The following is a 115,427-nucleotide window of genomic DNA, read 5'->3' on the forward strand; positions in this document are numbered from 1 at the left end:
GGTTTATCCCTTTTACTAGATTTTTATGCCTAGCATCATAAGATTAGCATCAAGAAAGTTCTAATGTGATATAGATGAAAGGATGGATTTTTTAAAAGGTCTAAACAATATTGAATTAGAGGTAGGAAAGACCTATGACTTTGTAATTGCTGCAATAATTATTACTGTTAAAGTTTAATGGAGATTATTGCTTTTTCTTTCTAGGAGGTAAAGTGTTTGCATGATTACTCAGTCTGTGGCCTTGTTGTTATTCCTACACCATTTATTTGCTCCAGATTGAGAAAAAAGAAAGCAATTATGTCTTAATTATCTTATATAACTTGTGAAGAAAAAGCAACAGAGAGATACTCTTGCTTAGTTTACATTACAAGTGCAAGGAATTATTCCTGTATAATAAGAGCAAAGTTGAAAAATAAGGTTTTAGTGGAATGGCACAAAATGCTAATTGCTGTTTAAGTATGATCATTCTATAGCATATCTAAATATTAATTTGATTATCACAGTTCTTTGCTGAAGGCTCTAGTAATAACCAGGTTAGTATTTGTTATTACTAAAATACTTACCATGAAGTGTGTAGTAAAGAATTTGGCCTTGCCTAGAGAAAAGAGTGGCCATTGCCCTTGGCTTCTGGGAGGTAATCTATGTATACCTGAAGGGAGTCTCTCTTTTTATGGGAAGGCCTGGTCACAATAGATTTTAGAATGAGGCTGACCATGCCACACTGTCTTATGGGGAGAGGGGCTAGCCACACCAGAAAGAACCAACCGTGTGAATTGGGTAGAGGCTTTGGGTCAAGCAGTATCGTGGAGACTGAGTTTGACCATGTGGGCAATCAATCAATCAGCCATGCCTAGATAGTGAAGCCCCAATGAAACAATGAACCCTGAAGCTCAGGTGAGCTCTCTGGGTTGGCAATACCCAGTGCATTTTATCACGTTGATGCTGGGAAGGTAGTGTGTCCTAACTCAGCAGGGAGAGGAAAATGGGGATTTTGCAATTAATGCCAGGTATTAAACTGACAAACTCACCCCCAAATTCACTGCTCACATCCTGGAGGAACTTAACACCTAGTTAAGATGAGAAACATTTGAGGAATGCGCCATATGGAGTCAAGGGTGTGTCAGACAGTGTGTCAGACAGAGTCATGCTATCTGGAAGGGATAGATTGGAGGGAGGGATGCATGAGAAGCACTGCGGAAAGCAACGCGATGTTCTCGGGCTTAAAGGAAATATAGGACTTGGATGATTGTGAGAAAAACAAGCTAGTTTTTACAAAGAAACAAGTAAAACTGAAAGCACAAATGTGGGGAAAGCATGACACAGAAGTATAGTGAGTCGTTTGAAGCAGGTATTGTGGTTGACTCCTAACAGCCATGTCACTCCGATATGATTAATCTAAGCCATTTGGGGTAATTCCAACCCCCTTCTTCAGTGACTAGTTTAGGAATGGGCAGGTACCCAGATCCAGCCAGTGACGTAGGGAGGAAAGTGTGTGGGGCTTTTAAAATGCAGGCGTAGGAAGAAACAGTCTGTCTTCTTCCTCTGGCCACTGTCATGTCTAAACATGTCATCTGGAGCCATCCTGCTACTGAGATGAGGATGTAGCTAATACGTGGAGGGGAGGCCAGAAACAGAAGACTACGCAGAAGCAAAGCTGGGGGGCAGCGCTGATGGTGTGCCCTGGGTGTCTGTCCTCCACTAGGATTGTCTTTAATATACATTAAATATTTAAACCACCGAAGTCTGATTTTTCTGTTACTTGTAGCTAGCAGTATGTGACAGACAGAATGGCTCCTTCAAAATGTCCATGCTCTAATTCTTAGTAGCATCCATATATTAGGTTCCATGGCAAAAGGGATTTTGCAGATGCAGTTAAAGTTGCAGACCTTAAAATAGGAAAAATTATCCTGGATTATCTGGGTGGACTCAGTCTAATCAAATGAGCTCTTAAAAGCAGAGAACTTTCTCTGGCTGGAGTTGGAGACATGAGGCAGAAGGGGAGATGAGAGAGATACAAAGCGTAGAATGGATTTGACCTGCTTTTACTGGCTTTCAAGATGAAGGGAGTCACGAGCCAGGGAAGGTGGGCAGCCTCTAGAAGTTGAGAATGATCCCTGTCTAACAGTCATCAAGGGGGACCTCAGTCCTATACTGCATGTACCTGAATTCTGCGGACAACCTGAATGCACCCGGAAGCAGATCTCCCCCAGAGCCTCCACATAAAATCTCAGACCAGCCAACACCTCCATTTCAACCATAATACTCTGAGCAGAGAACCAGCTTGTCACACTGTGCTGGGATTTCTGACCCACAGAAACTATGAGATGATAAAGAGATGCTGTTTTAAGTTTCTAAAACTTTAGTAATTTGTTACCCCAGCAGCAGAAAACGAATACACAGTGTCTGAGCTGATTAAGGGGTTTAGTTGGGAGTATCCTCACTCAGGTAAGGTGTATCGACCAAGGGCCAGATGTCATTTGAGGAGTACACACCTGGTTCAGAAGGATAGAAGCCCACTGTACACATGACCGAGAACATCAGATTATCTAAGAGGTATAGGTGAAACATCTGGCAGCAATAGGCAAAATGCAATGGAGCTGGAAAAACTAGAGGCAGGGACAGCAGATAGAAGCCACTGCAGGAATCCAGGCAGGGGTTAACAAAAGCATACGAAACCATGAGAATGAGAAGGGAAACTGGGTGGGGCTTCCAGTGAGTAACTGAATATGAGTGTTCAAAGCTGAGTCTAAAGTTTGGGTACGTACTAATTAGCAATGGCTGCTGAAGATCTAGGCATCCGATCTGAATTAGGAGCATAAGTGTAGCACCAGTACATCTGTGAATGGCTATCGGGTCAGCCAACCTTCTCTGTCTGCCACACATCACATGGTTAAATAACCAAATAAGGGGTTTCCCTTTTTTGGGACTTCCCTGGTGGTCCAATGGCTAAGACTCTGCGCTCCCAATGCAGGGGGCCCGGATTCGATCCCTGATCAGGCAACTAGATCCCACATGCCGCAACTAAGAGTTCTCATGTCACGACTAAAGATCCTGCGTGCAGCAACGAATCCCGCATGCTGCAACTAAGACCAGACACGGCCTAAATAAATAAATATTTTTTTTTAAAAAAAAAGAAGTTTCCCTTTTTATTTGAGAATATGAGCCAAGATTTTTATAGATATTTAAATAAGCGAGTACTAAGTGGACATATTTGTGAGAGTGTACATTTCTTCACTGTCACATTTGTTTCTTCCCCAAATGTCCTCTGCGGTATCTCTGTGCCAGGTAGAAATCTCCTTGAGTGGTTTGAGTTATCTCCATACTTTACCTCTCACCTGTATTTCCTCTTGCCTCTCAATTGGTCTTTAAGGATATGGCAATGGAGTCTATCGGATTTCATTAAAAAAAAAATCCAGGGCTTCCCTGGTGGCACAGTGGTTGAGAGTCCGCCTGCCGATGCAGGGGACACGGGTTCGTGCCCTGGTCCGGGAGGATCCCACATGCCGCGGAGCGGCTGGGCCCGTGAGCCATGGCCGCTGAGCCTGCGCATCCGGAAACGGGAGAGGCCACAGCAGTGAGAGGCCCGCGTACCGCAAAAAAAAAAAAAAATTCAGAAGAACAAAGATTGTGATCACTCCTTGAATGAATTTAAAGTTCCAGGAAAGTTGTACGTGTTTTTGACTCACTGAATAATACTGCATTTCTCCCCAGCGTTAAGTGTTTTCAGGGTTAGGTGACTAATCCATCCCCTTCTCACAGCAGACTCTGATAAACTAAAATCTGGCTTGCTACAAAGAGCCACAATGTTATTTTTTAAAAAATAACAGTCATAGCTGTAAGCCTGTGGTTTTCTCATTTACAACATTATACTAAGTGACTTTAGGTTTTGGGGCTGACAGAAGAAAGAAAGGCTTTAAAAGAAGGCATTTATTCCCTTCATAAATAGAACATTCTACCATGCTGCTATTCATATCTTTCCCTTTAAGTTTCCAAATGTTTCTATTTTCACACAACTAGCTATTGTTGGGTCCAAGGCTCTTCAGTGTAAATCATGCTGCGATCAACAAGGCACTCTGACAGCTGGGCACCAACCTCCCACCAACACACCCAACTCCCCACTTTGGCTCTCTCTTGCACCGAGGTATCTGTCAAGTCAGCAAAATTCAGGATAACTCCCCCCAAAGCAGATTCAATCCTGAAAAAATCATCGGGGTGTTTTTTGAGGGAAGGGGTTGGTACCATTTATGAAATACGGAAACTGTGATATGTATTCCCTATTGAGAATGTTATGGAAGCTCTGGATACCAGCCCAGGAGAAGGGCACATTGCCACAAAACTTTGCACTTGATGGCAAAGGTTAGTGGGCTCCTTGACTCTGGGGTACATGAACCCCAGATGATGGGTCCTGCACTGGAGTAGTGGTCTCAAAACTCTTTTATTTTTTTTTAACATCTTTACTGGAGTATAATTGCTTTACAATGGTGTGTTAGTTTCTGTTTCATAACAAAATGAATCAGTTATACATATACATATATCCCCATATCTCCTCCCTCTTGTATCTCCCTCCCTCCCACCCTCCCTATCCCACCCCTCTGAGTGGTCACAAAGCACCGAGCTGATCTCCCTGTGCTATGCAGCTGCTTCCCACTAGCTATCTATTTTACGTTTGGTAGTGTATATATGTCCATGCCACTCTCTCACTTTGTCACAGCTTACCCTTCCCCCTCCCCGTATCCTCAAGTCCATTCTCTAGTAGGTCTGTGTCTTTATTCCCATCTTACCCCTAGGTTCTTCATGACATTTTCTTTTTTTTTCCCTTAGATTCCATATATATGTGTTAGCATATGGTATTTGTTTTTCTCTTTCTGACTTACTTCACTCTGTATGACAGACTCTACGTCCAACCACCTCATTACAAATAACTCAATTTCGTTTCTTTTTATGGCTGAGTAATATTCCATTGTATATATGTGCCACATCTTCTTTATCCATTCAGCTGCTGATGGACACTTAGGTTGCTTCCATGACCTGGCTATTGTAAATAGAGCTGCAATGAACATTTTGGTGCATGACTCTTTTTGAATTATGTTATTCTCAGGGTATATCCCCAGTAGTGGGATTGCTGGGTCATATGGTAGTTCTATTCGTAGTTTTTTAAGGAACCTCCATACTGTTCTCCACAGTGGCTGTATCAATTTATATTCCCAACAACAGTGCAACAGGGTTCCCTTTTCTCCACACCCTCTCCAGCATTTATTGTTTGTAGATTTTTTGATGATGGCCATTCTGACCAGTGTGAGATGATATCTCATTGTAGTTTTGATTTGCATTTCTCTAAAGATTAATGATATAGAGCATCCTTTCATGTGTTTGTTGGCAACCTGTATATCTTCTTTGGAGAAATGTCTATTTACGTCTTCTGCCCATTTTTGGATTGAGTTGTTTTTTTGTTATTGAGCTGCATGAGCTGCTTCTAAATTTTGGAGATTAATCCTTTGTCAGTTGCTTCATTTGCAAATATTTTCTCCCATTCTGATGGTTGTCTTTTGGTCTTGTTTATGGTTTCCTTTGCTGTGCAAAAGCTTTTAAGTTTCATTAGGTCCCATTTGTTTATTTTTGTTTTTATGTCCATTTCTCTAGGAGGTGGGTCAAAAAAGATCTTGCTGTGATTTATGTCATAGAGTGTTCTGCCTATGTTTTCCTCTAAGAGTTTGATAGTGTTTGGCCTTACATTTAGGTCTTTAATCCATTTGGAGTTTATTTTTGTGTATGGTGTTACAGAGTGTTCTAATTTCATACTTTTACATGTACCTGTCCAGTTTTCCCAACATCACTTATTGAAGAGGCTGTCTTTTCTCCAGTGTATATTCTTGCCTACTTTATCAAAGATAAGGTGACCATATGTGAGTGGGTTTATCTCTGGGCTTTCTATTCTGTTCCATTGATCTATATTTCTGTTTTTGTGCCAGTACCATACTGTCTTGATTACTGTAGCTTTGTAGTATAGTCTGAAGTCAGGGAGCCTGATTCCTCCAGCTCCATTTTTCGTTCTCAAGATTGCTTTGGCTATTCGGGGTCTTTTGTGTTTCCATACAAATTGTGAAATTTTTTGTTCTAGTTCTGTGAAAAATGCCAGTGGTAGTTTGATACAGATTGCATCGAATCTGTAGATTGCTTTGGGTAGTAGAGTCATTTTCACAATGTTGATTCTTGCAATCCAAGAACATGGTATATCTCTCCATCTATTTGTATCATCTTTAATTTCTTTCATCAGTGTCTTATAATTTTCTGTATACAGATCCTTTGTCTCCTTAGGTAGGTTTATTCCTAGATATTTTATTCTTTTTGTTGAAGTGGTATATGGGAGTGTTTTCTTAATTTCTCTCTCAGATTTTTCATCATTAGTGTAAAGGAATGCAAGCGATTTCTGTGCATTAATTTTGTATCCTGCTACTTTACCAAATTCATTGATTAGCTCTAGTAGTTTTCTGGTAGCATCTTTAGGATTCTCTATGTATAGTATCATGTCATCTGTAAACAGTGACAGCTTTACTTCTTCTTTTCTGATTTGGATTCCTTTTATTTCTTTTTCTTCTCTGATTGCTGTGGCTAAAACTTCCAAAACTATGTTGAATAAGAGTGGTGAGAGTGGGCAACCTTGTCTTGTTCCTGATCTTAGTGGAAATGCTTTCAGTTTTTCACCATTGAGAACGATGTTGGCTGTGGGTTTGTCATATATGGCCTTTATTATGTTGAGGAAAGTTCCCTCTATGCCTATTTTCTGCAGGGTTTTTATCATAAATCGGTGTTGAATTTTTTCGAAAGCTTTCTCTGCATCTATTGAGATGATCATATGGTTTTTCTCCTTCAATTTGTTAATATGTGTATCAGGTTGATTGCTTTGCCTATATGGAAGAATCCTTGCATTCCTGGAATAAACCCCACTTGATCATGGTGTATGATCCTTTTCATGTGCTGTTGGATTCTGTTTGCTAGTATTTTGTTGAGGATTTTTGCATCTGTGTTCATCAGTGATATTGGCCTGTAGTTTTCTTTCTTTGTGACATCTTTGTCTGGTTTTGGTATCAGGGTGATGGTGGCCTCGTAGAATGAGTTTGGGAGTGTTCCTCCCTCTGCTATATGTTGGAAGAGTTTGAGAAGGATAGGTGTTAGCTCTTCTCAAATGTTTGACAGATTTCGCCTGTGAAGCCATCTGGTCCTGGGCTTTTGTTTGTTGGAAGATTTTTAATCACAGTTTCAATTTCAGTCCTTGTGATTGGTCTGTTCATATTTTGTATTTCTTCCTGGTTCTATCTCGGCAGGTTGTGCATTTCTAAGAATTTGTCCATTTCTTCCAAGTTGTCCATTTTATTGGCATAGAGTTGCTTGTAGTAATCTCTCATGATCCTTTGTATTTCTGCAGTGTCAGTTGTTACTTCTCCTTATTCATTTCTAATTCTATTGATTTGAGTCTTCTCCCTTTTTTTCTTGATGAGTCTGGCTAATGGTTTATCAATTTTTTTAACTTCTCAAAGAACCAGCTTTTAATTTTATTAATCTTTGCTATCGTTTCCTTCATTTCTTTTTCATTTATTTCTGATCTGATCTTTATGATTTCTTTCCTTCTAATAACTCTGGGGTTTTTTTGTTCTTCTTTCTCTAATTGCTTTAGGTGCAAGGTTAGGTTGTTTATTTGAGATGTTTCATGTTTCTTAAGGTAGGATTATAATGCTATAAACTTCCCTCTTAGAAACGCTTTTGCTGCATCCCATAGGTTTTGGGTCGTTGTGTCTGCATTGTCATTTGTTTCTAGTTATTTTTTGATTTCCTCTTTGATTTCTTCAGTGATAACTTCGTTATTAAGTAGTGTACTGTTTAGCCTCCATGTGTTTTTTTGTTTTTTTTTTTTCTGCTGTACGCGGGCCTCTACTGTTGTGGCCTCTCCCGCTGCGGAGCACAGGCTCCAGACGCACAGGCCCAGTGACCATGGCTCACAGGGCCAGCCGCTCCGCGGTATGTGGGATCCTCCTGGACCGGGGCACGAACCCGTGCCCCCTGCATCGGCAGGCGGACTCCCAACCACTGCGCCACCAGGGAAGCTGGTTTGTATTTTTTACAGATCTTTTCCTGTAATTGATATCTAGTCTCATAGCGTTGTGGTAAGAAAAGATACTTGATATGATTTCAATTTTCTTAAATTTACCAAGGCTAGATTTGTGACCGAAGATATGATCTATCCTGAAGAATATTCCATGATCACTTGAGAATAATGTGTATTCTGTTGTTTTTGTATGGAATGTCCTATAAATAGTAATTAAATCCGTCTTGTTTAATGTATCATTTAAAGCTTGTGTTTCCTTATTTATTTTCATTTTGGATGATCTGTCCATTGGTGAAAGTGGGGTGTTAAAGTCCCCTACTATGATTGTGTTACTGTCGATTTCCCCTTTTATGGCTGTTAGTAATTGCCTTATGTATTGAGGTGCTCCTATGTTGGGTGCATAAAGATTTACAATTGTTATATCTTCTTCTTGGATCAATCCCTTGATCATTATGTAGTGTCCTTCTTTGTCTCTTCTCATAATCTTTATTTTAAAGTCTATTTTGTCTGATATGAGAATTGCTACTCCAGCTTTCTTCTGATTTCTATTTGCATGGAATATCTTTTTCCATCCCCTCACTTTAAGTCTGTATGTGTCTCTAGGTCTGAAATGGGTCTCTTGTAGACAGCATATATATGGGTCTTGTTTTTATATCCATTCAGCCAGTCTGTGTCTTTTGGTCGGAGCATTTAATCCATTTACATTAAAGGTAATTATCGATATGTATGTTCCTATTCCTATTTTCTTAATTGTTTTGTGTTTGTTATTGTAGGTCTTTTCCTTCTCTTGTGTTTCCTGCCTAGAGAAGTTCCTTTAGCATTTACTGTAAAGCTGGTTTGGTGGTGCTGAACTCTCTCAGCTTTTGCTTGTCTGTAAAGGTTTTAATTTCTCCATCAAATCTGAATGAGATCCTTGCTGTGTAGAGTAATCTTGGTTGTAGGTTTTTCTCCTTCATCACTTTAAATATGTCCTGCCACTCCCTTCTGGCTTGCAGAGTTTCTGCTGAAAGATCAGCTGTTAACCTTATGGGGATTCCCTTCTGTGTTATTTGTTGTTTTTCCCTTGCTGCTTTTAATGTTTTCTTTGTATTTAATTTTTGACAGTTTGATTTATATGTGTCTTGGTGTGTTTCTCCTTCGATTTATCCTGTATGGGACTCTCTTTGCTTCTTGGACTTGATTAACTATTTCCTTTCCCATATTAGGGAATTTTCAACTATAATCTCTTCAAATATTTTCTCTGTCCCTTTCTTTTTCTCTTCTTCTTCTGCAACCCCTATAATTCGAATGTTGGTGCATTTAATGTTGTCCCAGAAGTCTCTGAGACTGTCCTCAGTTCTCTTCATTCTTTTTTCTTTATTCTTCTCTGCAGTAGTTATTTCCACTATTTTATCTTCCAGGTCACTTATCCGTTCTTCTGTCTCAGTTATTCTGTTATTGATCCCTTCTAGAGTATTTTTAATTTCATTTATTGTGTTGTTCATCATTGCTTGTTTCCTCTTTAGTTCTTCTAGGTCCTTGTTAAATGTTTCTTGCATTTATTCTATTTCCAAGATTTTGGATCATCTTTACTATCATTATTCTGAATTACTTTTCAGGTAGACTGCCTATTTCCTCTTCATTTGTTAGGTCTGGTGGGTTTTTGCTTTGCTCCTTCATCTGCTGTGTGTTTTTCTGTCTTCTCATTTTGCTTATCTTACTGTCTTTGGGGTCTCCTTTTCGCAGGCTACAGGTTCGTAGTTCCCGTTGTTTTTGGTGACTGTCCCCAGTGGCTAAGGTTGGTTCAGTGGGTTGTGTAGGTTTCCTGATCGAGGGGACTAGTGCCTATGTTCTGGTGGATGAGGCTGGATCTTGTCTTTCTGGTGGGCAGGTCCACGTCTGGTGGTGTGTTTTGGGGTGTCTGTGGCCTTATTATGATTTTAGGCAACCTCTCTGCTAATGGATGGGGCTGTGTTCCTGTCTTGCTAGTTCTTTGGCATAGGGTGTCCAGCACTGTAGCTTGCTGGTCGTTGAGTGAAGCTGGGTGTTGGTGTTGAGATGGAGATCTCTGGGAGATTTTCACTGTTTGATATTACGTGGAGCTGGGAGATCTCTTGTTGACCAGTGTCCTGAGGTTGGCTCTCCCACCTCAGAGGCACAGCCCTGCCGCCTTGCTGGAGCACCAAGAGACTATCCTCCACATGACTCAGAATAAAAGAGAGAAAGAAAGAGAGAGAGGGAGGGAGGGCGGGAGGAAAGAAAGAGAGAGAAAGAAAGAAAGAAAGAAAGAAAGAAAGAAAGAAAGAAAGAAAGAAAGAAAGAAAGAAAGAAAGGGGATAAAATAAAATAAAGTTATTAAAATAAAAAGTAATTATTAAGAAAAAAATTTCAGGCCTTCCCTGGTGGCCCAGTGGTTGAGAGTTCGCCTGCCAATGCAGGGGACACGGGTTCGTGCCCTGGTCCGGGAAGATCCCACATGCTGTGGAGTGGTTGGGCCCATGAGCCATGGCTGCTGAGCCAGTGCGTCCGGAGCCTGTGCTCTGCAACCGGAGAGGCCACACAGTGAGAGGCCCGCGCACCGGGAAAAAAAACAAAAAAACAAAAAAACGGACGGACAGAACCCTAGGACAAATGGTGAAAGCAAAGCTATACAGACAAAATCTCACACAGAAGCCTACACATACACACTCACAAAAAGAGGAAAAGGGGAAAAAATAATATATCTTGCTCCTAAAGTCCACCTCCTCGATTTGGGGTGATTCATTGTCGCTTCAGGTATTCCACAGATGCAGGTACATCAAGTTGATTGTGGAGCTTTAATCCGCGGCTCCTGAGGCTGCTGGGAGGGATTTCCCTTTCTCTTCTTTGTTCGCACAGCTCCCGGGGTTCAGCTTTGGATGTGGCCCCGCCTCTGCGTGTAGGTCACCTGAGGGCGTCTGTTCTTCGCTCAGCAGGACGGGGTTAAAGGAGCCGCTGATTCGCGGGCTCTGGCTCACTCAGGCTGGGGGGGAGGGAGGGGTACGGACGCGGGGCGAGCCTGCGGCGGCAGAGGACAGAGTGACGTTGCACCAGCCTGAGGCGCGCCGTGCGTTCTCCTGGGAAAGCTGTCCCTGGATCCCGGGACCCTGGCAGTGGCGGGCTGCACAGGCTCCCCAGAAGGGAGGTGTGGAGAGTGACCTGTGCTCGCACACAGGCTTCTTGGTGGCGGCAGCAGCAGCCTTAGCGTCCCATGCCCGTCTCTGGGGTCCGCGCTCATAGCCGCGGCTCGTGCCCGTCTCTGGAGCTCCTTTAAGCTTTTAATCCACTCTCCTCGCACACCAGGAAACAAAGAGGGAAGAAAAAGTCTCTTACCTTTTCGGCAGTTCCAGGCTTTTCCCCGGACTCCCTCCCGGCTAGCTGTGGTGCACTAGGCCCTTCAGGCTGTGTTCACACCGCCAGTCCTCTCCCTGCGCTCCGACCAAAGCCCGAGCCTCAGCTCCCAGCCCCTCCCGCCCCGGCGGGTGAGCACACAAGCCTCTCGGACTGGTGAGTGCCGGTCGGCACCGATCCTCTGTGCAGGAATCCCTCCGCTTTGCGCTGCGCACCCCTGTGGCTGCGCTCTCTTCCGCGGCGCCGAAGCTCTCCCCACCACCACCCGCAGTCTCCGCCCTCGAAGGGGCTGCTAGTGTGTGGAAAACTTTCTTCCTCACAGCTCCCTCCCGTGCAGGTCCCGTCCCCATCCTTTTGTCTCTGTTTTTTCTTTTTTCTTTTGCCCTACCCAGGTACGTGGGGACTTTCTTGCCTTTTGGGAGGTCTGAGGTCTTATGCCAGCGTTTAGTAGGTGTTCTGTAGGAGTTGTTCCACATGTGGATGTATTTCTGGTGTATCTGTGGGGAGGAAGGTGATCTCCGCGTCTTACTCTTCCGCCATCTTCTCCTCCCTCAAAACTTTTAATAGTAACAGTTTAATAACAAACCCTTTTAATAATAATAAGCCCTTTCAAAAACAAAAGTATATGTCCCCAATTTATGGATATTTACTTATAAATCATATACATGTACTACTCTCCTAATGCATTATATCTTTAATTAAATACTCATTAAAATCTCAAGCAGATGAGATGAAAACAAATATTAAAAGGTCAGATATTTTCCTGTAACTGAGCAGGACCCTTTGGGGCTTTCCTGGGACAGACCCCTCCTCCATATCCTCGGCTGCAGCTCCTCTGTGAAATATCTAGAAAATAGTATCTGATGCAGATTTCCTGAGTTTTTCAGATGCTAAAACCACCACCAAATGGAAGAAATTAACTACTTGATGATCATGAGCATGTAGCCCCCAGACCTACTGGCACCTAAGGATTGATAATGTTAACCCCTGTGACACTGCCCTGTTACCTGTTTTGAGCACTAGCTTCGCTGGACTGCTTGTCTAGCACCCTGCAATAAACACTGCACTTTGCCTCACCAAGACCCAGTGTCAGTAGATTGGCTTTACTGCGCTCGGGTGGGCAGACCCAAGTTTGGTTCGGTAACATTCCCACCGCCATTGAATGCTTTTACACAAGCCCTAGATGCACGTGCCCCACTTTGCAGCCCCTTCCCCAGGCCCTGCGGTCCAGCTGCATCTTGATGCCAGACTTCTCACAGCATCAAGCTCATGAAGCACAAAATAGAAAGTGCTACAGCAGAAGGAAAATGCTAACCCCTCAGGTAAAAATAACTCCCAACACTCTGCGACTGAGACGCTGCACCTCTTCCCACCTCTTATAAAGGATTAATCTTAGTAGAGATTTCTCAGCAGAAGAATTCAATGGAAAAGCTTTGACTATTCAGACTGAAAAGAACTAAGTTTCCCATAAAGAGTCACTCTGCCCTGTGTAAGCTTTCAGGCTACAGTCACATTGTACTTGATAAACCAAACTGTTTTGTTCTCTGCCACAGAGAGAAAGGCAGCTTCAGATGTGAGTGGAGAAGAGTGTTGGAAGGTTGCATGGCGTTCTGGAAACAGAAGACCTCTGCATTCAAATGCCCCTCTCTGTATCTTACTGCTTGAGTAAGTCAGTCATTTAACCTGTCTGGTTCGTAGATTCCTCAGCTCTTAAATGGGAGTAACAGCATGTGTATATGACATGGCTTATCTGTAGCTTGCAATTCAAACATGACATTCATGGAGGTAAACGTGCTCTATAAATCATAAAATGCTATATAAATGAGAGGAAATAAAAACTTGTGTCCTCCTGTCGTAAACACAAAAGCCGAATAATTGACAGAGTAACTTACATGTGCCCTTCTGGAAAAATCAGTATGCAACTGGAAATCTTAAAGTCCACTCCAGACCCTTTGAGACATGCAGGTTTGATAAGCCACTGCTGTGATTCGCAATCCCATAGCTAATGCTATTTTGACTGATGTGATGACTCCACCTGTGGATTTGGTAGCCACTGAAGTAGATTTCATATAGGGGTCATATATGCATCCCAGCAGTGAAGGCGGGCAGGACAAGGGAGCTATGACAGTCTTAGTGGAGGTTCGGAGGCTGTGGCCTCACGAGGTCAAGTGTGGCCACCACCTGATTCTGTGGAGAACCCTTCCAGACCTTTCTGTTCACTGGACATGCCAGCAGCATGACTGAGCACTTTGTCTCAGTAACAAATGAAAGCAGTATCACTGGATAAGCTTGAAAGCTTAGGGGCCCTAACCCCAGTCTGAAGCCCCTATGTCTGGGAAACACAGGTCCTAGATGTTCTCCATAGATTAAGTCATTGAAGATAACTTACACAAACATTTTTAAAGCTTCAAAATTTATTGCTGTACATTTTCGCATAGCATTTACTATGGAAATACTAATAGTGCAAATATTTATTTTGGACTTCGTAGCATTTGAGGGATCACAAAGCTTTTTGATATCTTTTGCAATCATTTATGAAGATCTATATTGTTCAACTTATTTTAGAAATTCAAACAAGTCATCTTCTATTCAAAGAGATTACATAATGCTTTCTAGATCTCCTCTCTAGCACAAAAAACTACCCCGGAAGCCGCCAGGGGCATCCCTTTCTGTAATAATACATACGTCTTGCAAGATTTTTCCAACTGCAAGACGCTTTGTTCACTAATTCATTCAACAAGTATTTATTGACAAACTGTTATATGCCAGGCACAGCGCTAGGCTCTGGGGACATGAGGATGAAAAGATGCAATCTCTGCCTTCACTGTGCTTACAGTCTAAAAGTAGAAACAGACATCCAAACAATTTACAATACAATACAGTAAAGTGCTTCCGTGGAGGTATTGACAAAGTGCAGTGGGAATTTGGAAGGGGGGGAAAAGAACATCTGCCTGGAGAAACCAGGGACAGCTTCAGAGGAGGGAGCTGTGACTTGACCAGTGCTCAGGAATTGGCCATGTAGACAGGCAGGCAAAGGGAACGACAGGTGCAAAGACACAGAGGCCCAAGGGGCACTTCAAAGGAGCAGGTGATGTGGTTTTTCTTGAGCCGAAGGTGCAGCGGGGACAGTGCAGGATGAGCTAGACAAGGAGGCAGGCATCAGATCGTGAAGAGGCTTTTGATCATTTGTCCATTTATTCAACACGCACTTATTGAGTGCTCACTGTGTGCCAAGCACTAGGCTAAGCGCTGGGGTTATAACAGGGAACAAGACAGACACATCCTTGCCCTCAGGGAGCTTACATTCTAGTAGATAGACAGACAAAAAGTCAACAAATAAATAAAATACAGATTTAGAAGATTTCTACAAAGGAAATAAACAGAGTGCCAAGGCAGAAAATAAAGTATCGCGGGTATTTATAAAGTGGAGGGTTATCAGCGAGTGCCTCTTGGAAGTGACATGACACCTGCAGAGATAACAGCGAGAGCGCCCGCTCCAACGATGCGCCAGGCACTGTGCTAACACTTGACAAACAGTATCTCCTTTAGTCCTCACAACGACTCTATGAGGTAGGTATTATTATTCCTATTTCACTGAGGAGGAACAGGCTCAAAGACATTAAGTAACCTGACAAGTCACACAAATGGCAAAACCAGGGTTTGGACACAGGTTCTCTCCATTTCAAAGTGCTCCTTCTTAAGCATGATTCTAAACTGCATACACGGAGAAGTGAGGAGTTTCGAGCAGGGAAATGATAAGGTCACATTTGCTTCCAGGACCATTCTGATGACTACATGGAGAAAAAGAAGGAGGGATGGAGAGGGAAGAAGGGCAAAGGGACAGGTGAAAAATAAAAGGAAGCCGCTGAAAGAGCAGAGGAGAGGAAAGGAGGCAGTGGGTGCAGGAACGGAGAAGAGATGTAGATGAAGGTGTGAGAAATGTGGTTAACAATTCTAGCAGGATTGATGGGCTATTGGAGGCAAGGGGAAGAGTGGCATCTGGGATCACTCCTGGGCTTCTGCCTTGGGCAACTGGATCAGATGATTTGCTTTTACACAAGTTAGGGAATGCAAGATGGTGGTAGGTCTGGGGGATAAGAGGATGCATTTATTTTTGGGCATGTCCCGCAGGTGTACTGGGAACACCTGGACTTATGGGATAGTTCCCAGCTAGACACCATGTAACGGCTTTCAAACCTTGTTCTCTACCTGAGCAATGTATATAAGGACAAAAATCAAAGTTTTGTACGTGTGTGTTTTTCCTTTTACAAAATTTGTTTATAAAGGCATGTACGTCTTGGTTGGGTTGCTTTGTGAAAAGAACATATGATCACCAAGGTGAAGTTACCCCAAGCTTGATTACAAATGAAGACTCGTGAACTTTGAGGAGTCTAAGCAAAGCCTTTGGACATTCATTCTAACTAGTCATAATAGCTCTTAAAAAGAAATCAATATTATTGTTAACTTCCCACTGCCACCCCAACGGGGACAGTGGGGAGGGCCCAGAGCGGGCACCCTCTGCCACTTGTCTTCCCAGAGTCTGCAAGTATCTCTGCTTCTTTGCCAGCAGGATTACTCTGTGGAAATAGGTGGCCTAAAGCCCAGAGATCAAAGTTGCATGGAAATCAGGAATTCCAAGGTGATATCTATGTAGTTTTGCATAAGGTCCAGAGAGACAGCAGCTCAAACCTAGCCAGTCATATTGCTTTCACTGTTTTCTTTTCTTTCCCCTCCTCGGAAACCGGAAGGGTGCTGGAGGTAGTGATAAAAAAATGTACAAGTGACGTTTAGAGGGGTTTGGTCACGTCCTTGATCACATCACATCTGATTTTGAAAGAACTCAGAGTTAAGAAGTGCATAAACCCTTCGTACAGAAAGAAAACATGTTTGCTCTATTTCTCAAAATGTACTTAAATTTGCTTACAACCACTCCCTCCTTTCTTTGGCATCAGATTACCTTAAGTATGTTTTGATTTTTAAAACTCATTTCTCAATGCTATGCCAGTTTTAGTAATTAGATATCAAGGAATTTAACTGGTAATGAAGTTAACGCTTGTGAGTTTCAACAGAAAAAAAGATGTTAATACTTTGGAGGCCGGGTGGTAATTAGCAAAGTATTACAATCTGGTTCATTAAGCAACTCTGCCCAGAAAAATGCCTCTCTTTGTGGCAAAGGGTCTGACCTGCACCTGTTAACTCTGTAAGCCAGTAGACACTGGAAAATGTAAAATGTTCTAGAAAAACAGACATGGACTTCCAGTAACATCTGAAGCGCACCTGTGTACCTAACTCATGCCCATGGGAAGAAAATGCCTTATTTTTATAGAACCAACAAAAGTACTCGTTACAGGCAAGGGGAAAAAAATTACCCATGCTACACAACAACTTATAATTCTGCTGAAAGCAGCGCAATTGTCATGATATCCAGAGGCACACTGCAAATGTATGAACTATTTGCTACTACCTCCATTTCAAACCTAAGTCCCAGGGATCACAGTTGAATGTGAACCAGGAATCCTAAGGAGGGGCTATGTATTGTTGCTCCTTAACAGAAAGAATTCCAATCAGTCTGTGAATAGAATCATTTATTTGTCTTTACAGTGATGATGGAAGAATGTACAGGTGTCCTCTTTCAATAAAGTATAAAAATCTGTTTATATACAGTGAAGTCACGATAAGCTTTCATTGGGAAATTTATTTGGTAACTCCTGATCCGTTCATATTAAAATTGCGGGGGAGACGAATATTTCACGTTAAGTGCTACATTTCCAGTAGATTGCACCTGGCATGAAAAGCTCAGCTTCATCTTCAGGGTCCTGCTTGACAGATATTACAAAAGGCTAATTTTAAGTCCTGGGACTCAAAATAAACATCATTTTTGAATAATAGATATATACATCAAAAATACATCTAAAAAGGCATTGGTTAGTGCTATTAAAAAGCTCTATGTGCTTGGGTGCATTGTTTTCTTACAGGCGAAACCCAGTGGAAACGTTTTTGTTCAATTCTAGGAATTTTCTCTTGGGGAAAGTCGGTCGAAAGTTACCTGTAAGAAAAAACAAACAGACTTAAGTAATTCAGTGATTTCTCAGGTAAGGTCAGCAAAACTTGGAAAAGCAGTTAGAGGCCAAATTTCACTTAGAACAGGATTTTTAGAGCCTGATAGCATTTAGTTACAGCACTTTGTACATAAAAAGTGCTCAACATTTCCCTTCATTGTTACAAGTGTTTTATTTTGAAAATAATCCTTAATACTCACTTCATTTTCAAATAAATCATATGTATCCCTTTGTATGCTTATGAAAATATTTTCTATCATTAATTAAATCAGCATAAAAAGAGAAATCACAGGGCATACAAATGAAGAAAACATAACAGACGTAGCCAAATCCAAACATACCTTTTTAGGAAAATTTCAAACAATGATTTATTTTATTTCACAATAATTTATTTTACTTCTCAGAATTTACAGATGATAGAAATGTACTGCAGTTTTATTACTGCTTAACTTGGGTGAAATGGTACCGTGCAACTGCCAATTCAACTGCTTATGTATGTGATACTCTAGCTCATCTATAGTTAAACGTTTTAACACTTTTGTTCTTATAGTTTTCTTCTTCTTGCAGTCACTCCTAAAATGTTTGATAAGCTGGGCACTCCTCTTGAGTGTAAAATCTTAAGTGACACAGCAAACCTCAACCTGCTATTGACAGTGTGTGTGTACACACACACACACACACACACACACGGGCACACGCACGCACACGCGCGCACGCACGCCTGCTCGCCCCGACCAATAACAGCCTCAGCTCCGTCCTCCCTGTGTTCCGGCAATCTCTGGAGCAGATTCTGGCGGGAGGAACACACGCAGAGGTGGGCTGAAACCACAACTGAGCCCCAGGGGCTGTGTGACTAAGGAAGCAGAGCTGAAATCTCTCCTTGTGACTGCACGAAACTTGGAGTTACACCTCCGCTGACAGCTTCCTAAACTCTGCGCCTGCCAAATATATATATACATACAAATTAAGGTCCATTTTGCTAATAAGGACCGTCAGAAAGAGCATTCATGTCATAATGCGGTGAACAGACCTAAATAGAACCGCATGTTACAGGTTCCATCTCTTGGCAGCCATGTGAACTTGACCATGTCCCACTTTAGTCAAGCTAAGTCCTACCTATTCCACAGGTTATTATGAACACCTAATTAAGTCATGTGGCAGTGCTCTGGTTTATTAAACACTTTAGGTGTACGTGGGGGGCTAAATTAGTGATTTAGGTAAATTTAATTTTGATAATTAAGAAGTACATCTAAATCTTCCATAACCTACAAGTCTAATAGCCTGGTCTAATAATACCATTCTCAAGTTTAGAATATGATACACGTAATGCAGATCTCCCCCTAGCACCATGCCAAAGTGATGGCTACTCTTAAAACTTTAATCCCTCAACTTTAATTAGTTTATTCGTGCATTAACCACAGGCTCGCTTACATAGATTAGGGTGCTGCCCTGACGTCAACCTGCAAAGTAATCTGCAAAGTGAGTGAGGGTCCCGTAAAACCTCAACTACATGACCCTTGATTATTCTAAATTGTTTTCAGGAAAAAAGTCTGAAAAACAACAAAAAGCTCTGGAGAAGAAGAGGGCTTTCCCAGAGTCGGTTCTGATGTGGTGCAGGCGCAATGGTCCAGATTCCCACACTGCACTGAAGTCTCTGGAGAAAAGAAACACGCTGCAGACTTGCCTCTGAGAGACTTTACACACATTAAATATGCTCATCAAAGTCCATAAAACACATCCTGATCGGAGTGGAAAACAAGATGCAGTGTCAACACGGCATCTTCCTGTCCTCAATATGGAAAACAAAACAAAACCACTTAAAATAGCACTGAACTCGATGTAAAAGGTTCTGCGTGGTCAGGAAACTGTGTGACCGAAATGTTGCTGCTGTCCCTGACTATGTAAATGGAAGACACTGTGATTATTACCTGATCTGTGTCACTGTGGCATGGGCCACTCCCTGAATTAAGACAAGGCACTGAGGGGAAGGAAAGACTGTGTTAACAATGAATTCATCCCCCCTGCATGCAACACCCTCAGTATGACCCTCTGAACAGGACCCCTCCCCATCCATCCAGTGGCTCCGGTTGAACACCTAGAGTCATTCGTCCCACTCTCTCACCCTCACTAACAGTCACCCAGTCAAGTCGATTCTACCTCCAGATACACCTCAAATTGGCCTTTTCCTCTTTTTCTCCACGTCCGCTGCCGAGACCCTCGTGAAGCCACCATCACCTCTTGCGGGACCACGGCAGCCTCCTAACTGGTCTCCCTGCTTCTAAGCTTTCCTTAGAAAGGACATCCTTTTTCACGCAGCAGCCGTAGGGACCTTATAAATACGCACATCTAATCGCTTTACGCAGCCTTCAGTGGGTTCCCAGTGGTTTCAATGACGAAGCTCAGAATCCTTAACAAGAATCCACAAGGCTCACCAGGATTTGATGCGTCTCCACACTTTCTAACCCTCCCCAGAATTCCTACATGCCAACCACAGTGACCTTTCCTTTGCTCCTTAAAGGAACTGAGTTGTCCCTGCTATTTCTTTGGATGAGAACCGTTTCCCCCTAACTTCTCCTGCTCACTCCTACCCACCTTTCAGGCTCACCGTAAATGCCACATCCCCAAATTCCTTTTGGCCCTCACATCGCATTAGCTCCCCCGCCAGCGGCTCTCCCAGCACCTTCATTTTCCCTTTATCACACTGATCACAGTTGGTGATCATACAGCTATGTGAGCATCTGTTTCATACAACTGTATGGTAAGCTCTGTGAGCGCGGGGGTGTCCCCAGGACCCAGCACTGAATGCAGGACCGACTATGAGGACGAGGTGTGAGGGGCAGAGACGGGCTCGAAGGGCGCCACGGGGTGAGACTCCCACTCGCTCCGCTCGCTCTGCTTCTCGGCCCATCCCTTTCTCCTTCCCTCCCAACGCCACCACCCACCGCTCAGTTTTGCCTTCAGAGGATGCAAATAAATAATTGGCTTGGGGGTGGCAGAAAGACATGGCCCCCAAAACGAAGCAGGATAGAAGTTGGGAAGCAAGATGCCATATAAACCCTTGGAGACGGGAGTGTAATCATCTGAAGAGAATATGTACCCGATGGAACAGAGACTGTGAGACTCCTACGTGAGTTCAGGACCGGTTCATAATTTGTACTTTTTAAGGTAAATTATTTATCCTACTTTAAAATGTCCTTCTCATTCTCCCTGCACCAAGTCTGTGCTAGAGAGAACAGAAACGGAGGGAAAAAAGGAGGGATTTTGGCCAACTTTGTGACCATAATTTTACAGAGGGGACAACAGACCCCAGAGAGCTACTGTGGTAGAGGTGATGGCGCCTTCATCTCCTGCAGCTGCTTCTCCCTCCCTGGCAGAGTCCTTTCCTCCTCCTTCTGCTTTTCTCTAGTGACACCTTGGAGACCAGATCCCTTGCAAGTGGCTGCAGGGGTGTGAACATCTTCACATAATGAGAACAAAAGGATGCCACGCTTATATGGTCCTTCAATATAGAGGGGCCAAACAACAGCACATGCACAGGATTTGCAGACGAGAAGGCTTTGTGGGCACTGCTGAATCAGGCGACAAGGGCAAAAGCGAGGAAATAAAAGACCTTAAGTTCCACGTCTCTCCGGTGTTGCTTTACCTGATGCTAATCTTAGGCTTCATCTCCACTGTCCATTTCAATGCCCATCTCTTCCGTATCAGCAGCTCGTGACAAGATGTCTGCCATCAGTGCTTCTTCCAATTTCTTACGCACTTGTTGTACTCGCTCTTCCTGTTTCCTTTTTAAAAACAGAGTAAAAAGATACTAATAATTTGGCCAGTACTGGAACAATGAAGCTGCCGAAATGGTTTATCTTTACTTCAAAGTCATGAAAATTCCTGAGAAACATACATTTCCTTCTCTTTATACTTTGCAAAAGTTGCTTATACCCTCACAAAACCAAGTCACATGGGGAATGAACTCTGTCAAAAAGAGGGACATTCAGACAGGCAGATAGCCCTCGTCTCACAGAGAATTCTGGCAGGAGTAGATTTATTTCAGTGACCTTTTCTACAACTTCACAAACTTCAAATATGTGAAGATTCAGGGTTATTCCTATAAAGGATAATTAGAAATAATTTAAAAGCAGGGAAGGAATACAGAAAATAAAGAAGGAGAAGAGATTTGCTCAGTGAAGCACTGAGAAAGACAGAGGAGGTGGAGGCATGATGAGCTGGGATCTCGCTGCCACTCTCTGCTGTGTCAGGGGAAAGGTAGCTGGAGTTCTCCCTGGGTTCCCCTTCCTGCTGGGAGCAGGCCATCAGGAAGGAACCAAGACCACGTGATCCTGTACACCAGGGACAGGGAATGAAAAGACTCTGGAACTGAGATGAGCTGAGTAGGTTAAGAATATGCCACAAGTTTCCCTGTGTCTTGGGGACTCTAAAGGAACCTCAAAAGTGAGAGTTAATAACACCGAGTCATAAAATAGTTCAGAACCATTAGGTGAAAAGCAAAGCACAGGAAGAAAGGCTACTGGTATACAATTCATCTTAAAAAAGCAGGAAAAAACGGAGACTAGCTCCTTGACAGGGCAAGAGAGGGATTCCTGAAACAGTTCTAGCAAATGAAGATGGTAAATAGAAATTCGCCTCCAGAACCCAGTGGAGAGGCAATGGTTGAAGACACAAGGGAAGGGACAAGACTGGCTAAGTAAAAGACTTAGAACAAAGCAAGAAAGAGAGAGAGGCAAAGGCCCAGCTGGGAGGATGAGCCTTGATTAGAAAACAGGACGAGTCACCTCCTGAGACCAAAGGAAAGGTGGTTAGGATGGATACAGAATGGGAGACGGAGCAGCCCTGGGACAAATAAGAGACGCAACAGGGAACACTGATGGCTCTACTGAAAGAAGTGATATTCTCCATCAACAGTGGAGGAAGACAAATTGTAACAATGCCCCAAACCTGGGAAAGCAGAAGGAGCAATGTTCCAGAAGACTCCACTAAGATGCCCTGAGTATTCACCCCTTGGGCACTCAACCAGTTGTAAAGTCGTGTTTACTGTAGTCTAGTCCCCACGTCTCTCTATCTCATGAGACCATGTCCAAGGTAGTAAGATTAACATATACGGTGTAAACACAGAAACTTTAGACCTCATCTTTACTAAACTCTAAAAATAGCACAAAGAGATAAAAGGTTTGGACTTATACATTTTAAATGAATTTTCAAAAGGAGGGGATCTGTCACTGAATTAATCGAGCTCTGTAGCCTCGATCATATTAACAGAAACTGAAGTTCAACCGATTTTCATACAGTGGAGCACAGTCATAAAGAACACAATGTTTAGTTCTTATACAGTTAGCCCTGCCACTGGCTCAGTGACTCCAGCTTTATGATAAACGGCTTATCAGTCTCATGGCAGTCTCTCATGCCTAGTAACAGAGTATAAGAGTCTACACAACTGCCCTAAAGTCACCCCATCAGGAAGACAAAGAAAATGGAAGGAATGGTGCTTTGGGCTCGAGAAGTATATCTGAAACTCTTGACACTGGCCACTGTTTCTCTTTTGTCTTGAGCACTGCTCCCCTCATTTATGAAAACTGAAATTAAAGCATCTGCTGATGTGGTAGGCAGAATTCTAACACAGTCCCCAAGATGTCCCCACCTGCTCCTGCTTACATTCCTAGTACAATTCTCTCCCCTAAGGGCAGGCAGAACTTACGAATATGACTGAGCTATCATTCTATGATTAGGTTACTAATAACTGACCTTGAGTTAATCAAAAGGGATTATCATAGAGGGCCTGATCTAATAAGAAGAGGCTTTAAAAGGGGCTGGGCCCTTCCAGAAAGAAGCAGGAGAGGGGATATTAAGGGAGCCATGGGGCAAGGAAATGCTGGCAGCCTTTAACTGCTGTGAACGGCCTCATCCCACAGCCAACAAGAGAACAGGGGCCTCATTCTTACAACTACAAAGAAATGAATTCTGCAACAAACTTAGGAGGAGCCCAAGCTCCAGAAGGCCTGCAGTTCTACCGACGCTTGGATTTCAGCTTTGTAAGACCCCGGGAAGGGAATCCAGTCTTGCCTGTCCCAGACTTCTGACCGACTGAACTGAGAGCTATAAATAGGTATTGTTTTAAGCTGTGAGGTTTGTGAGAACTTGTTACTCAGTATTAGAAAACAAATACACCCGTGGGCGAAAACAGTATCAAGACTGATGAAAATATATATGCTTAACGTTGAGATTCTTAGTTGAAGGTTTAATACAGACAGATTATTGGCTACCCAATTGGAGAAAGGGTAACAATTCCATTTGCAGTCATGTATTTTGAACCTGTACTAATTCAACAAGAAATGTTTGCTTAATAATTTCTGTTATGACAATGAAATCAAATGGACAATTTGCTAGACAAGTTTACCCTAAAAGGAAAGCATCCAGATTTGGCTTTGAGACAGCTTCCTCCACTGTCAAAAGATCTGGTGTTGAAGCCGTCAGCATTCCCAAGACATCACTCAGAGAACCTCAGTTCAACCCCCATAATGACCTGGAGGAATCCCTGCTGATTAACTGGGCACTCATTCCAAGACAGATAGGAACTTGTCTCCTGAGTAATTTCCTTCCTCCAAGGTAAGAATTGTCCAAAGAGCAAGTTGATTCCCTTCCTTGATTTTACATTTTGTTTTTCTTAAAAAATAACACTGATCGTAAATTCTATGTAATAAAGGCATCTGAATGCAACTTTGAACCATTCTACATCTTTGCAAAAGGAACCACTTTAAAACCCAGGAAAGGCTTTCCAATTATAAACCTAGCTAGACTCAGGCATTTAAAAACATTCTCATGCCAACTTTCATGGATTTACAAAAAAAATACAAATATAATACATATTTTTTAATTCAAAAGTGCCTTCTGCCGGTTTGGTCTAGGAATAATACTCCAGTAAAGCTTTCTGGTTTATATTCAGAGGATAGAAATAGTGAAGTGTACACACTGCCCTATATTTAAAGAAAATACAGTATACTACACAATCATTCTAGAGTAATAATACTGAAGTTCATAAATCCCATATAAGAATTTCTTTGTGGTCTTAAATATCTGGAATAGTTTTGTTTCTCTTGAGCAATGGTTTGCTTATACTCCTTGGGCATTATCAATCTGAGCTATATGTCTTCCTTTCCAAATTTGCTGCTAAAAACCTAATTTGTGGCCCAGCCTCAGAAAGAGTAAAAGATGTTAAAAGATGCACCTTGTGTCCGCTCCTCATTTGCTTTGTCTTTCTTCTCATTTGCTTCTTATCTGGCTTCACTGTGTGTGTGTGTGTGTGTGTGTGTGTGTGTGTGTGTGTGTGTCTTTGGAGTCACCTTAAATTTTTACTTGAAACAGGTTTAAGTAGAGATAAATAAATCTCTAAATTGACCTTAAGTGAGGTAAATATAATCAAGATGAGTAAACTGAATTTTGAAAACACAACTGAACTTAAAGTAGCACGGCAATGAACTGCTACTGCAGACAAACCCATGCAGTCAGCAATCACAAAGGGCATAACTGAATGAAGGGGTTCTTAGAACAGAAAGGCAGAACCCCAGATTTCACAAGACACTGCAAAAATGATGTGGACAGAGTACAACTGATCTGTCCTTTGGACATCATCGTGATGATATGCCTTATACACAGCACTGCTACCTTTTTCAAGCATGTATTTGTTTTAAATGTTCTCTATCACCTTTCATTAGTTTCACAAAAGCTCCTTCTGATTGATTCATCACTTACTAGATGTGCCACGGAACCTAACAGGCAGTATAAAATGTAACAAGTGTAAAAGACAAGCTTTTGAAGCCATGTTAAGCTGCCTTACCTAATGTCTTCATCTGTGACAATGAAAGCCTTGCAGAGGGGTTGAGACGTGTTAAGCCAAACAGCGGGGTTCTTTTCCACAGCAGCGGAGACTTGCCCTGTGATCGGTGCAGAGCTTGTGTGCAAAGCACTGGCAACAGCAGATAAAAGGGTCTCATCATTACTACCTGGACCAACTCCTGCAATTAGAAACATATATGAGTTAAAGGAAATTTCTAGATGTGCTGAGCAAACCTTAGGTAACCTAAAACAACTGATATCTTTCTATTCATTTGGGATCAGCTATTTAAAACTGACACAAGCCAAAGCAGCAAAGGGTAATGGTGTATCTATTTACTTATTATACACCAAAGAATTAACATTAAAGAAACAATAACAAAAGACCTGAGTATTATAATAAAACTTTAACATAACTTAAAAATACATTTTCCAAAGTATTAAACTTTTTAAAAGTTGGCTACATTTCCACAAGCAAGTTCAATTATTTTAATATCTAAGTCCCTTCTAAGGTCATATTACACTCCAGTATCCCTATTAATGTGTCCCTAGGATCCTGGAATAGTTTCCCCTGTAGCTGTTTAACATTCATTTCTAGCCATATCTCAAAACTTATCTTTCTTGTGCAGGGATTTCAAAGGAAAAGCCAATGCAAGTATGCTGTACCTGCACCTTTAACAGCTTTTTCAAATACCTAACAAAATATCCAAATTAACAGAATTAAAAACTGCACACCTTGACTACATGTAGGAGACTGGAACCATGGCTACATTTAAGTGCATTGCTTAAAGTCCTAAACTTGTTAAACCAGTTAAAGCAATAATTTCCAAGAGCATAGAGGGATGAGACAATATTCTAACCATGAATTATGAGGATTTTTGAGCAATCCACAATGTATCAAGTTTTAGAAGCCAAAGTTCTAATACTTGAAAAATAATGCTTCTCTAGAAGTTGGAATTAACATATGATATGACAAGCACACCAGCAGCTGAGCTCTCCACCCCAGATCCCACTCACTCCTGTCACTGGACCAACGGGCATCTGCTCCCACTGCTACTTGCAGCAGCAGTTTGTGGAGGGAGAGGCAGAAGGAGAGCTGTTGGCTGCTCTTTTGATAAGAGGAGGACAGAAAGAGCATGTGCTGGGGCCAGATGCTGCTTTGAGCAGGAAGCTTGGGACATCCTATCATTCAGCTGCATTTGGTTCTAAAAGCAGAACATGCGTTAATTTACATGATGAACCTAACTAACCTAAAGCCAAAATGTACATGCAGAAAAAAATCTTAAGTAAGACACTGCCCTGACGCATCCCTGCAACATACAAGCTTTTCAGGTACATTTCCTCTGGGTTTACTAAAACCCAAGAGGTACCTCATCCAGCAAGGCATACAGTCCCCAAAGCAAAGACTTGTCTCAATCATGTCTGACTCCACTGCATCTAACACAGAGCCTGGCACATAGTAGGTACTTCTCATCTGAACTTGGATAATACCTTGAAGACCTTTAGGTAGCTCCATGGTTTTTATAATTTGTTCAGTTACATCTGATGCACTAAGTCCTTGTAGCCTCTTCTCCCAGAAAAGCTGTAAGGCAAAACATCACTGTTAATAGATACATTCTTGGGACAAGAAAGTAGCGCATCGATGCTGTTGAATAATGAAATTGAAATCATTTCAGTAGTTTCCTAATTTCCCCACTTTTTCCTTACAAAAAGCTAAATGATATTCCAAACATGACTTCAACACATCATAATTCTTTCAAGTTATATTACTCAAAAACTTTTGTTATTCTATGCAACCTATTCACTTGTTACATACAATAGATATTTATGTGCTATGTACTATATATAGTCCTTTATCAGGTATCTTCCAAAGAGTGTAACTTGAATTTTTTAAAGATTCATTTGGCATGAAAATTTAATGTTATAATTTACCAGGAAAGAAGAAAACTATATTATGTAATACCTCTTAATCCAATATTGTTTGGGAAATAACTCCTCCATCTACGTGATTTTTCCAAGACACTGAAGTTTAGCCCTTTAGCATACTTTAAGGGGAAAAGGCCATTTTTTAATGGAAACTTGCCTAAAATGTCTTACATACTTCCTTGCTTTTTAAACAGGATGTAATGTTCATGAGTGACTCTCCTCCTGTTGCACAAAGCCTGGGTCGCCTTAGCCACTCGGGGGCCCCAGGTCATCCTTCTGGCACCAGTGAGCACACTGAAGTCTCTTCACACCCTCTGGGGCTAGTGAGGTACGCAATTGCTTATTCAAACACTAAATGGTCCAGGACAGTTCTGTTTGATTTTATACCCTTCCTACACTTACTTCTCTCTCCTAGTTGGCTATTACTTCTCACTAATATCATTCATCCATTCGACATTTATTTATTGAGCTCCTACTACGTGCTGTGCTTGTCCTGTGGATGCAACAGTAGATAAGATAGACAGTGTCTTTGTCCTTAAGCCTCATCTCTTTTCTAGTCTGCTTCGTATTTACTACAGCCCAAAAAACAGATAAAGGAATTCCTCAGGATTCGATATACCTGTCTTTAACCCTGGATACCCAGGGCCTGTCATGTGGTAAATACTGAAAAAATATTTGTGTGAATGACTGAATGTGGGAGTAAATGGACTCAGAATCAGGATCTTGAGGGACACACAAACCCAAGTTGAGAGCCCAGCTATAGATGTATGACCCTGGACAAGTTCTATAACCTCCAGAGTTTCAATTTCCTCTTCTGTAAAATGTGGCAGCAATAACTATCACATAAGATTACTGTGGAGATTAAATAAAGCAATATATGTAAACACCTGTCACAGAGTAGGAATAAGGTTCATTACATTTACTTTTAACAAATTTTGACCACTCTGAGGGCTCTTCAGGCTTATATTCTAACTTCAGGATATATGAAAAGTATCAATCGCCTTCCAGACAAATGAAAAGATACAGTAAAATACTTCTATTTATGGCAGAACAATAATATGTTAGATTATATAATAACCACAATGCTAGCACCAAGAGTAACCTGCTTCACTGTCCTTTGAAGACCTCTGGTATATGGTTAACAGCTCCTTGTATCTCCACACAAATTACATCAGCAGCAGAATATATGGTCAACACATATGAGGACATGAATATATCAACCGTCATGAGAAAAATAGTTAGGTGAAGGTAATAATTAATGAATGTGATAAATGTCTCAAGACAGTCTGCCTGCTTTTCCTCTTTGGGGAAATAACAATCATCTATGCTTTGAATATCACAACTACAGGAAAAAAACAAGAAAAACGAAAGTGCAGTTAATTCCTAATGAAAAAGCATACAGAGGGAGTCAGTGAATATGAGATTAGTAAGTGCTTTTATAATAAAATTATATATATATATAATTTGTAAAAATAACACTGCCAAAAACCAAGTTTGAAAACCTTGTACAGAGATGATTACTAACAAATTACACCTAAAAATTCCAACTCTAGATAGCAAAAGTTAAATTGTTTACCCTCTATAATTTTTAATGTTTAAATTCCTATTTATTTGAAGGAAAAAAAATTTAGAAAGAAAAATTTTACAGAATAAATCTTGGATTGAGAAACAAGTGTACAGCTCTAGATTACAAATCCTGGTACCACTACGCGTCATCTGATAGCCCTCAACTAAATGCAAAGTTGAAACTGAAAGGTTGATGAGCTCTTTATAAATGAAATGCTTATGACATGAAAATGGAGATACATGTATTTATGAATGTGTAAGTGTGTATGTGTGTATTTCTCCCTGCCCCTACCCACCCTGAGAAGTGGGGAGGTAGTGGGAAAGTTCAGAGCAGGAAAGGAGGCTAGTTTGAGAAAAGAAAATATTTAACTGGTCAGGGGTACCACTGCCCTCCTCTCCATCCTGTCCACCATGCGTTCAAAGCTAACAAGCTTGCCTAGGTTCCATGAGGACTGGAACTATCTTCATGAGCTAGATGTCTGTTTATATTTCAATATGTCCCTAACTCACTTTCTCTACACCCATCTTCTCAGGTTCCTGCTTGTTTTGTTTTGAAGAGGGGGGATTCTTTGTACTTTAAAATATGTTTAAAATTTATACTGAGCAGGCATTATGCTAAGTGAAGTAGTCCAGTCTTTTACATATTGTATGATTGAATTTATATGACATCCTAAAAAAGAAAAAACTATAGGGATGGCTGCCAGGGATTAGGGGTGGAGGGAGGGTTTCACTGCAAGGGGTTAGCACAAGGGAATTCCTTGGGGTGCTGGAATTGTACTCTCTGTTTTTTTTTTTATAAACATAAACTTTATCCCGCTGATACAATTACCATTTTTTTTCCCAAGCCAATTGCTCAAGGAATGATCAACATGCACTATCTCCATTCTCCCAGGCCCAGTTCAACTTTGTTACCCCACCCCCTATTCCATGAATTTCCATTAAATTTACTGTTAAAACTTAGTCAGCTCTTCTCACCAAGTTCAGTGGCCTTTTCTCGTTATCTCTGGTCACTTTATAGCCCTGAATGCTTTGGAGGGGTGCAGCGAAACGGAGAGGTCTTCCTCTGCCTGAAATTAAAATTTCTGATCTACTCATTTATGTATTCCATGTGTTTACTAAGTGATTAACTGTGGTAATCTAGAGTTCTTTTTACTGAATTTCCAGTAGAAATCTAAAGACGGAAATGTCGAAAAGATGAATCTCCCTAAATTTGTAAGGAGTCCCCCACTAGGACAGCTGTCTTCTCCACCATACTTTCATGAACACTATTGCTTTCATAAATCCTAATCTACCCAATGAAAATCTGATTTCACCTGCCAAATCCAATAGTTTTCATGGCTTAACCTTGCTGCCTTGTGTGAGGTCAAATAACCAATGTAAGACTTTTAAGGATCTAATATTTGGAGAAACTCCCTAATGTGCTATCCCTCTCAGTTATTACATCCCTTTCTAATCGCCACTAATCAGACCCTCCTCTGATATCATGTTTTCTTTGTCACCCTCCAGTATATAAGAGAACTGGATAGCTCCCGTGTGTGCATCACTTTATATTGCCAACGATCTGGGCAATGCCCTATCCAACAAGCCAGTTGATAGAGAAGCACAGGACGTGATTAAAAGTTGTCCCAAACGAAAAAGAGTGCCTAAAATATCACTGACAGGGGCAGTGCAGCTTTGGAGAAACCATCTTACTAGAAAGTGGAGTCCATCTCTACACCTTTGCTCCTCACATGAATGTAGGAAACACCTCTATGACATCAGTGGAAGCACGGCTGCAAGTACTTTATCTTAGAGTCCCAGAGGACAAGCATGATGATGTGTTATAACTAGGACTTTGGCAGACTCTTTCAACATGCCTTACAAATGATACCCAAAGATGAGGGTGAGGAAGAAATGGGGGTGTCAAATAATTGCTCATATCATACACAAACACACATCCCAATTCTGATGTGCTGGGATGTAAGGCTGATCATGTTTATTAGGACTGTCCTCCATCACCCTGAGCTTAATAATACGTACTCTGAAGGGATCTGTGCTCTTCGGAGGAAGTCAGAACAGAAGGTTTTATTGGAAAAAAGCAGTAGAGAATCCATCCAAATTACAGATACTCTTTTAGTGCCCATTATACACAAAGCACTTTGCTGGGCACCAGGGATAGTTATTAGGATAACTGGCAATCAGGCAATCACTGCCGTCTGGCTGCTTACTGTTTGGTGAAAAACTAGCAAAACTCTATGAGGTAGACTGTAATAATTGCAATAATGAAGATACAAAATTAACTTCCAATTTGGGAGAATCTGGAAGGACTTTTAGGAAGAGTTAGCATTCGAAAAATGTATAAGAATTCTATAGAAGAGGAAAGACTACTCCAAGCCAAGGAAATAGCTTAAGCAAAGGCAGGGGAGTGAGACAGAGAGTATGGGCCAGTATTTCTAAATGGTTTTTATACACAAGAATAACCAGGGTGGCTTATTTTATATGCATGTTCTAAGACCTCAGCCCCAGAGATTCTGTTCAGTAGGTCTGGGGTTAGAGAGCTGGCTTTTATTTTATTTTTTTAACCAGTGTCTTAGGTGATTCTGATGCAGGCCGGGGATCTCAGTTTGAAAAAGGCTGGTCTGATCTGTGCTGAGAGAATGGCAGGACACACACAGGGCTGTGTACACTGATCACCGAGACCCCCGAGTTATTCCTGATTCTACCAGAAGATAAAAAACACATCATGCTATCCTCTCCTCACAGAGAACAGGAGGAAGATATTTGCCTTTCTATTTTTCACTGCAGGAGGACGTGTGTCGAAGTATATTTAAGAGTATACCAAATTATTTAGGTGTAAACAGAAAAAGGGCTTGCCCAAAGTTCTGTTTGTGCCCAGGCATATCCTCTTGGTGGAATAAGAGGAGGAGGATGACAACTCCCACTTACCCACTGAGCCCTTTCCTTCAGCCTGGCACTGTGCTCAGGACTTTACATACAGTAATTCGGTCTTCCCTACAGCATTTTGAAGAAGACATCATTGGTCCCACCTACAGTAACTCACCAAAGGTGCACAACTAGTCAGCGGTGCAGCTGGAATTAAAACTCAGGTCAGTGTGATTAAACAGTCCTGGTCTTAACAGTAAAAGCTCTGGAACAACACTCACATGCATGGCTCTGTGCTAATAGTAACAGGCCTGAGACCCTTGTAGTCATGAAATCAAAGGCAGATGAAAGATCAGTAGCTGCTAAGAAAATTGTCAAGTTGCTCTTAATCCATTTACCAACTAAGTAATGCTGTGTAAATTGCCCACTGTAGGTGACTGGTGCCGACGCCTGCCTCCTCCTCATGTAGAATTAAGAGGCCTGGCCGTGTAATGTATTTTGGCTAAAGCTGGCACAGGGTTTCAAGATGATATCAAGGGACATCCCTGGTGGTGCAGTGGTTAAGACTCTGCACTCCCAATGCAGGGGGCCTGGGTTCGATCCCTGGTCAGGGAACTAGATTCCACATGCATGCCACAACTAAGAGTTCTCATGCCACAACTAAGGAGCTGATGAGCCGCAACTAAGGAGCCCACCTGCCACAACTAAGACCCAGTGCATCCAAATAAATAAATAAATAAATAAATATATATATATATAAAAAAAAATTTTTATTTATCTATTTATTTATTTTTGGCTGCGTTGGGTCTTTGTTGCTGCACATGGGATTTCTCTAGTTGCAGCGAGCGGGGGGCTACTCTTCAATGTGGTACACAGGCTTCTCATTGCAGTGGCTTCTCTTGTTGAGGAGCATGGGCTCTAGGCACGCAGGCTCAGTAGTTGTGGCTCACGGGCTTCAGTACTTGTGGCTCACGAGCTCTAGAGCACAGGCTCAGTAGTTGTGGCGCACAGCATGTAGGATCTTCCCAGACCAGGCCTCGAACCCGTGTCTCCTGCACTGGAGGATGGATTCCTAACCACTGTGCCACCAGGGAAGTCCCCAAAATAAATAAATATTAAAAAAAATATATGTGGGGTAGCTCACATGATAAAAACCAAAGAATTGGTATAAAATATATTCTCTACAAATTACTTTCTTAGAATTAATCGCAAATATCAATGACACTGAACAACACATTTTTTATTTGGTGGATAAAAATTAAAGACAGAAACCCGTACTCCAAGAAAACTCCTTCAGATAAGTCACATTAACAATGGAGTGTTAGCTCCAACAGATGTTTCATAAAACAGGAGAGATGGAGTGATTTATGAAGCTTATAGAATGGAAGACTTTTGAGTTTTTTTCTGTAAGAGTACTTTTTTAGGTTACTTATGCGAATACCTATTTCTCATGAACACAAGGAAAAGCATCTAGATCAAACACACATTTTCATCCACCATTATATTTAATTTGAAAAGCACTGTGTAGTGTTTTAAAAGAATTCACTGATTAAAAGAAATTGACCTCCTATGTATACTCATGACCTCAACTTGAGAGTCAACTGGACAGTAGGAAGACTGAACTTCTGAGTAGCTGAGTGAACGGGACTGGCCTTCAGAGTCAGACGGACCTAGGTTCAAATCCATTCTTTGTCATTTACTAGCTTTATAAACTTAGACAAGTAACATAGCCCGTTTCAGCTTCCTACCCTATGGAATGGGACAATAAAAACAATCTCAAATGGTTATGGACACTACATGAGGAGGTTTTATAAACACTTGAAGATAACCCATAGAGAGCAAGTATCAGTTTACTACTTAGTTTTACCCACGGCGTCTAGCACACTGTTCATCACACAATAGTACCTAGTAAGTAATTGGTCATCTTACTAAAATTAACAAATATAAACACAGCAAAAAGAGCTCGGAAAGGTGCGTGTTTACAAAGGAAGACTGAGACATGCATTCCGGTCTGCCAGTCCCGCCCAGATTTTCAGCGGGGGGCCTTCTTGCTACTCTAAGTATCTTAAAACCCTTCCCCTTCCTTTTCTCATCCAAGCCAGTTTGCGCCCCTCCTGGGCCCAAGGTTGGCTGGGAGAACTCTGGTAAGCTACACAGTTTGCAAGGCCCAGTACAAAATGAAAATGTGAGGCTCTTGTTCCGAAAGTTATTAAGATTATTTCATGATGACAGCACAGCACTTGACCAGGCACGGGCCCTAGTAAGGAACTGCTCAGGTCACATGCCCAGGAAGCCAGAGGGATGGTAACTACCGTGCCGGGTGGAAAGGAGGAGAGACCAGCAGAGACAGGAGACCCCCGTGCCGTGTAGCAGTACTTAGGGAAACGCTGTGGTATAATCTCATTCTGTGAATTCCTTAAAAGTAGCAGGGCAATAGAAAATTGTTCTGGCCGGATCTACGCAATAACAAAGGAAACTTCCCCTCACTCCGCGTCAAAACAGCCCAAGGATTTCTCTTCCCTCTTGTCACTCCTCATTTGGAGGACTGGAGAGAGGACCCCTGCCAAAGCCTCTGCGACTGAGCTGTACGGTAGGAAGAAGGGAAGCCCAGGGAATGAGGAAACCATAATGGGGAAGAAGGACAGAAGCCTAAAGAGGGATGAGAATTTTGTTCTATTTAAAGTACAGTGAGTGGATAACATGGAAGCTTTTCATTAAGATTTCCTGAAACTGTAATTTTCTTGTTATTTTTACTCCATCTATTTCCATCTTGTGATGATAGTAGAGCCCTTAGAGAAACCTCAAAAGGCTATGAGCTTGTTTCAAGAACAGAAGGTAGAAAAGAATCTGGAAACAAACGACATTTCTGTTCCTCAGTGAAGCAAGAAGGCAAAAATCTCAAACCAGTCGCAGTAGCCTAGAGCTGAGTTTCTCAATCTTGGCATTACTGACGTGTCAAGTTGGATAATTCTTGGTTCTCAATGTTTAGCGACATCCTTGGTCTACACCCACTGGATACGAGTAGCACCACCCCAGTTATAACAGCCAAAAGTCTCTAGACACTGCCAAACTTCCCCAGGTATTTGGGGTCGGGGCGGGAGGACAAAATCAGGTCTGGCTAAGAACCAGGGGTCCAGAGAAAGAGAAAGGGGAGAGGAGACAGGAGGTTTACAGTGGCAGGGGCCCAGATCTCACAGCTGAGACAGAAGGGAGACCCTCCCCTGGCATATGCATCACCACACCAGCCCCTTTCTTGACTTTCAAAGAGTCTCTATCCCAGCTCTCCATTCCCGGGCCTTACGAGAACCACACTAAGTGGCCTGGAGCTGGGTGCCTCTTTCGTCACGGCCAGACAGCCAGGGGGTGAGTAAGATAAAGCAGAAGTGGGAGAAACACTTCTTACCTTAAGAGTTGAAAATTGAACACACTTCCTGATAGAAACATGGTTATAAACAGTAATTATTTTTAGTAATTCAGACACACTTTAGATTTAATCGTCTTTTATGGGCTGGTCTAGGACACTAGAACCATTTATAATATTTCTATTGGAAGATGTGGAGCTCCAAATGACTGAAACACGACATCTTATATCCCAACCTGTAAGTTGAAAAGCATCTGTGTGTACAGATTTTAGAGGGAGTTCTCTATTATTACCACAGGATCAGAGACCATATGTATGTGCAAAGATGTCACTGACTACTGAGAAAAACACAGCTCCATTCAGAATGACTTCAGGTGTTCAAATATAGGTATGGTAACAAAATAGAACCATGGGTTGATCTTGAACCTTTTAACTTCCACAAATTCTTAGTATGTAGCTATCAGTGGGGCCTGGCCAATATTAAATTAAAAGTCCAGGGAAAAAGCATCCCGCCAAACTGAGCCATACAAAAACTTAAAACTTAGATCTTCATATAATTTTCATATCTTGTCTTAAATTACATCTTCCCTTCCCTTTTGAAATTATAATCTCCATTAGAAAAAATCAAACTGACTATATAGAACACACTGAGATTTCAATAATGAAACTAAATTCATCTAAAACTGCTATATATCCAAACTTCTATTTCTTATTGCTCATTTTAAATACCACAAGCTGAATATTAGCTCCAAGCCAAGAAGCCTGTAATAATTGACTCCACAGCTGACTAGAAACACCAGCAACTGAAGCCTAAAGGCCCCGAATTTCTTCAGTTACCCTCCCTGCCCCACAGATCGCCCCTGGACCATTTCGCCCTTCCTTTACTTTTCTCCTGTCTCAGAGGAATAAGTGTCCTGCTGTCTTTCCGACAGCTTCTCTACAATGATGCTTGGTCATATCTTCTCCTGCCTCCTTCTGATCCCGCCCATCAATTTAAAAAGTCCTCCTCTCACACTTTCCATGTTACCCCTTCCTCTCCTTGGAATTCTTCCCCTGAAGTGACAGATACACTGGAACATGGCTAACATAAAAAGTGTCCTTATTTAACTGCATCTCCCTCAAACCATCTGTCTTCCTCCTTCCACCAGGAGAGAAACTTTCTTATTTCCTCACCTTCCATTCATTCTTTCCTTCTAACCTTGACTCTACTCCTACTATTATATTAACACTGACCTGCCCAAAGTCACAGTAACCTTCTAATTACCAAATCCAATTCCTGATTCAAGCCTCCTTTGCCCTACTTCACTGTTGCCACTGCCTGCTGTCAGAAGACTTATGGAAGTCTGCCTTTTATGATGCTTCTCTGTATGCGTCTGTATTTTCTATTACTGTTAGGCAACAGATTGACAAAAGATTTCTAACAAAACAAAAGACTTCTAACAGTAATTATCAAAGAAATAAGACTATAAGCAATTTTTCTAATAAAAACAAATATTTAAAATGTATGAGATGAAATACACCAGGACTTCCCTGGTGGCGCAGTGGTTAAGACTTCGCACTCCCAATGCAGGGGACCCAGGTTCAATCCCTGGTAAGGGAACTAGATCCCACATGCATGCTGCAAGTAAGAGTTCACACACCACAACTAAGAGTTCGCATTCCACAACTAAGGAGCCCGCTCGTGTGCCTCAACTAAGGAGCCAGCAAGCCACACCTAAGGAGCCCTTGAGCTGCAACTAAGGAGCCTGCCTGACACAATTAAGATCTGGCGCAACCAAATAAATAAATAAATATTTAAAACAAAACAGAACAAAACAAAATAATTATCAACATTAAAAAAAAAGATGTAATATACCTTTTAAAGTATTTGAGCACAGAAGTGTTAATACTTTGCAAAGTAGAAGAACCAAAAGTTACCTTTAAAATGTAACCATTTTATGAATTTTAACTTGCACAGTCTTCATCTCTCTCAAGAGCATGATGTGAGACACTCAAATTTCATGGGATGAATTTGTGGCTAAGTACAGGGAATACAGGGTAACAGGAAAACCACCGGTTTGGAAGTTTAATGCTTTGGTCCTGACTCAACCATTAAATAGATGTGCTGTCTTAGGGAAGTCACTTAATCGCCTTTGGATGTATCTTCACTAGTAAAATAGAAGTACTAATAACTGCCTTATCTACCTCAGAAGATAAACACTGATATAAAACGAGGAAGTTCTTTGAAAACATAAAAATTTTATTGTATTGTTTAGAATATTTTCCAACGTTAGGATTTCATAAATTCGATGAATATCTTATTCACTTTTCTAAGGCTTTTGCTAAATCTAATCAAAGAACAAAGGATCTCGTCATGTATTTGTAGACTAAAGCAAAACCCCAAAAATGTACTTTATATTCAGTGATTCATGAAAAGCTAAATATGCAAGACACTGGGTTAGGGCTACACAGAAGAACAATGTTTCCTGCCCAGAAGGAATTTGCTGTCCAGTTTATAAACTGCTCTATTTCAGATCAACCCCATATGATATCTGAGTTGCTAGTTTTGGTCAGCAAAAACAACAACTTAACTTAAATACCATGGCCTGCAAACATCAAAAGACAAACATGAGATACCCTTTTATTTTGGGGTAGTGGGCTAGGAAGAAAGGGCTAGATAATGACAAGAAAATTATTATGTAAATCAAGGAAAAGCTTGACTCATGTGGCTGTGCAAACTACAGTGAGATCACTTGTGAAGGCAAAAGATAACAATTTGGGCTGGAGAGGATGGAAGGATGAAGCAAGAGGCAGTAGAGCTGAGGAGGATGGAGGTGCAGTAACCGTCCGCTGCAGCTGCTCGTCTGAACTCTGTCATGAACGCCACTTCACTTACACAAAGTTGGTAGGTAATACTTGCCAAGTACCTGAAAAGGTGCTGTTACCCTAAGATAACCATGGAATAAGAATACTTGCTCATGAGGCCTATAAGTTTTTCATGTGTTACTCCCACAGGAAAAGTTGTAACAATTTTCTTATTAATATGTAAGTCCATATAAGGATGTAGCTATGTTCCTTTATTTCTTGTATGTCACATTTCCACACAGTTGAAATTATTTGTTCAGTGTTTGTTTCCCTTATTAGATTGAAAGTTTTATAAGGAGAGGATGCATGACTGATTTGTGTGTTTGTACAGCACCTGTAATAGAAGCAACAATATACTCTGTTTAATAAATGAATTAATGATTTCAAAACCCACTCAAGTGCAAGAACTTTAATCTCTGATAGAGAGCTATCACTAGTTGTCTATCAGAAGAGAGGCCCTTCAGAAGAGCTTCCCTGAAACTAATTTCAATAGTATAAAGTAATTCCTCATTTTTATAGTGGGACATTAATAGATACTATTTCCTTTTTAATATCAGTAAATCAAGAAATAGAAGTACATACATACTATTTAAAACATGACATTGAGCAATGACTAGAACTAAAATCAGGTTACAAATCCTCAAAATTATCAGAAGTATGAATTTAAGTGGAAAACCCAGACCTCAGAACAAAAATATTAATATCAGAAAATGACAATAAAATATTAAAAACAGTATATAAATAGAATGATAGAATCAAGACCAAACATATCTATAAAATCAATAAATATAATGGTCAACTCAGCTATAAAAGAAAAAAAGACCCTCAGATCAGATAGGAAAAAAAAATCAACTGTATGTTTTATGGAAAAAAAAAATTTCTAAAAATAAAGGGACTCAAAAAGCTGACAATAAAGAGTAAAGAAATAGAAAGCAAATATAGACAATGAGAAAACAAAGGTTCCAATATTACTAGAAAATTACTTCAAGGCAGTAAGTGTCAAATAAGACAAAGCTTAACCCATTATAATTAACTAACTTCCATAAAATAAATATTATCTTAATACATTTGATGATAAAAGTAGGAGTTTGGTTTTCCATGGGGAAACGTGCATGTATAGACTGAGTTCAAAACTTGTTAAGAAAGCTCTCCCCAGTACTTCATTCCACCTTTCACCTAGATACTGCCAACATCAGAGAAAAGAGGGTATCACAGATACTACAAACATTAAAAATATTACTAGAAAATATTATGAACATCCTTATATCATTAACTTGAAAATTATGAAATGCACAAATTCCTAGAAAAACATGTTCTCAAAGTTGGTATAGGAACTATGAATATTCATCCATGTACTCATTAAATAAATTGAATCTGCAATTTCAAGGCCTCCCACTTAAAAACAACAACAACAAACTAGGCTGAGATGACTTCACAATTAAGTCTTCCAAACATTTAAAGAAAAGTACCAATCTTCCACAAATTCTTCCAGAGAATATTAAAAGAGAGATCACCTCCCAGCTTATTTTACAAGGCCAGGAAAACCTTGATACTAAAGCTTGAGAAGAAAATTATGAGAAAAGAAAAATGCACATCAATCTCTCTTGTGACTATAAATGCAAAAAATCCTAAACAAAATAACACCAAATCTGAACAGTGATAACACAACATGACCACACTGAGCTTAATCCAGGAATTCAAGGTATGTTTAAAGGTTTTTCCATCTAAAAAAGTCAAGTCTTGCAATTTACCACATCAACCAATCACTGTAATTCACCCTATTAACATAAAAGAGATCATTATACCATTTAACTAGGTAGGGAAAATAATTTGATAAAAGTCAATACCCATTCATGAAAAATATTTTTAGTAAACCAGGAATATAGTGAATTTCCTTAATTTGACAAAGGGTATTTACCAAAAAACCTACAGCAAGCATCATATTTAATGGAGAACCATTAAACACGTTCCCTGGTATTACAATAACAGACAAGGATGTCTGCTATCACTTTTATTCAAGATCGTATTAGCATTCCAAGCCAGTGAAATAAGACACGGAAAAAAAGAAATCAAAGGTTTAAGGATTGACAAGGAAGAAATAAAACTCTCGTTTGCAGATGATATGTTTGTTCATGTGCAAAGTTGGAGAAACTCACTATCTAATAAATGAATTTAGGAAGATAACTGAATACATAGTCAATATACAAAATTCAGCTTATTTCTTCATATTAGCAACAGATAACTAGAAAAAATTTATATGGAATCAGAATAGCATCAAAAAACATCAAATATCTAGAAATCAATTAAAGATGTAAGATGTCTAGACTGAAAACTATAAAATCTTAATGGTGGGATATACCAGGTTAGTGAATTGTAAGACTTAATATTGTAAAAATGTTAATTCTCCCCCAAATTGATCTATAGATTTAAATCCTGGCAGGTTTTGAAGAAGACTGGACAAGCTGAGTCTAAAGTGTATGTGGGGGACTTCCCTGGTGGTCCAGTAGTTAAGACTTCACCTTCCAATGCAGGGGGTACGGGTTTGATCCCTGGTCAGGGAGCTAAGATCCCACATGCCTCGTGGCCAAAAAAAACCAGAACATAAAACAGAAGCAATATTGTAACAAATTCAATAAAGACTTTAAAAATAGTCCACATCGGGCTTCCCTGGTGGCGCAGTGGTTGACAGTCCACCTGCCAATGCAGGCGACACGGGTTCGTGCCCGGTCTAGGAAGATCCCACATGCCGCGGAGCAGCTGGGCCCGTGAGCCATGACCGCTAAGCCTGCGCGTTCGGAGCCCGTGCTCGGCAACGGGAGAGGCCACAGCAGTGAGAGGCCCGCGAACCACACACACAAAAAAAGGTCCACATCAAAAAAAAAACTTTAAATAAATGAATAAACAAATAAAATAAAATGTATGTGGAAATGCCAACAGCCAAGACTAACCAAGATAATCTTAAATGAAGAATAAGAAAGCTGGAAAACTTACACTACCAGATATCAAGACTTTTTATAAAACTACAGCAATTAAAAGAGTGCAGTATTGAGAAACAACAAACAGACCAATGAAATAAAACAGAGTGTAGAAACAGATTCACATGTACAAATAGGGCAAAGGAGCAGAACAGACCAAAAACAGACTTTCACAAGACTTTCACACTTACAAATTTCATTTATGACAGAGGTGACAACACAAAGCAACAGAAAAAGAATGGTCTTTCAGTAAATGGTGCTGGATCAATTGGATATCCATATGGGAAAAAAATAAGTCTACCTCACATCATACACAAAAGTCAATTCCAGATGGATCATAGACCCAAATGCAAAAGTAAAACAAAGCTTTCAGAAGATGACATGGGGAATATATTGATAACCTTGGGGTAAGCAAAAATTTCTTAAACACGTCACAGAAATAAAAGGAAGAGACTGATAAAGTATATCCTTTACTTTTTGAAAATCATCATTGAAGTATTACGTACAGAAAAGTGTAAAAAAAACATAAGTATACAGCTCACTGGAGTTTCATAAAGTAAACACTCATGTAACTACCATGCAGATCAAGAAACAGAGTATCACTAGCACCCCAGAAGCCCCCACCCCACACTCTCCCAGGCTCTATCCCACCTCCCAACTCTCTTAAAATTATGAACTTACACTTACCAAAAAACGCCATTAAGGAAGTGGATAAGGTAAGTCACAAACTGGAAGATATGTGTGATAGATATATCTGACAAAGTACTGATACTCAGAATATACAAAGAACTCCCACAAGTCAATGAAAAAAAGATAAACAACATAACAGAACAATGCATAAAAGAGTAGGCACTTCAAAAGAAAGGATATCTATGCAGCCAATAGACATACAAACAGTGCACAGTATCATTAAATACCAAGGAAATGCAAGTTAAAATGGTAACAAATACACCTAAACACATACCAGAATGTTCAAATTTTTAAAGACTGATAATACCAAGTGCTGACAAGAATTTGAAGCAACTGCACACTACTGGTAGAAGGGTAACTTTGTATAATCACTTTGGAAAACTATATGGTAGCATCTAATAAAGCTGAACATATGCATACTCTAGGACCCAGCACTTCTCCTCTATAAGCTCAAAACCAAAAACACATACTACAATATTCACTGAAGAATATCCATAACAGACAACAAGAAAGACAGAAACTAAAACAACAGCAACAGAATGGTCAATGCAGGGAACAGAGAAAAAGCAAATATCATACAAATAAAAAATGTCCCTATAATTAATAGATTCAGAGAGGAAAGAGTAGAGGTTGTATCCATAAAACAAGAACAGCAAAATTTTATATACAAAAGCCAAGAAACAGATGCTGGAAATTAAAAATATGATCACCAAAATAAAAAAAAAATCAAAGGACTAAAAGTAAAATCAAGAAAATAGCCCAGAAAGTAAAACAACAATAATAAGACAGAAAATACAAAAGTAGAAATAGTAGAAAAAGTAGAAATAGATGGCTAATACACAACTCATACAAAGAGAGAATGGAAAGTTAGGTGATTCAGGAGAAAATGGGGAAAAATGACACAGGAAAATTTCCCACACAAAGGATAGTAGTCACGTCTATCACATACTAAGTGCCTGGTGAATGAAAAAAGGCCTACAGGCACATATCAGTGAATTTTTAAAGATCATAAATATACTAAACTTTTTAAGAGACAAAAAAGAAGACCATAAAAGAGGAACAGAGATTGAGCATGGCACTGAATTTCTCTTTGGCAACTCTAAAACTAGAGAACAATGAAACAACGCCTTCAAAACTTCAGGGAAAATGATTCTCAATCTAAGATTTCATACCCAGACAAACTTGGCTGTGTCCAGATAGAATAAAGTTTATTTCCAATGTGCAGGTTCTCAACTTTACCTCCCATTTTATTTTATTAGAAAGCTACTAGAGGATTCGTTACAAACTGAAGGCATCTACTGAGACAGAGGAGGACAGAATTCCAGAAAACAAACTCCCCACACAGAAGCACAGTAAAGAAAATCCTCAGAGCTACAGCTACACAGCAATACCAGAGAATGCATTCAGACTGAAGAGGAGGAGAGGTGATTCCAGGAAAGACACAAGAAGGAACGCCACGGATTTCAGCATAAGGAAAGTATTATTAATGGGCATGTGGCAGAAACAAGCATGAGGAAAGATTAACTCTGTTATAAAGAAAACGTAGCATACAATTCTTAAGACTGACAACAATAAAGAATTCTGATGCTGATGGTAAAAGACATTACTTGCCATAACCATGAATAACTTTCAGTCATAAAAATGTAAACCCTGACTATTTAACCTATTTAACTAAAAATGTGATATAACTATGTTGGGAGCATGGAGCAGAGAGAGAACTATGTATTCATGTACCATTGTGGGAAGTCAAGAAATAATGTCTAAAATTAATATAAATAAAGAAATAGGATAATAAGTTTATTATTCAGAAATACAGAGGTAATTATAAAGGGAAGTGACCAGAATTGAGATTAAATGCTTCTGGAAATGGAACTAAAAGACACAAAAAGTAGGAAACTACTGTTGGGAAACACAAGTTTTTAAGCATTGATTTTTTTTTCATCTATATTCCTACGTTTCTTAGAGAAATACAAAAATCTCAAAAAATGCCATGGATCTACCCATATCGGTGAAATATTTTTAAGTGATCTAGAAAAATATATGATCATTAAAGGTCACTATGAATGAAAAATCTATGGATTCATTATTTTTTTTAAAAAAATTCACATATAATCTTTCAGCTGCAACTCTCATCCCCATAAAGCCGACAAGTCACCAAAGCAGTTTTCTCTGTAGGGCTCCAACCCAGCATCCTTTGCCTGGATCTCTTACTTCCCACAACTGCCTTAAGAGTATACATTTTCTAATACTTATATTCATATTTTATTATTTACAAAACATTTCCACATTCCAGTCAACGACATTGTTTTCCCAGTTACGTTAAATTTTAAAACTCTCCTCATAGGCACAGCTGATTCATAGATAAATTTTGTCAATTATTTTATGACCAGCATGAAACCAATCTTATCATCTATGCCCTAGCTTCCTATACTTTCTTCAACGGTCTCCTGGCCTTAAGTCAGTTATCATATTACATACAAGAGCCAGATTAAAACCTCTATCTAGGGACTTCCCCGGTGGAGCAGTAGTTAAGAATCTGCTTGCCAATGCAGGGGACACGGGTTCGAGTCCTGGTCTGGGAAGATCCCACATGCCACGGAGCAACTAAGCCCATGAACCACAACTACTGAGCCTGCGCTCTAGAGCCCATGTGCCACAACTACTGAAGCCCGTGCTCCTAGAGCCCATGCTCCGCAACAAGAAAAGCTACCACAATGAGAAGCCCGCGCACCACAACCAAGAGCAGCCCCCACTCGCCGCAACTAGAGAAAGCCCGTGTGCAGCAACAAAGACCCAACACAGCCAAAAATAAAATAAATAAATAAATAAATTTAAACCTCTGTCTAGAATGTCCTACCCATACTTCTCTTCTTTCAAAGACCATATATTCTCTCACTCCTCTGCTTTTTGTTTTCATTGCATTTACCATGCCATGACACATTATATATGTATTTATCTGTTTGTCTCTCTCCCTATCACTCTAGAAAGTAAGTTCCATGAGAGCAGGGACTTGGTTTTGCTCACTGCAGTATTCCCACAACTTAGAAAAGTGCCTGGCACAAGTTGAGGGCTCAATTCATGATTTTTGAATTAAAAAAAAATTCATTCATTCATTACTTCGACAAATATGTGTTAAGCACTGACGTAATGGAGACACTATGGATAAAGCAATGAACAGCTAATACAGTTATGATCAGAAAAGGAGAAAGGAGAAGCACTAAGGAGGGTCTCTAAACCTAGACTTCATGAATCAGGTTTCCTGAACAGATGAAGTGATATCTAAGTTCAGACTTGAGGGATGAGCAGGAAATAGCTAATTAAAGTGGGAAAGAAAGCAGCATGAAATATGATCAGGGAATGCAAGGGCAGGGTGCAGAGGGGGAGATGAATAGCACATTCAAAAATCTACAGTTTCACATGATTCAGTTGTAGAACAAGGGAAGAATGTGAGGCCAGAGAGATACACAAAAGCCAAATCATGAAGGACTTTGTAAGTTATGTTAGGTGTTTTGACTTTAAAAGTCATGTTGGGTTTTTTTTTGACCTAAAAACTAACACGAATCATCAAAACGTTTTCAGCAGAATAACACTATTAGATCATTATGTCAAACAGATCTTCAGGATGCAATATGAAGAAAGAACTGAAGAAAATAAGACAAGAAGCAGAGAGATGAAATGATAGTTCCTTGGTAGAGAGATGGAGCAAGTGAATATTTAGGAGGCAGAGTCAACAGGACTTGTTGGCTAATTAGATTTGGGGGTAAGAGATGGGAAGAGTCAAGAATGATGCTCATGTTTCTGGCTTAGGCGGCCAAGTGGGCAGTGGTACATACAGTGAGATAAAGCATATAGAAGAAAGAGCTGGTTTGAAAGGATGATGATGAAGTTTGGGAAGATGAATTAGAGATACTGGTGAGATGTCTAAGCAAACAATGTTAGTAGATTGAGTGATACAAACAAATGAAGCGCAGGATAAAGATGTAAATTTGGAAATCATTAACATATAGATGATAACTGAGGCCATGACAATGAGTGAAATCATCCATGGAGGGTTTACCTACAGAGAAGAATGCACAGTATTCCCTAGGAAACCCCACCATTTTGAAAGATAGACACAGAAGGAACACAGGATGGGAATTGAGAAAAAAACAAAGAAGGAGGAAAACCAAGAGACTACAGTGTCACAGAATAAAAGACAATATTTCAGAAGGCAGATGTAGTCAAGAGTGCCTAATACTAAAACAGGTTAAGTAATGTAAGGACTGAAGTTTGCTCAACCAGTTTAATTAGGATCATCAATAATCTTGATGAGAACAGTTCAAGCGGCACAGTGAGAACAAAAGCAGTATTTCAGAGATATAAAAACTAAGAGGTAAAGTAGATAGTAAATACACACAACTCCAAGAAGTTTGACTGTAAAGGGAAAAGAAAGAAAATGAATTCTAAAGGAGACACAGAGTAAAATAAATAAATTTTTAAGATAGGGAAGATTTGAATATATTTAAATGCTTTGGGGAAGAAGCCAGTTTAGAAAGAAGTTGAAGATGAAAGGTAGCTGACATAATCCATTGAGTGAGCTGTCTGAGAAGGTAAGAGGGAATGTATCTGGGAAGCACAGATATTGGTATTACCTTTAGGTCACAAGATATGGTCAAGTTCAGTTCAGAGGGGTAATAAAAAAGCTACTTCCTTGTTCAGATCCTTTAATCATTTCTCATTTGCAAATTTAAACACAAATGCTTTAGTCTGTTCAACTTCACAAATATTCAGATAAGTGCAAATTTAAAATGAAATCGTTTTTATACAATGAACTACCAAGAAGAAGAAATATTGATAATAATACCATAGAAGGTAAGCTGAAACTGAACTGCACATAATTTGTCAATAGACTTTTAATTTGGTACAAGTCTTTGGAAATCAACTTGCCAGTATGTATCAAAAATCATAAATATTCATACTAATTATATTTCTGGGAATCTAGCCCAAGGAAATATTGAAAAATATAGGAAGGAACTTACATACATAAGGATACTCACTTGAGTACTACCTATAATGGTGAAAAACTGGAAATAATATGGAAATTATAAAGTAAATTGTATGCCAGCACAATGCACAGTTTTTGGAATAATATACAGTTAATTATAAAATTATAGCACACAAATTATATAAAACATGGATTAAATGTGTATAATACAATGTTAGGTGAAATGTTTTAAAAGTATGTGTATATACATGGCATCTTTCCAACATCACCCAGAATAATGCTTTTAAATAATACTGGACAACATATCATCTATTTCTTCTGCCCAGGCAGCCAATTTATCTGTCTAGAGACAAGGAATATAATATCCTCCATGGAACTCTCTGCTTTAGCTTATCTATTTCTTAATCATAAAAGCATTATACTAAAGACTAAACTAGAAGTAACAGTCAGGGGTTAGGAAGGAGTAAATGTTAAAATGCCTGGAATGAACAGCAGTTTTCAGGGTTATAATAACTGAATACTAAAATATTTTATAAACTTTTCACACACAATGTCTTTAAAGTGCACATTTTTAAAATTTACCTTTCACCTAAAAAGTTTCTTCTAACATGTAAAAACAGTCACTCTCGGTTATTATCAAAAAGATGAGATTTAAGTGCTGGCAAGGATGTAGAGAAAAGGGAACCCTCATTCACTATTGGTAAGAATGTAAATCGGTACAGCCATGATGGAAAACATTTGAAGGTTCCTCAAGAAATTAGAAATAGAACTACCATATGATCCAGCAATCCTACTTCTGGCTATATATCCAAAGGAAATGAAATCAACATCTCAAAGAGATATCTGTACCCCCATATTCACTGCAACTTTATTCACAATAACCAAGTTATAGAAACAAACTAAGTGTCCATCGATGGATGAATGGATAATGTGTGTGTGTGTATATATACATACATATATTTATGTATATACACACACACAATGGAATATTATCATCCATAAAAAAGAAAGAAATCCTGCCATTTGTGATAACATAGATGAAACTTGAGGTCATTATGCTAAGTGAAATAAGTCAAACAGAGAAAGCAAACACTGTGTGATCTTGCTTATATGTGGAATCTCAAAAAACCAAACTCATAGAAACACAGAGTAGAATGGTGATTGCCAGGGGCTGAAGGTGGGGAAAATGGGGAGATGTTGATCAAAACATACGAACTTCCAGTTGTAAGATGAATAAGTTCTGGGGATCTAATGTACAGCATGGTGACTATAGTTAACAATACTGTATTATACACCTGAAAGTTGTTAAGAGAGATCTTAAATGTTCTCACAATCACCACAACAACAAAAAAATGGTAATTATGTAAGGTAATAGATGTATTAACTAACTTTTTCCTGGTAATCATTTTGCAATGTATACACGTATCAAATTGTCACACTGTACACCTTAAATTTACACGATGTTATATGTCAATTACATCTCAATAAAGCTGGAAAAAAATCATTAAAAAAAGACATTTCTGGAATGGAGTAAAGGCAAGTTTCATATCCTTTGAACAAAGAATTAGCTAACAAAATAAAAGGAAAAAAATCTAGGATCAAATGGAAGATTTAAATCCACTTCTTCGGTGATTTAAATGTTTACTTTTCGGTAAAAAAAAGAATATTCTGTAAGAAATGTAATTAATATTCAAAGACTATCAGAAACACCTAAAGCCTGTAGGCTTTAATTAAAAGGAAAAAGTAATGGCTCAAAAGCTGAAGTTTCTTTGATTTGAGGATAAAAAAAGAGAAAAAGCAAGAGACCATAAAGTGTCAAAGATGACAGCATTAAAGAAATAAGAAAGAAACAGATATGTGATTTCTCCATATATTGAAAGAAGGAAGCTAGGAAAGACACCCTTGACAGCAAAATCACTATTCAATTAGATTAAAAAGAATTAGGGGCATGTTTTACATATCTGGCCAAATAAGGATAGTTCAAAGATCTTACTGTTTGGGATAAGAGTCTTATAACTGGTAGAATTCCCTCCACCCCAGTCAAGATTTCTTTTTAATCTAATGACAAGACAAATACATGTTAAATATGCCAATAGTATATATAAAACTGGCTGGCTACTTACCCTATCATAACCAGATTTTACAAATGCCATCTCTACCTTATCATTTTAATTGTAGGCAGAAATCACTGGTGAATTCTGTTTAATGCACTTTTGTTTACATACCTTAATTTGCCCTTTTAAAACTAAGGCATTTTCAAGGAGTCAGTACATTAGAATTTCATAATTTATATATTTTATAGAACTCAAATTAGACTGCCATATTAGACAGAACTAGGCATATGATGTTTGTTATATAAAAACAGAATTATGAATTTCTATGATTGCTTCACATCTAAACTAATCACTTCAAACCGATTCAAGGTAAAAGATCTAAAAATCAAATCCTAGTTCTAGGTCTCAAAATTCAACACTCCGAAAGGAATTACAATACCACTAGCTTGAATACCTTATTAAAATAATGTGATACAGTTAAGATAAAAACGTATCTGCAGGAACCTCAAAAAAATAGAAACCTCACTGTCTAATTTATTTACTCTATGATCAGAATAACTTCTCCAAATGAAGTATTTGGCAATTTATATTACTAATCTAGTTCAATGAAGCTATGCAAAAGGTAGCAAAATTGGAAGAATCATTTTTACCTATGTATTTTATGCCAACTATCTCCTCAACAAGAATAGCTCACTAGCAGTCATCTGCCATATGTATGTCAAAATATAATTAAATCAACATCTTTCCTTTACTTAAAAACCTGAATCTAAACTGGAATAGTCAGGATGACAGATCATGATTTCAAAAAACATTAATACCAAAGTTGTCTCTTTACTATTTTCCTGCATTTACTCAATGCACAGTCCTATATTTTGAAATCCTGTTAGTGAGACAGTAGTCAAATATTATCTCAATTCTTACGTTCAGGATAAAGAAGGTGGAGAGACAACTAATGTCTTAGCGTAATCAAAAACATCCAGCAAAAATTGTCAGGTGACAAGAGGATAATGTGAAAAACAGTGCAAACATTTGGAGAAGTAACCTCCAAAATAATTTTAACACTTCCTGTCTCTGAAAGCTAGAAGGAAGATAAAAACCCTCAAAAGGGCTTCCCTGGTGGCACGGTGGTTGAGAGTCCGCCTGCCGATGCAGGGGACACGGGTTCGTGCCCCGGTCCGGGAAGATCCCACATGCCACGGAGCGGCTGGGCCCCTGAGCCATGGCCGCTGAACCTGCGCGTCCGGAGCCTGTGCTCCGCAACGGGAGAGGCCACAACAGTGAGAGGCCCGCGTACCACAAAACAAAACAAAACAAAACAAAACAAAAAAACCCTCAAAAGATCTGGGTTAAAATGACATAAGTGGGGTTTTTTTGGTGGGGGCAGGAGATGATTTAGCTTTTTTGACATATTCTTTTCACTTGAGAACAATCTCATAAACGTTAATTAAAGAAGGAAAACTTACAACTACTCAACATACCAAAGAATAAGAAGCAACTAATCTGGTTACTTCAGCTTTAAAAATCTAGGTTGCCAATATCTCTACAACCAGATAAACACCCAGTAAATATAATTACTACTGTTTTTAAAATCTGTGACTGAACTTAAGTGCAGAAAACAATTAAATTCCTGTTAAAATGACCATAATTTGCTACTCGGTTTGTCTTTAACCAAAATATTTGTTCACAGACTATATTGAGAATGATTTGACAAGGAAAAGATGAGGATAAAATTTACTAAATACTATCTGTTCTCAATGAGACAACTCAAATTTTCAACATGGAACTAATATTATTAGTTATTCCACTTTCTTTATCTTTTGGGCTTTTTGAAGCAAACTGTCTTACCCAATTACATACTTTCAAATTTTTCAATTGATAAAAACCTTTACAAGGAAACGATTTTAAAATCACCGAAAAGCCAAAGGACAAGATGTTCAAGACTTTAGACAGTATCTAAGAAAGAACACAATCAGGGAATGGCTTTGTCAAGGTGGGCAAAGCTCAGAATGGCAGAATTCCTTCCCTGTTGGAATGAATATACTAAAACTGCCGGTGGTTTGGTGGCTATCACTGGGTGCAGTAGTAAAACAGAAGGGAAAAGCCTGGCACAGAAAGCTGAATGGCCCAAAGAAAACCTAAGTGGTGACAAGAGCCTAAAGGCACATGCAGGTACGCATCTTTTATATTGGATGTGATACACTTACATGGCCCCTGTTGAATCTCTTGGGGACCAACAGTAAAGCAAGTTTAGAACTTCAAATCTTGAGACATCTATAGCAAGATGCTGATCCAATGTGGCTCCAAATATCTTCTGTTTTCCTGGCTCACCTGAAGAGGAAAAAACACTACAGAGGATGTGGGAACTGAATTTCTTTATGTAGTTTCTTCTAGAGCAACTGTCTGAAAGTTTTGGCCCAATCCTTTTTGAAGTCTGGAGATGAGACACTTGAGGGACTAGTGAAAAACAAAATTCACATGAAAAGGTGGAGTGAGACATCTAAAAGGGGAATACGAGAGCAAAAGATACTGGTCGTAGGTAAATCAGTGTTTCTAATCCTTAAGTGGGAGGAGGCAGAGAAAGGAGAGAAAAAATGCACCGATGTTTCTCCCTCCACTCCCTCACCCCAATTGCTACTAAAATTTCACAAAGTACCTAAACTTTTTGACCGCAATTAGGGAGTGAGTGAGCAAGACTACTTGGAAAGTTTAAGCGTTTTGTCAAGTCTCCCTCCCCTGGCTAAGCGGCATTATTAAGCAGCAGGGAGGCCTTTCAGATAATACTTTTTTTCTAAGAAAAGATTCTGGTGGAATACAGCTTGAAACAATAAAGGAAGAGAAAAATAAATGCAATTTATACAAAAATGGAAGTCACAGGACAATATACCATATTGACAAAGTTTATTTACTTCTGTTTTTCCAAAGGGGAGGGCTGCTTTCTTGTAATAAGAAATCAGAACAAAAAGTAGTTTCCAAATAATAGAAAATATTTTTAAACTAGGCAACACAACTGCATGCTTCATCCCCTTAGGAAATATTACCCCTGGAAAGATAATCTTTAAAAAACTAAGAAGAGCAGAACCAAGTCTGATGTACATTACAACACAAAAGCATAAAAGTGGAGTCCATAAAATTAATTTTAGATTTTTTAATTAACTTAATTTTTTTCTTAAAACATTTTACCTAAATGTTGTCTTATCAGAGTTATTCTCCAGCATTCATGTAATAGCCTAGGATATAAAACAATTTTCTTTCCAAATATATTCCATTTTAACCAGAGTTTACTTGAACTATATCTGGTAAAGATACCAGAATTTTCTGAAAAATAAGGTTGGAGAACCAATTAGATCCTTACCTGACGTGGCTGTTCATTCATTCGTTGTGGATCTGATTTCACTTTATTACTAGGATGATTTGTGACTTTGGTTACCGGTTGTTTGAAAATTGATGCTGTTTGTCTAATTGGCAATGTTGTATTCAAGTCTGGCTTACCCTGTGGATATAAGTGCGTTTTAATTAATAAATATTATATATAAATACAATTAGATAAATTTTTATTAATTCAATATGTATTACTTTAACTTGGATTATACCAAACTTCTCAATCTCAGCATTTTAAATACTCTGAAGTACACTTTAATCACTTTATTATGTAAGACGTGCAAAGTTTTCTCATAATAAAAAGCTTTCTGTATTCTTTTAAATGTAAGAAAATTCTCTAAATTAAAATTCATAATTAATTTGATTAGCAAGATACTAGGAACTTCTAGGTGAACAAATATGTTTAAGGTTAGGTTACACAAAAGGAAGGAGGGTTTTCAGGACAATAATCGGAAAGCAGTCATTTCTACATTCTGAAAATGGAGGAAACTAATAGCGCACTTGGCCATTAAAATATAAATAACCTCATGAGCTGTCGGGGGCCAGGCTTACGTAAAACCACAAAGGTTAACCTTCCCTTTTATATTAAAAAAAAGATAATTAGAAATGAAAGTTGTAATTCCACAGAGCTCAATTTAGAAAAATGTAATAAAATAAGGAAATATCCTTTATCTTTAATATTTTATAGCACATTTAATGCTTTTTTAAAAAAACTTAAAATTGAAGTTTCAGAAGGGCAAGCAACATACTTATATATTTTTAATCAACCAGTAAAAAAATTATGTTCTAATGAAAAGCAAATGTGGCACAGAATTGCTATTAAGCTCATTTGAAATACTCTAACATCAGGTGGGGCAGAGGCGAGGAAAAAGGAAAATAAAGAACAAAATGTGATTTAATCACTGTGTATTCTGAGTCTGGCAAAAACCATAAAGGCTCCAATACACCTGGAAGCAATACACATCAGATAATTTTAGTATACAAGTATACCTGATAAATCATCTACAGGATATTCAATGAACTTTTATCTTTATAACTATCTCCAAATAAAAGTTATACCAACTTTGAGACTCCAGAACAGCAGTTCTCAACCTTGAGCATGCATCAGAGTCACCCAGAGGGCTGATGAAAGCACAGGTTATTGGGCCTCACTCCCAGAAATTCTGATTCAGGAGGTCTGAGGTAGGACCTGGGAAACTGCATTTCTATTAAGGTCCAGGTGATGCTGATGCTGGTACAGCGACCACACTTGGACAACTACTGCTCTAAAACAAAGACTGCGAGTTGGTGGCGGGGAGGCCAGGTCTAACCCATAGATACATGTGTTTTGCTCAGTTTTTAGTTCCTTTAGTAAATTAAGCCAACATCTACAAATAAAATTCACATAAAATGCAGAATTCTAGGCTGCTTAAAGGAGCTCCAGAGACGGGTGCGAGCCGCGGCTAACAGCGCGGACCCCAGAGACGGGCATGAGACGCTAAGGCTGCTGCTGCTGACACCAAGAAGCCTCTGTGCGAGCACAGGTCACTCTCCACACCTCCCTTCCGGGGAGCCTGTGCCACCCGCCACTGCCAGGGTCCCGGGATCCAGGGACAACTTCCCCGGGAGAACGCACGGCGCGCCTCAGGGTGGTACAATGTCACGCTGGCCTCTGCCGCTGCAGGCTCGCTCCGCATCCGTACCCCTCCCTCCCCCCCCGGCCTCAGTGAGCCAGAGTCCCCGAATCAGCGGCTCCTTTAACCCCGTCCTGTCTGAGCAAAGAACAGACGCCCTCCGGCGACCTACACACAGAGGCGGGGCCAAATCCAAAGCTGAACCCCGGGAGCTGTGTGAACAAAGAAGAGAAAAGGAAATCTCTTCCAGCAGCCTCAGGAGCAGCGGATTAAACCTCCACAATCAACTTGATGTACCTGCATCTGTGGAATACATGAATAGACAACGAATCATCCCAAATTGAGGAGGTGGACTTTGAGAGGAAGATTTATTATTTTTTCCCCTTTTCCGCTTTTTGTGAGTATACGTGTATGTGTAGGCTTCTGTGTGAGATTTTGTCTGTATAGCTTTGCTTCCACCATTTGTCCTAGGGTGCCATCCGTCTGTTTTTTTTTAATTTTTTTCTTAATAATTATTTTATTTTAAAAACTTTATTGTACCTTACTTTATTTTATTTTACCCTCTTTCTTTCTTTCTACTTTTTCTCCCTTTTATTCTGAGCCGTGTGGATGAAAGGCTCTTGGTGCTGCAGCCCGGAGTCAGTGCTGTGCCTCTGAGGTGGGAGAGCCAACTTCAGGACACTGGTCCACAGGAGACCTCCCAGATCCATGTAATATCAAATGGCGAACATCTCCCAGAGATCTCCATCTCAACACCAACACCCAGCTTCACTCAACAACCAGCAAGCTACAGTGCTGGACACCCTATGCCAAACAACTAGCAAGACAGGAACAGAACCCCACCCATTAGCAGAAAGGCTGCCTAAAAGCATAATAAGTCCACAGACAGCCCAAAACACACCACAAGACGGGGACCTGCCCACCAGAAAGACAAGATCCAGCCTCATCCACCAGAACACAGGCACTAGTCCCCGCCACCAGGAAGCCTACACAACCCACTGAACCAACTTTAGCCACTGGGGACAGACACCAAAAACAACAGGAACTACGAGCCTTCAGCCTGCAAAACGGAGACCCCAAACACAGTAAGATAAGCAAAATGAGAAAAAAGAAAAACACACAGCAGATGAAGGAGCAAGATAAAAACCCACCAGACCTAACAAATGAAAAGGAAATAGGCAATCTACCTGAAAAAGAATTCAGAATAATGATAGTAAAGATGATCCAAAATCTTAGAAATAGAGAAAATGCAAGAAACATTTAACAAGGAACTAGAAGAACTAAAAAGGAAACAAGCAACGATGAACAACACAATAAATGAAATTAAAAATACTCTAGATGGGATCAATAGCAGAATAACTGAGGCAGAAGAACGGATAAGTGACCTGGAAGATAAAGTAGTGGAAATAACTACTGCAGAGAAGAATAAAGAAAAAAGAATGAAGAGAACTGAGGACAGTCTCAGAGACTTCTGGGACAACATTAAATGCACCAACATTCGAATTATAGGGGTCCGAGAAGAAGAAGAGAAAAAGAAAGGGACTAAGAAAATATTTGAAAGATCATAGTTGAAAAATTCCCTAATATGGGAAAGGAAATAGTTAATCAAGTCCAGGAAGCACAGAGAGTCCCATACAGGATAAATCCAAGGAGAAACATGCCAAGACACATATAACTCAAACTGTCAAAAATTAAATACAAAGAAAACATATTAAAAGCAGCAAGGGAAAAACAACAAGTAACACACATGGGAATCCCCATAAGGTTCACAGCTGATCTTTCAGCAGAAACTCTGCAGGCCAGAAGGGATTGGCAGGACATATTTAAAGTGATGAAGGAGAAAAACCTACAACCAAGATTACTCTACACAGCAAGGATCTCATTCAGAATTGATGGAGAAATTAAAACCTTTACAGACAAGCAAAAGCTGAGACAGTTCAGCACCACCAAACCAGCTTTACAACAAATGTTAAAGAATCTTCTCTAGGCAAGAAACACAAGTGAAGAAAAATACCTACAATAACAAACCCAAAACAATTAAGAAAATGGGAATAGGAACATACATATCGATAATTACCTTTAATGTAAATGGATTAAATGCTCCGACCAAAAGACACAGACTGGCTGAATGGATACAAAAACAAGACCCATATATTTGCTGTCCACAAGAGACCCACTTCAGACCTAGAGACACATACAGACTGAAAGTGAGGGGATGGAAAAAGATATTCCATGCAAATGGAAACCAAAAGAAAGCTGGAGTAGCAATTCTCATATCAGACAAAACAGACTTTACAATAAAGACTATTAGAAGGGACAAAGAAGGACACTACATAATGATCAAGGATCGATCCAAGAAGATAAAACAACTGTAAATATTTATGCACCCAACATAGGTGCACCTCAATACATAAGGCAAATACTAACAGCCATAAAAGGGGATATCGACAGTAACACATTCATAGTAGGGGACTTTAACACCCCACTTTCACCAATGGACAGATCATCCAAAATGAAAATAAATAAGGAAACACAAGCTTTAAATGATACATTAAACAAGATGGACTTAATTGATATTTATAGGACATTCCATACAATAACAACAGAATACACAATTTTCTCAAGTGCTCATGGAACATTCTCCAAGATAGATCATATCTTGGGTCACAAATCAAGCCTTGGTAAATTTAAGAAAATTGAAATCGTATCAAGTATCTTTTCCAACCACAACGCTATGAGACTAGATATCAATTACAGGAAAAGATCTGTAAAAAATACAAACACATGGAGGCTAAACAATACACTACTTAATAACGAAGTGATCGCTGAAGAAATCAAAGAGGAAATCAAAATATACCTAGAAACAAATGACAATGGAGACACTATGACCCAAAACCTATGGGATGCAGCAAAAGCAGTTCTAAAGGGAAGTTTATAGCAATACAATCCTACCTTAAGAAACAGGAAACATCTCAAATAAACAACCTAAGCTTGCACCTAAAGCAATTAGAGAAAGAAGAACAAAAAAAACCCAAAGTTAGCAGAAGGAAAGAAATCATAAAGATCAGATCAGAAATAAATGAAAAAGAAATGAAGGAAACAATAGCAAAGATCAATAAAACTAAAAGCTGGTTCTTTGAGAAGATAAACAAAATTGATAAACCATTAGCCAGACTCATCAAGAAAAAAAGGGAGAAGATTCAAATCAATAGAAATGAAAAAGGAGAAGTAACAACTGACACTGCAGAAATACAAAAGATCATGAGAGGTTACTACAAGCAACTCTATGCCAATAAAATGGACAACCTGGAAGAAATGGACAAATTCTTAGAAATGCACAACCTTCTGAGACTGAACCAGGAAGAAATAGAAAATACGAACAGACAAATCACAAGCACTGAAATTGAAACTGTGATTAAAAATCTTCCAACAAACAAAAGCCCAGGACCAGATGGCTTCACAGGCATATTCTTTCAAACATTTAGAGAAGAGCTAACACCTATCCTTCTCAAACTCTTCCAAAATATAGCAGAGGGAGGAACACTTCAAACTCATTCTACAAGGCCACCATCACCCTGATACCAAAACCAGACAAGGATGTCACAAAGAAAGAAAACTACAGGCCAATATCACTGATGAACATAGATGCAAAAATCCTCAACAAAATACTAGCAAACAGATTCCAACAGCACATGAAAATGATCATACACCATGATCAAGTGGGGTTTATTCCAGGAATGCAAGGATTCTTCAATATACGCAAATCAATCAACGTGATACACCATATTAACAAACTGAAGGTGAAAAACCATATGGTCATCTCAATAGATGCAGAGAAAGCTTTCGACAAATTCAACATCCATTTATGATAAAAACCCTCCAGAAAGTAGGCATAGAGGAAACTTTACTCAACATGATAAAGGCCATATATGACAAACCCACAGCCAACATCATCCTCAATGGTGAAAAATTGAAAGCATTTCCACTAAGATCAGGAACAAGACAAGGTTGCCCACTCTCACCACTCTTATTCAACATAGTTTTGGAAGTTTTAGCCACAGCAATCAAAGAAAGGAAAATAAAAGGAATCCAAATCAGAAAAGAAGAAGTAAAGCTGTCACTGTTTGCAGATGACATGATACTATACATAGAGAAACCTAAAGATGCTACCAGAAAACTACTAGAGCTAATCAATGAATTTGGTAAAGTAGCAGGATACAAAATTAATGCACAGAAATCTCTGCATTCCTACACACGAATGATGAAAAATCTGAAAGTGAAATCAAGAAAACACTCCCATTTACCATTGCAACAAAAAGAATAAAATATTCAGGAATAAATCTACCTAAGGAGACAAAAGACCTGTATGCAGAAAATTATAAGACACAGATGAAACAAATTAAAGATGATACAAATAGATGGAGAGATATACCATGTTCTTGGATTGGAAGAATCAACATTGTGAAAATGACCATACTACCCAAAGCAATCTACAGATTCAATGCAATCCCTGTCAAACTACCACTGGCATTTTTCACAGAACTAGAACAAAAAATTTCACAATTTGCATGGAAATACAAAAGACCCCGAATAGCCAGAGCAATCTTGAGAACAAATAATGGAGCTGTGGCTTCCCTGGTGGCGCAGCGGTTGAGAGTCCGCCTGCCGATGCAGGGGACACAGGTTCGTGCCCCAGTCTGGGAAGATCCCACATGCCGCGGAGCAGCTAGGCCCGTGAGCCATGGCCGCTGAGCCTGTGCTCTGCAACGGGAGAGGCCACAACAGTGAGAGGCCCGTGTACGGCAAAAAAAAAAAAACAAAAACAAAACAACGGAGCTGGAGGAATCAGGCTCCCTGACTTCAGACTATACTACAAAGCTACAGCTATCAAGGCGGTATGGTACTGGCACAAAAACAGAAAAATAGATCAACGGAACAGGATAGAAAGCCCAGAGATAAACCCACGCACATACGGACACCTTATGTTTGATAAAGCAGGTAGGAATGTATACAGTGGAGAAAGGATAGCCTCTTCAATAAGTGCTGCTGGAAAACTGGACAGGTACATGTAAAAGTATGAGATCAGATCACTCCCTAACACCATACACAAAAATAAGCTCAAAATGGATTAAAGACCTAAATGTAAGGCCAGAAACTATCAAAATCTTAGAGGAAAACATAGGCAGAACACTCTATGACATAAATCACAGCAAGATTCTTTTTGACCCACCTCCTAGAGAAATGGACATAAAAACAAAAATAAACAAATGGGACCTAATGAAACTTCAACGCTTTTGCACAGCGAAGGAAACCATACACAAGACCAAAAGACAACCCTCAGAATGGGAGAAAATATTTGCAAATGAAGCAACTGACAAAGGATTAATCTCCAAAATTTACAAGCAGCCCATGCAGCTCAATAACAAAAAAACAAACAACCCAATCCAAAAATGGGCACAAGACCTAAATAGACATTTCTCCAAAGAAGATATACAGACTGCTAACAAACATATGAAAGAATGCTCAACATTATTAATCATTAGAGAAATGCAAATCAAAACTACAATGAGGGCCTCCCTGGTGGTGCAGTGGTTGAGAGTCCGCCTGCCGATGCAGGGGACACGGGTTCATGCCCCGGTCCAGGAAGATCCCACGTGCCGCGGAGCGTCTGGGCCCATGAGCCATGGCCGCTGGGCCTGTGCGTCCGGAGCCTGTGCTTCGCAACGGGAGAGGCCACAACGGTGAGAGGCCCGCGTACCGCAAAAAAAAAAAAAAAAAAAAAAAACTACAATGAGATATCATTTCACACCAGTCAGACTGGCCATTATCAAAAAATCTAGAAACAATAAATGCTGGAGACGGTGTGGAGAAAAGGGAACACTCTTGCACTGCTGGTGGGAATGTGAATTGGTACAGCCACTATGGAGAACAATATGGAGGTTCCTTAAAAAACTACAAATAGAACTACCGTATGACCCAGCAATCCCACTACTGGGCATATACCCAGAGAAAACCATAATTCAAAAAGAGTCATGTACCAAAATGTTCACTGCAGCTCTATTTACAATAGCCAGGAGATGGAAACAACCCAAGTGTCCATCATCGGATGAATGGATAAAGAAGATGTGGCACATATATACAATGGAATATTACTCAGCCATAAAAAGAAACGAAATTGAGCTATTTGTAATGAGGTGGATGGACCTAGAGTCTGTCATACAGAGTGAAGTAAGTCAGAAAGAGAAAAACAAATACCGTATGCTAACACATATATATGGAATTTAAGAAAAAAAAAATGTCATGAAGAACCTAGGGGTAAGACAGGAATAAAGACACAGACCTACTAGAGAATGGACTTGAGGATATGGGGACGGGGAAGGGTAAGCTGTAACAAAGTGAGAGAGTGGCATGGACATATATACACTACCAAACGTAAAACATATAGCTAGTGGGAAGCAGCTGCATAGCACAAGGAGATCAGCTTGGTGCTTTGTGACCACCTAGAGGGGTGGGATAGGGAGGGTGGGAGGGAGGGAGACGCAAGAGGGAAGAGATATGGGAACATATGTATATGTATGACTGATTCACTTTGTTATAAAGCAGAAACTAACACACCCTTGTAAAGCAATTATACTCCAATAAAGATGTAAAAAAAAAAAAGAAAGAAAAAAAAAAGAGAAGAAAATGCAGAATTCTAGCTTCTCTTAAAAACTCAAAGATCTAGAAATACTGGACTGATGTGGCCAAAGCAGGCCATTATTGATTAGTAATGGCTGCCACTAGAGGTGTCAAGTTTTGTTCTTTTGCAAAAGTCTTCAATTTACATTTGCAAAGCTGTCTGAGCCCTACAGGTACTGAGTTTGTGATCTCTGCTTAAAGAATATCAGGATGACTAGAAAGGTAAGGATCACAATAGATTAATCTGATCATTATTACAATTACAGTATTATTTGGACTCACTATTAAATATACCTCTACCCCCAGCCCCAAACACACACACACACACACACACACACACACACACTGATCTTCTGTACCTACTGGGCATGCTTGTCATTTCTTGCACTCAATTTTCTCCCCATGTATGTGCTTACCTTTAAGAGACATATTCATCTTTAATAACTTTTAATATTATTTCTCAGGCATTTCACTTTCTTATCTTTATGGTTTTCCAAAAAACTTAGAGGTGTGGAAATTTGACCAACAGGCTGCAAAATAACCACTTAGGATGCCATCTCTGAAAAGTGTGAGGCCCAGAAATGTGTATTTTTTAAAGCTCTCCTAGTAATTCTGTGATGTACCGGTTTGGATCCCTCTGATTTATGACATCTAGAGCATCCTGAGGTCCTAAGTGAAGCCATCCAACCTATAACATAGTCAATATTCAATCCTAAAGAAGTTTAACACATAAATGCTTATGAAGAACTTATCCTGTCACTGATTAGTTATAATTAGTATCTTCCACTAAACAATATCTTGTTTGGTTTTTAATGTTTTTGTTCTTTAATAAAGAACAATAAACTCTGCTGGTATTATAATGAAGATGGCATCAGTAGACAAAGAAGTATATAACAACTGTTTGTATGAGCAAACACAGTCGAGCCTGTAAGATTCTCATTGTTACAAAGAATGACTGGAGGAAGCACAGACTAGCCTAAACTATTCAAAACTATAAAATCCTGAATCCACACAGACTGGAAGGAAGCATGGAACATGTAAAACGACCTGTGCTACAATGGTTAGATTGATATTTTTTTCATTAACTTATGTTTGTGGTACAATTAATAAAAATTTATTTACTGGCTAAAAGTATTCAAAATACACCATTAACTTCCATTGTCTGACAATGAGACAATTCATTTCCCAGTGGCATGGAATGAGATTATTCAAGAGTGTGCTGCCTTGTTCTTCTTTTATCTTATTTTGGTTTCTATTATTTTTTCTCTTTTAAACTGGCCTGAAAGCTCTGAAGGCAGAAAGAATTTTTTACTAATTAATTTTGTATTCTACAGCAGTATCGTGTAGAATAATCTGAGAAGCTGGACGAACTGGTTTTCCCAGAAACTGTCACAAAAACAGTAAATTTTATTACCATTCTCCCCTGAGGACTGTCAAAGAGTCACTGTTAATTCACGCCCAGTTGTTGTCTGAGTTTTTCTAAATAACTACCAATCTGCCATGAACTTAGGAGTTATAAAGCCAACACTTCTTTTATGGGACAAGTTAAAGCTATTCATGTATTTGAAATCTTCCCTTTCAATACAAGAAAAAGTAAAATAGAAGTTCCTTATATCATAAAACTAAACCGACAGGGCTTCCCTGGTGGCGCAGTGGTTGACAGTCCGCCTGCCGATGCAGGGGACACAGGTTCGCGCCCCGGTCCGGGAAGATCCCACATGCCGCGGGGCGGGTACGCCCATGAGCCATGGCCACTGAGCCTGCGCATCCGGAGCCTGTGCTCCGCAACGGGAGAGGCCACAACAGCGAGAGGCCCGCGTGCCGCAAAAAAAGAAACAACCTAATTTGACAAACACACATATTCTAATAAAGTTTCCAACCTTTGATAAATCTTCTCAGTATACAGGGTAGCACTCAAATCAAAATTTAATGTATTTTATAATAATGTGTATATTAAGCTGGAAGTATTCAAATAACTGAAATAATTGTTGAGGGTTCATTCTATCCCTCTGGGATGAATACAAAAATAAATGTTTTAAAAATTTTTTTTAATTTTTACTTAATCTCTTTCCAATAAATATCTGAGATGGCTCTTAAAACTCACAAAGGACAAATAGGCAATAAAAATTAATTTTAAAATTAATTTTTAAAAATCAAGGAGAAAACAAATTTCCTTTTGAAAAGGTTAACAGTGATTGATACTAGAGCTGAGCATCAAATGTGGATCTGAACTTTCTAGGGGTGTGGATGAAAAAAAGAAATATTAAATTACATAGATATCACACTCAGAAGGGAGGAAGCATACCAATTAATGAGGAAAACAAAAGCTGTCCTGGTATTAAACCTAGAAAAAAAATTAAAGACACTTAACATCACAACAAATATTTAGCAGATTTCAAATGCTTTTTCTTTCTCCAATGACCTTCCATAAAAGCCAAGAACATATTTAAAGGACAACTCAGTGAAGATGATTCTGAAAAGGACTAAACCAGAGTGTTCGGATTACTGTGTAAACTTTCAGTGATCTAACGTGATTAAGGGTAGAAGAGAGGATAACTAAAGAGGTGATGCAGAGCATGTTTCGTAAACCGGTCGTTTTCAAATACTGTTTCATTCCTACCCTTAAAAATTTTTTGCAAATATATATACCCCACCTACATTTTGAAGTATTTCACATTTTTAATGTAAAGAGTTGGGGAGCGGGGGTGGGGGATGAATTGGGAGATTGGGATTGACATGTATACACTAATATGTATAAAGTAGATGACTAATAAGAACCTGCTGTATAAAAAAATAAATAAAATTAAATTAAAAAAAAGAGTTGGGGAGGATGAGCTAAGGTATTTTAAATACTGACACTTTAATAATAAACTGTTACATCATGTTAAAATGCAGCTAACAGAATCTAAATATACCCGCCATCAGCCATGTATACATAAACAAAATCTTCAGTAGTAATACATTTATTATACTCCTTTTTCCCTTTGAACAATTCCATTCCCAGAATTATTCATTTTAAACTTGAAAACCTTTAATTAATCATTTATACATCATAAAGTTATTTTTTTAACTTTCTGTGACCTTAAAGTTCTTAGTGATAAAAAAATTTTTTTTCTGGTTTATTACAATTATTAGTATATAACTGACCAAAAACAGTAAATTATACATTTTAATAAATAATTATTAAATATAAGAGATAAAAACTATACATGAAAATAATTTATTTAAAAATTAACTCCATAGCCTTAGATGAGTAGTCCCAATTGCTAGAACAGAATAAGATTTAATACCGATTCTATTCCTATTCTTCATTTTTTGATAGATATAACACTAAGAAACCTTGTTCACATAAATGAATAGTTTTAGTCTGTCTGTCAATTTTTTGGACTTCTTTTGAGCTATATGTGAAAATATCACATAGCAAACGATCAAAAATTTCAGTAATTGACATCTACATTAAGTCCTCTGTAAATTTTATTGTGGGCAAAGAACTGTACTAGTAGAAAGATTTGACAATTACCAAGTCATTCATTTTCTCAGTATCAACACCAATATTTCAAATTGTCCCTTTACTGGAGGTCAAACATTTTATACCATGGTAAAACTGCACACAAGCGAGAAGAGTATTATATACTCTTCTATAAAATGGGAGAGAGTTGACTATGGAAGAGGAACTGGGGAAAAAAGAACCTGTACCTCTATCTCAGGTACATTCTCAGAACCTAAGGATACAGAAATAATTCCTTTAAAACCACCCATGCTGTGTATACCATGTTAAGCCTCCACATAGCATAGTTTGAACAGCAGGAACTTAAACTATATATTCTAAATACCACTTTCCTCAGCCTAGCTTTGAAACAGTATGATAGTTCAGAACTGCACATATTCTATAACAAGCGCCTAGGGGATTCATTTTATCTTTAAAATGCATGCAAATTTTGCATTTTATTTTAGAAATTAGCCATGTTTGTTTTAATGTAAAAATGTTGCTCTCCTACCCAAAATGCTTCAACAAAACTGGACACCTCCAATGGAATACTACTCAGCCATAAAAGAATGAAATTTTGCCATGTGCAGCAACATGGATGGACTTGGAGGGCATTATGCTATGTGAAATAAGTCAGACAGAGAAAGACAAATACTGTATGATATCACTTGTATGTGGAATCTAAAAAATACAACAAACTAGTGAATATAACAAGAAAGAAGCAGACTCACGGATACAGAGAACAAACTAGTGGTTACCAGTGGGGAGAGGGAAGGGGGAGGGGCAATATAGGGGTAGAGGACTAAGAGGTACAAACTCTTAGGTATAAAATAAGCTACAAGGATATACTGTACAACATGGCGAATACAGCCAATATTTTATAATGGCTATAAATAGAGTAACCTTCAAAAACTGTGAATCATATATTATACACCTGTAACATATAATATTGTACAGCAACTATACTTCAATTTAAAAAAGCAACAACAAACACAAAAGGAAAAAAAGAAAACTGATCATTTAAGTATCATTTTAATTCTGTGGCTCTGCATATCCCCAAGAGATATTCATGCCCCAATTTGAGAAGCAAAGACTTTATTTTTCTAAGGTCACTTTCCTCATCTGTAAATGAGGGTAAATACAATAACTATTCATAAGATTCTTATAAAGATCAAACAAGATAATTCATGTATGATAATGAAAGCTCATGCAGCTTTCATTCAGTCACTGAACAAACACTGAGTGCCTACCATCTGCCAGGTACTGACCGTAGGCTGGGTATAGTATCACTCACAAAACACCAAAATCCCTCAGAGCTTACATTCTCAGGGTAGAGATAAGATGACAATTAACAAAATACGTGTAGAGTTTATAGTCATGTTGGCATATGGATTCTGAAGAAATAGGAGCTATTTTTATTATCACCACTAACATGTTATTGAACATGCTACTAAAATTTAGAAACTTGACCTATTAAGCTTTCCCATAAGGGAAGCCATCTGCTGCTTCACACACAGAGGAGCCTGAGTGGTATCTTCAGGTCGAAACAAGATTATCCTCAAAATGTAATTTCGGACTTTCTCCAGAATATGCACAGTAGCCAACAGCTAATGCGTTTCCACAAAAATCAAAAGCTTTACAAAGTGCTTTACAATCCTTCAGTTTTTTATATAATTCACACACCATAAAATTCACCATTTTAAAGTATACAACTCAGTGGGTTTTAGTAGATGCAGAAGGTTGTGCAAGCTTCATAGGTTTCTGCAAAAAGAAAAATATACCTGGGATCTATGATTTTGTACTGAAAATCCACTTCATGTAACATCCTAAATGAGGAATAAGTTATTACCTTTTTAAGGAGATCAACGGAATATTAAAAAAAATAATGAAATGGGTGTACTATACTTTGAGCTCATTAAAAAAGGACATATACTTGTAGTTAATTGAAGAAGTGGAGGTTTGAAATTCATCATTGAAATCAAGTTTTGAAGAGTTTTGTTTGAAAAAATAACTTCTTGGAGCTTTAGTTAATATGGGGTCATTCAAGGACAGATGGCAAAAGATTAATGAGTTTCAACCAGAACAGCTCTACTCAAACTAAGGCATCAACTGCATGGAATTCATTATCTCCTTTACATCTGTGTTGGCACTAGCTGAGTACACATCCCTAGAATTATGGAAACAGTCACCCAAATCGTTTTCTGTAGGGCTTCATTCTCTCGCTGACCTAGCGTCTACAAAGTCAGCTAACTCTTCAAGACCTATAAAACCTGGTGAAATTCACTCAATTGTTGACAGAAAACCAAGCATCCAAAATAAATCTTGACAAAACCATACCATGGGCACCTATGTCCCCAAGTCTACCTTCACTATTAGCACAAAGGCCAAGCCAGACCCTCCCAAAAGGTCTATTGTACTTTGATACCTTTGAGGTACTAACTTATAACATGCTAAACCTGCTCTCATACTGAACAGTATACTCTCATCAGCAAGTCTATTGCTAACATGGCTAAAGTTCTTCTGTTCACTTTCTGCTTCCTAGCAATCTTTATACAATCCATACCTAAATACCTACCTCAAATCAGCCAAAACATGGACCAGTGCTGTTAGTTGTTAATAACTTGTTCATTATCTTCATTCATCAGCTAAAGATAAATATCCTTTATTTATTTATTAAGGATATTTCTGCATATGAGAAAATCAGAGGTTCTCTGGAATACTAAATACAGTTGACCTTTGAACGACGCGGGAGTTTAGGCGTCAACCCTCTGCACAAATGAAAATTGGCATATAACTTATAGTCAGCCGTCTGGATCCATGGTCCTGCACCCACGGATTCAACCAACTGCTGATCGTGCAGTACTGCAGTATTTACTATGGAAAAAAATCTGCATATAAGTGGATGCATGCAGTTCAAATGTGTTTTTCAAAGGTCAACTGTAGTTCTAGTGTCTCTTGCTACATCTTACTCTTTCTTTATTCATTAAACGACCACTGTCCAAGGCATCATCATCCCAGCCTGGGTAAACAGCCTCCTGCTATAACTGGCCCGCAGCTCCCACTTCTACACCTCTACAGTATATTCTCCACACAGCAGCCAGAGAGCATATCGCTCCCTACATAAAGTCCACAAATAAGCATTCCATACCACTCCTTATGGTGGCCTCCCAAGTCCTGTCATTAGGTTTGTCTTCTTCCTTGACCTCACCAAGTACCCCTTTCCCACTCACTAACCTCCAGCCACCATGGCCTACTTTCTCCCCTCATATGCTAAATGTATCCGGCCTTGAGGATTTTGCACTGGCTATTCCCTCTGCTTAGAACACTTTTCCCTCGGGGGTTTATTTTTTGTTTTGTTTTGTTTTGTTTTTGCGGTACTCAGGCCTCTCACTGTTGTGGCCTCTCCTGTTGCGGAGCACAGGCTCCGGACGCGCAGACTCAGCGGCCATGGCTCACAGGCCCAGCCACTCCGCGGCATGTGGGCTCTTCCCCGACCGGGGCACGAACCCGCGTCTCCTGCATCGGCAGGCGGACTCTCAACCACTGCGCCACCAGGGAAGCCCTTCCCTCTGGTTTTTATAGAGCTGATTCCTTCTCATTCAGATCTTGGCCAAAACTCACACCCTCCAAAAAGCTTTCCTGATCACTCAGCCTAAAATAGCCACCTAGTCAATCTCAACCATTCTTACTTAATTTACTGTGTAGCATTTAATACTTAAATTATGTATTAGTTTGTCATACCACTAGAATAATAAGCTCCACAAACACATAAGCTTCCTCTACTATATTTCCAGAATCTGGAATAATGTCTGAGCACACAGAATGTGCTAAATATTTTTTGTGGAATAAATGATGCATAAAATGTCTGTTACATGTAAGGTCTTGTGTTATGCAGCCCTTACTCCTGAATACTCATTGTCAGACTGAAACGTACCCACGCTACTACGTAAAGTGGAAATTATTAACTCAACATGGTCTATGATATCCATGTCAAAATTATTAAGCATAGTCATCTGTATTATATACCTCAAGATTACCAATGTAAAATAATCCCCAGACTTGTTCCATTTATTAGTATTTAACATGAAGTTATGCTTATAGATACACAGCCAGTCCTACACAAACATCCCATGGGAAAATAAATCCTCAGATGGTGTTTTTGGCAAAGTCACTGTCAATTATAGTGATGTTATACCATGAAATAATGGGAAATAAAGAGTACAAAAAACGTATAACTCAGCAGACTGCCAACATGAGATTAAGACATCAAAACAAACTATACATTGGCAGAAAGCATGCCATATTGCTCCTAGAGAGCCACGGTTTAGGAAAAATGTTCTTCATTATGGATCTGAAAACTTCGATCATCTCACTATAACTTACTGGCCATAACAACTTCTCATCTGTATAGTAAAATAACCTAAAATTTAGCAGTGGTCTAGATAAAGGAGACTGGTATGGAGATTAAAACCTTGGGCCAAAGTGCAGGGTTAACAGGATGTCAACAGGTAAGTTATAGAGATGAGACAGGTTATCTCTTGGTTGTTACACCAACTCAAAGTTGGTGTAAGTTTAATTGGTAAGAATAATAGGACTTCCCTGGTGGCACAGTGGTTAAGAATCCGTCTGCCAATGCAAGGGACACGGGTTCGATCCCTGGTCCAGGAACATCCCACATGCTGCGGAGTAACTAAGCCTGTGCGCCACAACTACTGGGCCTGCGCTCTAGAGCCCACGAGCCACAACCACTGAGCCTGCATGCTGCAACTACTGAGGCCCGCACGCTTAGAGCCTGTGCTCCACAGCCAGAGAAGCCACCACAATGAGAAGCCCACTCTCCGCAACTAGACAAAGCTCTCGCGCAGCAATGAAGACCCAACACAGCCAAAAAAAAAAGAAGAATATTAACTTGGAGATAAACAGAGTTAATCAACTTGAATCCTAAAAAGTTTAGTGAGAATTCAGCCTGTCCCAAATGGTAAAACTATTCTCTCTTAGGGAGGTAAGCAAAGGTGTTTAAGGAGCCCATACTGTGCTGAGTAGTCCTGTAGCAGATCACTCATGTAGGAGGCTGGGAACTAAGGCAGGAATAAAGCCTGTTCTTTTGGGGCTCAGAGTTCCAGACAGGTCCTACCTGCCTAAGAAAGTTCTTCTGAGTTCACTTACAATAGTTATCTGGCAGAGGTACATGTACCTCCTTTCTAAAAAGTCAGGACAATAATATTTCAAATGTTTGTATACTCTGCTCTAGCAATTATCAAAATTAATCCCATCACACCCCACATCCTATCTTCATAATAACCAAACAGCCAAGTCCCCCAGATCATAGGTCATCACCCAGTACTCATCTCCAAAATATTCTGTACATCCACGTCATAGTTCAATGGCTCTCAAACTTTTTTGACTTTAACTAAGAGTAGAAATATATACTTTACATCATGACTTAGTATACACAAGGGTGTGTATCACAAAAGTCACCTAAAATACTTATCCTTACTAAGTGGGATGGACACTATTTTCTATCCTATTGCATTTCATACCTTAAAAATTCCAGTCATGAATAATTACATTGATTTAACCATCTGACGTTTGAAAACCAACCCCCCACCTTACCCATCCTACCCCCCCAGTCCTTGCACTGTACACTCGAGTGACTGATCAGCAGGCTCTCCTATACCCTCAATATTTTCTTTAAACATTCTTTCAAGATGCTGGGCTTACTGAAACTTGGCTGTCCCTCAAAGATCCTATCTCCCCTAAAGTTCTTTCAAATTTAAAGAGAAAGAGTTTTTTCTCTCTCTCTTACAACTACATATCTGAGGGTCAGGAAGTGGTAATTGCCTCCTTTCTCCCCATCTTTCTCAAATCATCTATTTTTCCTCCTCCAAAAACAGGAGCTCCTCTGAAGCTCATAGGATCTGACTATACTACTGTCTACCCTTTGTCCCTGCTTTCTCCTTATTCACTAAAGACTTTAGTTTCTGTTTCACATTTTCCTCTCCACCCCAACTCTTGTCATTCTTAAAGGCCTCACTATCCATGTGGATATTCCACCCAACATCCTGAGTCCTCTGACCTATTTGTCCACCCAACCTCGCCCACCTAACACTACAGGCACAGGCTTCCCAACACTAGTAACTACACCATCTCCAATATCTCAATCAAGCGTCCAACTGTCCAATTTCTACTTCCTATCCTTGTAACTCACAGAGGACTTACTCTCTGCATTCCTTGAACCCATCAATATTTCCCATCCACTGACTGATCATATTTCTTCCTCTTCCATAACCTCTTTCACATTCCTCCCTACCCAGTATAGATTCCATGGTCCATCATCATTGTTATTACACTGCAAATATGCTTAACTTTCTTGCCCTCTGTGGTTTTTCCACTTGTGCTATAGACCCCATTCTTATCCTTTTGACAATCATTAAAATGGGAGATTACCCAAATCAGCATCCCTTTCATCTACTATCTAGTGATTCTCCTTCCTAGCCAAGAAAATTTATTGAAAGAATTGTCCATGCTGACAATTTTAACTCTCATTCACCTTCAGCCCAATCCAATCTAGCTTCTCTTCCCACTGAAACTACTGCTATCAAGGTTATTAATAACCTTCATGCTGCCAAACTCAATGGAAATTTCTGTCTTCCTCCATTCAAACTTTCAGCAACAATCAATGTAACAGACCACTCTCTTTTTTGAAACCTTCTCCTCTTCTATGTCTCTCCTACCTTACTAGCCATTCTTTCACAATCCACTTTGCTGATTCCTTCTACTCTAACCCAATTTTAATTACCAGACTTTCTCAGAGCTTTGTTCTGGATCCTTCTATCTATCTATCTACCTATCTATAAACTCCAGTCCCATTACTTGGAACACTACTTACGTGCTAATGACTTTCCAGCTCAGACCTCTCAATTAGTATACACACATGACATGACATGTCCATTTGGATGTTTAATAAGCATCTCAAACTCTGCATATTCGAGGTTGAAATTATTGTATTCACCCATATAAATTCTTTCCTAAGGCAATCTCAGTAGATGGCAATCCAATCCACCCAGTCACTCAATCTATCTAAAATCTAAGGGCTCACACTTTGAGTCTTCTCTGTCATCTTTCACAACCAATTCATTAGTAAATTCTGTCAAGTCTATATTCACAACAGAACTAGGGTCTATTCACTTCTATCAGCACATGTGTCTAGGCCATCGTCGTTCCTCATTGTGCTACTGTTAACAGCTACTTGCTCCTCACTTCCGCTTCTGTCAATTTCATTTCCAATTAACAGAAACCTGTTCTCAAGAGTGGCCCACACTTAAGTGAGATGCCAGTAATCCCCTGTAAGGACTTCAAGGCCTAGAAATGCTGGATTCATCAGCTGTAATCTACTCTCTCCTCCTTCCACCCCCAACTATATCCAACAGAGAGAGACCAAAAGACACTCTGTTCAGCAAGGGCTTAACACAGTGATGAAAAAAGCACCAGCATCTTTGGGAAAGATTTTACTTTCCCGATAGGCCAAGAATGTTGATATAAGGAATGAGGTCTCTGTTTTCAGTTTGGATGGAAAGATTCTAGGAAGGTAGAAGCCAAGGGGTACTTCTTACCACAATACCAGGAGTTGGTAATCAGACTGATCCTACCACAGGGCCCTTTAGTGCTGGTTGACAATGGGGTCCCTAGGACAGAAATAAATCACCCCTCTAAGGTGCTACTTCAATAACTGAAAAATTCCTAATCAGTTAAACAAATGCCTAATTTGAGCTACAGCAAATGAGCTGGTCTTTTAACATCTTCTGCCAAAGCCTTGCTCCCTCTTCCTGTCTGTAAAACAGTAGTTATTAACTTTTTCGGCTACAGTCTCCTTTAAGAAGTTGATGAAGATAGACTTTTTCCTTAAAAAATTCATAACGGGCTTCCCTGGTGGCGGAGTGGTTAAGAATCTGCCTGCCAATGCAGGGGACATGGGTTCGAGCCCTGGTCCGGGAAGGTCCCACATGCCACGAAGCAACTGAGCCCGTGCACCACAACTACTGAGCCTGCGCTCTAGAGCCCGTGAGCCACAACTACTGAAGCCCGCACGCCTAGAGCTCGCGCTCTGCAACAAGAGAAGCCACCGCAGTGAGAAGCCTGTGCACCGCAACAAAGAGCAGTCCCCACTCACTGCAACTAGAGAAAGCCCACATGCATGCAGCAACAAAGACCCAACGCAGTCAAAAATAAATTAATTTTTAAAAATTCATAACAGAAAGTATTACACACATTACAAAGGTTCCTGAAGAGCATCCTGAAACGTGGACTCTCAGGTTAGACACCTCCCTAACTCTACTGGTTCCTGCCAAGTTGGCCTCTTTCAACGTTTACAGGAAAAATAAGAATAATAATAATGTTCCTTGATGGTGCATTCTCTTCTGAATATTGTCCTCTTTCCTCTAGCTCTCATTCAAGCTTCACAAGAGTAGTCTAACCATTTTATGGGGAGATGCAGAAATGCACGCACGCTCTGAAAGGACACACCAAAACCCCACTGGTTAACAACCGTTTCCTCTAGGGAAGAGGCTGAGCTTGCGAGGCTGAAAGAGGAGAGAGATGTTTCTCACTGAATATCCTTTCTACCATGTGTGCAAATCCTAATCAAATAATAATATCAAATAAAATTTTTTTAAACTTTTGAAACAGCAGGCTACATTTTTGCTTCTAATACCTCATTTCCCAGAAACTTTCTGGCATTCTAAATATGACTTCTGGTCCTTCTATCCCTCAAAAGCTGGTTATATCAAAGTCACAAGGTGACTTCTAATTTGAAAATCCAATGAATACTACAAAGTCTTTATCCTCCTTGATCTCTCCACGGCATCTAACCAAAAATCTTTCCTAGGCTTTTATAACACCACGTTCTCTTCATTCTCCTACTACCTTTCTGGAAGTTCCTTCTTACTCCCCACACAACTAATTTATTCACTGCCTACAGTGTGACAAGATACTTTTCTGTTTGCCCCTATGTTGGGCGATCTCAATATGTTTTAGCAAACCACTATGACAGGAGTTCTCGAAGTGTGACCTGGGAAACCCTGGCGGTCCACAATTTCTTTTCAGACGTCCAAGAAACAAAAGTATTTTAACTCAATCTTCCTCACCAACCCCCTCCCCAAACCTGCTCTTCTTGTCCTACTTCCTACTGACCCCTGTCCCAAGTGACTCAAGCCAGAATTGTAGCTAGCATCAACAATTCCCTCTCTCTACAATCATCAGGTACTCATATCTACTAATTTCTGTTGACTGAGTCTCACACCTTTTCATACCTCCTAATACAGCATTAATTCAAGCCATCATTATTTTTCTGGACTAAAACAACTCAAACTGCTCTCCCTACTTCAAGTCTCCCCTTTTCCCAAATCACACCTACTGGATATTCACCTATCCAATACCCAATCTGACTTCCACCATTACCACCAGCTCACTTAAGTTTCTCAACTTGCACCAATATTGCTCCCAAGATACATTAGCTCTCTACAAGAATTTGTTATTATTTTGTTGAAGATAATTAAAGCAAACACCTGCTAGATGGTTTGATTAAGTACTTAGGACACAACCATACAGAATCCAATGCTGTGTTTATAATCACAATAGCACAGTACCATAAACCAAGGTAATTCATGAGAAAATAATGGCAGACTTATACAATTAATTCCTTCAAGAGAACATAATGCTCTTTATTTCCAAATGTTTCAAATGTGTGAAATGTGATGAAAGAACTGAGTCTTTCCAAGGTATTAGCAGAGTTGACAAGTCAGGCTAAAATACAATTTGTTCCACACCATATTCATATTGTGAGCAAGCTGTAAAATATATCCACGTTAATGTTAGGGAACTGGAATTTTATTAGTTTTGTAGATTTAATTCATAAACATTTCAGTATTGTTAAGAGCTAGAAACACAAGGAATTCAGTTTAATATTTACACATCTGAAACATTAAAATAAATTCCTAGCAAGAAAACCAAGCTGCTCAAGTTCCTTAAACATATCCTGTGCTGAGAAACACCGTACTCTTCTTTACCCAATCTTAAGACTGTTCTCTAATTCTTAAAGAAATGTATCTTTTTAAGAAACTAACTTCCTTCATAAAATGTTGAGGATCATATCTCTAAAACACTGAAACATCTCCTCTTTGAAAAAGCAAAGCCTGCATAAATACCTAGACAATATTCAGCTTTCGAAGCAAAAGTTGTATTGAGAGGCATAGCTCTAGAACTGTGCAGTCCAATACGGTAGGCCCTAGGCACATATGGCTACTTAACCTTTAAATAAAACTAAAAGTTCAGGGCTTCCCTGGTGGCGCAGTGGTTGAGAGTCCGCCTGCCGGTGCAGGGGACACAGGTTCGTGCCCCGGTCCGGGAGGATCCCACATGCTGCGGAGCAGCTGGGCCCGTGAGCCATGGCCGCTGAGCCTGCGCGTCCAGAGCCTGTGCTCCGCAACGGGAGAGGCCACAGCAGTGAGAGGCCAGCGTACCGCAAAAGAAAACCCTAAAAGTTCAGTTATTCAATCACACTAGCCACATTTCAAGTACTCAGCAGCCAAATGTGGCTGGTGGCTAAAACGTCTCCATCATCACAGAAACTGCTATTGATGGTGCTGCTCTACAACTTCTCCCTCTGAGTAAGCTTTGAGAAAGCTGCTCATGACTTCAAATATCAGCTCTAGGTTGATGACTTCCAAATCTGTCTCTAGTCTTTTTCCATTAACCTAATGGAATATCTTTAGTAACATACTCGATATTTCAATTCTGCTTTATCAGCTGAAGAGACGGAAGTAGCGGCTGGAAATAATCAAGGCAGTGGCAAGAAAATCAATAAGGTACAATGTGATCAATAATGGAACAGATTTTCAGGGTAAGGTTAAGACTGAGTTTGAGACAAATGGGAATAGATACTGCAAAAACCTTAGTAAGTATCAATCGAAAGATAATGTCCACTCCATTGTACCCACCAATCCTAAAAGAATTAAAAACCATTTTGCAAAGATCTTCGAAAGATATTTTTCCAAACACACCTGAAGATATTCACCCAGTAAATTCCCCTTTGATATAAAAGATACATTAAAATCACAGTTTATAATCAGTCAATATAAACAATTTAGCCTGTTTCAAAGTTTATTTTGTTCATTACATTTCTAATTCTTTAAAGATACGAGTCTTTAAAAAAATTTCACTCCTAGGTATACAGCCGAAGAAAACGAAAGCACTAATTTGAAAAGATACATGCACCCCAATGTTCACAAGCAGCATTTACAATAGCCAAGATATGGAAGCAACCTAAGCATCCATCAACAGATGAATGGATAAAGAAGATGTGATATATAAAGATACAGATACACACACACGCACACACACACCCCTGAATACTACTCAGCCATAAAAAAAGAATGAAATTTTGCCATTTGCAACAATATGGATGGACCTGGAGGGTATTATGCTAAATGAAATAAGTCAGACAGAGAAAGACAAATACTGTATGTTATCATTTACATGTGGAATCTCAAAAAATAAAACAAACCAGTGAATACTAAGAAATAATAATACAATTAATAAAGCACTTCAGCCAGGTTCACAACTACATAGCAAAACACTACTTCAGATTCCTGTTTGTCACTTTAAATCTCTGAATTTTCTCTATACTGTATTATTATAAAAAAATACCTAATATAGTTATTATTAATTACCCACAAACATGTTTTCTGCTTTATAGAGATATTTAATGTTGATGTTACTCCAAAAGAGAGCGTACTTGAAAGAAAAAAAAAAAAGGAAAAACTCCATCTTCTGTCTACTCAACTAAAATAAAATCAGATACAAAAATAAATCAGGCCCCCCAAAATTCAGACAGAGAGCTTCAGAAAACAATGATAATAAAAGGCATTTCCAAAATATGCATGGTATATTAATTTATTCAGTAAACATTTATGACCACTATAAACTTCTGGAATGAGGTGAATAATACACAAACATTCAGCAAACATTTATTAAGTACCTACCGTATGCTAGGCTTTGGACTAAATATACCAAAACAAAACAAAAGACACGGACCCTGCCCTCACGGAGCTCACACTCTAGCTGAAGCCGACAAGCGATCACAAATACAACGGCCAAGCACCAGGGAGGCATTATGGAAGGAAGGACTGGTTCTGCCTGGAGGGTGCAGAGCGGGCTTCACAGAGACGGAGACAGTGGAGCTGGGCCTTGGACGAGGAGCAGTCCAGCAGATGGAGGGGAAGGGGGAAGCACACTCCAAGCAGAGGAAACAGCACATGAGCAAGCAGAATCTTGAAAGCACATGCCACGGTGCAGGATGATGAGCAGTCCAGCGCAGCTAGAGCGGAAAGGTGCATACAAACTAAAGAGACGAATTAGTTTTAGGTTTTTAGTGAATCATAACTACCAGGAAGTATATCTTCATATTACACTTAGCGCAGCTTAACTGTGATTCTGGTAACAACAGAGTAGTTTGAAAGCATTCCATTCATTTCATAAATATTTAAGCCCCTTCAAAAGACATCCAGCACTGTTCAGAGTTTTAAAAAGGCAGTTTCAGAAAAATAAATAGTGATTTTCCTCCGTACATCTAAGCAGCAAAATAAGCCCAGAATAAAGACTTTCTTAAGCTGAAATCACCCAGCTTCGCCTCGACACACTCAAGGTCCCAACCTGAGCACCCCCCGACTCCTACCACTACCTCATACCCTCCTTAACACCTTCAGAACCATCAACCCACAGTAACACCATAGTTAAGCGATACGGAGGCAATTCCAGCCTTCCCTTCCCACTCTGCCGCTAAACATGGTACTTGCTGATGCCCCTTTGGAAACCATGCCAGGTAACTAACGCAGTATGTGAGGAAACAGTGCATTCTCACCTCCACACCATTTTTTTGGAAATCAAACTATTGTTTAAAAAAAAAGACAACTGTTAAGTTGAATTCTGAAAAAAAAGAGGGATATGAAGCAGAGATCCCATATTCTCCAGGAAAAGTAAAAGGTGAGGAGGAAGAGAGCTCAGGTCAGAAAAGTTTCCTACACTGGCCACCAGGCAACACTGTTCACTGAGGTAGCTCCCTGCCTAGGAAGCTACAACGGGAACAGGAAAGGAACTTGCTAGGTAATTTCACATAAATTCCTGTTTACTCCTCACAACAACTAAAGGAAAGATTTTATTACCTAAATTTTACAAATGAGAAATCTGAGGCCATCAGAGGTTAATAAAGTTGCCCATGACTGCATGAGCTGTTAAGAGGCAGAGCCACTACATCAAACCATGCCCGCCCCACTCCATACGCCGCCCCAGTTCCTCAAGTGAACGCGGCACTCCCAAGGGGCACACAGGGCTACATCGACCAAATACCTAGAAAGAAAAGCCCTTCCTTTTCCCTCCACCATTTTCATGGTCAGTGTGAGACAATGGTGGTGGCAACACACATACGTGTGTTTCTCTGAAATTTAGAGGGAAAAAAACTGGAAAAAGAAAAAAAGGTTATCTAAGATTAGTTGTTTCGGGGCCACGGGGAGGTGGGGAGCTTTCTCTGTACAGATAGTGGGTGCTTTAATACAATTAAATTAGCATCAGAATTCAAATGCTACTCATTTAAATTCCTGTACAATAAACCATCAACTAAGCAACTCAGTAAAAATAAGAGCTAATGGAACAATCTCCAATCACAGTATTAGAATGAGAATATTATTCCTAAAGGTCACTATCCTCAACATCATCAGAAAGTCAAAATAAAAACTGCTCTTTCTCAAATCCTAATCCTGAAAATTAACAGGTAAGTATAAACTATGTGGTAGGTAAGGATACTTGCGCCACAATAAAATTTTGCCTCTTTTTGGGCAACAGGAACTATTTTAAGGGGGGGAATAAAGGAGACAATTAACATCAACAAAGAAATCTTTTGTAAATAGTCCCAATGGGCCAAAAGTGTGATGTATGTTGGCCTAGAGAGATACTGAAATGCTGTTTTCAACTGTGCACAATTTTACTTAGGCTATCTCTCTGTAAGCCAACTACCAGAAAATTAATCAGATATATAAGTCAAAATGCTTTGGAGGGGGAGGTGAAAAAAAAACTGGGACATTCAGGCAACCAAAATTCCAGTGACATAGTACAATGTAAGATACTTTTGGGAGAGCTTCTGGAATAGCATTCATTTGCTATAAGTAAATTAACCAACCTTATTTTGATTGAGAGGATCATTCCGCAGTCTCTGTTTGTTCTTCTGTAATTTACTAGGCATCATCTTTCCAGTTCTGAAGTCAAAACTGCTGAGGTCAACAGTATTTCCCAGGTACCTTGCCAACTGAGGTTTGCTTCTGAACTTCTTACCACTTGGACTAGAAGAAAGATAACATTAATTGTACAAAAGACAACAATATTTACCCTAGATCACTACATAACCCTTTTCTTCATGCCTTCTTTTCTGCTCCCAATTACTATCACATCACGATTTTACATATTTTTTTTCAAAGAAATATTAGAAGTTTTAAAGGAACTTAATTAGAACTTTTTATCTCCTGTAAAAAGAGATAATGTGTCACCTAATATAATACTCCACTAGGTACACCCCTGGAGCACATAACAGATGTGAATACCGATTATCCCACTGGTCACTCACCCAGCAACCATTAACAGAATCCCAACCCAAACAGCATGCACAACACAATGTGCACACTGCAAACGTCTTCAATCTTACAAATTTTCCAAACTGATTTTTGAAATCTTTTTTTCTGTATTACACATACACAATGCCAACAGTAATCACAAAGAACTTCAAAACAAATTGTTCTAAAGTCAACAACTCTGTTAACAACACATTTACACAACACTTGGAACCCATATAATCTTTGCGCTACCGATTTGAACTCATAACATTCACAACAGAAAAAAAAGTGTTGAATTTCTGACAATATTTAAATGCTCCCTAACGTTACTGAAAGAAAACTAAGGCAAACATTTGCAAATGTGTTTGTATGATGCTGACGTGACTTTTGTTAGCCTAACTTTTATCTGAGAGAAGGATATCAAGAATAACTCATTTCCTGTAAGAAAAACTGTCGAAGCTGGAAAATGACAGAAGTGCCGTAATTATATAGAGGGCTAAACTAAACTAGTCTTTCCTAAAAAAATTTTTCCCATATTGCACTGAAATGTAAGAAAAATTTTATAGGAAGAATACCCCAAAGTCTCATCTAATAAATTTTCTGAACCAAATGTGCTAGAATAAACTGCAGTGGGATATGTCACCGAAGAGAATTGTGAGAATTCTCAAATACCTCTCAAAGAAGCCAACATGTCATATTGAGAACTTAACCTTGCACCAGCTGACTACAATAAAAGAAAAATAATTCAACAGGAAGACAAAAGAGAAAAGGCTGGAAAACCAAGCAATTTACGTTTCCCTGGAACAGCAAAACTTCTCTCTGGGTCAAGTCCAAATCAACACACCCCAGTCTGTCACAAATTCCATGGTATTCTGCCACCACAGCCTTCAACACAACTGAAGATCGTATCAACATTCTTTTTCCACAATCACATGACATAGCTATTCCTGAAACACAATTCAAGGTATAGAATTCAGCCTACAGATGAAGATAACAACCAGTTAAGACCAGAATGTAACAGAATAGAAAGAAGCAAACAACAACCAGAACACAGCAGAGGAAAGAATATAGAATTATGTAGAAACAAACCTCAACTCCCATTCTAATCCAGATTTCCAAATATGCTCAGTATCACAAAATAAAATAGCACGTAACCCTCAATACTGTTTAAAACTTGAATCATTTCTGCTCACTGCAAACTTCCACCCCCAAACCTGATCTTCTTGTGTTGCCCGCTACTGTAGCATTATTGTCTACTTAGCAACTACTCTTCAAGCTAGGAGGCCAAACACAATGTTCAATGCTCCATCCCTCAGCCCACACATCCAATACCAAGTTCTAAATGTTCAGAGACTCCCCAATGCTGACAAAATAGTTTTGCCTCCTTAACAGAACATCAAAAACCTTCCATCTGTTCGTTTTTTTTTTTTCCTGACTTTTTCCCACCAGCCTTGAACACACCTCACATTCTAAACTCAACATCACCAAAATATGCCATGTACCTTTGCCTTCCAGCCATGTCTTTCCAGGTGGAAGGTTGAGCATAAGCAATATCCTGTCTATCATAAAACTATTAAATCTGGGCTTCCCTGGTGGTACAGTGGTTGAGAGTCCGCCTGCTGATGCAGGGGACACGGGTTCGGGCCCCTGTCCGGGAAGATCCCACATGCCGTGGAGCGGCTGGGCCCGTGAGCCATGGCCACTGAGCCTGCGCATCCGGAGCCTATGCTCCGCAACGGGAGTGGCCACAACAGTGAGAGGCCCGCATACCGCAAAAAAAACAAACCAAAACAAAACAAAAACTATTAAATCCTCCAAGCCCAGCTAAAATATCACTGCATCTATGAAGTTGTCTGTGATTCTGAAAGCCCACTTAGAAATAATTCGACTATCCCTCAATTCTACTTCATTACAATTCTAAACATTCCCTTGATTAGTAAACAACCAAAAATTACGATGTCCCTTATTAAAACCCTCAAACATAACGTATACAGCCTAGTACTGAACAAAGTAACTTCTGAGAGCAAAAAAAAAAACCTCTCAGTTGAATAGTTAAGAACATGGTTTTCATTTGCAGACACAATGGAACAGAAAAGTCTATGCTTATATAAAACTTACATTGTCTGGAATTTAAAAACTGAACTGGAAAATATTTTCATGGTTAATCTTATACTACATAAAAAGTATTACTAAAAAACCCAAGTTAATGAAAAATTGGTAAAGAGTACCCTGTTATTATATCCTTATATAATTACGAATAATTTTAATTAAGCTAAAATAGGCATATAGTCCTTATAATCAGATATTCCAGTTACTGGTAAATAAGATTCTGATAAACTACTTGATATACAGATACAAGCATCTGTAATGCACAGCTACAAGTACTGGTCATACACACTGTTGCCTTCAGAACGTGCTACAAGTCATTTTCTTCTCCGTAACTGCTATAGCTTGTGCTTGGTGCTTTAAGGAAAGCCAACCTGGCTGCCCCAAGGGATTTTAAGACCAGGGACCTTCCTCTGCAGGAGATGAAGGCAAGCATATTAGAAAGGTAAGGCCCATGGGAATGGTTAAGCAGAAATTCTGTCCATAGGGACCACTGCACAACGGCAAAATGACTCTGGAAGTGGTGGCCGAGGAAGTCAGTGCTAGATAAACAAAACAACTGTATGTCACTAAAGTGACTAAGTTATCATCTGTCTGCCCTCTAAGATGGCTGCTGTTAGGTAACAGTCTCAGACACACCAGGACTTAATGTGACTAAGCTTTTATTCTAAAAGCATCAAGTTGTAACTCAGGGAAATTATTTTTTTTTAAACTCTAGTAGACTAGTGAAGGATATTAGTCACTTTCAGTTTTCTCTGCCCAAAGCGATTACTTCTAATCCTGGTAATGAAATACTAATATTTCACTTTCAACCACAAAAAATTTCCCTACCAACTGCCCCCTAGATCTGCCTATCCCGAGCCAACCTGTGATCTCACCTTTAACTTGTCCTCCCCACTAAATACCCTGAAGAAAAGTAACTATTAAATGAAAATCAAAAGCATGAGTTACATTTTTCTGGTTCATATTAGAACATTTCATCACTTGAACTATGTCTTTGCTTGCCTTCATTTTGATTAAGCTGTTTAAAGCAACTTTTTTTTTTAATTGAAGTATAGTTGATTTAAAGCACTTTTTAAACCTAACTCTACCTTAGAGGTTTCTAACTATAGATTATCAAAAGGAAAGAAACTTTATTTGGCATCTGACTTTCAAATCTAAGAAAAAACTTTATTGAGATACCAGAAAGACTTAAATAACGGTCACCTTAACTTAGTAGTATTCCCATTATGTCACTCTATGAACTCATCTGTAAACGGCATTACTGGAGCTAGACAACTGTAATATGCCCTGCCAGTCTATGATATGAAAATTAACTCTCTGAAGACCGCTGCTTGCATGTGAAACTGCACTCTGAAAATGAGTAGTAGAGCAAACGTATTTTTTCATGTTACTTTGGTAAAATGGATAATCATGATGTCCAGTCAAGCCATTATGAGGAGACCAGAGGTCTGAGCAAACACAAGTATAACTTCAAACCAGTTTCTAACAGGATGAACTGTGGGGGTGGTGACAACCAGAGTGGAAGACGATGGACCGGCCTATCAGCAGGAAGGAGCATCGTGGATGGCAGATGGTTAGGTCTATGTCTCAAGGGTAAGTTCTAAGGTGTATGGCTCTCCAACAACATCAGGAAGTGCTTTGTGGGGAATAATAAAAATTCCAGAAGCTACAGCACTGGAAAAGTTTGGGAATAAAGAAATGTCAACTTTCTATTTTTTCTATCCCTCTAAGTGTTAAAGTTTACTTGTTACTTACAAGAGTGTTAAGTATTGAAAGATTTCTCTACCTTTCAATAACAATTGTCTCCAGAAATCAAATTTTAGCTGAGACTAAAAATCTGAAATTAACATTATCTTTTTGTACCTTAGTACAATCAGAAAACTGCCAAACCAATTAATTCGAAGAAATATATACCAATTTTTTCAAAACTACATGACATACACACAGGAAAATCCATCTAAAAGTCAGCTCCCAGTCCCCCTTAACCCCTTTCCTCCCAAACTTTAAATGTAGGCCTTTCCTAAAATGAACATCCTCAGCCCTCCTCTATAGTTTGTCCCAGGCAGAATTTATCTACTCTTATCTTACTATCTCCCATCTCTGATCAATTACGAAATCCAGTTCCTTCATAATCACCTTTGAATCCATCCTTCCTTTCCATTTCCATTGCCACTGCCTAAACCAAATCTTTATCACCTCAAGTCTCAATCACCACAATAGGCTGATTTTCTATTTGCTAGCCTCTTTGCATCCTAAACTAGCCAGACTGCTCTTCCTCAAACACCACTATTACCAAAGTGCCAGTTTAAATGCCTTCAACAGACTTCAACCCATTAGCAAAAGGGAGCCAAACATTTTAGCCCTGCATTTAGGATTCTCTGTCATCTAGTCTTCTCTTAACCTTTCAACCCTATTTTCCACTCCTCTTACCCAGTGACTTCTGCCATATTGGTTTATTCAAGTCTATTCTGAATCAATAGGCTGAATGATTTCCCTCTTCAGCCCTGTGCAAACCATGTATTTTACTTGGTCCAGCATGCGTGTCTCCACCCGCAATCCCCAAGAGCCCAGAAACACTAATCCATCTTATACCTCTTCCATAAAGGCTTAACAGAACAAAGTAACAGGAATTATGTAAATAATCATGAACCGCCTGTTGGCATCTCTTTTAGTTTGAAACACTGAGTTCCGTATGGCTGTAAAACTTCTACAAGTTCAAATCTTATCTTCACAAATAGCATACTGAAGTATAGTTATTAATGAATGAAATGATAGGACGTCAAATGTGCTTCAAAATAATGAAGGATGAGTCAGGGTAGTAGATGTGGGTATGGATGAAATAAGGCTGTCAACTGTTGAACCGGATACTTGGTAGTTCTTTATATAATTCTACTTTTGTATATATGTTTGAAATGTTCTATAATAAAATTCTTAAAATATAAACATTAAAGTATGCAAGCTATTTCCCCATGAAAACTGAAAACTAGTTTTTTTTAAATATGAAGAGTTTGGGCAAGTAAATTGGAGCATGAAAGAATTTCCTTAGCAGCTGGGGTGGGGGCTGGGGTGGAGAATTATTTTTAAAGTATCAACAAGAAAAAAAGTGTATTTACAATTTGGCTACTGATAAGATAGGACAGCATTCCACCTTTTCCCTCGACTTAAATGTTTAAGGAATCACCACACAATTTTAAATGGTATGAAAGACCTTTAGTAGAATTCAAATTCTGTACCAATCATCCTTATTCCATAAACTAGCATTTATTTAACAAAAATTATATGCAAAGAGTATATTATTGGCAGCAAATTCTATTATCTCTATATCATGGTTACGAATACGGTTAAAAATTCAGGGTGACCCACTAAAAAATAAAAAATGAATGAACACAGAATTCTACCTAATCTCATCCCACTGCCACAAGCACTCACCTTCTGAAAAAGCAAAAACACTGGTTATTTTGGTTGAATTGGAGACTGAACACTGCTATGGAAATGTCAGAAATTAAGCATGTCTGCAAATTATTTCAAAATATAACGGGAGAGGTGGGAAGGGGACTGCATATTGATGAAACGAGACTGGCCAGGAGTCAATAATTGTTAAAACTGGTAGACAAGTACAGGAGGAATTCATTACACTTTTCTAACTACTTTTGTTTTTGCATATGTTTGAACTTTTCCATAATAAAAAAACATACACATAGATAGATAAGAACACCCAAAAAACAAACTATATTTCTTAAAAAGAGGCTAGGGGTCTCTGGAAAAGGCCTTTTTAAAGAAATGCATACATCACTGCACACATGTTAAAAAGAATTTTAAATTCATTCATCCTTGCTTTAATCTATGGATTCCTCCAGTATGAAAAGAACTATGAAAGAACATATACACACATGTGTTGGGGTGTGTGTATATGTGTATGCACAGACAAATATATTCAGAAAACAGAATGGAAGACAATGTGTCAAAATATTAACAGTGATTCTCTTTAGAACTATATAAGGATTGTCATTTCTCTTTATGTACTCTTCTCTATTTTCCCAATTTTCCACACTGAGCATGGGTTATTTTTATAATCAGGGAAAAAATGAAATATTTTTTAAACCTCTGATGAACGTGTATAACCTAAGCTCTACCCTAAACACATTTCAAAATACAACAAAATATTGCAAATCCTCACATAATTAACAAGCACATGCGTCTATTTATGTTGGGTAATTAAGTGAAGAGAAAGGAACAAAGATTTTACTGATCTATTGACCATCTACTACACGCCGAATGCCTTACATGTATTTTCATTTAATCTCACAAAATTCCATGAAGTAGAATTCCTACCCGATTTACACTTGAGAAATTGGAAGCTTACAGAAGTTTAAGAATCTGTCCAAGTTAAAATAGTAAAGCAAGATTCAAGTCCCAATCTTCTGACTCAGAGTCCCTATTTTTATTCTAAACCAGTGCTATGCAAGTACAGTTTACGGACAGACTTACTTCAAACAAGGTCTTCAAATAAGTACAGAAATGGAGAGAAAGCATTTAGAAACTGCTATGGCAATATGACACGGCAAATTTATGACTTTTGTAGCATCTAACAATAAAAAGTTGCAATGTGTATTTCATATATCCACTTTTGTATTATATTGCCCACTTCTGCTAGGGGCCTCCAGGAAAGATCTTTCTTTTTTAAAGAGATGCATACATCACTGCATACACATTAAAAAGAATTCTAAGGACATTCATTTTTGCTTTAATCTATGGATTCTTTCAGTATAGACAGAAGAGGAAAAGAATACCAAGATACAGTAGTCAGAAATCAACAAGAGGATGATGTTCTTCTTCCGCACATTTGTAAATCACTAATAATTGTTCCTGACAAATGCTAAGTGTTCAATTTTTAAGATCTAATTTTAAATTATATTTACTATCATTTGCATTTACACACTGCCTATGTAGTCAAGTTACCAAACAAACGAGTTTGAATTTATACTCTAATAAGATAAGGCAAAATCATAAGATCCACATATATTATTCAAATTTCACCCTATTTCATACTTCTACTTCCTTGAGAAGTTTTAGTTTTTAGAAGTTCTGACAAAATTAAGTAAAACTTTGTCAATTTGTCTAGTTATTTCTTAGTGGAAATGGCAAACAACAGTAAAAGATCAACAGACAAGAGCTGCAAGTAATACCTATCAAGTCAAACAGTAAATCCATGAAATAAGAGTCGATGACTTCTTTCTTTCTTTTTTTTTTTTTTTTTTGTGGTACGCGGGCCTCTCAATGTTGTGGCCTCTCCTGTTGCGGAGCACAGGCTCCGGGCACGCAAGCTCAGTGGCCATGGCTCACGGGCCTAGCCGCCCTGCAGCATGTGGGATCCTCCCGGACCGGGGCACGAACCCGTGTCGGCAGGCGGACTCTCAACCACTGCGCCACCAGGGAAGCCCTTGATGGCTTATTTCTAATTCATCATGCTGGGCTAACAAATCTCAAATACAACCTAAACATTATGAATCTCTATTAGTCCCACTATAAAGTGTAAAACAAAAACAAAGCAAAAAAAGTCATCATCAACTTCACAAATCATCTGCTTCTGTTCCACTAATTAAAGTTAAATTACGAAAACTTAAATTGTGACTCTATATCTCACAAATGAAATTTTAAAAGCAATTTGAAAAAAATCATACATCAGTTTCTGTTGGAGATTATTTTTAGAATGTACGTGTATCAGTTCCTTTTGAGCTATGTATTTCCTCTACGACAGGTATTATGCGTGTTCTGGCAGGTGAGACTTTGCATGTCAAACTCTAAAAATCGGATGTAGGACAGATGGCAATGTTGCAACCTAACAGAAATCCCTCTAGCACATCACAAAAAGATGTGATGGTACAGTTGAGAAAAGAATTATCAGAGCACAATTTCCACCACACCTATGTCTTTTATTTCTGGATTCAGGCTTTAATCAGGCATCATCAAGAAAAGAGACTAAAAGCAGGTTAAACTTTCAATTATGCAATAAGAATTTAATAAATATTGTATTTTTTTCCTTTCTCCAACTAAAGGGATTTTTTTTTAAACTGGTCTGTAGGATACATTTCAACTATATCTTAACTCTGAAAGAAACATATAAAGTTTTCCCAGGAACCATATAAAACTATCTCATAAGCTGCATTTAGCCTGCAAGTTACAATGTGATTTCTTCTAATTTAAGTGAAAGCTTTTAAAATGAAGAAGATCTATATAGCTTGCTCCTCAGCGAAAGTGTTGCCTATCTGAATATCTGATAAATAAGAGGGGCAATCCTAGGATAAACAAGAAAAAGAGGAAGAGAGATATTTCTGAACAAAATGGTCACTTCTGTTACCCAGAGAAAAACTGCTTTAATTATGTTAATTTACCACAATTTTTCCATTTTTTTCCCCCTTCAATATTACATAGAACTGGAAGATCATCTTTTGGTACAACAGCTCCACTGCGAAATAGGATTTAAAACGTACCCCTTGTCAACTTCAGGATGCAAGCATAACAGTACATAATTACATTATTTTAGTGGTACACCAAGCTTAATAAAGTAGACTAGGCAAGAGATGTTGCAGTATTTCAGAATATAACTAGAGATCTCTATGTGAGGCAGCAGCAGAGCAGGGTAGCTAAGAGTTGTGGGGTTAAACCACCTGCATCAGGATTCTAACTTTGCACCTACTAGCAGTACAACCTCAAGCCTATTACTTAACTTCCTTGTCCTAACTCCCCACCTATAAAATGGAGATAATTGTACAGCACAACATCACAGGTAATATAAAGCAAAGGCTAAGAGGTCATTTAATCCCTGTTTTACAAAATTTTACATGCCATACATCAAACACTTATCTAGTATCTGTGTGTTCAGCACTGTGTCTGGCGGGAGGAAGACAGCTAGGTGAGAAAGCCACCGGTCCTAGGGGAATGAACAACAGAGTAATACAGGAGACACCACGTTTAACTACACAGGGATGACCAGAAAGAAAATATTATGGAGAAAGACAGTTTACTGAACGTCAATGAGACTTCAATTAAGTAGTGTGACCCTTACAACTATACTCCAATAAAAATTATTTTTAAAAAAAAAGAACGGTGACCCTTGGTCCACTGAGCTAGTTTTTTCCAACAAAGACTACAAGGGAGAGTCTATTATTTTTAAACCAAAAAAAAAAAAAAAAAAAAGAGGGAAAGAGCCTAGTTGAACTTTGACATCCTCAATGATTCAGAATTCATGCCCTCAAAGACCATACCAGCCTTTCATAACAAATGAGATATGCCTACAGACTTTTTTAAACCTATTTATATGTTCAGTCCATACAACTTGAGTTATTTAATGAACTGTTTTCCTTAGTTAGTCCTTAAACATATCCAAAGCTTTAAGGGATCTACATATTTATTTTGGTGTTCTAGAATTGAAACCTTATAGCACTATGAGGTACAGGTACATCATACCCGCTTTACAAACAGAGAAACCACAGCACTGGGAAGTGTAAATGACATGCTCGAGGCTGCACCACTGGTAAATGCAGAGGTAGAATACCAATTCCAGACCTTAACCCCCTGTGCCCTGCTGCTTTCCCTAGAGACTCCTACTTTTATCATCTCACTCATGATTTAAAGCCCTCAATTATATTGCCTCTGAGTCCTCTTCTTAATGAAATCTCTTTAGTCTCTCATCATGCATCTGCTCCTTAATGATTATTTTAATTGTTCTCTGGCTCCATTTTATCTTTTCAGAGAAGTGATCAGGTGTGAATGCATCATAATTTGATAAAAGAGTCAAAAATGGTTACTATTATGTTTCCAATACCCAACCAGATGATATTTTATGGCAGCAGCTGTAGCAGTTTACCATGACTCCCAGGCCTTTAATCCAGTTATAACCAGAAGTCTAGAACCCAACAAGACATCGATACGGAGCTCACACCAAGGTTAAGCATAGACTTGATTTTAAAAAAGGCATAAGACAGCTACTAAAGGTTCCTCTGCAGAGGAGAACAGTATTTCAAAAATATCAATCTGCAAGTGTAAGAACCAAAAACTAGAAATGACAGGAGTCAAGTAGACCGGTAAGAAAAGTATTGTTCAAATAATGGGCTCATATGATGGCAATGAACTTTTTCAGAAACTATACCAATGGATCCAACGCTTGATCAAACCACACCCTTTTAAAAAAGAAACTTTGGATGATCATATACAAACTGCCACAGTACTATCAGTAATCCTGACAGAAGGCATAATTATATTGCTTAACTAGCAACCAGAGGCATACCTTCCTATTAGAACTTGGCAATCTCAGGAAACAGCAAGAAAAGGAAAAAATTCTACCAAAATTTGAGGCTTTCTCAATAAGCTTAATTTAAGTCCAATTAATAAGTGTAAAGGCTTCCCTGGTGGCGCAGTGGTTGAGAGTCTGCCTGCCGATGCAGGGGACACAGGTTCGTGCCCCGGTCCGGGAAGATCCCACATGCCACGAAGCGGCTGGGCCCGTGGGCCATGGCCACTGAGCCTGCGCGTCCAGAGCCTGTGCTCCGCAACAGGAGAGGCCACAACAGTGAGAGGCCCACGTACCACAAAAAAATAAAAAAATAAAAAAAAAATAAGTGTAAGACACACCCTGCATTAACAGGCACAGATTTGTTTAGATTAATCTTCCCATGGGCAAGCTAAATCAGGAGTTAGCATTATTAGAATCTATGTGCACACAACTGTGTGCAGGTGTTCACATTACCAACAGAAGAGTTGACTCTTAACCCACCTATTAACAGATATGGCTAGTATTTTGTGAGCTACTGGTTTTTAATGAGTGGTAGGTATACAGGGATGCTAATATGCAAAGCAGTGACACTGCGGATTGAAAACTAGTGTGTTCACCTCTAATACGAGTAGGTGACTTGCAGCATTCATCACTGAAAGCAGAAGTCAAACTTAGAGTAACTACTATATCACAAGTATCACATCACACTCTATGCGTCCTCCTGTCTCAGAATGTAACCTCTCAGAATGAAATCAAGACTGGATGTTACAATCTTGTACAGTAACTAAGCTTTGTAGGTGGACAACAATAGACAACAGTCCCTCCAGCCCTGAACTAAGCACATGTGGCACAACTCTGTTCAATGTGTCTTTTCATTTGGCATAAACAAGTAAAAAGCAAATCATGTTGCACTGTCTCATAAAAAGATTTTAAGGGACTTCCCTGGTGGCTCAGTGGTTAAGAATCTGCCTGCCAACTCAGGGGACACAGGTTCAAGCCCTGGTCCAGGAAGATCCCACACACCATGGAAAGCCCGTGCGCCACAAATACTGAGCCTGCACTCTAGAGCCCGCGAGCCACAACTACTGAGCCCTCGTGCCACAACTACTGAAGCCTGAACGCCTAGAGCCCGTGCTCCACAACAAGGGAAGCCACCACAATGAGTAGCACGCGCACCGCAATGAAGAGTAGCCCCCGCTCGCCGCAACCAGAGAAAGCTGGCGTGCAGCAATAAAGACCCAGTGCAGCCAATAATAAAATTAATTAATTAATTAATTTTTTAAAAAGACTTTAATTTTATAAATTTATTAAATAAATTTATTTTTTAAAAGACTTTAGGGGCTTCCCTGGTGGCGCAGTGGTTGGGAGTCCGCCTGCCGATGCGGGGGACGCGGGTTCGTGCCCCGGTCCGGGAGGGTCCCACATGCCGCGGAGAGGCTGGGCCCGTGAGCCATGGCCGCTGAGCCTGCGCGTCCGGAGCCTGTGCTCTGCAACGGGAGAGGCCACAGCAGTGAGAGGTCCGCGTACCGCAAAAACAAAAAACAAAACAAAACAAAAAAAGACTTTAATTTTATAAATTAAAAGCCCGGTGCCTGGGCTTCTCATTGCAGTGGCTTTTCTTGTTGCGGAGCATGGGCTCTAGGCACGCAGGCTTCAGTAGTTGTGGCACGTGGGCTCAGTAGCTGTGGCTCGTGGGCTCTAGAGGGCAGGCTCAGTAGCTGTGGCGCACAGGCTTAGCTGCTCCACAGCATGTGGGATCTTCCTGGACCAGGGCTCGAACCCGTGTCCCCTGAACTGGCAGGCGTACTCTTAACCACTGGGCCACCAGGGAAGCCCAAGACTTTAATTTTAGAGAGTAATTATTACTATACTGGTTTGTGATTCTTCACAGGATGAATTTGTTAAGAAAGTTTTAGACTGATTATATCAGTTTTTCTACCATAAAATAATCTATTGGGCTTGTATAAAAAAGGTAACATTGAAAATTTACAACACATTAAAAAAAAAAAAAAAAAAGGTGACCACACATCAGAATGAGCGCTACAGCAATCTGCCTTTTAAAATAACTTTTCCAGGTACTGAAAGAAGAAGAGCAAGAAAAAAGCTTTGCAGCAACCAAAAGTAAGTTCCAACAAATACATCATCCCAAAACCAAACAAACCATATCCCAGGAGAAATGCCACAGGGAGTGAAATTCAAAGTTAAAGATGCTCTACTGAGAAAAGACTATTCACTTATTCCTCAAGGAGTTCAATCCCAGACACAGAATGTTGTTGTCACGTATAACTGGCTAAAAGACATCAATACAGAGTTCACATAAAGGTTATGCATACTACTTGCTTAAAAAGAAAACAGAAGGAGCTGTTAACAAAAGAATATGCAAAAATGAACAACTGTGAAAAGCACTAAATGAAACAACTGAACTTGAGAGTAACCATTTGTTCCACAATAACTTTCTTAGTATTACTGAAACAAATTTAATATGCAATGATGGGGAAATACAAAACAAGATTATCACCTTTGTATGTTTAAAATAAGTTTTCTAATTATCATTTAAGATTTCAAAATGAGTGGTCTCGGATTAAGTGACAAAATAAGTTCTAGTGCAACACCACTTTCATTTTATTTTATTTTTTTACTTCAATAGGTGAAATAACTTCACTGAAACTACTCTTCTATATATTTGAGCAACTATCAGGAATATGTTCATATTTACATGTTATACCAGTAGTGATCGCATTCTTGTGTGTATGTATATATGTACATACTTATATACACATATACACGTATTTTTTTAACCTCTTAAATCTATTTAAGAGTATTTCCTTTCTTTTCCTTTTTTTTTTTGCGGTGTGTGGGCCTCTCACTGTTGTGGCCTCTCCTGTTGCGGAGCACAGGCTCTGGACACGCAGGCTCAGCGGCCATGGCTCACAGGTCCAGCAGCTCCGCGGCATGTGGGATCTTCCCAGACCGGGGCACGAACCCGTGTCCCCTGCAGTGGCAGGCGGACTCTCAACCACTGCGCCACCAGGGAAGCCCAACAGTATTTTCAATTCATAAACATTGTATTGTGTGTGTGTGTGTGTGTGTGTGTGTGTATACTTTTACCCAGGAGTAATGTATGGAAAAAAGGAAATTCTTCCTACAATACTCCAATGGCTAAATGGCAGACGACATCTACTCCAACACCCATACATCGTCCCTGAAAATGATTAAATTAGCCCACAAACATGGCCCTCCAAGCCACTGAGTATAACATGTTTATATTTATACTCTCTGAGAAATGGGGCTGTTTATAAGAAAAGTTAGTAAATTTGTTGTTAAGAAAATTCCATTGGTATCAACAGCCAAAGACACTTCCCTGAGCTTACTGGGTCGGACAGCATGATTACAGGATTCACCATCAAGCTGAAAACCTGTTATCATTCAGACCAAGTTTTCTCAATCCAGCACTTGTGACACCTGGGGCCAGATAATCCTTTACTGTGAGGGCTGTCCTGTGCATCGTAGAATGTTTAGCAGCATCTCTGGCCTCTACCCGCTAGATGCCAGTAGCACCCCCTTCCAAGATGTGACAACCAAAAATGTCCCCAGACATTATCAAATATGCCCGGAGGACAAATTTTGGTCTAGGAGTCTAACAACGTATTACAGTGTTTGGTTTCAAAAGGGAGTAAATTCTGCAACACCAAGAAACTACAGGCATTCTAAGTGGCTACTTCATAAGAAACTTTCGTGGATCCCACAAAGCAACTGAAACCTTGTTACTGCAGATACCTTTCTTCCACATGTGCATGATTAAACACTCTTGTGATGATGAATCTGGGACAGGAGCCAACAGTGACTGGTTTTATAGTTTCGATGAATTACACCTTCTTTTAACCCTTCAGAGGAATAATCATCCCTGCCAGAGTAACCGTTCTTTCCACAAACCATTTTCCCCAACACTTTACCCATAAGAGGCCCTCCTATGGGCTCTCACCATTCAGACACTGTGACTGTCACTGCACTGGGGTCAACTCTCACCCAAGGGCTCGGGCACCTTCTACTACAAGGCCAGTCTGTCTCTGCCACTCCCCTCTGGCCCCTGCTCTCCTCTTGACATCCCCTACCCAGGTCAGCTCTCGACCCTTGACCCCGGCCTGACCCTGCCGCCCCCTCCCCGCCCCCAAGGCGGTACCTGAAGTAGTAGACATCGCTCTTGCCGGCACTGAGCCCAGATTTTCGGATCACTTCCTCCTTCTTCCATCCGGGGGGGAGGGCCGGGCAATCCATCCTCTTCCCGCTCTCCGTGGCCCGGGGTCCCCTGGGCCCCGGTCCCGCGCTCCCCGACGGGAAAGGGACCGGCTCCCGCCGGGGGGCGCCGCCGCCACCGCTGCCGCCGCAGCCGCCGCCGTCGCCGCCAAGGCCGCTGCCGCCACTCTGGGGACGGCCGCGGCCCCGGCCCCGGCCCCGGCCCCGTCCCCGGCCACGGCCCCGGCCCCGGCCACGGCCACAGACGCCGCCGCCCCGGCCCGCCTGCTTCCACCGCCCCCGGCCACGGCCGCCGCCCCGAGCGCCTTCCCTGCGCACGCCGCTCACCGGGGACGGGGCGAGCGCGCAGCCCTGGCCCCCCTGCTCTATGGCGGAGTCGCCGCCAGCGCCGCTGCCGCCCGCCGCGCTCTCCCCCTCCTCCTGCTCCGGGCAGCAGCGGCCTCCCCCCGGGTGCGCGCGCATCCAGCCCCCTCCCCAGCCGGCGCTGCGCTTCTTCCGTAACTGAGCCCTTGGAATCCCGGAGACCCGCCCCGCCCGCAGAGCGGCGCGCGGGGGACGCGCGCAAGCATCATAGAGCGGGCGCGCACAGAGAGGCCCTCCCGCCCGGGGCGTGGCCCCAGCCACCGCCTCTTAGGTCCTCCAAGCGGTCAGGGCGGCCATCTTGTCTCCGCCTCCTCGAGGACACGCCCCCCAGCCGCACCCGCTCCGCCCCCGGCCGCGCCCTTCCGGCCCCCACCCCCACGAGGCGGGCGGTTTGGGCCCAGAGTCACTTGTAGAGAAATGTCAGGACTGCGGTTTATTTGTTTTAAACTGGGTTAACCTCTCTCACTGTATGATTTTACCTACGTTTGCTTCCCAGTTAAAGAGCAACAAACAAAATGTATCTCATATTTTATGTTTACTATATAAATATGAGACTATTCATTTAAAGGCATAGAAGATACCCCTTTTTGTGCCTCGACATCGTAGCTTGCCAGGGAGCTCAGATTGATGGATTGAGTCGAAGTGTCCCCATAGGGGAGTATCACTATACTCCAGAGTCTGGCTTCCGGACCTTAGGACCCTGGACTGATTATTCTCTTAGAACTTTGTAAGGCTACAGGAAGGTAAGTGACAACTTGGAAAGTTCCCTCCAGTTCTACAGGTTTTACCGCTAAATTCCCCATAAAATGACCAGAATTCCTGAATCCACCTAGAATTTACCAAATTTCTCAGTATCTTTTCTTAATTTATACTTCCTTGTCTAATGACCTTTGACAAATATCAATGGCCTTTGACTTGGTAAATACACCTTTATGTTGAAAGACCAATTTAACCCATTGTCACCAGCCTTTAGGAATCTGGATGGAATTCACTTGGACCTGCCAACTCATTGTTCAGGAGTGATTTTTAAAGAATAATACCAAATTGATTTCCATTTCGGAGGAGCACAGTTTCTATATCTTTTTTTAACCTTTTGAAATTTAAGATGATATATTATGAAATGTTTGGAATACTGAAAATAGTGTTCAATTATCTTCAGTTTTTGCATATGTAGGACCTAAAAGTTGAGGGCCAAGTTTAATGGATAGAAAATATTGATTAATATACAATAATGGAAAATCTAAATTTATTTGATTTGCCTTTGCAGCATATTCAAACACCAGCTCAAACACACAAACTTGTCAATCTCTGAGCTTGATCTTAGACTTCTTTTAATGTCCTTGAGTTGAGATACGCTAAGCTATAGCTTCCTCCATGAAATCTGTCTAGAAATGTGTCTAGCAAAGAGTTGGAAAGTCAAGTTCTCAGGAGAGAGGTCAGTGCTGGAGACATGCATTCAGAAGTCATCTTGTGAAAGTGACAATTGAAGGAAACCTTGCAATAAGATTGCCAAGGAAGAGTATGCATGGTAAAATAATCAATTAATTAATTAATTAAAATCTTTAAAATAATAATTAAAAAAAGAAAGAGGAACCAAGAACTGAATCTTAAGGAACACCTACGTTTAAGGCTCAGGTGAAGGAGTAAAAGTCAGAGAATTATGAGATCAAAGTTTGGATAACAGGGAATTCCCTGCTGGTCCAGAGGTTAGGACTCCATGCGTCCACTGCTGGGGGCCCAGGTTCAATCCCAGGTCCGGGAGCTAAGATCCCACAAGCCACGCAGTTCGCAAAAAAAAAAACAAAAAAAAACAAAAGAAAAACAGAAAAAAAACAACCTCTGTAAGAGGAAGGGCTTTGATATTCACACCTAATTAAAAACAAAAGGATAAATGTGAGCAAAAATCTCAGTAGAAATGGTAGTTGAGATAAGAGATGGGAAAAGATATACTTTTGGAAATTTTTACCTTTCCATGCTGTGTCTGACAAGGCTATAGATCAAATGATGTAATGGATATAAACGCATGTTTAAAAGAATAAATCACTATCATTTTAAGGTAATTACTTTGACTTCTATTAACAGATTCTATATGCTAAATCCCACTAGACATAGTGGAATGTTCCATCTGTTAAGAAAATCTCATTTAGAGCATTTGAGAAGCTTTTCTGGTCACATTTGAATTTTTCTGTTGTGATACCATAAACCAAAGTATAAAAACAAACAAAAAACATTTATTCTCCCACTAAAAGAAGAAAATAGTGTAATTAAGTAAACATTAAATTCTCACAGGGATTAGATTGACACCTAAAAGTATTGAGGATAGATGCTAAATACCTAAGAGATAGGTCCTTTTGTTTCCCTTAAAATACTGGACAAATAATAACCCTTTTCTAATTCTGGGAAAGTGCATTTTGTATCACTCCTTGAAGAATAGCAACATTGTTTTTCTCAGGCAGGACAGCTGTGACCAAACTTTTCAATTTTATCTCTCTTACAGTGGAAAAGGTCTTGCTGGCTTCACCTAATGGAAAAAGTGAAAGACAAGAGAGAACTATGTATGAAATCTGGCCCATTAAGCAAACAGAGATTTAACCACTTCTGATCTCTTACTCCCAAGTGTAAAAGCAGGTGCTGAAACACCAACTGTCACCCCTGGAAGACTACCTATTCTTTAAAATATTTTCGCTTTGTTATTTCCAGGAAAAACTGAGTTTAAGCCACTACAGAAAATGCAGTTTTCAAGAAAAATAGGTGTTAGTTTGGATTTTTATTAAGAAAAATAGAACAAATTCAGGGAATGAAACTTAAAAGAACGTGAAGTAGTGGCTGGTTTTGAGATCTGTATATTAATTAACAAATACATACCCTGCATTTGAATTTTCGAGTGTGATAAGATACTAAGTAAATGAAGGATTTAAATGTTGGAAATTCTTCTTGTTTCTAATGAGCATATTTGCATCAAGTGATAACAGGGGTATAACTTTCCCTCTCTTAACAGAGTCCAAGCAGTATGGTCAGAATTCATCAAGACATTAAATAAGAGTGAGGGCATAGCCAAAAACCATTTTCCAGCTCTACTTAGCAGGTTTTATGATTCACTGAGTTGGCCCAACTACCGTTCACCTAATTCCCAAATAAAACAAAATGCTGCTGGCATGGCATGTCAGGAAACCAAATGACACTTTCAAGTATATGCAGTATAAATAAAGTTTTTTTTGTTTTTTTTTTTTTGTTTTTTTTACCTGCCGCTTGGAATGACTCCAGAGGAATCTTACACTGCATAGTTCAAACTAAAAAGAGAAGAGTTAATTACCTGAAAGGCCAGAGAAAACAAGGAAAGGTAAGTTTTGTACCAAGGGAAATTATTTCAGAAGATAGTGTCTGGTCTTTTTTTAAATTTTCTGCTGGTTGTTACATTAGCCATAGGTAAGTGGCTGGTATTAAGTGTTTAGGATTAAGGGGTGGAGAGATGCTTATTTGATTTAACATCCTAAAAAATAGAAAACACAGTACTAGGAGTAGAAAGAAAACCACATTTAGGTTTCAGAGTCCTAAGATACCACTTAACATGCCAAACAGTGGGGTTTTTTAACTTAATTCTGGCTACAAAACACCAGAATGCTCAAGCCCAAGTTCCTAAAGGGTGGCAGCTGCAAACCTCAGGGGACTTGCCTACATTGCTCACCCCAACCTCGGGAAACGTGCTTGTGCCCACTGCCGGCCAAAGTCCCAGGCCAAGGCTCAAACCAAGGCCAAGCCAACTGCAGCTGTGGCTCCAGCTCCGGCTCCAGCTCAGGCTTAGGCTCCCAAAGATGCCCAGGCCCTCACAAAGGCTTCAGAGTAGAGGCCTTTGTGAGGACGGAATGTCTTGATGAATTCCGCCAATATGAGGACAGAAGGACCAGTGTGACCCCTGGGCTGCATGGGGCTGGTGTCCTCCTGTGCTATTTGTACAAATAAACCTGAGGCAGACAAAAACAAAAAACAAAAAACCACCAGAATGCTAGGACACGTGATCCAGAGAAATAAGGGCTGACAATGGCTGCTGTTCACGAGACGTAGAGGAGTAGTAACTGAATCAATCAGAAAACGCATCTTGCCAGGAGATTTTGTGCTGTTAAGTGGCTTTCCCAATGTCTCACGTATGTCTCAGATGTAACAGAGCTAGGGATAGACCCCAATCCTCCTGACTCCCAAGTTTAGAGCTTTGTCTGCTTAGCTGCTTTCAAACTGCCCCGTTGTCTCTGGTTGTCTCACCCTTGAACTTGTTCCTACTTCAGAGTGGAAAAAGCTCCTTTGCTTCTACCCCCACTCCCACCCCAGCACCTGTCTTTGGCTAATTCCTATTTATCCCTTAGGTCTCACCTTAGACATCACTTCCCCCAAGGAGCCTTTTCTGACCTCCCCTAACCCTCCTCTCCTGCACCCCCCTGGGTTGTGTGCTGGATGCCACACTGTCCTTAAGTATTTCCCCCATCCATTTCTTGTACTTTATTGTAATTTGTTATTTGTCTTTCTTCCCCTACCAGCCTAGAAGGCCATTCTTCATGTTCACCATTGCATCCCCAGTACCTATGACTGGGCTTGCCTGGAACATGGGAGAGGTTATTAGATACTTGATGAATAAATCAAATTAATGCATTTTGTAAAAATTGTGCACTCTCAAAATAATGGGTAGCATATTTTATTCTTAATGGAAATATATAATCACATGGATTATGTGAAATCAGAGGATTAACAGCTGTTCTTATCTTAGAAAATATGAATAGGTTTCCATGTCCCAAGAGTTATTTAACAATAAATTTGACTTAATTAAAAATGAGGCTTAAATTTATTTTACAAACATGTTTAATTATAAAACAGTTATAAGATTTTTTTAGGGTAGTCGCTCCTACATGAATTGAAAGTAACTATTCATCGGTTCCTCAAAAATTTTGAGGAATAGATATCATAAAAGAATCACAAGATAAGAGTCTACTTCTAAACAACCATTCCTGAATTGGTATATTTATCTACATTTGTTTCTCCTCTTTGACTTCGAATAACTTGACTCCTCCTAATAGTCTGAGATTATATGCACACATATATTTCAATGTCTTTTTGTTTATTTTGGAATCTTTTACAAAATTCTCAGAGTGTTTTTTGTTTGTTTTTGAGTTGCTAATTTCTGCCTTACCCCTAATCTGTGGTACTTCTTAGCATAGCTTATAAAAACTAAGAGCAAGCCCATGGTTTGGCCTTTTGATTCCATTCTGAAATACTTTCAGATTTTATATCCCAACCTTTCAACTACCTCGACTCCCCAACAAGTTAATCACAATTGTACAGACAATCTTGAGTCCTCATATTGCTTATCTCCAAGCATCTATTATTAATGTCACTTATTCTACACAGCCTGGAAGTCTGTCCTCTGAGATGGAAGGTGGGAACAGCAGTGATCCAGCAGCTGTCTGTCACCATCTGTGGCAGACACATTGGTTGATCTAATGCAACACCCACTACCAATCTCCCTTGCCTGCTTCTATTATAAAGACTAAAAAAATCTAAGTGCTAACTATCCCAGTGTAGTTTAAATGAGAACAGGGAAGAACTGGCAGTGGTTCTGAGAAAGTCTTTACTTCTCTATTAAAGCAAAACAAAAACATGATTGGCACTACCCTCGTCCCTTTGTCCCTGCCTTAAACATGGACATGATTTCTGAAGCCTTGACAGCCACTTGCAACTGTGAAGCAAAGAACAGAAAGATAGACAGCAGACATCCTAAGAACAGTGAAGCCAGAGGATGAAGCCTGAATGGCCTTATTGAGCAGCTGAACCAAATCTTGCAAACGCTTTATCACCAGACCTTTGTGTTATTTGAGAAACTAAACCATGTTTGGATTAAACCACTTTTGGGTTTTTGGATAACTGAAGTAGAAAGCATTCTTTACTGAGATACGGTTCCTACCTTCAATGAAGTGTGTGTATCTTGCTGGAAATTGGGCAGCTCCCAAGCTTAAGATCACTGGGTAAGAGATTGCAAAGGGTAAGGGAGAGAGTCAGCGAGAAGGGAAGAGAGAAAGCAAAGGAGAATGGATGGTAGGCTTTGCCCCTAACAGTAGCAAACCAAGAAAGGCCTCCCTTTCATACTCTGATAGAAGGAAAAGCATTCCAAGAGATCCCCACTACTTCGGCTCTAATTTTTATCCCCTTGCTTCACACAATGACAGGTCCAGCTCCAGAGAGTATCTGGAGTTCAAGTTGTCTTTGAACTTGATCATTTCATTGCAACTGTCATCTGAGCCCTGAGTAGAGTAATAAGTATGGGGAGGGAGAGCCTAGTCAGTGTTTGTACAGCTGAAAATTCCATTTCAAGAGAATCTTTTGTTTAAAAAAAAAATCCCTAACGTAAGAATAAACACCTGGTGTCTGAGTCACGCCACCTTATTTCACTGCCCAAGATTCATCTAGTTGGTAACAGTGCTGTTTTGAATGACATTGACTAATGACAAAGGGAGGGACAATTGCCAACTTAATATGTGAATGATGAGGTTGTGCCGTATGAAAGCCAAATAACTTCAGGGCACAACGAATAAAAAGTTTTGCTCTCTTTCAATGAGAGAAAAGCGGTGGGAAAGCTTGTTACTTGACGAATACAGTGGTGTTCATAGGCCAAAACCCAAACTATCTGACTAGTGGCAAGAAGTGCCATGTTCACATGAAGTCAGTAATTTGGCTTCAGGGAGGGGGAACGGACTTTGGAGGGTTTGGGAATCATCCACAATAGTAAACTGAGTTAATTTGATAATTTTACTTATATTTAACTTATAAATTTGTTCATTTTTAATTATATAAGAACAATAAGCATAATGAGGTTAAAACAAGTTTCATATTTTTACATATTTAAGTAACATCAGAACAATAATTTAACTCAACACAGGGAGGGGAGGGTCCTCAAGAATTTTTTCCTTGTAAAAGAAATATGTGTATTTCTCAAGGTTAAGGAAAAGGGCCCTAATTTGCAGTCTCCTAGTCATATCCTTTCTTCCTAAGCAAAGAGATTTCTGAGAAATTGATATTCGTCTCTGGTGACCTCCTACTTCTTGAAATTCTGTCCTTCCTTGACTTATGAGACATCATACTCCTCTGTTTTCATTCTATCACTTTCCACTTGCCTGTGGTATAGCTTCTTTCTTGAATAGTTCCTTAGATAACGGTATTCTTTGAGGTCCTTCTTTAGGTGACTTGTCTTCTCATTCTACATGCTCTCCCTTGGCAATGTCACCTACTCACCAGATTTAGCCACAGGAGCTGACCCCTGTCCTCTGATGCCGACATGGCTTAGGCAGCAATGCTAAGATCATCCCACTATAGATACCGGATAACAGTTTTCCAGGTGAAAAGGGAATCACACTCATTGGCTTCTGGTGAGGCCTTGAAAGGCCCAAAGCCTGGAACCTCTCTATCACTCTTGAGTAGTGAATCTAATAAAGAAATAAGAAAAGGAACAAGAAAGATGATGTCCAAAATAACTCCTTTCTCACTGAGAAAAGCTTGGCTAGAGGACAGAGCATAGTGTGACAGTTGAATGGGCTTAACACAGAACCCCAAAATTTAATAGACTAACCTGCCTGGTTAGGACTAGACTATATAGGGGCTCTCCCTCCACCCCCAGGGGCCTGGTTTTTAATTTTAGTCTTTATAACCTGGCCAAGAACAATCAAGAACAAATGGGCTGGACAGGCATCAAAATGCCAGAGAGGGGGCTTCCCTGGTGGCACAGTGGTTGAGAGTCCGCCTGCCGATGCAGGGGACACGGGTTCGTGCCCCGGTCCGGGAAGATCCCACATGCCGCAGAGCGGCTGGGCCCGTGAGCCATGGCCGCTGAGCCTGCGCATCCGGAGGCTGTGCTCCGCAACGGGAGAGGCCACAACAGTGAGGCCCGTGTACCGCAAAAAACAAAACAAACAAAAAACAGTAGAAAAAAATAATTTTGGAAGAAACAGAGCAATGAGAAGAACGGAATAAACTTTAAAAAATTCTAATTAATATACTCAGAGATTAACATATTCAGAAGATGTTTCAGGATGAACAAGTTGATATTAAAAAGAAACAATCAGAGAATAAGAAAGAGCTCTTAGAAATGTAACTAAGATAGCAAAATTTAAAAATCAATAGTATTAGAAAATTAAGAAAATCCCCCAGAAAAAAAATTGAAAAAAACCTAGGAATTCCAATATCTGACCAATAAAAGTATCAGAAATAAAGAATAGAAAAAGCAAAGAGGAGTAAATTATCAAAAAAAAATTTAAGGAATATTGATATTCCTTAAATTCCTCCAGATTGATAGGCCCACTGAGACCCCAGCATAATGAAGAAAAAGACAAATTCTCCCCTAGATATAGCATCATGAGATTTCAGAACATCATAGTTAAAGGAGAGATCCTGAACTTCCAGAGAGAAAAAAATTCACATACGAAGCACTGGCAATAACAACACCATTGAACTCTGGAGAATTCACATACAAAGAGCTGGCAGTAAGAATACCACTGAACTTCTCAACAACACTTAAAGCTACAAGGCAAAGAAACAATGCCTTAAATTTTTTTAAAAATGTTATTTTTAAACTAGAATTTTACACTCCATCAACAATCAGTTTCAGAACTGCAAGGTAGGTCTCAAAAGTGAACCTTCTAAGGGGTCTTTCCCAGGAGGCTGCTAAAAGATGTTCTTTACCAAAACATGGGGGTGAAACAAGATTGAGGAAGATGGGGGGATCCAGGAAAGGGCGATTCCAGTAACACCGGAGAGAGGCAAAGGAATGCCCAGGGTGATGGGGAAAAGAGCTCCTCAGAGATGTGCAGTAGGCCCAGGGAGCAATATTTGGGCGAAAAGGACAAAGGTTATATGAGGCAAATTTCTAGAAAAAAAAAAAGAGGACCATTTATCTATGCTGATGCCTATGCAGAAAATTATATTAGAAAGCTCTTGGAGGGACTTCCCTGGTGGCGCAGTGGTTAAGAATCCACCTACCAATGCAGGGGACACAGGTTCGAGCCCTGGTCTGGGAAGATCCCATATGCCACGGAGCAACTAAGCCCGTGCGCCACAACTTCTGAGCCTGCGCTCTAGAGCCCGCGAGCCACAACTACTGAGCCCGTGTGCCACAACTACTTAGTTAACAATAAAAAGAAGTTAGGGTTATAAATTGATTTCTTTTAGTATCTAAACTTAAGTTAGAAAGAAATGGTTTTCCAGTTGTATACCTTTTATTGTTTACACTAAAATAACATTGGAACATCCATGGTGGATTTGCTATTAGCCCCTACAACTTATAGAATACTGTAATTAACTGATTCTAAAAAATAAATAGCACTGGAGGATGCATAAGGAAAAAAAATCCCAAACTAAATTACATTTTGGAGAGAAATGGAGAATTAGTGGATGCTTGAAAATATGAGAAGAGAAATTTGTACTTATTTTAGCAAACATCTCCTGCAAATTTTTCAAAGTCTATGATTATACGAATCATGACCTAATCACAAAGGGAAAAAAATTAAACAATTAGTGAAACCACAAAAGAGAAAAATGATAAATTATGCAGTTTTTAAAATAAATAGAGAAGTATATGGTTGCCATATAGATGAGAGGTAGTTTTATTTAACATGGTGTTATATTTGGAAAAAATAAACCAAAGCCTTTTAAAAACAGTGCTCCCTGAGAAGTACTTTAGGGGTTGCCCAGATGCATCATTTCTTAAATGTCCAAGTATGTAGTTTTTTGTGTACCTTTTTTTTTTTTTTTTTGCGGTCCGCGGGCCTTTCACTGTTGTGGCCTCTCCCGTTGCGGAGCACAGGCTCCAGACGTGCAGGCTCAGCGGCCATGGCTCACGGGCCCAGCCACTCCGCAGCATGTGGGATCTTCCCGGACCGGGCCACGAACCCGTGTCCCCTGCATCGGCAGGCGGACTCTCAACCACTGCGCCACCAGGGAAGCCCTGTGTACCTTTTATTTTAAAACAATCTCAAACTTACAAAAAATTTTAAAGAACATCTTTTTCCTGACCATTTGAAACTAAATTGCAAACATGATGTCTTATAACCCCAAATACTTTAATGTGTAATTCTTACAAACAAGGACATTCTCCTCCAAAACAATAGCAGTAAAACCAATCAATTGAAATTAACATTTATATATATCATGATCCTCAGACCCCATTCAAGTTCCGCCAGTTGTCCTAACAATATTCTTTATAGCAAAAGAATCTTGTCCAGAATCATAACAGGGCATTTGGTTTTCACGTCTTTTTAGTCTCCTTCAATTGTGGAACAATTCTTCAGTCTTTCGTTGAGTTTCATGACCTTGAAGCTTTTGGAGATTACAGGTTGGTTATTTTGTAGAACATCCTTCAGTTTGGGTTTGTCTGTTGTTTCCTTGTGACTAAATGCAGGTAATGTGCAACTTTGGCAGGAACACCACAGAAGCGATGCTGTGTTCTCATTACATCCTATCAGCAGACACAGGATTTCTATTTGGCCCATTACTGGTCATGTTAACTTTGATCACCTGATGGTGGTGTCTAGCAAGCTCCTCCACTGTAAGGTTACATTTTTTACTTTTGTAATTTGTACGTATTTTAGTATATAGGCTAAAAAAGTTTTAATCATGGTAAAACATACTAGAATATCTTATAAATCAACTTTTAACACCTTGGAGGCCATTTCAAGTTGTTGCCTTAACTTATGTTTGCATAAAGCCTAGCCTGTTGCTTACTATCTTTCTCAGGTTCTTACAATATAATTTTGCGTGATTCTTTATAGCGTTTTCTCTTTAGCTGAGCTGAATTTTCTGAGCTAATCTGAAATCACTCTCAGCTATATCTCTGAGCTTAAAGAATTTTTAACACTGAATGACAGCCCTGAAGTGCTCACAGGATTTATTTGCCTGGGAATAAAGCATCTGTATTCATTTTTCTATTGCAGGATAACAAATTACCACAAATTTCGCCTTTTAAAACAACACATATTTATTATCACACAGTTTCCACGGATCAGGAGTCTGGGCATGGTTTTCCAGGTCCTCTGATTTTGATAATATTCCAGGCGTTGACTGGGGCCAGGGTCTCAATCCAAAGCCCAGTCTTCTTTCAAGCCCACGTGCTTGTTGGCAGTATTCATTCCTTGTAGTAGCCATAGTACTCACAGTGGCCTATTTCTTCAGGACCCACAAAAGGGTCTCTGGCTTCTGCTTCTGATCTCAGGACCCTCTTTGAAAGGGTTCACCTGGTTAAGTCAGGCTACAAGGATAATCTCCCTTTTGATCAGCTCAGTGTAAACTAATCAGGCACATTAATTACACCTTGCAAAACCTCTTCACCTTTGCCATCCAAGTCAGATGCTTGAGCCTCTTGCACTGCTTTACTGGCCACTGAGTTTGTCACTCGGTTCTGACTCAGCCTTTTCTTTTCTCAATCTTAATTTAAGTTTTTGCCTGTCTGAACACATAAAACTGTACAAGTAAAGACACCGTTACAGCCTGTGTGCACCATTGTGAAATATCAGGCGAGGCTCGGGTACATCTGCTTTATGTGTGCTTACCGTGAAGTTGTGCAATGAGAGTAAAGGCACAGCCCCTGGGGTTGTGATCCTTCCTGTTAAGCGATTTTAACACTAATTGTAAATCTTTTGTGCTTTTTGCCTGCCTTTTTTTTTTTGGTAAGGAATGAAATCAGTTGTTAGGTATTATTGGGAATTCCACTCAGGGGCAAACCTTTATTAACATCCTCTTAAGCTTCTGGAACAGTTTAATCGAAGAGTTTTCCAGGAGCGCTGATAACAAAATACCACTTGAAATTCCTTATCTGTATGAATCTGGAATTTCTGAAAACTCGGCAATCCCAACAAGATATGGAAACGGATGCTGAGGTAGATAGATCAGCAACGATCATCCAAGCCTGTGTTTTATTCTCTAGTTACATTATACTCGTTGATAAGGATTTTAAAATGTAACCTTATAAAATAAACATGACTTATGGTCATAAGTTTCTGCTTTTATCTACAGCAGGGGCAGTGATTGAGGTGGGTGTTCTGAGTGAGGTTTTGCTTGATTAAGGAGTCTATTGCTTTAAAAAGATTTGAAAGCCACAGAAGAGTTTGAACAAGATAGTATTGGGAAGACTGGGTCTTCAGCTAGCAAATGAATCTAGGAAATTCAGGAGCTTAATCAAGTTAATAATTTAATTCAATTCTTTCTTGAATAGGACAAATGGAGCTTTTATATAATTTGATCATTTGTATATCCACCCAGTCTGATTACAGGACTACTGACATCACCTCCTCTAGCTAAGGTTTGTTGAACCTGATCAAGACCCCGTTCATTCTCTGCTGCAGAGATATACAATAGCCTTTCTTTTGTCGCTGAGTAAGCCTTAAATCTGAATAAGTGAGTCTCCTACCACTAAGATCTGACTAGTCGCATTTTACCAGACAAGGTCAGTTCTTTCAACTGTCAGCTGAAGTTTTAGTTAACTGTAGGCTGCCTAAAATCCATAATACAATTTTCCAAACACAGTGTATCCCTTGGTCTGTGCCTCCTATGGGACAAAAACTTCCTCTCCTGGACTGGGGTCAGGAAAGGGCTAAATCTAAATGTCCTAAAGTGTTAGGTTTCTCAGGGGATTTCCCCCTGAATCTTATTCAGGTACAGTTGAAACGTACCAAACCACACACATCTGGAGAGTACAATTTGATCCATCTTAACATATGCACACCACAGTCAACATAATGAACCCTTCCATCAGCTTCAAAAGTTTCCGTTGCCTCTTTGTAATCCTTCCCTGCCTCCACCCCCTCCCCCAGAGAACCAGTACTCTGCTTTCCGTTATCACAGATTAATTAACATTTTCTGAAATTAAATGGTATCATCCACTATGTCTTCTTCTTTTGCCTGGCTTCTTTCACTCAGCTGACTCATTTTCACATGCATCCTTGTGGTGAACATCAACTGTCCATTCCTCTTGATTGCTGAGTGTACGGTTATACCACATTTGTTTATCCATCAATACTTTTTTCTTTTTTTAATTTTTATTTTATTTTTTATTTTTTAGGAGATATATATATATATTTTAAACACCTTTATTGGAGTATAATTGCTTTACAATGGTGTGTTAGTTTCTGCTTTATAACAAAGTGAATCAGCTATACGTATACATATATCTCCTCCCTCTTGCATCTCCCTCCCACCGTCCCTATCCCACCCCTCTAGGTGGTCACAAAGCACCAAGCTGATCTCCCTGTGCTATGCGGCTGCTTCCCACTAGATATCTATTTTACATTTGGTAGTGTATATATGTCCATGCCACTCTCTCACTTCGTCCCAGCTTACCCTTCCCCCTCCCTGTGTCCTCAAGTCCATTCTCTATGTCTGCGTCTTTATTCCTGTCCTGCCCCTAGGTTCTTCAGAACCATTTTTTTTTCTAGATTCCATATATATGTGTTAGCATACAGTATTTGTTTTTCTTTTTCTGACTTACTTCACTCTTAACACTCTTAACAGACTCTAGATCAATCCTTCACTATAAATAACTCAATTTCATTTCTTTTTATGGATGAGTAATATTCCATTGTATATATGTGCCACATCTTCTTTATCCATTCATCTGTCGATGGACACCTAGGTTGCTTCCATGTCCTGGCTATTGTAAATAGAGCTGCAGTGAACATTGTGGTACATGACCCTTTTTAAATTATGGTTTTCTCAGGGTATATGCCCAGTAGTTGGATTGCTCTGTCGTCTGGTAGTTCAATTTTTAGTTTTTTAAGGAACCTCCATACTGTTCTCCATAATGGCTGTATCAATTTACATTCCCACCAACAATGCAAGAGGGTTCCCTTTTCTCCACACCCTCGCCAGCATTTATTGTTGGTAGATTTTATGATGATGGCCATTCTGATATGCATTCAATATTGATGGACATTTGGGTTGTTTCCAATTTTGGACTATTACAAATAAACCTGATATGAACTTTCACGTACAAGTCTTTATGTGGGCATACGTTTTAATTTTTCTAGGGTATATAGCTAGGAATGGAATTGGCATATGGTAGGTGTTATGTTTAACTTTTTAAGAAACTGCTACATTGCTTTCCAAAGTCACTGCACCATTTTGCATTCCCATGAAAAATGTATGAGGGTTCTAGTCGCTCTACAGCCTCATCCACACTTGGTACTGTTTTTAGAAGATTAGTCTTTCTAATGGGTGTGTAGTGGTCTTAAGTTACATTTCCCCAATGACTAATGATGTTAAGGATCTTTTTGTGTGAGGTATTCAGATCTTTTGCCCATTTTCTTCCTGGGTTGTCCAATGCGTTTTTTAGTGTGTCTGGGAAAGATTTGGCATTCAAATAATCCATTTCCTCAGGTTGAACATTTTGGCTCAGAAAATGATAAGCTAACCACTTTGATCTCTACCAAACTTGAGGGGACTTATACTTTCCTCTCTGTAGAATAAGAATCTGTTCTGGACTGCTCAATCTGATCACCTAGTATGTTGGATGTCCCCTATCTCTATAGTTAGATCTTTCCTGCCAGGGCATGTGCTGCTTGTTACAATTTGGTGCCCTCTTTATTTCACATACCTTGTGGTAGATATTAGTATTGGAGACATGAGCACTAGAATTAGTGCAGGGGCTGTTGAAAGCCTCCTTGCAATCAATGTAGAGTGGAAGAAAGTTTTTTTGTGTGTGTGTTTTTGTTCCTATGGTTATCCTTCTAGGGAGAGAATGTCAACTTAAACGGAAAATTTTCTCTAACTATCAATTAGTAAATGAGATATTGCCAGTAGAAATCTAGGGGATACTTTTTAAATAACTCATATTTACCCTTAGACTTAGAATTTTCTATTTAAAACGAGAGAGGCAAATTGAAAAACAATTAAGCTCTCGTTGCTCTCTCCCATGCTCAGGGTAGATTCTTTGGACTCTATAGACGGTGACATATCTCCTTACTCTAAATCTTGAATAGCTGTCTCTGAGCTGAGTTGTGTGCATACTTAGACTTTGAAATCTGTACTACCTGCTAAAACAAAATACAGATAAAAAAGATGGAGTCCCATCCAAAATAATAGCAGTGATCTATTTTTCACACTATTGCAGATGTGTATATGGGGGTGGTTTGTTAAAGATTTGCTCTTAACATTTTAATAATGAAGAGGACTTCTGCTCTGCTCTCCCAGAGGCGGTGTATTTACTTTCCTTCTCTCTTTTACTCTCTTCATCCTCTCTTTTGTCTTCCCCAAGGCAAGAACAGTTATTTATTTAATTAGTGGGGAGAGCCTGACAATCCTAAAGCCAGGTAGGCTCAGCCTTTAGAATCCTTCCTGGACCGCCTCCCCTGAGGCATTGTGGGTTCACTGTGCTTCCAGGTTCTAATCAGTAAGTTGGCAGGTGTGTTTAGCCTCCTGCAGGCCCTGACAGGCCTCTGTTCTCTGAGAACCAGCTTCTTACCCTGTTCCTGGGTGGAAAAATCAGCGCGGCTGTTCATATTTGGTTGTTTATCTTCAATTCATGGTGGGTAGGGCAATGTGGGAGGTAGGGGAGGGGCCTCAGAAAAAGGCTTTTTACTTCAAACCTAGTTTTACTGCTAATAAAATTTTGAATCAAAATGTCTTCTATCTCCTTGGGGCTGTGTTTGAGTTAGCAGAATCTGGAGGGGATTTGAGCTATGGCCTTTGAGATTCAAAAAAAGACCTTGCATTGGCTTATGTGAATGTGTGGTTCCATTCTGTTCCCTTCGTGGAAGTATGGCCCAGTTCAGAGGTTCATGGCCAGCTCTGTTTTTTGCCCCACCCTCTCTGACATGCCTTCAAAATCAGACTCCCTCCTCTCTCCCCTAATACTTGAATATTGAGATACCTTGTAAAAAGTCTGGGTGTTACCCAAGCATTTGCTGAGACTTGCAAAAAACAAAGGAAAGCATAAGAAAAGAAAACAACAGTAAATTTTAACGTAGAGAGGGGTGATTCGAAAACATTAAATAGTTATAATCTGATAACATGCTGTTAACTTGTATATCTACCTCAGCAATTTTTCCTGAATAATGGATAAAGGCAACTCAGGAAAAGGGTGACTTACTGGAGGAAATATTTAATGCCAACAAATCTGGTTTCTTTCTAAAGCAGATGCCTTCTGCTTTTATTTACTGAGTTAAAAACACGTATCACATTTTTATGATGTGCATTTTTCTCCTCACACTGTATATTTTTGTGTTTAGGATCATAACCACAGTGGTTTTGCCAACCACAGTACTCTTTAGGAATTTAACCTCCATAATTGATAAAGGATTGCCATATTGCTTTTATATTGGGGGAGGGGAGGGAGTTATTAAGTTAAAAAAAGAAGACTTAAATGACCTGGTTGAAAATCATGGGCTTTCAAATTCTATTATTTATTGAAATTTCCCTCTAGATCTCAAAAAACAGATCAATAACAACCTACAACTGACGTTATCCTTCTCAGGTTTCAACTTCCACGATTGGTAAGTCAGAGGCACAATCTGGATGAGGCTATTTGAGAACTCAGTAATTTTCAATCTTATTATAAATGTGCTCTCTGTAAAAATATGTGTAAAATCTTGGGTCTTAGCATTCAAACCTTTGCTGAGAACGGTAGAATAACTCTGATGTGTGAGATTTTAGAAGCCCGAGCCCTGACAGAAACTTTGGAGGCCTTTTTCAGCTCTAACATCCTAAGATAATTGCTCTGAACTTTGCAGACTGCAGCCTTTTCTCTTGAAACCTAGGAATAACTCTTCATATATTTCACTGGAATAAAAAGTTTGATTTAAATAGGGTACACAGTGAAGACTTTTGCTATGAAAACAGTTCAAAAATCTTTCTAGATTCATGAGCTTCAAACTTTGTCTCCCTTTATACCTTATTAAAAATTCTATCAGTGGGATTCTGTTTGAACAGACACAGAATAGATTCAACCCAATGTCCAGGAGTATATTCTTCCAACACTCAGCACTATCAACAAACGAATCTGTTGCCTGTTTTGTCTAAAAAGTATGCTAGTAGCCTCTTCAATGAGTGTGTCTCAATTTTTAGAACAATATTGAATTGAGCTTTAGGCAGAATGTGCCACTGTTAACCTGTTATACTGTGTTTGCATGCTTGTAATAAAATCAGTTGACAAATGGGGATTATTGACAGCTCATATTGGACATTTATTGACCTTGAACTGAGGGCTAATCTGTTCAAGCTTTACATAGATCCTATATGTTGATGCTTTTACAAAGCCTGAACCTCAGTGAGCAAGAATGATTTCTTAACAGATACTTCAAATAATGTCAGATAAAATTCTGTCACCTACCAAAATTCAAAAGGAGTCATGTACCAAAATGTTCATTGCAGCTCTATTTACAATAGCCCAGAGATGGAAACAACCTAAGTGCCCATCATCGGATGACTGGATAAAGAAGATGTGGCACATATATACAATGGAATATTACTCAGCCATAAAAAGAAACGAAATTGAGCTATTTGTAATGAGGTGGATAGACCTAGAGTCTGTCATACAGAGTGAAGTAAGTCAGAAAGAGAAAGACAAATACCGTATGCTAACACATATATATGGAATTTAAGAAAAAAAATGTCATGAAGAACCTAGGGGTAAGACAGGAATAAAGACACAGACCTACTGGAGAACGGACTTGAGGATATGGGGAGGGGAAAGGGTGAGCTGTGACGGGGCGAGAGAGAGGCATGGACATATATACACTAACAAACGTAAGGTAGATAGCTAGTGGGAAGCAGCCGCATGGCACAGGGATATGGCTCTGTTCTTTGTGACCGCCTGGAGGGGTGGGGTAGGGAGGGTGGGAGGGAGGGAGACGCAAGAGGGAAGAGATATGGGAACCTATGTATATGTATAACTGATTCACTTTGTTATAAAGCAGAAACTAACACACCATTGTAAAGCAATTATACCCCAATAAAGATGTTAAAAAAAAATTCTGTCACCTATAATCCTTGTGCATTTTCTTTAAATTGTCTCCCTCTTTCTAAACTTGAGTTTTTTTTTAATACTCTGCACAATTAGCACTTTACAATTTTTTAGCACTTGGGATGGTGTTCTTTACAACCTCAAAGCGTAAGCTTGAGCAACCTGAGAGGTAGACTCTGTCTAGGAAGATAGTTTGCTGAGATTAAAAACCACTGGTTTAGGAATTAAGAAGCCTGGCTCTGCCAAACAGCTCAATGACTGTGAACAAGTTATTTAATCTTTCTGATCGTTCATTTCCTCGTCTGTAAAATGACCCAGTCATTTTAGTCTCTATCATCCTTTCCAATTCAGAATATTTGAATATATACTGTTTTTAAATACCCTGGCATTTCTCATATAGCCCTTTCACGTACATATCATTTCATCCTCAAAAGAATCATTAAATTCGATAAGGCTGGTCTTTGCAGAACAGATAGAGAAGGTGGGTAACATTTTAACTGTGGTAACGAAGATTGTGGGAAATTAGGTGATTGGCAAAGATTACCTATCTGATAAATGGCAGAACTGGAACAAGAACTCTGGTCTTTTGACTCCAGCAAACGCCTGTGTAGGTCACCAAATGATGCAAGAGAAAGCATGACTGTTTGGAATCAATTGTGTGCATGAATTTCTTCTCCTGGTGATATGCCCTTGAGCTACTTAAACCACACTAAACTCAAAGTAAGTAACAGAAATAAAAGTAACAAAATGACCAGTGCTTTACTGTGATATGAATATGGAGTAATTACGAGGGATTGAAAGATAACAGCTGAGCTCTGGGTGGGTAAGTTTGAGGCTGCAATGTGGAGCAACGTTATGATTCAGTATGGCCACTCCTTACCAGAAATGTAGAGATAAGGTACAGGCGGTAGGGGAACAAAGTCATGAGGAAACACAAAGAACTGGGAAATTCTCACAGCTTAGCTATGTAAAGTAGGAGAACACATAGACTAAAAATATTTGAAAAACAATGGCACACGAAAATCACAGTATGTATCATGCTGGAATGAACCAAGACTAGGAAAGGATGTAAACTTGGTTAGACTGCAATAAAAAAATGTTTGTGACTGCAAAATCATATGCCAAAATGTGATAGGATTTAGGAAATGCACACTGAAAAACTAAGGGGTAAAGGGAATGACGTATGGACCCTACTCCCAAATAGTTCAGAAAAAAAATGTATGGGTGTAAATCGAACCAGAAAACTTTCTGCTTTCTGTTGCTCTCTGACCCAATTGTTACTGTGGGTGGAATAAAACTCCACCCAGTTCCATAAGGATATGGGAGATAGGCAAAGGTTATAGACAGAAGGTATTAGCGGTGTTTATGTCCTGGTACATAGCCCCATTCTTGAGAGGGATATGCTAAACTCCTGTCTTGCTCAAGGTTTCCCTGAAGATCAACTGAGCTAATGAAGGAGAAAGTACTTGGTAATGACAATGGAGTAATAAAAGTGAAAGCATTCCTGAACTGTGGCAATATAACTGTAATGGATACACAGTTGTTACTATTAAGCTAAAAGAAAACCAAGGTTAGCATTGGAAAAAAAATCATCAGATTGGTAGACTTTGTTTTTCGATACTATAAACGCATAATAGACAATTTAGTTGCCCTAATCCTGATAGACACAAATCCACTGCTCTTTTCTCTTCCCAATGACTCATGAAGTATATTAGTTTGCCAGGGTTGCTGTAACAAAGCATCACAAACTGGGTGGCTTACACAACAGAAATGTAATGTCTCACAGTTCTTAAAGTTGGAAGCCCAATATCAAAGTGTCAGCAGGGTTAGTTCCTTCTGTGAGGGAATGATCTGTTCTAGGCCTTTCTCCTTGACTTGTGGTTGCCTGTTTTCTCCTATGCCTCTTCACCTAGTATTTTTCTACAAGTGTCTGTGCCCAAATTCCCTCTTCTTATAAGGACACCAGTCATATTGGGCGAAGGTCCACTCTAGTGGCCTCATTTTGACTTGATCACTTCTGTAAAGACCTACTCTCTAAATAAGGCCACATCTGAGGTACTGGGGATTTGGACTTCAACATATGAATTTGGGGGCAAAACAATTCAACCCATAACATGAAGAATGGTTTCTTTTGTGAATGTAGGTCCTTTTCTTAAAGACCGAATTCTTTGATGATCCAATGGGTTCAGTGAGAGATGGTTCTCCCTTCTTTACTTTCTTAGTTTCAAGGCATGTCTCATTTCCACTGCTGAATCTGTCTCATTGAAATGGGCAAGAAGAGATAGGCTTGCCCTCCACAATAGTGCAAAGGATTGGCAGTGAATTCAAAGACCTACCAGGTGGTATTCCAGGCATACCCAATGGGGTGTTCCAGTCTTTCAGTATACAGATCTTTCCCCAAGAATTTAGTAGTAATAGGTGAGAACCCACCTTACTACTTTCTGCAAGAATGTACAAAAAATATTTTTATAATGAACACATCAGTGACAGAACACTTACAAATACCAGATACCAATACGTTCTGTTGGAGAGCACACTTTTTTTTTTTTTTTTTGCGGTACGCGGGCCTCTCACTGTTGTGGCCTCTCCCGTTGCAGAGCACAGGCTCCGGACGCACAGGCTCAGTGGCCATGGCTCACGGGCCCAGCCGCTTCGTGGCATGTGGGATCTTCCCAGACCGGGGCACGAACCCGTGTCCCCTGCATCGGCAGGCGGACTCTCAACCACTGCGCCACCAGGGAAGCCCAGAGAGCACACTTTTTAAGACACATGAGGCATTGAAAAAGCCTTTTTTGTGTGTGTGGCCAGAATATTTATAAATCTGAGAATTATCCTATTCATTTATTTTTAACCATTAAACTAAATTTTTTTCTGTTTTAATAAAAGTATTTCATCTAGAATATTCATTGTAGCAGCCAGCCTTTTCCATTGTTCCCTGAGTGCACCCCCAAAGTTTAAAATATAGTCCTCATTTTCATTTGTCATGTACTAACACGTGCTCTACACCTTAACTGCAGGCAATTACTGAAAATGTCTTTGATGCAGTAAGACAAGCTGTACCTAATTCTCCTCTTCTGACTCTGCATAGTTCAAGGATAAACTCTGGAAGTAAAAGGGGAAAAAAAAGGAAACCCCCAATCCTTTTTATGAAACCTTCCCTCAATTTTTATTCAAACAGTGACCAGTTGACTTCTCCTGCTACCAACAATTGCTAAATAGTGGTGAAAGCTGTGTAAGAAACTATCAGTGAAGCATACCTGAGAAGCTCTGAAATAATCCCTAGAAAAGACTGGAAAATGTGCTGTAGGCTTCGTGTGCAGCAGTGTGTGAGAGTAGAGGCCTGAAACTGAAATCCTCAGTTACCTTTTGCAGTAGTCTGATGTCCAGCCCATGCACTTGTTTATTTTTGAATGCCTTTCCACTGTGTAGGAGCTGAAAGTGTACCTGTTGGGCTTAAACCAACAGTAAGCAATGGTGGTGACAATCACTGAACCCCAGCTGAGTTGAATTATTGGTACAACGAATATAATGAGAAGGAAAGAATCTAGCATTTCCTGAACCCTTACTTGGTGACGAGGTCAGCGCTTGGCCAACTTTAATGTGTGTACGAATCACCCAGAGCATCTTCTTAGCAAACATATTCAGATTCAGCAGGTCTGGGGCAGGGCCTGAGATTCTGCATTTTCAACAAATTCTCAGTGACTACTAGCTTCTGGTCCCCAGACCACAGTTTGTGTAGCAAAAGCCTAGATCCTTCATATTTAATACAATAAATTTGAGAGATATTATTATTTTTTTAAAAGCAGACATTGAAGGAGAGATTAGAAAATTCATAAATGAGGAAAACTGCAATTTGACTTATAACAAAGTTCCTATTCTTTCCAGTACTCTAATAGCATCCAGTAAGAGCAACAAATGCTTTATTTTATTTTTAAAAGTTTGTGTCTCAAGTATGCCTGGTTACCTGTAACATTTGTCTAAATTTCTGATCCTCAGGCCCCACCCCAATCTATTAAATTGAAGTTGCTAGATG

The 115,427-nt window shown here is 39.6% G+C and overlaps 1 protein-coding gene across 1 annotated transcript; it reads right to left on the minus strand.

Moving 5' to 3' along the window:
• Positions 1–13,851: 13,851 nt before the first annotated feature.
• MBD2 (methyl-CpG binding domain protein 2) lies at positions 13,852–93,597 on the minus strand. Its single transcript, XM_082668444.1, has 7 exons — positions 92,978–93,597; positions 77,990–78,149; positions 51,959–52,096; positions 26,836–26,926; positions 25,349–25,526; positions 21,152–21,290; positions 13,852–17,495 (listed from the first exon to the last, which is right to left on the minus strand). Exons 1-6 carry the CDS (start codon positions 93,511–93,513, stop codon positions 21,164–21,166), a joined length of 1,230 nt encoding a protein of 409 aa, XP_082524570.1. The 5' UTR covers positions 93,514–93,597; the 3' UTR covers positions 13,852–17,495; positions 21,152–21,163.
• Positions 93,598–115,427: the final 21,830 nt, after the last annotated feature.

The sequence above is a fragment of the Grampus griseus genome (assembly GCF_964374135.1).
Source record: "Grampus griseus genome assembly, chromosome: 12".
In the NCBI taxonomy this organism is placed as follows: domain Eukaryota; kingdom Metazoa; phylum Chordata; class Mammalia; order Artiodactyla; family Delphinidae; genus Grampus; species Grampus griseus.

Excerpts from the sequence above, each read along its gene's own strand:
- MBD2 (XM_082668444.1), bottom strand. The coding sequence starts at position 93,513 with ATGCGCGCGCACCCGGGGGGAGGCCGCTGCTGCCCGGAGCAGGAGGAG. Across the intron at positions 25,527-26,835 it reads GCTACCTAAAGGTCTTCAAG|GAGTTGGTCCAGGTAGTAAT; the intron begins GTATTATCCAAG and ends TTCTAATTGCAG. Across the intron at positions 21,291-25,348 it reads GTCACAGATGAAGACATTAG|GAAACAGGAAGAGCGAGTAC; the intron begins GTAAGGCAGCTT and ends GTTTTTAAAAAG.